Source organism: Sceloporus occidentalis, unplaced genomic scaffold, assembly GCF_023333645.1.
Source record: "Sceloporus occidentalis isolate IW3139 unplaced genomic scaffold, rSceOcc1.0.p SCAF_28, whole genome shotgun sequence".
NCBI classification, from domain to species: domain Eukaryota; kingdom Metazoa; phylum Chordata; class Lepidosauria; order Squamata; family Phrynosomatidae; genus Sceloporus; species Sceloporus occidentalis.
Window position 1 is genome coordinate 5195686 of NW_028317008.1, and position 106260 is coordinate 5301945.

A 106260-nucleotide genomic window follows, 5' to 3' on the forward strand; every position below is an offset into this window, starting at 1 on the left:
AAGCAGACATCAGAAGGGCGTTCTCTGCTCCCGTCGGCTCCAGGGTGACAGATTTGCTGCTGAGCTGTCATTGCAGATAGCAGTCCTTAAAATCCCTCAGGCTAGCAGCAGCTCTCTACTTCCGGGAGTGGAGGGTTCGGTCGGCCTTTCAGTTTGCTGGGAGCCTCCCCGGAAAAAGCTCATACACAGAACACCAAAACACAGCTGAGCAGGAAGAAGTCGGGGATCGGGGCAGCTGGGGAGGATGGCGCCCCCCGTGTGTGTGCAGGAGCCCCTCACAGCCCTGCAGCTGAAGCGCTTGGAGGAGCACAAGTACAGCGCTTCCGGGCGCTCCCTGACGGAACCTTTAATGCAGATCTACTGGAACTGGTTGGTAGAAAAGGTCCCCCTGTGGTTGGCCCCCAATACCATCACCAGCGTGGGGCTGTTTCTGAATGTAGCTACCACGCTGATTCTCGTCGCCTACTGCCCCACGGCCACGGAGGATGTAAGTTGTTGGCGTTAAAGGGGCCGCCACTAGTGTTTTGGGTAAACTTTGGGTGGCTGGTGGGGGTCTGATGTCATGGATTATATTCATTCTAACGGTGATGGCATGCACAGGGTTAAATTATTTGTACGTTCCCCACGTGCGTATCAAAAGTGCAAAGGTAAGAAGGAGAAACACGCGAGTTCTGGAGGAGAGGTCACGTCACGGTGTATAAATGGAATGCGAATGGGATCCCTGGTGCTAACGTGATATTGTCAGAACTGCCGGCCCCCTTGAAATTAAACGGTCGATGCACTTGCTGTAATGCAAATATTATGAGAAGTGATTTTCTTTGTGACATTGGCAGAATAGATATGGGGTTTAGAACCACAGGATATACAGATGTACTGAAAAGTGTCACTAAAAGATGCCTTTTTACAGAAAACAGTGACATTCACACAAAAGGACGGCGCTTCTCTCTATGTGTACGTCAATAGGTTCCTAGGTATGGGAAGGAGGCATTGTGTGTGATCAGTACTCCGTCATGCTACGTTTAATTACACAGCAATTAATATATGACAAATATCTCATGCATACCTAGTAATAAATAACAGATGCCATTAGTACCATCATGAAGGGATCCACTAGTGCACCATGAAGCCTTAAGGACCCCCTAAGAGCTAGACAACTTTGTATTGTGGCCTATGGTATGTACTTTGCAGCAATTTATAACGGATAGAGTATACATTATACAGTTATAGAGTATAATGCTGGCAATAACACTAGTAACTTTGTAGGGGGGTTTAATATACGTAAATCAGCAAGTGAGTTGTTATAAAGAAATGTTCATAGGGCTTATCCACAAAACAGTGACCTGGCTTGGCTGGAACGTTCAGCTTAGCATATGGACCATGTGCCATGCTTGGCCAGATCTGATGGATAAACACTCCAGGGTTGACCCTTCCTAAGTGAACTTCTTTGTGCAGTTCTCATATACTTCACTTTTGAGGTCTTGAGGTCAGGCTCCATGTGCTTCAGAAGGTGCTTTTTCACGTGGATTTGTGAGGATGTAGAATGTGCTTTATTATATGATCATCTTTAATTATTAATGGTCTTTTCTGTTTATTTACTGAAATGTTTTATTTTATTCATATGCCAGCATGCTGCCATTGACTCTCCACCCCAACGTGACAGCACAGTTAGGGTAACCACATCAGCCATGTTTTACAGGACACATATAATTTTTACATCTTGCTGACCAGCTCAGATAAGTCAGTTATACATCCCCCATACTGTAAGCAGCACTTTACTGGGCTGGTCAGCAATATGTAAAAAATATACGTGTCCTGGACAACATGACCGATGTGGTCACCCCAAACGCAGTAGTTCCGCCTCACTTGTGTGTCTGGGTTGCTGGGTATGGATAATAGAATGCCTCGGTCTTAATCGGCCAGCTAGACACTCTGACTAATAGAAGTCTACGGAGGAACAGACTTCAATAGCATTGTCATAAAGAATCCGCTCTGGCATTGCCAAAATGTCACATGACTGATGACAGCCTCGTGATCTATAGATAAAGGAAGTTTATTGAAGAAAGATGAAACAAAACAGTTTTTGTCAATCCAAACCTTTATACTCGAGGAGAAAATGTCTTTTTCATGGGACTTTACCTTTAACACAGTTGACAAGTCTAGCTTGAGTACGGTGAATAGACATGCTTAACTTCTGGGATCTCTCATGCCCAAACTTGATGTGTTTACATTGACACACAGATGATAAATATTTCAGATTCTGAGTCTTGTCTAGCAGGGGACGGCAGGCACTTTCTGGCTTCTAAAGCAACGAAGTGCCTCTGTAACCTTCTACACATTTAACTTAAAACACATGCTTACCTTGCCAGGAGCCTGACTTCTTAGCTCCTTGCGCAATTTGCTGCTGCGGCACATAATTTTGCGTTACGCAACCCCACTGTGCTGCTTCTGCGCGCAGGCTAGAAGTGATCCAGTCCGGGGAGTGGGATTGCCCCATCCCTTCTTCACCAGTGCCCTGACACCTAGCCTGTGGCAGTTCTTAGCTTTTAATACTTTAGGGGGTTCCACTAATCCACAGTACTTTGCTTTGAGTGACAATGAGTTCTTGCCTTTTGTGCCAGCAAATTTTGGTACCTAAAAAGTGTACTTGTGTTTTTTCACCTTTACCCATATCCATTCTGCTAGAAAACAAGAATTTTCTTTTGGAGTATAATTTCCTTTTAAGTGAGTTCACACAATGCATTGCGAAATTACTACACAGGACAAGAACACATCTTCCTGTGTTATACCAGGTCACAGCTGCTGCACCGGAAAGTTGTGCCCTTAGTACATTAGGTTTGTGCCATAATTTGCAGTGGAGTAAAGTCTACTTATCTGTTACTTTATCCGAACATGATGTGTAGAAAAAAAAAATATATATAGCATGGTTTTTAGATCTTGTATTGTTAGTTTAGGTTGTTCATTTACTAAATTGTGAGTTGCAGCTGAAACATTTCAGCTCACCAACTTCACTGCGGCAGAATGGCAGGCCTGGGACTGCATAGCGCATTGGTTAAAGCAGCGAGTTTATATTCAAGAGATCTTTCCACGTTAAAGTGGCTGTAAACATTTTTCTCTTTAGAAAATATTTTAACTATTAGAAAGTTTTAAAATGAAGGATTGCACAGTTAAAAGCTGTTCCCTCAAGAGCTGGTCTCTTAACGTACAGGAGCCGGTTTGATCTATAAAGCTCTCTATGACCTTCAGTTGAGAATTCAACTGCATGATATGGACACAGCAGGCTCCTGTACTTTTGAAGACACTTCGTTTTTTAACAGAGTGAGTTATTAATCTCATGTTAAATACAGTGAGAAGAAAAAGTATCTGAACCCTTTGGAATTACCTGCTTTTTTGCATTAATTGTTCATAAAACGTGATCTGATTTATATCCGAGTATTTACATCTGAGTCTCAAGTATAGACAGCAGGGGTAGGCACCAACATGGCTCATGGTGGACATTTACAGGAATCGGTGGTGGACAAATTAATATTATATGGACCTTCCCACAGACACTGATGTCCTAGTACGGAAAATTTGCCTATCCATGATACAGACACAATGCGCTTAAGCTAATGTCACACAAACAAGGATAAACTTTTATGTCTTTATTGAACACACCCATTAAACGTTCACAGTGCTGTTGGAAAAAGTAAATGAACCCTTGGATTTAATAACTGGTTGAACCTCCTTTGGTAGCTATAACTTCAAACAAGCACTTGTGTTAGCTGCTGATCAGACTTGCACAACATTTGGGAGTCAACATATCCCTAGTATGTCTGGTGTGAACAGCTCTGTTGAGGTCATGCCACAGGAACCTGAATGATACATTGATAAGTTTGTGAATTCATTGTCCCCTCAATGATGGCATGCTGCCCAGGCCCTGAAGCAGCAAAGCAGCCCTAAATCATGATGCTCCCTCAACCATACTTCACCATTGGGATGATGTTTTTAGTGGGTTTGCAGTCCCCTTTTTTAATAAGATACGTAGTGCTGCATGTTCTTTCTGGACAATCCAACCTTAGTTTTTCATTTTTCCAGTAACATTATGGAGTGTCAAGGTGCCGTTTCACAAAGGTGAACAGGGTTGTTAAATTGGAGAGCAGCGGCTATTCAATATTCTGTATATTGTAGACTAATAAACAGAGGTGTTTACTAGTTCCAATGATTGCTTTTAGCTGTTACTCTACAGTTGTTGTTTTTTTTTTTGTTTTGTTTTTTTACCTCACTGAGCATTTTGCATTGTGCTCTTGGCGTCATCTTGGCTGGGTGCCCAGTTCTAGAGAGAGTAGCCACAGTACTAAATTGTCTCCATTTATAAAAATGTGTCTAACTGTGGACTGATGAATATGTAAAGTCTTTGAAATCACTTTTTAACCCTTTCCAGCTTTATGCAAATCAATTGATTGCACTCCAGGTTTGCTTTGAACCTCACTCCAATTAGCTTTTGTTGAAGTGATTAGCTTAGAGGTTCACATACTTGTGTTCAGTATTTTAACTTAGATGAAGGCCACATCACATTTTTGGTCAAATTTATACAAAATGGTGGTAGTTCCAAAGTATTCTTGGAACTATCACAGGGGCAACAAAAGCACTTTTTTTGTCCCTGTGTGTGTCGGTTTTGCACGGTCACTGCATTATACTGCATGCAAGGCAATACAGGCATCTTTTAGATGATGAAGTTAGAAAGTAAGACTTCTGTCTTGTTTACTTAGGTCCGGATTCTTACAAATGGCTATTTCCCTGCCATCCCAGGTGACACTGATGAGAGACTCCTCCTCCGTACCTGAGATAGGGCAGGACTCAAAAGGTTAAAAGGCCCCTCCCCTCCTAGCACCCTCAGTGTTTTTTCCTGCCCTACATCAGGTAGGGAGGACTCGTCTCCCGTTTGTTGTTTTTATTCGGCTCTAGGTTGAGCCGGTTCTCCCTAGGGCTAAGCCCCCTCGGGTGGGGGTATTTTCTGCACCGTAGCCGGATGGCTGGTGCCGCGCTGCCCGGCGCATACTCACCTCGGCTGTGTGGTGGTCCGTCTGGCTTCCTTCCCTCAGCTCCCGCTGCTTTCTCTTCTGCCGGTGCCTTCTGCATTCCTAGACGCCGCGGTCCGGCGTCTCGGCGTTTTTCAAGATGGCGTCTCTGCTTCTTCCGGCTAGGATTGCTAGGCATGTCTGGTATGCGTTCTTAGCCTCGTTTTCATTCAGATTCAAAATTTTGGCGCCTGGTTTGGAGCTATTTAAGCGGTATGGTGAGTTGAGAATGGATTGTTATATATTTTTTCTAACAGTGCTGTTGCATTCTGTCTGATTATGTCTGCTCCAGATAATTCTGAGCCTCCCTCTGTTGAGGTGCGGCCTAAAAAAAAAAATAAAAAAAAAAAAAAAAAAAAGGCTTTAGCTAAAACTAAGCATGCGCAGTGTTCTGGTTGTCACAGGCCTCTTCAGGATGCTAAGAAAAAGCTCTGTTCCGCCTGTTTAAAGTCCGTGGCGGATTCTGAAGCCTCTGGTGGGAGAGAGTTTTTAGCCTGGCTTAAGGAAGAGATGCAGTCCACCTTTTCTGCCTTTCGTCAATCAGTTCCTGCTCCTTCCCATCTTCTGGCAGTACGGGAACCATCTGACTCCGAGTTGGAGCTGGAGGAGTATTCTTCAGAGGAAGGTGAAATCCGGGAGGAAAGCTCCTTTTTGTTCCAGGTGGAAGAAATCGATACTCTCGTTTCTGCTGTTAAGTCTGCCATGAACTTGGAGGATACAGCGACACCTAAAAGGGATCACTTCTTTTCCGGCTTCTCCAAGCAGTCACCTGCTTTTCCTGTGCACCCTGCCTTATCCGACATCATTAAGCAGGAATGGAACCATCCAGAGAGGATGGCTCTCATTTCTCGGATCTAATGGAAAAGAAGGCTGAAGCAGCCGTTAAGAAATCTTTTGAAGCTTCCACTGCTGCTTTTAAACCTGGCATAGCATCTGCCTCAGTGTCTCGAGCTGTAAAAATCTGTCTGTCACAGATCGAGGAAGACATTGCAGCAAAGACGCCTAGAGAGACTATCCTCAAGAACATTGCTGCTATCAAGTTGGCTGTGGATTTTCTCTGCGATGCCTCAATTGAAAATGTCAGGATGTCAGCCAGGGCCTCTGCACTTTCGGTGGTGGCCAGACGGGCCTTATGGCTTAAAGCCTGGGGGGCTGACAATGCCTCAAAGAACAGACTGCTTAATATCCCTTTTAAAGGAGGGTCTCTGTTTGGCGAGGAGCTGGAGTCCCTGCTTGAGAAGACGACTGGTGATAAACATTGGATGCCACAACGCAGAACTGCTGCCAGGAGGCGGCAGTCCTTTCGTCCATACTTTCCAGGCCAGTCCAGGGGCTATGGTTCCGGTTTCTCTCGTCCTGCAAGGGAACATGCCTTCCGGGGCAGATTTCATCGTGAAAGGGGTAGACATGACAGGTTCGCCTTCCCCAAAGCGGCCCAGGACCCCAAACGTTTTGCATGACTCGGCAGGCATCCCGGTGGGAGGAAGACTTCGGCATTTCATAGACTATTGGTTCTTCATCACCCAAGATTCCTGGGTGAGATCCATCATATCCCAGGGTTATCGACTACAGTTCGAGAGCAAGCCTGCAGACCAGTTTTTGATTTCCCACCTTCCTCAGAACCTGGAACAGCGGGGATTCCTGTTGTCTGCCGTCCAACGGTTTGTAGATACAGAAGTCCTTATTCCTGTGCCCCTGCAGGAACAGGGTCAAGGGATTTATTCTCGTGTCTTTTTGGTTCCAAAAACACCAAAGGGGTTTCGTCTCATTATAGACCTGCATTTCCTGAACCGTCACCTTCGTTTCATAAGGTTCAAGATGGAGACCGTACGATCGGCCCTGGACTCTCTAAACCTTCAAGACTTCATGGTCTCCATAGACCTAAAGGATGCGTATCTTCATGTCCCTATGCACCCCTCCCATCAACGGTTTGTGCGGATAGCTATTCCTTGGGGTTCAAGCCCTTCCATTTGGATTGTCTCCAGCCCCCAGAGTATTTACAAAACTCCTTGCAGTGGTGGTGGCCCATTTCAGACGCCAGGGCATTTCGGTCATCCCTTACCTGGACGATTGGCTGATTCACACTCATTCAGCAGCTCTCCTTCAGTCTCACCTTTCCCGGGTGGTCCATACGCTTTAGGATCTCGGCTGGATTCTAAATTGGGAGAAGTCCAACTTAGTTCCTGCTCAACAATTGGTGTTCCTCGGCCTTCGCCTGGATTCCTGCGAGGGAAAGGCTTTTCTTCCTTCAAGCAAGATCAGCAGTATTTATTCCCTAACCTGCAAGGTACTTTCTGCGTGCAAGAGTCCACTAAGGCTATGTATGTCTCTTCTCGGCAAGATGACTTCAGCAAGGTATGCAGTTCCCTGGGCCCTGGCTCACATGAGGGTTCTTCAGAACCATATTCTTCATCTGCTGGAGGAGAACCCATTCGCCCTGGACAGACTGGTTCGTCTTCCTCCGCATGTCAAGGCATCCCTCTCCTGGTGGCTCCTGCGAGACACTCTGGCCTCGGGAAGACGATGGGCCTGGTCATCCAAGGAGCTCCTTACCACAGACGCGAGCAGAACAGGCTGGGGAGCCACTTATCGGGACAGCTTTGTTCAAGGTCTCTGGTCGCCTGCCACTCAGCTCCTTCCCTCAAACTGCCTGGAGCTGCTGGCGGTGGAGAATGCCCTACATCACTGGGAAAAGCGGCTCTTCGGCAAGAACATCCTGCTTCGTTCCGACAATCGGGCGGTAGTCGCCTACATCAACAAGCAGGGTGGTACGAGAAGTCCTCGCCTGCTGCGCCTAGCTCTCAGGATTTCCTTTTGGGCAGAATCACGTCTAATGACTCTGTCCGCGGTTCACCTACAGGGGTCTTTGAATTCCCAAGCCGACTTTCTGAGCAGGACTTCCGTTCAAAACAACGAATGGGCTTTGCATCCTGCAGCCTTCCACATGATTGTCCAACGGTGGGGAATGCCCGAAATAGATCTTATGGCCTCCAGGGACAATGCTCAAGTTCCAGCATTCTTTTCTCTCAATCCTCAGGACCAGCCACTGGCGGTGGATGCCTTCGCCCAAACTTGGAGTTTCAGCCTCGCCTATGTTTTCCCTCCATTTCCTCTAATATCCAAGGTTCTGCAGAAGATCAAGGCCGACCGGGCGTCTGTTATACTAGTAGCCCCAGACTGGCCCAAACGTGTCTGGTACGCGGGCTTAGTCGCACTCAGCCACGCACCGCCCCTACGGCTCCCGGCTTGGAAAGACCTGCTTCACCAGGGTCAGTTCCTTCATCCAAATCCTGCGGTTTTTCAGCTGATGGCTTGGAGGTTGAACGGAGAATTCTGAGGTCTCGAGGCTTCTCTGAGTCAGTTACGGAAACTCTTCTTCGCAGTCGTAAGAAGGTCACATCCCTCAGATACATTAAAGTGTGTAAGAAGTTTTGTAGCTGGTGTGGATCCAGGAAAATTCATCCTTCAGACAGTTCTCCGGCTGCCATTCTGGAATTTTTACAAATGGGGTTTGACCATGGACTTCAGCCTTCTACCATCAAGGTCCAGATTGCCGCCATCAGTGCTTTACTTGGCTTCAACTTGATTTCTGTTCCAGTCATCAGGCGTTTTTCCAAGGCTATGGTGCGTATTCGTCCTCACCCTGTCTCCAAGATGGTGCCCTGGGACCTGAACCTGGTCCTTCGCAGGCTCATGTTACCACCTTTTGAGCCTCTTCAATCAGTTTCCCTACACCTTTTGTCTCTGAAGACGGCCTTCCTGGTGGCCATTACCTCTGCGAGGCGTATTAGTGAACTCCAGGCCCTTTCGATAAAGGAACCGTTCCTGCGGGTTTTTCCGGATAAGGTCATCCTCGCTTTGCCCCCAGAATTCTCACCCAAAGTTCAGACGGCTTTTCACAGGGACCAAGAAATTGTGTTGCCTACGTTCTTCTCGTCCCCTCAATCGGCGGAGGAAGAAGCGCTGCATACTTTGGACTTAAAAAGATGTCTTTCAATTTATCTGGAACGTACGCAGTCTCTGCGCAAATCTTCTAGTTTGTTTATAGCCTCTTCTGGTCCCAGTAGAGGTCTTAGCATTTCTAAGCGTACACTGGCAAAATGGATTGGGTCAACTATCAGCTTGGCTTATACCGCAGCTGGCAGGGTTCCCCCTCCCGGGATTCGTGCCCACTCTACCCGCGCAGTTTCCACTTCATGGGCTGAACGATGTCTCGTCTCGCCTGAACACATCTGCAAGACAGCTACGTGGGGAACTCTAAGTACTTTTATACGACATTATAGACTCGATCAGATGGCGCAGGAGGATGCGCTGTTCGGTCGTACGGTTCTTGGGGCTGTTCTTTCCCCCTGAGGTTCTTTGTTTCCCACCCTTCTTCTTTGGTATATCTCTCATCAGTGTCACCTGGGATGGCAGGGAAACATTAAGTTCTACTTACCGAGAGCTTCTTTTCCCTGCCAATCCCTGGTGACACGTTTGGTTCCCTCCCTTCCTTTCAATAAATGTTTTTTGCAGCAGTTCTGTGTTCCTGTGTGGTCTTTGATATTCACTGAGGGTGCTAGGAGGGGAGGGGCCTTTTAACCTTTTGAGTCCTGCCCTATCTCAGGTACGGAGGAGGAGTCTCTCATCAGTGTCACCAGGGATTGGCAGGGAAAAGAAGCTCTCGGTAAGTAGAACTTAATGTTTCTGGGTTGCACGTATGTTAGTTGAACATGCTTCCTGGTTTCAGCCAAGTCTATTGAAATACGGCACCAATTTGCATGCATTCAGCAACAGTGAGAACAATAGCTTGGACGATCCCTCCTTGGTATAGTATAGGGTGACCTGATTTAAAAGAGCTTTGGAAGGGATCCACGAAAAAGATTTGTTTTTTTTGTTACAGGAAATTAGATGATATGAGCAAAATAATGGTATCTAAAGAAAGGCCATCGTGTTCTGGAAGACAATTAAAAAATAGGGGACTAGATTGTTCCTTTTATGCCTCTTCTTAAGAACAGACAAGTTTATTGCCCCCCCCCCCCTTATCAGTGTGCCCAAGCTGTGTAACTAAGGGTACCCATAAGAACCTATGACTGTACACAGAATTTGGATAGTACCACATATGGACAAAATATTAGCTTTTTAGTACAGTACAAACGTTATGCATTCAACTAAAAGTGATTTGATTGTTTTGAAGCAGCCTCTTTGTTTTTTTTATACTATATGTTTATCCCTGCCAAGTATTCAGCTGTATTTGCATAGTGTCCCTGACACGGTTGTATACGATTTCCAAAAATCTACTATTTCTGGTGGTTCTAAGTAATCCCTGCCTTTTATTGATTTTTGTTCAGTAAATAAGATAAGGAATAGATACAGTCTGATAAAATAGAATGCTTAGAGAGAACGGACAGGTACAAAGTTTCGTTTGTTAATGGCCTGGTGTGCTCTGGCATGCTCTGTTTAACGCTCTTTGGAATGCCTTGATACTTGCATCCCTGGGACGTAGTGAAGTGTGTTCAGTGACTAGCTTTTGCCTTGGAACACCTGGTTCTCTGGGAACAAATTAAGCCTCCTATAAGTTATTGAACATTTTGTTTTTGAGCATTGGCCCTGAAATAGGCCTCCCTCAAAGCAACACTGGGCAGGTAGACCTATTCTCAGGTTACACGTCGTTCTCATTCTGTATAACCCTGCCAAGCCACGTCATTGTGTGCAGTACAAAGAGGACTTGTGTGGGAATGTAGAACTTTCTTGCTGTTGAATTATGAGGGAAAAAATGTAACCTTTCACCAGGAATGGGTTTTTAAGCAGGACCTGAAACCGGCAAAACACTTGCTAGTATACGTATGTTTCAGTGTGGCTGAGAGTGGTCCGTAGTAGTTTTTACAGTTGTCAGTGTGTTTAGATTCACATCAGTTTAGTTGTGTGGGTCCTTCCAGTGGCAAATTCTTGCCTCGGCCTAGGGTGGCAGTTCCAGAGCGGTGGTAGAAATCCCCCCTGTAACCAACTCATATACACGATGGTCATATGAGTGGTCATATGTCCGAGATACAAGATTTTTAGTGGTAGAGGGGAAAGAGAGCCCCTCATTTTTAAACCCAAGGGACGAATGCTTCCCCATAAAGGGAATTGCAGGTCTCGTTATGTACTACAGCAGTATTCTTGGTGCTGTATAAATAGAACATGCAGGAGTAAGCTGTTTAATTATTTAAGCTTAAAAACACCAGCAAATTCAATTAATTTATACAATTCTGCTCACATAACTGTTCTTCTCCTCAGGTCCTGGGAAATGCCATCGCTGCATGCCATAGATGGGAAAACTGGCTGTAATGTTTTTTCCCCACTTAGCATGAGCATCATTAACTATATCTTTGTAATCTGCAAGTCAATAGTTTGTGCCTCTACATGTTATAAATCAAAGTTTGGACAATTCACTATCTGTGCCTATGGGACTTTGCTCTTAAAGGCAAATGTAGTGCTCAATAAACCTGAAATGTGAAAGCATAAGGTTCCTTTAAGGACCAAGACGTGTTTTAATCATGCCTTTCTAAAACAGCTCAATTGAACTTAAAATAAAGTAAATGTAAAAACATTTTAGAAAATTTCAAGTTTACTCATTAGGAGTTTAATACAATTAAGGCAAACAAAACAAAAACATCCAAAGTGTCTGAGATTTTAGGTTCCAGGTTCCAGCCTGTATATTTGAGTTTGTGTGTGTGATATATATATATATTGTAGGGAACAGCTCACGCATGGGGCGGCAATGACAGTATTCACACAGGTTTCAAACGTAAAGCATGTTTATTTGGATGCTGTAGGCACAGAGCACCTTGTAAACAAAACAAACTCTAAGCCTGTCCGGCTCTAGCTAAACATCCGGATACCGCTCTACAAGCCTAAGGTCTGGCACAAAGCAAAGTAACAGGTTTTCCATAGGTAAAGCTTCATACCTGGTGGGCTGCAGCGCTGGCTGTAGCTGCTCCTTCACTCAGTTTCTCCTCCCCCCTTCAAACCTAACAGCCCTCTCTTTTTAGTGCTTCCTCCCCAGTAATGAGCTTAGGAAGCCTCACCTGAGGGCTCCTGGGTTTGCTACCGTGCCTGGCTGAGGAAACCGGGTGAGATATATATCCCATCAACCACTCTCCCATACACTTTACCACATAATATATATATATATATATATATATAATATATATATATGCCCAGCATTCAGAATCACAGTATGTGTTGTCATTGATACGACTCCCAGTGAAAAAGCTAGCATCATATTAACAGTCCTGTTAATATGCAATTGTATTGTTTATACCCCTTTTGCTTTATTTTGTCCAGGGTATTGATATGTTTTTATTTATTCATTTAGTTACAAATGGACCCCGTTTAGAGAATATTATTGTGACTGCAATATTACATTGACTTTCCTGTCCCTGCTGCTGTGAGTGAGCTCTAAATTTTGCCGCAAATGTGCTGTTATTCTTGGGAGACATTTCCAATATCGTGCCTAGAGTTTGAAGCCTTTTAATATAAAATTCCTATAAAAAAAAATATAACACTGTTATTTGGAGCCTAGGTTTCAGTAAATGGTAAACCATATATGCACAGGAAAGAATTCACTCGCTCGGGTTGAGGGAAAGGTAGAACTAGTACCATGGTTAAATGTGGTTTGGAGAAACCGGGTGGTCATTCTTGAGCTTAGGTGATATATGAGGTGCCCATAGGGTATACTGGGCCACCATAACCAATAAGCATGTTTTTTTTTTGTTGTAAAGCTAAAATAATGTAGTATTTCTGCTTATATAACTGTTCTTCTCCCCAGGCCCCATTTTGGACCTTCATACTGTGTGCAGTCGGACTTTTCATTTATCAGTCATTGGACGCCATAGATGGGAAACAGGCTCGAAGAACAAATAGTAGCTCCCCACTTGGGGAATTATTTGACCATGGATGTGATTCAATTTCAATAGGTAATCATTCACACCTTTCATTCTGTGCTGCGACAGACATGTAATTCATAATGGTCTGCACCTGATCTATTTACCTTGTGATGTTTTTACTAACCTTTTATTGTAAATAGTGTGAAGGAAAAAAAATAAGTATTTCAGAGGGTGAGGGGTGTTGGATAGAAAAGTACTGCCAATTGTTGCTATTTATTCACTTTGTTTTTTGTAGTGTTTGTGTCGGTGGGGACGATTGCTGCAGTGCGTCTCGGAACACTTCCCGGCTGGCTTTTCTTTTGCTGTTTCATAGGCATGTTTATGTTCTATTGTGCTCAATGGCAGACATACGTGTCGGGAACACTGAGGTTTGGAAGGTACGTAAAGTCTGTTATACTGAAAAGTCTGCTAAATTTTCTTACAGGGCTACTGTGTCAACAACCCTACTGGCTGGCCGGCTACCTTGTTGTCAACCGTAATTATTTGATTTTCCTTTTATTTTAGAATAGATGTCACTGAGCTCCAGCTGTCGGTAACAATAATGTTTTTGGCAACTGCGTTTGGTGGAACACATTTATGGGACTATGAGGTAATACATCATTCCGTGGCACTCGAAACAAATATGTATATGTATGCCTTGTATACATACATTAGTATGGCTACATGGTAGTAGTTATAAAGCAAATGTCTCATCATCCCTAGTCATATCGTCTAAGGAGGAAGCAGTGGGCCAGGTTTAAATGGCGCCACTGTTTAGCTACCATTTCTTGGTTTAACTGTGCAGAGAATAGGATAACATGAATTGCTTAACCGAGACTCTGAGAAATGTCTTTGTCGCATGCCTTAGACATTACTTTGCTTACATAAATACGGTTATTCCACAATTTACTTGATTAAGGTTAAACACAGACACACTCGCTTTCCTTGTCTTGAGTGACACTTTAGGTAAAGGGTGGAGTACGTTTTTGAGTAAGGAATATATATTCTCCTCCACTGACTTTACTGGGCAAACTCATCTTTACCTTGGGAACGCAAACATTGACTGGTTTGCAATGATTGCCAATGCAACCCCCACCCATAAAAACAACTGCAGTCCCTTACAAAGGCATTGAACCGTTTGCCCAGTGCATAATATCTCATTCAGATCTCAGGATATACATTATCTGGATGTATTTAGCAGGGATTTAACTGTGTGAGCCGAATGGGATGAATATTACATAACATTTATTACTTAACCCCTTCAGGACCGGCACTGGCAAACTGCGTCTTCCCTTGAAGACCGCAGGTTTTTTTTTTTTAATATTTAAATTCTGTGCTCGTGATTCGCTGCAAAGCGATCACGTGCATGGAATTGAGTGGGAGTGGCTGCTACGGATCGCTGGGGACACCAACGTACCTGGTACGTCCCGGTACGTCCCGGTCTGCCGGTGACCTTTGACCCGGAAGTACCAGGTAGGTGACAGTAGTGCACTTTTAAGGGAGAGTATAGTGTACTAACACCTGCTTAAAAGCACAACATAAACCAGGACAAACATCTATAGTTGCCATGTCCGTGAACACAAACCATCAGATTAGTAATTCTTGTTTTTTTCATTTTCTGCTGCCTTTGGAAGAAAATAAGTGTTTAAGGTAACTAAACCAAAATGAGTATGAATGGACTCTACTTGTATGTGTATTGTGTACTTGTCTGTATCTAAATATAATTCCATAACTACCACTGTATGTGTTAAAATTCAGCATTTTCAGTATAATTATCACTATCTGAATTGAAACACGTTAGACCAGGAGTAGTAAATTGTCACTACAGCACTTTGTGTTTTGATGGTGCAGAAGCTCATTGGCCTAAGAAAAGGTAGCTTTAGCATATTTAAATGATTGAACTATACATTATGCAGGACCAGCTCAACTTTGCCACATACTCTCCGACCAGTTCACACTCAATTAAAAATAAAACCAAAGTAGGACTCCCAGCTATGATACAAACATTAATACATTGGTATTTCTTTCAAAGATTCCCATGACTGGACTACCTCTGAAAACTATCCCCCTTCTTGGGATAGTGGGAGGAACAATTTATTCCTGCAGCAACTATTTCAGAGTCATCCTGAGTGGTGGAGTTGGCAAAAATGGATCAACCGTTGCCGTAAGTATCCGAACAAGATTGTAAGATTGTGTTGAAGACAATTCCTTTGCAACTATTGTATGCAGTTTCTCTTCAATTGTTGTTTTATCATGTGCTGGTGTGTATCTGTATAGATCAAAGCTGTTCCGAGATACTGTACATGATGTTCAAAACTGTGTGTATGTACGATAACATTTGTGTCCTCGTTACCAGGGGACCAGTGTGCTGTCTCCTGGACTGCATATTGGATTAGTTCTCTTACTGGCGTTAATGATATACAAGAAATCAACAAGTGACCTGTTTTACCAGCATCCAAGTCTTTATACGTTAACATTTGGATTTGTGAGTGCCAAGATTACTATTAAACTAGTGGTAAGTCTGCCAATTTTTCTAGCAGCAAATCCCATGTGCTGGATTTGCATGATTAGTGCATAAAGAAGAGAATGCAAAACAGTACATTTTATTTCACCTGATTCCTCTGGCTTTTCATTGTTTGCAGTGAACATTTTATTATTATTTTTTTTGCAAGCTACCCTTGCAGTGTATGTTTGCTTTACAGTATATTTATCCTTCCACTCTCATATAATGGATGTTATGATTCTCCATATGGCATTAAACACTCACTTCATCTTTAAAGGATAGGAACCAAACTTTGTTTTACTTTCTACTAAAGACACTGTTCCACCTATTCTGTTGAAATGTAATACTTTTCCTAGGACTGTTCAAAGCAAAATTCATATACAATTTTGCCTCCTTCATATTTTTTACCAGAAACACTATATTGTTTTTGCCGCAAAAGCAGGCCCTGACAGATTTTTGCAATTAATATTTTCTCTAAATGAAACCGCACATTTAATTCAGGAAGAATTAAATGATCTTTCACACAAGACATTGTAGAATGAGGCGGTAGTGTAAAAGCAGAGGTTTAGATGTAATGTAAGGAAATGAAACATCCCATTGGGAGTGGCAGAGGCTAATACAGTGAGGGAATGTAAAAATGCATGGGACTGGCATAATACTTTCCTGAATCTAAAACAAGACCGAGTCTTAAATCAAGGAAAAATGAGCAGACTAGATGGACGGAATGGTTCTTATCTGTTCTCTAACATGTTTCTATGAAAATGGGGATATTTGTTTTCCTGGTGTACTATGCAGGAGATGAGGGCCAAAGTGCTGGCCAATTAAACATTATACATTAAATTAGGGCTGAAACAACTAATCGATAAAATTGATAATGAAAATCGTTGTCAACGATTTTCATTATCGATTAATCGAATAGATTTTTATCGATTAAAAAAAGTTTTTTTCCAGAGCAAATGCTCTGAAAAACTCCTCTCCTTATATAATCCGACCTCAAACAGAGATCGGATTATAACACTAGAATCCAGATCCCCCGCAACGCTGCAGGGGACCTGGATTCTCCTCACTGTCGGCCGGTCTCTCACTTACGTCTCTCTCCCCCCTCCCATCTGCCTCCTCCCCCCTCCCATACGTCACTCTGCCTCTCTACCCGGCTCCATTACTGACAGGCACTTTCCCTGCAGCTTCATAGAAGCCTCAGTGTAAGTGAAGGGCAGTAACGGAGTCTGTGCGATGCAGACCCCCACCAGCTGACAGAGGATCATCCTCTCTGTCAGCCGGTGGGGGTCTGCATCGCACAGACTCCGTTACTCACCTTCACTTACACTGAGGCTTCTATGAAGCTGCAGTGAAAGTGCCTTCAGTAACGGAGCCGGGTAGAGAGGCAGAGCGGTGTATGGGAGGGGGGAGGAGTCAGAGGGGTGTATGGGAGCCACCCTCCCATACACCACTCTGGCTCCTCCCCCTCCCATACGGCACTCTGCCTCTCTACCCGGCTCCCTGGTGTCTTGTCAGCAACGGAGGTTAACAGGAGGCAGAGTGGAGTATGGGAGGGGGGGAGGAGGCAGAGTGGAGTATGGGAGGGGGGAGGAGGCAGAGTGGAGTATGGGAGGGGGAGGAGGCAGAGTGGAGTATGGGAGGGGGAGGAGGCAGAGTGGTATATGGGAGGGGGAGGAGGCAAAGTGGTATATGGGAGGGGGAGGAGGCAAAGTCATGTATGGGAGGGGAGAGGAGGCAGAGTGGAGTATGGGAGGGGGAGGAGCCAGAGTGGTGTATGGGAGGGGGAGGAGGCAGAGTGGTGTATGGGTGAGTTATAGTGGTGTATGGGGGGTATTATGAATTTCAGGGCATATAGGCATATCAGGGGGCATAAGGCATACCATATAGGGGGTATAAAGCATACTCCTTATATGCCAGTGATATGCAACTGAGCCCTCTGATATACCTTTTACCCCCAGATTTGTTTTATGCCCCCTTGATATGCCTAATATCGATATGCCTTATACCCCCTATATGCCACTGAGCCCCCTGATACCTTTTACCCCCAGATATGTTTATGCCCCCTGATATGCCTATATGCCCTGAAAGGCATATCAGGGGCACAGCGGAATCTGGCATATAAGAGGTATAAGGCATATATGGGGGCAGAGTGGCAAGCTGGGGGTCAGATGTGCATAACTGGGGGCAGTTTGGTAAATAAAAAAAATGTAAACAAGGCTTTTTTCTCAGTTTTTATTAAATATGAAAAATAGTTAACATATGAATTAATATTTACTAATAACTTTGTATTAAAACCTAGTTTGAGAAACACACTGTGTTTGGGTTCTTGTAGCTTTTATTATTATGTCAGTAAAATAAGAAGGTGAATAGAGAGAGCCCATTGCAATAAAGAGATGAAAGTGTAAATTGTACGTTTTTTATTGCAATTTTTCTTCAATTTAAAATGTATTTTTTTTATCCGATTAATCGGCCAACTAATCGATTATTAAAATAATCGTTAGTTGCAGCCCTACATTAAATAAACAATAATAATGACATTACCTTTTCATGCTAATGCTAACATATCATGTTCCTATTTTATACACATTTAAATGTAGACTTTTTTTTTAATCTTATCTATGTTGTCCTTAGGTGGCTCATATGAGCAAAAGTGAAATCTATCTTCAAGACACCGCATTCATTGGACCAGGTCTCTTATTTCTCAACCAGTATTTTAACAGCTTCATTGATGAATACCTTGTTCTCTGGTGTGCAATGGTCAGTAGTAACTAATACAGTTCTACACAAATAGTCTAAGATAGTTTTAATACGATCATTAAAAATGGATGGAACTATTGACCTATACAGTTATACAATGCTGTGATGCATCATGTTTTGTAAAATGGATGTCTAGGATAGGGAAGGATTTATTGTATTGTTTTCCATCTCCAAAAATGTGATAAATTACACTAACAACTGTGATTTTACCGTTGCTTGGAGATATAAAATGTGCCCATGTGTCATGGCTGTTAAAAATATCTTGGCAGAATTCTACTACCTAGTTTCTTTTGTATGAATGGTAATTTTAATAGGGAACTGTTTTGCAGTCACGCTGGATTTTTTTTTTTTTTTTTTTAAACAGTCTCCTTATATGTAACTGAGAATCGGATAAAAGTTTTTCCTATCTAAGTAGTTTTCTGATGCAAACCAGCACATCAAAAATGCTTAAAGGTTGATGGCGTGAAGTTGATATTTGGCATTCAATGCTGTTAGGGATCAATGAAAAAGTTGGAAACTTAACTATGCAGAAAATAACCAGCACAATCATATATAAATGCTCATTATGCTTTAACTTAATGAAATTCAATCGTTAACGGAAACGGTCATAACAGCATATGCTAAAAGATTACTTCTATGTGTAATGTTACTTGTATGTCTGCAAGTGTCAGTATGGTATTCAACCCAGGATGTTTTATTTTCCCTCTTGTTAAATATCTGGATATTAAATGGCCTATAGTTAAATAAGCTTGTCAGCATGTAGGAGCAAATGTCAAATAGCTGTTAACACGATGTTACAGGTGCCTGGCCTCCCAAATAGACACAAATAATAAAACTTAGCGCATATATTTATATAGATTTAAACAAAAAATCAAAAACTGGCATATGAGTTTTTGTGGACTACAGCTAATTTGACCCTCAACCAGAATGGTGGTGATGGTCATCAGAGCTGTAGACCACACAAGGTGTCATACTTGTGGGTTTTTTTTCCCTCTAGATTATGTGGTATATTTATGGTATGCTCCCCATCTGCCCACAGTATATTGTGTATGGCACCTACATAAGCTTTACGTGTAATCTATACGTATGTACAACCGCAAATATATAGGATACATTTACATAGGAGGCTGGGGATTTTTAGCAATATTCAACTGTTCCTTTTTGGTTACGGATACAGAGGAAAATGATATGAAAGGAAGACAATTATACAATATGTATGTATTTATGTAACCTATAAGGTTGTCACCTCAATTTAACTCTTGCAAAACTAATACTTGCCAGGTTTCGTTGAGGTAAAACTGTGTCCTAACCACGGTACTCAAAGGGTTGAGAAGAGCACTATGTACTTCCATTTATTGTTTTTCATTTAACTGGTATATGTTCTCTTGTTTTGCAGGCTATTTCTCTATTTGAGTTGGTCAGATATTGCATAGCTGTTTGTCTACAGATTTCAGCCCATCTCCGAATACCTATCTTCAGAATCCCTTCTAACCAAGCAGCGGAACAGGTTCAAAAACAAAAACACACTGACTGACTGGTTGCCCAAAAGGAGGAAAAGAACCAAGGGGCAAGCTTATCTTGCTACAAAAAATAAAGGAGTAAGGGGGAATAAGCGGCAAATAATTGGCACGCAGTTTTCTTTAATTCTAAAAGAAGTAATTTAAAATGTTAGTCAATCATATGCAATATATAGGTAATTTTAGTTAGCATAAGGGTGAATTCTTTCTGCTCCCTTATAACTGTGGTACGCTCTGCATTTTAGAGGAGAACTTTAACTGAATCAAGTGTGCACTGCGTGTAAATAATTTACACTAGCCCTCTGAGAATGCTGTAATTATAACTAATATATAACAATTGCTTATTTTAATTTACTTTATGTAATTATTTCTTGCCAATCCGTACGCTTTTATGTTTTTACCAAACTAATTTAATTTTAATTGTTCATGCAAATTATTTCATATTAATTAATCCGTATCTTCTCCTCCTTATGGGCATTACCAAATTCTGTCATTTTTAAAAGTGAGTGGAATTTCTTTTCCAAATATATTTTAATGTGGTTATTTATTTCTAATGACTAAATCCAGTATACAGAAGATAAACATCTCTTGAAAGTATTATTTAGAAACATAACAACGTTAATTTTGTTAGACAATCATTTATTTAATATATCCAATACTTTGAAACACTGAACCCTGTTAATGAACTAATTGTACAGTAATAAACTGTAAATTGCTTATTTTTTATTAAATTGAGGCCATGTGTGTTTTGGGAGTTTTTTCTTGCCAGCTATGCTAGATGCAATGTCCATTCAGAATGCTTAACAGAGATGTAGAATTTTGGAAACGTTTTATTTACTAGTTCACTATATATAATATAAATTATAGTGTAGAGCATGTGTTGGTAAGATGTATATTTAATTTAAAAAAAATACATAAACCTCTTTGCTGAATTAACACAAAATGTTTGACCACTCACAACAATAATTCATTCAACTTTTTTTATGAAGTTGTGTTATAAAATAAAGCATTTGTGTCAAACGTGGTGTCCTGGTTTAGAGAAGAAAAAAACAAACATTAAACTCTGGAAAATACCTCAACATTACCCTGAAATAGGGATTAGGGTACAAATTGTTCAATGGTAATAATAACTGTAATTATATCATGTTGCATAGGTACAAGTAATACCACCTTCACTGAACCATCAGAATAACATTGACTGAAGAGACTTGCGAACACTTGCCATCTCTTGCTGTTGCTGACAGAAGAAAGAGAAAGAAATAAGTTAACCTATTTTTATATTTATGAATTATATTATTGTAATAAAGTTTCCAGGAATATTGTATCACATGCAACGCTCTAGCTTATGACAAGCCTCATACATACCGTGTCCATCAAAATCTTCTTTTGCAACATAGCCATTTCCTTCCTCAGTTCATTCTGTGCCCCAGTGAGGAGGTCTTCGTGGTTTTTCTCCAGGTCATTCATGCTCTTAACATAAAAATATATGAATACTATATGTAATTATTCCTAGTGGTGAGTTGTGTAGTTGTAGTAGATGTCTTAAAAGGGAATATCTCACATAATCATTTTGTATCAACCTTACCCTATTCCACAAAAGGCGGTAATTAAAGTAACTGCTGTTTCAACTGCAAATGTATATAGATATATAAATATATATTATATATATTCAACCAAAGCATGTAGATACCTGACTAATCTACCACACTAGCGGCTTTTCATGATTATTATGTTACAGAGCTTAATAGTACAAATAACCAACAGCCTGAGCTTTTATATAATTTTGAGTGGGCTAGCTACAGTCATTCTAGCACTTTGATAGAGGCAGATTTCATCCATATACTAAAGAATTCCAGATCTCTAAAGCTGGAACTAATTATTGCTTACACTGGACTACGTGACGCCACATTGCATGCATATGTGATGAATTCCTTATAAATCATTGAGCTGTGAAATAAAAGATGTGTGCAGTTTATTTCATTATGTTACTAACGTGAAGGTCAAAATTTAGTATCTGAATGCACTTGACATCCTGCAACAACACTATATACCATGTGAACTACATAGAAAGGTTTATATGATATACATACATAATCATTGTATTGTATTTTATACTGTGCAGGTCAAAGTGGCTACCCAGATGCTGAGGTCAAATCACTACTTGAAAGCCACACTTTCTGAGCTAGCTGGCTCAAACCCATGTATATATATGTAATATAGCAAATAAAGAATCAATAACAAACTTCATGGGATGTTTTTTAATTTTTCATAAAAAATATAATGATGAACTTGGTCCAACAACAACTTGAGTAGTATACCTAATAATGTTTGACTTCAATAAACATGTCACATGGACTACCTTTAGAAACTGCTCATATAGTTGCTTGATTGTTTTAAGCCTCTGGCTCTGAATGATTCTTGCCTGCTGAAAAAGCTTCTGCTGCTGGCGGAACATGTTCTGCAGTTCAAGAAAAGGAGATGTGCTGCTTTTAGGAATACATGGCTTTAATTACTTACAAATGCTAATCATAATACATGATTATACATTACATTGTTCAACAATGCCCATTGGTGCATGCTACCCTAAGATATAACTCTATGACATTATAACTACACTGAGCAGAAGTTGAAGGGTTTCTATGAAAAATATAAGTGGATAAGTGTTAGATCCAACTATGGCATTTTAGTTCACCCATCATTTAAAAATGACAAGTTTTAACTTTGTAGCGGGTGAAATAGTATAGTTAACAAGACTAAGTACCAGCATAGAAATAGAAACTACAAATGTGGCTCCTAGGTGGGCTGCACCTGCAACCGCAATAATCTCAGATTCTCACAATGCTGGGATTGAACAGAAGGCAGTCTGGGGGAAAACCAGGTCAGCCGTTTTGGAATACCCCAACATATGGCATCATTCAGGTAAAAAATAATCGCTTCTCAATTGCTATTACAATGTATATATAGTGGTTTACTTACCTGCAGTGAACCCTGCCATTTACACTTTAAGATTCACAAAAATGTATTTTTTCTTAGAAGCTGCAGCTTCTTACTTGCATATACATGACTTCTCACCCAACAGAGGAAAACATATCTACCTTTTCCAGACCAGAAACATTTTTCCTGCTTTTCACACGTCATTACAAAAGATACCCACAGTTAATTTGTCTTCTTGTTCTTCTGCTTTTTGTACATCAGATTCCCATTGTTGAAACAAGGCCAGGAACTGTTGAGAATATTCATTGCTCAGCTTCTGCCTGTTTGTAACATATTTTACAAACAAAAAATAAGTGGACTGAGATTATGTGTGAATCCATATAGGTATGTATGTATGTACACTTGGCAGCCTCCAAATGTTTTTGAAGCCCCAGTCTGTATGAAAAAATATATTATGAATTATTTCATTATTAATATGCTCAGACCCCTCATCTGGAATTGTGGAGCACAGTACATATGTATGTGCCTGCCCCAGTGTTGCAACCCTCCCCATGTTCTCTGAGGCTACTTCTCTTTTTCAGTCTATATTTCCATTTTTCCATGCTTCTCCCATATACCGCTGCTGCCCTCATCCCCAGTGTCCACACTCCTCTGCCTTCCTCAATCGTATAGATAGTTCTCCCTAGTGTCCATCCCCCTCTACCAATATCTGCCCCCTCACCCATCTGCATAAATATCTGTACCTACCTTTAATGCTTGCTGCAGGCCTGGTGTGTAGAGCAGGATCCAGCAGCAGGAAGGTCACACTTCCTGCTGCTGGCACTGCACATGCGACAAGCAACAAAAGTAGGTATAGAGGGGTAGGGAGAGTGACGCTCCAAGAGAGGCCAGGCGCTTTACTGTTGTATTGGCTGAACCCCCTTGATGATGGGCCTAAATATGCTGCCACATTAGTAGTATATATAGTCTCTCTTTATATATATATATATATATATATATATATATATATATATATTAGTCAGTGTCACTGTATCTCTCACCTCTGATCTTGTTGTGTTTTCCAAACATTCTCAATCTTTTGGTTACTAGTTTTCAGTGAAGCCTTTGTGTAGATTTCCAGTCTTTTCCTTTTCGCTAAAAGAGCCTTGCTAATATCAGCTGTGTTCAAAAATAATCCGTGTGAACATTTTATCAATCACTGAAACAAGTATCTTACAAAACTAATATACTACACTAGTATCAGACAGATACCGCTTGTACTCAGAACTATAGTAATACATTTCATATGTTATAAGCTGTTTTGGGCCCAATCTACTTATGATAATGGGGACTTTAACTAGATCTCCTTTACTGCTCACTTGGGTTGGCCTTTTATGATGTAAAGCAAAATTGATGAAATTGCAACTCTCTTGCAAAACCCAAAGATTTTCAGATTTTAGTCAAATGGCAGTATAATTGTTTTCATTAGAATTTAAATATATGTCCTTTAACAAAGCATGATCCTGTAGTATCTAACAAATGTTTGGCTTTAAGTGTATGGTGAAAGTGTGCATGAGTCTTGGTTGTCCTGATATGCAAGTCTTGCCCTCGTTTATGATATACAAATTATGATGTATAGAATTTTTCACTAAATTGCAAGCAGAGGTTGGATAAAACTTTGCATCTCACTAATTTGACTATGCATGTTAATCAACTCAACTACAGCTTTCTGTTCAGGCAACAAACCAGTTCAAGAGTGTTCAAGAAGTAAAGGAAAAAAAACAAACAGGTGAAACACAGCCAAGCAAACAAAACAGGAGCCTGGCAATTTCATTGTTTCTTATAGCAAAATAAAATAATAGCAAAAGTGAAAGGAGATATTGCATGGTAAAATGCTCTTTCCCGATTGGTATTCCATTTTAGTTAATAATAATAATCATTTTTTTTAATATGTACTTTGTTGGGAAATCGCACCTCTGAACCTCTGGTTTTCCCAGGATTCAAAGATGAAAATTTACTAGCAATTTTCTACGTAATACTAATGCTATTTTACTCTTCTGTAAAGACGAAGACTATAGCTGACAACTTGGTTTACTAACAGAGAAGAAGAAAAAAATGCTTGCCTCCAAATCGCTCCAGCATAGTCTGGACTTCACCACTAACAAGGATAAATGTTATGTAAAGGGTTAAGAAAGTATTTGGACACTACAATTTTCATTCAAAACATTCATGGATGCATTAAATTACCTGAGATTAACGTGCTTCTAGTATTTTAATTACAATTTTACCATAAATAGCAAAATACAGCAAAATAGCTTTGAAAAAAACTGATTTTCCAAACTTCTCTAGTGTGTTTTGCTTGGTTAATTTCCCCCTTATCACTAAAAACAAAATCATTACAGATTCCTATTGAAAGCAACTAATGTAACTATATTGCTATTAGTACATTTATTCTGAAAACCATGCTGCACAATAACAAAAATGAAGTAATATTACCCCATATGATCTTCGTCTACTTCTTGATTGGTCATTGGTGCAGACCGCTTCTTTCCATGTTTATCTATCACAGGAGTTTCTGCTGCATGAAAACAATGTTACAAATGAGGCCCTTAAGCCAGGGCTCGACAAATCCCGGGCGCCAGGTCGCCATGGCGACAGAGAATTTTGTCCTGGCGCCTAGGTGTTTGTCAGCCTGTTACATTCACAAAAAATTGTCTGGGCAGACAGCACAGCCAATTCGAGCCCGCCCCCGAGCCTGAGATCACTCCCACGGAGTGATTCTGTAGGCTGAAAAGCGGTTGCAGGAAAACCAGCAATCGTGTTTTCAGCTGCCGCAGGCAGCTTCAGGGAAGGGGGTGATGTGTTGATTGACAACATCCCCCTGCTGCCTGATCGCTCCATGAGAGCGACAGTGCAGCGTTAACCTCTTCAATGCCAACCATTTAGGGGTTAATTCCCGTTTTGTACGGGGCTCTGCTGCTGGTGGCAACAGCAAAAACGAGCCCCCACAAGCCCTTTGATGACTCCTGTAGGCATGGAAGCCTACAGCAGTCATCAAAGAGACTCCCCCCTGCAATGGCCAGAGGCAGCTTCAGGGACAGGGGGAGAGGGTTCTTCGGTCTCCACATGAGTGTGGAGACCAGCCCCAACACCCCCCTGCTGCCTGATCGCTCCCTGAGAGCGACAGTGCAGCGTTAACCCCTTCAATGCCACATTCGTGGCATTGCAGGGGTTAACGTTTGCCCCCACATGCTTGTGGGGACTAAATATCAGGCAATGCTATGCTCCAATGGAACATCAGCATTGAAAGAGTAAAAAATTAATAATAATAATAATTTTTTTTTTTTAAAACAGCACTGACCTGAAAGTCCAGGGTGCTTCCAGGTCAAATGCTGTGAGTTTAGTAAGTGGGCTGATGATGATCAGATCACTCCTGACCAACTGTTGGTTTAAAAAAAAATCCTGGCTCCTAACTTTTTTAGCTGGGGCCTAGATTCACAACAAATTTGTCAAGCCCTGCCTTAAGCTATATCATGAGAAAATTAAGATGTTAATTTTATAATGTTAAATTCAGGTATAACCTGGTAGTATTTTATTCCATATATCAGAGAAATCAACTGGGAAGTTTTTTAGAACACGGTTCATAAGTATACTTAACTGCTTTTAATGCAATATAAAAATGGAACACACACTGTTTTTAATTGTCAATGTGTTAAAATCAACACAAAGAAGAATGCCCCAAAGCCAGTATTTAATTTCACACCAATAAAAAAAATCATTTAGCAAAGAGCCACCACCAAAGATTAATTAAAGATAACCACACAATGCTCTTCTTTTAAGAGTTCAATCATATATAAAAAATAAACATGGTGGCTAATAACATCCAGTATGTTTTTTTTTTTTTTTTTAAATGTGGTCTTTCTTCCAGAGAGGATATTAAACATATTGTCAGTGTTCCCTACGATGTGTGTTATTCTTTCAAGTATATATAGTGTTTGTCTCAGGACCAAAAAACAGGAAATAACATGAATAGTGCATATGCAAGTCCATATGCAATGTTGTCGAAGTATTACCTTACTGTCAGTCACAAAAGGGGTTCTTCCTCATAGTAATGTGAACTTTGCTCAGACAGGATTAGAAATCAGTATTTTTAGGAGTCTTATCAAAAACCACCCATACTAATTGCAAAGGATTATTCATTCATGTCTTCCACTTTCAACAACGTATACAATCTCTATATTACATTAATTCCAATAATGCTCCAAATGCGAGTTAGGATATAAAGGGATAAAATACATGGCAATGTAAAAAAGTAAATGTCTGGACTTGTTATGCATCATTAGCTAATTTATTTTTTAAATGACTTTTATTGTACTGTACCATCTCTAATGTCGTCTTCTGACCCACTAAGAGTTTTATGTTCTATTTCCTGAAACTCATAGGAGAGGATTACTTTTTCTTCTTGTGGTATCTTTGTACTTTTCCCTGCTTGTTTTCTCCCAGGAGCCATGATATTCAGCTTCTGTGTAGGTAAAAAAAGGAGATGCAACAACAGAAGCAAGGTGTTTCAAGTAGGTGTTAAAACCTGAAATGGTATACTTTATTTATTAATTTAATGTAATTGATGTGCTTTGAGGAAAGGATACTAGAGGTTTTTTTATTTATTTAGTACTCTTCGTAACTTAGGTTTTTTTTTAACGCTTCTGCAGGGTATGTATTTAGCTCCAATTTTCTTATTTCTCATTTGCTCACACAAATGTTATATTGTTCTTTTTCAGGACAAGAACTCCTTTCTTTAGATATCATTATTTTGGTCATATCATCTTACTTATTCTAAGTATTTTACTCATCTACAAAAGCTAATGGAAAACACTGCTAAATAAAATCTAATATTTGTCCTGATTTTAGAAAAACCCATTGTTTTTAGTTTTTTTTTTAAAACAAATTAAACATATATTTAAAAAAAAACAAAAACTAGACAACCCATTAAGCCATAACTATTAAAATTACTATCCTGTAGGGTACTATGTAAGGGATGGGTGTGGGGTATGTCTGTAATCAGGGGATCTTGGCAAACATCAATTTGGTCATTATTCACCAGTGGCACCTAAAGAGTAAAAAAATAGCACTCACAATTATTATTTTTGGATGTTTCTATGGTTTAAGATGACAGACCCATTTGTGTTGAAGGATGTGTAATTAATGTGGCTACATTAAACATGGAAAAGGGGAATCTTCATTAAACCCTCAAATGGAAGGGAAAAAAAGGAAAAAACCTCTGGGAGGTAAGGTACCAAAAATCACTAGGACTGAAGGGGTTAAAATGTATATGTCATAAAACTATGTATTGAATAGACGAATTATTTTCCAGAAGCTGTATGTATTTGCAACAACATCAATTCTATTACATAATGGTAGTAGTCTATACTATAACGTATCACCAATTACCGTTACATCGATAAAAGACAATCGGTTACACCATATTACAAAATGCATTCAGAGTTGGACAAGCCAGCAAATCCGAAGTCTCTGCCATGCCAGGGCCCAATTCAGATACAGTGGATGTGCAGCCAGCACCGAGGTCACTGAGCTCATCACCCGGGACACTGCAAAGACTTCCTATGGGCGGAAGGTTGGCAAGGGGGCAGCTGGTGCATACAGGTGAAAATCCTGCCACCTCCCCAAATCCCATACTTACTATGGGGGTCCCTAGTAATAGTTTAATGCAAGGGTAGGACTACGCAGTGACTGGACTGGCAGCACAACGACAGGCCCAACACCATCAAGCTGAACGCTGCCAGCCCTCTCACGACGGCCAGATCCAGGCCACACGTTCCCCACTGGTCCTGGCTTAAGTTATGCCCAAAAGCCTATATTCACTTATATTACTTAGCATTTCACCCTAAACCAATACGTCTCCCTATATACGAGAGCAGCCAATACACAGAGTGACAGGGTAAGCGTCATGAACTCAATCAATATTGTGGTGAGAGATCGAGCTCCCATCACTCTCATGATTTCGACGAAAATTCTAGTGCTACAGCAACAGCTGGGGTCTTGCAGTTTTCTAGTCCAACTTTAGCCGGGTGACGACTTTAGTGTAATTTGTTTCCCGTTGCAATTACATATCGAACGGAGATCCAGTTATTAGTGAACATCCACCGAATTATGGCAGAACACCCACTTTTTACAGCTACTTTCCACTTACTGTCTGGTAAAATAAGCGGGCGAACCGAGCACAACAGCTCGTAATGCCAACTACTTCCTGCAGGCGGGAAACCCACGTATATGGATGCAACCACTTCGAGCGATCAGAGGGGAGGGCTGGGTCAGTGGTACTGACTGCGGAGCTTAGTTGACCAGAGGACGTTCGATTTTGACAGAAGCTCAACGGTTCTTTTTAAATGCTGATATCCTAATAGAGAATTACAATATCTAATATAAAAGTTCTGAATGACAGAAAATAGTTATTTGGCGTGTTTACTGAAGCTTTACCCAGTAATATTGCCCCCCCCCCGCTTACAAATATTGACAAGAAAGGGGTGCCTTTCCCTAAATTCATAACCAAGATTCTCTTTTTTGTAGAAGATTTTTGTATAAAATTGGCTTATTGTCTTTTATTAAAAAGAAGTACTTTTTCCTACAAAAATAGGCCACGCCAGCCTGTCAAAGCTGGCAAAAAAAAAATCATTTTTTGGAAACTTGGTTTCCTCAGAAAGGCATCACGATTTTTCTTATAGGACATTATAAGGTATAAATTTATAGCTCCTGGTATATCCCATTGTCACACAACAGTATTTTAACTCTTTCCATGCTAGAAAATAAAGCGCTAATTTTAGGACTTGCTCATAAAAATATTTATATATATATGATTTTTTATTTTATTTTCTGGAACTAGAAGGTTCCCCTGGTGGTGACATCAGTGGGTAATTATCTTACCATTTTTTACCCTTTTTTTTTTTTAAACATGTATTTTACTAATCACATTATGATTAGAAAGATGGGCTCTATTGACTTGCATGGTTGAATGCAGTACCTGCCAGAGTTCTCTTTTCAACACCTTAATTTTTGGAAGAGGACACGCTGCCATCTTGCGAGTAGCAGTGGCGGTTGTGACTGTTCCGGAGTGTCCTGGAGTGGGTGTTCGGTGTCGCTGAATGCCTCGCTATCGAGGCATTTCAGTGACACCACTGAAGTTTATGAGGCGATCGCCCAGTGAGGGGCCAGACATGGCCCCTGATGCCGATCTCGGTGTTGCTGAACGCCTTGACATCAATGTCATTACAGCAACACTGTCTGGGTGCAGAAAGCAAATGTAGATCGCTTTCTATGCCCGTTTAATGCCGATGGTCCTGGCATGTCAATTGTCACTAACTGTATGTTAGGACGGGCAATCGTCATCAAAAATCATTATTTATTGTTTTATATAGCGCCAAAATATTCTGCAGTGCTATACAAAGGGTAGACAGGACATAACAGCGGGGGGCAAAGTAAGACCATCCAGGGCCCCAGGCAACAAAAAGGCACAAGCCCTCTGGGGTGATGCCCCTCTCTTAACCACACCTTATAATGCCCATCTATAATTGGTTAAGCCCCTCCCTTGTAGTTCCTCCCATATCTATTTTTCAGCGTTTATCATAATTAAAAATCAGTGTAAAAAAAAATATTTGACTGTAACTTGGATAAAAAAAAAAACCAACAAATTGATTTTTTCTTTCCATATAATGCCAACATTTTGGACACTCAATACTTATTTTTCCCCCCAAAAAAAATACATACACACACATGCGCTCAAACATATGTGCATTCAAACATACATACCCCCTTGAGTTCGCTTTCGAGGGTTGTCAACAAAGCCTGTGCAAAAGGACACTGCCAGAACAGAGGTAGTGAAGTACCTCGCTTTGTCTGAAGCCATAGCATGTATAAGAGGGGGCCTCTTTAATTGCCATCCATACCTTGTCTTTTTGTCTATTTGGTTAGCCTGCCACATTAATCCAAACATCTCTCCTGTGGTATCAGGGAGCCCTGGAATCTGCTCCATCGTTTCTTTGGCTCTGATTTACTTATAGATCACCCTAGCGGACTGCAAGTCCAGTTTAACTCCCTTCAGTTGGTGTTCCTTCCCAAATGTGGAAAATACCAGGTAAATGCGCAACACCAAGAACATGTAGCTTAAGGTCCCCAGCAGAAGCCAGAAAAAAAATATCGCAAACTCCTGGATATCTCAGACCTCACCTCCAAAGGGAGAGCAACCCTGGGCCAAGGGCCACTATGCATATTGCGCCACTGCAACGACAATGCAGATGCAGAACTCCTCAACACAGTGAAACGCTCAAACGTAAATAAAACGTAGCAAGCGTATGGAAATCCCATGTAACAGTGGATAAGAAATTATAGTGCATAGGAAACTTTAATGGATTCCGCAGTAAATTGTTTCTAGGCTTGCTCAGTGTGTTTCTAGTTGAATAACCAACGTACATGTGTCAAATATTTATGGTGAGAAATCAGTGAGATTGGAACCCAATGAATTACTAAAAGGTGATGTCACAAATCGAATTCCTTTTAGTGAGGGAACATATTCAAGGAGGTCTATACTTAGCTCTTTTTTTACTTTGCAGTTTGTCCAGTTTAATGCATTCTCATACATAATAAAGTCTTGGAGAACATGTTGCCAAATATACACGTGTACATTATTGTAAATAGTCCTTTGTCTGACAAACCAGGCAATTAGTGGACAACTCACAGAAGTGATGTACTTTTTCCAATACATGAAATTTTAACACTGTAGCTTGTCATATGTCTGCACATATCTAATATCGCACTCAGATTGCTGGGCAGATGCCATGTATATTTGCTAAAAATAAAGCATTACAGTTGGAATCAAGCAGGTTGTGACATGCTAGTCTCTTTCATGGTATATTATGTTGTAAATAGCTTTCTTAAAGTCTATCGCCTGCTAGGACACCAACAGTAAATAACTACATGGCAAGCATGCAAAAAGGTTAAAGTTTTGTTCTGTATAACATAATTAGTTGGCTTTAGTTCAACATAAGAAACCCAACCCTTAAAGCATCCATATGATCAAAGTATGCCTATCAGGAAGACTATTTGCATCATTTGATGCACTATTCCAAAACAAAAAGGTCTAAAAAACAACTACAGTTACAATAAGATCTGAGGCTCAGGATGTGTATTAGAAATTTGGCAAACATTTTCCGGGGAAAAGTATTTTTGTTGTGTCTAACTACTTGTTGCAAAATAGAGTTTGTGTAACACATGAGTTTGATCAACTGTTAGTTGAGGAAATAAATAACATGACAATGAAAAGTATTGCTATTGTTATGGGGGAAGGGTTAATTTCCCTAAAATGGACTGTTAAAAAACAAGTAGCTGGTTTAGCTAAAAGTAGAGATTTCCTACTTTATTTAGGATGCCACTGTTGGGACTGTTTCACCTCCAGTGAACAGCAATGTGGTATAATGCATCACACTAAAACTTTAGAAAGGCAGATTTTTGTAAAGTGGAATCCTCCAAATCCAGTCCAGGGGAATTACCGTATTTGCTCGATTATAAGACGAGGTTTTTTTCAGAGAAAATGCTCTGAAAAATACCCCTCGTCTTCTAATCGGGGTCGTCTTCTAATCAGACCTCAAATAGAGTCTGATTAGGAGACTAAGATCCAGATCCCCTGCACCGCTGCAGGGGACCTGGATCCTCCTGCCCCCCCCATCATACACACTTACCGGTGCTTCCTGCTGTATTGCCGGGGCAGCGGGTTGACGTCTACGCGATCCGCGTAGACAACGTCCGCTGCAGCCGGAAGGAGGTGTGGCTAGCAGCGGGGGTTGTCTGCGTCCGTCGCGTAGACCTTCCCCGACTGTCAGAGATCTCTGATCTCTGACAGCCGGGGAAAGTATACGCGACGGACGCATACAAACCCCCGCTGCCAACTCCACCTCCTTCCGGCTGCAGCAGAAGGCGACGTCAACCCGCTGCCCCGGCTGGAAGCACCGGTAAGAGAGGGCTGAGAGGGGAGGGGAGGGGGGGGAGAGAGTGTGTGTGTGTGTGTGTGTTAGTTAAATGGGGGCATAGGGCATTTCTGGAGTGGCGTTAAGGGGGCATTTAATAGAGCACTCTGCCTCCTGAAATGCCTTATACCTCCCTATATGCCACTCTGCCCCATAATATGCCTTTTAACCCCCTAAATGCCAGAGTGGCATATAGGGGTATAAGGCATTTCTGGAGGCAGAGTGCTCTATACAATGCCTTTTAACTCCCTTAATACCACTCTGCCTCCTGAAATGCCTTATACCTCCCTATATGCCACTCTGCCCCATAATATGCATTTTAACCCCCTAAATGCCAGAATGGGATATAGGGGTATAAGGCATTTCTGGAGGCAGAGTGGCATATAGGGGGTCAAAAGGCATACCATGGGGCACAGTGGCATATAGAGGGTTAAAAGGCATATCATGGGCCACAGTGCCATATTGGTGTGGCAAGCCTGGGGGCAGATGTGCGTAACTGGGGGACAGGCTGGAAAATACAAGAAATAAAAACAAAAAAAATATTTTTCTCAATCATAGCTTTTATTAAAAAAAATAGTTTACATGAATTAACATTTACTGGTAAAACTTTTTTCCTTTAGGGTCGTCTTATATTCAGGCTTTTTCTTTTTTCCTAAGTTAATATTCAGATTTTGGGGGGTCGTCTTATAATCAGGGTCGTCTTATAATCGAGCAAATACGGTACTATTATTTGGAAGGTGTTTTACTAAAGGCAAGAAAATATTACAATTAGATTCTTAGCAAAGTAAAAAGAAACCGTAAACCAAATGTGCACATATTAAAATAGTGGAGAGCAGCTTTGGGAGCAATAAGTAGACAGAATGGGGAAATTAACAGTAAATACTAAGATAGGTTTAAATGGGCACAATACATTAAAAACTGTATGGGTCGCTTACCTGGAGAACACATGGCACCGGGATACATACATGGAGGCCCCACCTCCTCGCAAATTACAGGATTTAAAGCAGGGGTTCTCAAACTGCGGCCCTCCAGCTGCTGCAGGACTACATCTCCCATATTCCTCAGCCAGCCCCTTAGCTGAAGGAGCATTATGGGAGATGTAGTCCTGCAGCAGCTGGAGGGCCGCAGTTTGAGAACCCCTGATTTAAGGGATCTGCTGCTAACATCTTGGTGCCAGATACCACAGCACACCTTCAGAGCTCTAGTGGAGTACTTGCCTCGATAGCTCAGGGCTGTTTTGGCGGCAAAAGGGGGGCCTACGCAATATTAGGCAGGTGGTCATAATGTTATGGCTGATTGGTGTGACTTTGCAGACATTATACTCTTATATCAGGTGGAGGATTTTTTAAGTCAAGGTAATGCCATAGAGAGATTAGAAGCCCATACTTTGTCTTAGAAAAAATATACACTACTAGACAATTGTGTGTTCATGATCTACTGAAACCAGGGTCTACACCTCATTGCATACCTCATGGGATATCCTGACACCCTGATGCTCTGCTCAGAAACAGAACAGGATAACAAACACTACGGAGACCATGGAATTTATGCATAGACTCCTGTAATGTAAATGGGAGGTTACAAGGGAAGTCTGAGATATCTCAAACCTGACCACCAGCGCATAGAGGACACTGATTGCCTAACATGGTGAGCTGCCCCAGGAATGAAGAACCTGCTACTATAGTCCAGAATACACCATGACTTCTATCTACATGCTAAAGTCACGCTGAAACGGTTTAATCTCATTTAAACCCCATCAACTAAAGACAAAACCATAAAAATATGCATTTTACAATTTAACATTGCAGTGATATATGCACTTTAAGAAAATTTTAATTCAGTGACATTTGGTAAAGACAATTCTAGGAGGAAAAAATCTCTGTGAGACATTTAAGCATAAACTTCTGATCAAGTGAATATGTTAAACAAATACAACATAACATGGTTCATTAAGCACTTGAAAATGTTTCAATGTTACTTCAAGTATTTGTACACCAAGTACTAATGCAATATCAGTTGATCTAGGAGGAAACGGTGGTGTGGATAAAAATACCAAAACACAATATTGTATGACTAAGTACCATTACCCATGTTACTGGATGCAGCAGCACTATCGCAGTAATACAGTACAAAAGCTACAGGGTCAGTTGGGATCAACAAACAACTTTTGATAATGTACAGAATAAAATGAAAAATATCTTCAAGATGATGTTTAAAGCTAAAAGAGATACCTTGATGTGCATAATCAAACACCCTTATTACAAATAAAATAACCTTTCTCCAGTCACTGATCAACAGAGATGGGAAAATGATTTAAATTAGAATAAAGAAAACAAAAGTTATGTTTGATTATCCTCAAAGATTAGGGTTCACACAAATACAGCTTGTCTATAACTCTCTAAGTGTCAGAATGGTTAATGTGATGGAGTGTTGGCACGTTGCCACTATGTAACCTTTATAAGCATAGCAAAATTTACAATTGAACATATTATAAAATAACAGGTGCTACCTGCAGTCTGTTCCTAGGCAAACACTCAGCATGAAAATCAATCAAAAAAACAACCAAAGACTGACAATACTCTATTAAATCTCTGTACACAGGCACTTGACTTGTAGTGACATGAGCGACAATACTTGAACAAGTCCAAAGTTACGAGAAGCAAGGCGCCTGCCAAAACCTTGTTTAAAAAAAAAAATAAAACCTATACAAAAGGCAGTAAACAGAGCGGTTCATCCACCAGATGGGTGAGGAGATAATCTGTTTCAATACGGGAGCGCATACAGGCTGCCAATGTCAGGGGCACCCCCAAAGAAGGACAGAAGCTTTGTATCTGAAATGTCACATGCTCAATGGCGACTCTGGTCCAGTGTAGATTGGTATTGCAATATGTGAGAACCAGAGACATATTGCATTCAGACACAGCTCTTTAATCCTGGAGAATGTGGTTTGATGGATGTTATCTCTATGAAATATCACTCAGAAAGCATGGGTCATGCGCTTGCAGTTTCCATCGGGTTGTTTTGACTTTGGATGTGTGGCCCTTTCCCAAAGGCCTTGTGTGACTGTCTTCTGGTTCTGTTTCCTCCAGAACTGAGGTAGTCTAATATCAAATCGCTTCTCCATTACACTTTACTTCTTTCTGTGCTAATTTCCATCTGTATTCTACGGCGAGGAAATATCTTTCTTTTTAGTGCAATCAGCTACAATACAATAAGGAAAAACAAAATGAGCCTGGCTAATTAGTTTTGAATACCCTCTCTGCTTTGTTGATGCGTTCCTTGCTGTTACACTGTATCTTGTCAGCATGCTGCCCGAGGTGTACATTCTAATAGACTATAAGCTCAAAGGAGCAAGGCTCTCTCATCGTTCTACATCAGTATGTCTTTACATTTGTTCGTGTTATTGTCATTTTTAATGTTATTGTTAACTTGACATTCTTGTCTATCATAATAAAGCTATGGAATCTGCTGGAGCTCTAAAAATGAAATGTAATTCTATATCAATCGCTTTAGCACTGCAGAGCTGGTCCCTTTTTAGGGGAACTTGGAGGTTCTTGCACTGGTGGCATCTGCCTAAGGTTGGCTATGTCTTTTGGTAAGAGTTAAGTCTTCCAATGTTTCAGTATTTATGTCCAAAGCCTACAACAGAACTCTCTCACACACACACAGAAAGATTACCTGCTCAGCAAAAAATGAAATGACTGTAAATACAATCAAAGTTCCCAAAACACAGTGTGTCCAAAATTTCAGCTTGTCTCTGTAGCTTCTCCTAAACAAAACATATCATTACAAATATTATAAATAATATTTAAAAAAAAATAAAGGCATGTACACTACATGTTTAGCCTACACAAGGTTAATGCATCGTATTCTAGTGATTCAAGTTAAATGAACAGTCTCTATTCGTTATTCATGTTGGACTCTAAAATGGTAGCTATACTGAGCATGTGCAAGGTCCATAAAGATAAGTGTCCCCTGTCTAAAATGACAGTTAACTATAATGACAAATTTAAAGTAGGCCCTTTTATCAAAAATGTACAATGACAAGACCCACTGCAGGGAAGTTAAAGGGACACTCCAGTCATGATATGCATATGACAGCGGAGGGGTCCCTTTAAAGCTTTTAAGCTACGGGCAGGGAGAGCCTTTCTGCCGATAATCGGAGAGAATTGCCGGACCATGTCGGAAGGTTCAGAAGTCCTTTAATATGCATTCTTCTTTAGTGGGGCTGTAGGGGCAGTAAACTGTCCCTTTAAATGAGACGAGTGTCATTTTGTAATTTCAATCAAAAAATAATTGATAAACAAAAATTAGCCTGAACCAATTTGCTTACATTAACATGCACATCCCAATTGAAATCCAACATGCATTAAATGTGAAGATACTGGCTACAGGCTACAAAAAATGTAAAAAATAATGTATTACAATGGTAATGTTAGCCAATCAAGACCCGAATATATATATTTTGCCTATGCATTAACGCTGCCAAGAGTGACTATACCATTCATGCAGCTCGTGCATATGGAGGAAGCGGTTCCGATATTCTCTTGGTAACTCAAACTGAGAGGGAATGGGAAACATGGATTCGTAGAAGTCTCTCAGAACTGCTTTCACAGTTTGTGCATCCTTGTGATTATGGTTGATATTATCATTCAGGCAAATAAATTTCCTGTAAAGTTAGAACATGGTTACATAGGTCTTGAATCAAACAGATTTTTAAGTGAAAAAAGTGCAGGTGACGTGCAAGCACCAGTGGTACCTGTGCTCAAGTTACAAGATCTTTAAAACCAAAGTTCTTTGAAACTAAAGACATGAAAAAACATGGGCTCTCAAAGAGGTTGCTAATGTTCACTTAACAAAAACAAAACAGTGCATACAATTATTAGTCACACTGACCATTCACAATAATACTGTAAGTTTTATGAAAGTTAAAATATAAAAACGTACCTGGGATTTTTCCTGATATCATCTAACTGGCCAACTACATGGGAGACATTGGTACGAATCATTTTAAACGCTATGTCTTCTTCGCCCATAATTTCAAACCTTAAATGGACAAAAATGTATATTAGACCAAGATTAAGTATTGTGGTTTCTCTAGAAAAAAGTAATTTGTAATAAAAGTGTTTAAATTTTCAAACTGGAAGATAAAGGGGATCCCTAAATTATTCTGTAAGTAGCATAAGTAGCACCCATTACACAAGTGACAGGGTACTAAACGCAAATTTTAATAAAGGTGCAGTTTGACTGTATACATAATATGCTGCATAACTTGGAGGGGAAGAATGGGAAGGATGTTCCAAAAACCTTCAGATGCAGTAAATAATATGATTAACAAAATATTCAAGATGAAAGCAGCTTTTCAGGACAAGAAGCTGATGTAGCTGTGGAGAGATGCGAGCTATTTATCAAATCATTTGTAGGTATAAAAAATAGCTTTTTAATTGGAGTGGTGGGGCAGTCACACAAGATGGGCCCTTTTTTCCCATGCAAAATGACAACTGTAATAGCTCTCTAAAATCAGTTCAACCAATCCTGGTATACGAATAAGGTATAAACGCAAAGTTCCATGCTACGCCCACCTGTATTTATTTTTGTCCTTGTAAGTTTTACGTATAAGCTCGGAAATGGGTTTACAATTGATTACAAGTTGTTTGGTAACTGGAGGCTGTGAACACAGACAAAGGAATTGGTATAAACAAAGTCATCCCACTGGGTAAAAAAATAATCCCCAAAAACATATATTAAAAAAATTACAGGTATAATAGGTATTAACCCATGAATAATACACATGCTTAATTTAGCATTACATTCTAAATGACTTTTAAACACAGTTAATACAATTAATACCAGGTTTGGATCATAATAGGACTCTTGAGTCGATGGAGCAATTCCCTCCTGTGTACTATTAAGCTGTATTGTTCTTGAGCAATTGATAAGGATATGTTCCAAGCCAGTGAGATCCTGTAGGGTAAAAATAAATAGGATACAAAAAAAAGACATTAAATCGAATATGTACACTTTACAATTAATCATAATAATCATAAACTATAACACTATTATATGGATGTATTGGTGTTCAACCACCAAAATTGTCTCTGGTGCTACTAAGTATTTATCTTAGTAGTGGAATCTACCTTATGTGAGACGCTTTACATTTAAACATACCAAAACCTATGTCATGCTGTTTTTGATTGGGGTTTATAAATAAGCAATATATATTAGGAATGCTCTCATGAGATCCCCAAAGTTTGCCTTTGTAAAGGGGCAAGGAGAAGGGAAGAAACGTTAGGACAGGAAATAGATCAGGTCGTCCTGGATCTGCCACAGGCTGTCACAGATTTCAACTTTCATAAGGTAGACTTTTAAAATATAAACACAAGAGATTTTGGTGTAGTCAGAAAAGCTGTTTTCGGGGTGAGCAGTGGTTTAGTGGTTCCTGGGTCCATACACTAACACACCCTGACTCACTAACATTACACACAGCTCTCCCTTCCGGTCCTTACCTCCCCCTTACCTTACATGGAGACCTCTTTTCTTAAGGGCAGCTCACACTCTTTATGTGAGCAAGCTGCTGTGCATCCCCCATTGGGCACCTTGATTACTGGGGCACCTGTGTGCCTTAGCATGACCCTGGTTGTCTTATGTCTCCGAGTATGCCAAGAAGACCCCTTTTCCAATAGCAGGTCAATTATCTTTCCTCACCTGAATGGAACAATGAATTTAAAACATACCTGCAGACTTAAAGGTAACTGGTGAACTCTTGTAGCCAATGTGCGAATTTCTCTGTCAGACAACACTCCTGAGCCGTCAGTGTCGATGTCATCAAAAACTTGGGAAACATTTAGTGGCTGTATAGCACTCATCAGATAATAGAAGAAAGAAAAGGCAAACTGCATGTCTTGCGAGTGACGGACTTTATGGGCAGATGTCATGTCAAACTCAGCTGGATACCTGCACACAAGCAAATGAAAAAATTACAGGACAGACTCTAAACATTGAGGACGTGAATCTAGGACACCCAATGTAGCTGAGGAATTAATGCTTCTGGTGACTTAACGGTTTTGATTTTGTTGTCCAAAAAACCTCTAATGCAAGCGTAACATGGGTAAAAGCAAACATGACACTACTATGGAGTACCTTAATAAACAGAAATACAACAAGAGAAATTGTATTTTCATGTAGTGACGCTGTAAGGGGGTCTCCAACTACAATTTTATGTTTTTTTACTTACTGTCCTATGGTTATAAGAAACATACAAGTAATTGAAAGTCCAGTAAAAGGTATATGTAAGTGCACATATATATATATATATATATATATATATATATATATATATATATATATATATATATATATATATATATATATATATATATATATCGGTTGTAACCGCTTCTTATGGTGTGTTTTTGTCCACTCCAAAGTTATATTTATGGTTCTGCAAAACGAAACAACACTTCTCCCTACTTGTCCAGAACTGAATAATTATATAGGTAGGCAAAACAGTCACCCTGGTCTTGTGAATACATTCCGTTTGATGATTCACTTGGTGCAATGCTAGAATCTTCAATACATATGATATCCTCACAATATATATATATATATATAAATATATATATATATATTTTTTTTTAAATAATAAAGAGAAGAGAGACATAGTGCTCCAGGGGTGTTGCAAGTGAATCCACATGTTTAATAAGTGTGAGGACAGACAAGGTGGAAGCACAAACTTTTTGGGGTACACACATCCCTTTATCAACGTGCACCTACAGCAAACTGAGATACACTACGGAGGAGTAGAGAGATACACACTGTGACTGTTTTGCCAACATATAAGTAATATTTGTCTTGTAACTATGACGCTTATCATGAGTATTCAACTACCCATGATCCTCTGTTATTTGTAAAGCTAGTTCTTCAACTTTAAAGCCTCTTGGAGATTGGCACATAGCATGACACAGAGCACATCAAAATGCGTAAATACCTATGCCGCAAATGGTGTGAAATGTCCTTACACAAGCCAAGTAACGAGTATTGTTGCAAAAATAGCAAAATGCATCTGCAATAATACTCTGGCTACACACAAGTGACTTCTGACATCAGCTTGGGCTACTACTGCCCCTTAGTGTAGATTTACTGCAGGTCATCTATACAACAGAACATGATGTAAATTTTCCTGCTCTTCTGCCTCGGGTAACAAAAATCTTATTAAGTAGGGTATCAATGCAAATATGACACCTACAGAAAAATGGTGTTTCCGTTAAGCACAGCTAACATGGTATGTGTTTGTGATTCCTGAATAGGTGAGATGACTATTACCCTTATATAATTAAGAGAGACTAGAAGATTCAGTACTGAATATGCTGTACCCTCTATACAATACACAAAAAGTATAAAAACCTTCATGTAAAACAACACAGGGGTTATATAGGGGCCACCAGCCTTAATTTTGGCATATGATTCCCGACAGTCTTGGGCTGAGCATATATCCACCTGTCCTGACTGATATTCTTTTGTGATCACAGAGGTCAAGTTATCCAATGTCATTTTGCCGCCTCTGAACTGTGCTGTGCTTACTTTAATGTGGAACATGAACATCTTAGGGATTAACACTTGAAGGCAATAACTCCATCACCACCTGGAGTCAAAAAATATACTCACAAATCCTGCAGATCCTGCATGACCAGGCGGTCAATCATGTGTGGCATGTGAGCAGGCACTTTCCGAGATGTAAAGCCAAATTTACTATTTAGGAGCTTATTTACATAACGGAGGGAGTCCGCAAATGTGTCTTGAAGTTTCCTGCCAATTTTCCTGCCATTGGTGATGTAAGAGAGGTCACTTAGCAAGAGAGCTTGTTCCTATAAAATATATTAAATATGGCCCCTGGAATTAAACCAGTACAGCAAAATGCTACACATACATTTATTAAAACACCTGATTGTACTCTGGATGTAGGTTTAATTGTTTTGTTAAAAGGGACACTCAAATGTTCCAGGCAGAACACTAAATGCATACGGAAGTACTTTAATATACATTCATCTAAGCAGAAAAGAAAAAACAAAAAGAAATAACACACATTGCAACAGAACAACCCCTCCATTGTATGGCATTTCAGACATCAACAGGAACACGCTCTGTGCATGTGCACAACCGTACATATGCAGCACGTCAGAAAATACCTCCTGTACTGAAAGTAGCCGAGGGCATGGAAAGGGGCAAATTCATATGTATGGATTCTGCAGAATCCCCCATACATTGACAAGCACGACACCACATAAATATAAAGGGAATAGTCAGCTATCATATGCACATAAATATGTGTTCTCCATTTACAGAACTAGGAGATATCCAGTTTTAAAAATGACAAAGCCTGTACCAGGCCCGGACTGGCCATCGGGCACACCGGGCATTTGCCCAGGGCCGGATTTACGTAGGGGCTGATGGAGCTGCAGCTCCAGGCCCCTACCTTAAAATAGGCCCAGTCAGGACCGGACTGAGTGGGCCTGTGCGGCCTCTACGGCTGCATTAATGCAGGGCATAAGGGGCACCTGCCCCTTAAGCCCGCAGCAACTGCGACCGGGTCCGCCACTCTAGGAGGCCGGGCAGCCCCAACCAGGGCCGGCCTTAGGGGTGTGCGGCCGCACAGGGCTTAAATTAAAACATTGGGGTTTTTCTTTTTTTACTTTATTTAACATCCTCCATGTTAAATAAAGGTTTTTTTTAACTTTATTTAACATGGAGGACGTTAAATAAAGTAAAAAAAAAAAAACAACAAAAAACCCCCAATGTTTTAATTTAAACCCTGTGCGGCCGTGCACCCCTAAGGCCGGCCCTGGTTGGGGCTGCCCGGCCTCCTAGAGTGGCGGACCCAGTCGCAGTTGCTGCCTACTCCGGCAACAAGGTAAGTAGGGTGAGGGAAGGGGGTGCAGTGAGAAGGGGATAGATATTAAGAAGTGGGGAAGGGGGTACATAGTGAGAAGGGGCAGATAAGAAGGGGAGGGGAAGATGGGGAGAGGGGGTAGTGTGAATGCGTACGAGAATGAATGAATAAATGTGTGGATGAATTGTGTGAATGCGTATGAGAATTAATGAATTCATGTGTGGATGAATTGCTTGAATGATTTGTGAGACTGCATTAATGAATATGTTTTAATGATTTGTGTGAATGAGTGAGTAAGTGTTTGTGTCTATCATGAATGTTTAAGTGATTTGGGGAAAGGCAAAGATGGTACATGAAGGGTGGGCTTTAACAATAAATAAATTAATAAATAAATAAAAATGGGCTGCTTAGTCTTAAATGTGTCCCAGTCCTGGCCTGGCTTGTACATGCATTGTTTTCAATGGGTTTAGGGACCACCCATTGTCCTTAAGGGGTTGAAATAAAAACTAGAATGACTAAACATTGGACAACAAAGACCGAAAGCTGTCCAACGTCACTCTGTAAGGTACCTTCACCTGCACCCAGGACCTACCTCGGGCAGAGGTACATCTTCTCCATATTGTGTTCCCTCACACATTGATACTGACATGTAACTTATTCATATAGCTCTAAAATCCTCCAGGTTCACAACATTCATACTCACATCAAGGAGGTCTTTAAAATACTTCTTTTTTTCCCAAGGTAAAAACCCTTCATAGTGTGGCTGATATTGCTGCAGTTTCCTCCCTGGGACAATGCCATTCTCCCCAACATTGTCTTTTGGGTGCTTGGATGTCTCTTGACCTAAGCCACCTAATTTATTGAAAGCAGATGCATTTTTATTGGTAACTTTTTGATTTTCTTGGACAAACACATCTTCGTTTGGTTTAGGTTCTGAGTTATGTGTAGGTCCCTTTTTTTCAAATTGGAATTTATTCTTTTGTAAGTCTACTGCCTGCAAAAGACCGGCTTCTTTAGACTCCTGTATTCCCCCCGCTTGGACTTGTGCCAAATCCTTGAGTAGCTGCCACCAGTTTTGTGCCTGTTTGCCATCCTGTTTTAGGCCAGTATCTCCATGGGCAAGCAGGGCCACCTTGGACAAATTATATCCTTTTAATGTGATGTCTCCATTTTTCAGCTTCTGGTCAAGCTCATGAAGTACAAGCTGCACATTGTTAGGAAGATGTGAAACATTGACACTGGGGATTGCAGCACTTAGGTGATTGCTTTTGGCAGACGAATGTTTCTTCAGCTGTGGAAAGCGCTTTTCTTCAGGAAAATCTTCAAACAGGACCTCTGCTTCTGGTGGGGGTGTTGAATGGACAACATCCTTTTCCCTAGGTACAGATGTTATGTTCCTTTTTGGTTGCTCTGTGGTGTCCACAGCAACAAAAATCTGCATCTTAAACTCTTTGTCATTTTGATCTTGGAAAGTGAGGTTGAAACGAACAATGGTTGCATTCATTCCAGAATACATGATCAAGTGAATTGTTTTCCACTTGTTGGCTATAGAAGCATGACGGACAATGGGATTATCCTCATAAACACCGTCAACCACTTTCTTTGCTACACTCGAAAAACTGAAGAATGGAAAACATTCTCCTTTTGGAACAAGATAGTGAGTTTGATTAAGCAATAAGTTTATCCTGTACATCTCACCAAAATGATCTGAAAAGAAAAATGTAAAGCATTTTAACCATTGCACATGGATCCTGCAGATAATTGTACTGTATGTGTTATGTCTATTACACATGTCACATTAAAAGGTCTAGATGTAGCTATGGTTGCAACAAAGTCTAATTTACTTTCAATTACAGCTACAATTGTTATGAGCAATAACCCTCAAACATCACCAGGAAATGAAAAGAAGTAAGGTTCCAATGTTGTAAATAACTTTGGACTGCGCTTTGCACACATAATGTCACAGTGCATAAATGCTACAGAGATAACATGTTATGTTTTTCCCAGAAGCACACAAGATGCATTAGTGTGCCCTGTGACGTACATATTTTATTTACTAAAGGATGATTAAATGTATTGCTGGATCGGGATAATGGGTCTGAATATACAGAGCTTGTTACTGCCCCTTGGATAGGTTCTACCTGTGCATACTGCTATTTGGTCAATAGAATCTGCTCTGTACCTTCTGTTGTAATTCGTGGTTCCCACCTCAGCACAAACACAATGATGCTTATAGCTACTTGGATGTTACAGTACAGACACTTTGTGGCGGTGATTACATTACATCAGAACTGTTAACAGCTGCAGTACCTAGTATTGGGGATTTTATTGCTTTTAATTTATTTTGGTGGAGGTCAATTACGTAAGGATTCTTTTTAGCAGGCTTTAATAAAACAATCTACAATGCTCTTTAAAAATTAATTACCTTCTTAAGTAAGAGTATATCTACAGCTTAGCTGTTCCCATAAACAGTGAATTAATTAGATGGTGGGAGTAATATACAGGTGAGTTACCTCAACACAGATTCCCACAGGAACCTTGCTACCTGAGATTACACAGAGATGCTTTAGAAACTGATATTGCTCTCCGATTGCTCTGAACGACTACTTTCAACTATTTTGTATGCGCTAGGAAGGCTCCAACAATTCATTGCTTTTGGTCATCTCTAATTTTAATTTGTTTAATATGGCACAGTGATGCAATGTTGCTTTATTTATTGATGTTTTTAGTGTCTGCAGAATTGTAATCCTCTGTTTATGCTAATGGTACATAAGTACACGTTCTTGTGTATAAGTGCTTGGTATTTTACACAAAATACAATAAATCTCCCGAATATTTAGATTGGATTATTAATGGCTTAATAATGAAAGCCACTCAAACACATTAGAAAGGTCATAGAAAGGTTAATATCAGACCATTAACACTATCATTGTCCATCTTAATACAAGGGTTTCCATTTTGAAAAAATTGCCACATCAGTCACCATTCTTTGACTACAAGCTTGGTGAATGGCTCTTGATAGAATTACATATCCCCCTCTTGTTGCGCCGCCTCTGAGTAATCTATTTATTGCATTAAAAATTTTACAACTTATTACCCAATAAATAAAAAAAAAAAACTCCACCATACTGTACCTTGTCCACAGTCTCCAGCATCAAACCCACAGCTCAGAACATTGCAAGCCTGGTCACAGAATTTGTCCGCAAGCCAGGAGTTGGCACATCCCTGGTTACAGTAGGAAACACCAGTTATTCCCACTCCAGGTTGCCAAGGATGTCCGTTCAGTGAGCCACCTCCACCTATGGCAGGGCCAAAGCGTCCGGCTGCTGAGTTTCCTACAGGAAAACACACAAATGAGCAAAAAGCAAACTAGTTGCAAATCTATACAATATAACTATATGCACATTCCAGATAATAAGATGTATTAAGAAAATAAGCATAATTTACTTTTCCTATTGTTTAATCTTCACATTCAACAAAGCAAAAAAAACTACACAAAAAACATGTAAAAAAGAAAATCTGCAATTTAATTATACGTTGTAACAGTTTCAGAAAGAACTTACTTTACATAAGTGGGCTTAAAACATTGACATGTTTTTAGAGATGTAGATAAAACAACTAGGAAATGCTGTGAGAGGGTCTTCAGCTATGGTCACATTTTAGCCCATATCCAGGGGTGTAACTAGAAGCCACAAGGCCCTGGTGTGAAAATTTCCCCGGGGGCCCCAACTTCACCAAGCAACATGTCCCACAGTGCCAACTTTGCCCCAAACAGCTTGTGAGGGTCTTTGCCTCAAAGCAGCTTATAAGTGCCATCATAAGCCCCAATCAGTCTGCTTGTCCCATCTTTGCCCCCAGCTTGTCAATGCCCCCAAATAGCTGGTGTGTACCATCATTCCCCTCAAACAGCTAAGCCACTGCCCATATCAATATATGCCCTTCTCCCATTAAGTTAATAACTTAAAAACTTATATTCCCCCAACACTGTCACAATTACACCACTGCATTTCCCACAAAACTAAACCAGGAGACTTTGCATTGTGGCAAGAGGCATTAACACATAAGTGATATCCCAGAATCTTTAATTTATAGACTAAAAGAAGATCTAGATAGATGTCTTCTCTAAACACATGGGATGAAACTATTTACAACAGTGACACCCTTCACAGTTAAAGTAAGAAAATGCACCTGTTGGTCTCAGAGATAATATATTTACAGCCAGTGTATTTTAGAGTGATTAATGTTTATTTAAATCCCGGGGCTTCTCATCACCTTGATGAGTGCAACAGTATGAACTGGAATGACAGAGCAGAAGCTAATCACTTGGAAGTACCTCAAGGAAAGTGCCTGACCCTTAATGGGTGTATTGGCACATTCTAAGACTGTGGTAAAAACTTGCACTCATTGGAAAAAATCCTAAAGCAAAGGCCAAATGAGGCTAATACATTTTCATCCAATAAGTGAACACATTGCTGTTGTTTAAAGCAATTATGTGTGTAAATGATCTGCCATTTAAAATGAAACCCAAGAAGCTTTAAAAGGTTTAAAATATTCTCACCAAGGCAATCACCACCGTCCCAGTCACATGCTGAATTATTACACGATTTGTCACAGTAGCCATCCTTAATCCAAGATCCTGGACAACCCTCCGCACAGTTAGGAACTGGCCAAGTCAAGTAAACCTTAGTGGAAATGCAAGAAGGAGTTTCCATTAACTCATTTATATGGGTTTTGAATAATGGAAATGCAAATGTTAATGCTGTTTGTAGATCGTATATAAATATTATAGTGAAAATGTCTGAATAAAAGATATGTGTGCACATACTCAAGTTATATATATATATATATATATGTGTGTGTGTGTGTGTGTACATATACAGTACTGTTCAAACATTTAACGCTGCGAAGTAAAAATTAAACATGGTATAAATTTGTTTTTATCGTTTAACAAAACGTAAAGCGAACAGATGAAAAATTCAACTCAAATCAATATTTGGTGTGGCCAACTTTTGCCTTCAAAACAGTATCAATTCTGGGTACACTTGCACACAGTTTTGAAAGAACTCGTCAGGCAGATTGTTCCAAACATCTTGCAGAACAGTTCTGTGAATTTAGGCAGCCTCAGTTGCATCTCTGTCTTCATGTAATCCCAGACTGTCGGTTGAGATTGGGCATATGTGGGGGCCCTACCATCCCTTTTTTACGACTCGTTGTATGTTTGGGGTCAAAGTCATGCTGCAGAATAAATTTGGGACCAATCAGGTTCCTCCCTTAAGGTATTGTATGGTGGATAAGTATCAGCCCCAAACTTGCAAGGAACCTGCTGCCAATTTTCTGCACCCCAGTTCCTGTGTTTTTGTGAATAGTTGAGTCAATTGGCCTCGTCGCAAGTCTTCCATGAAGGCCACTTCTGACCTGACTTCTCCAGACAGTAGACGGGTGTACCAGGGTCCCACTGTTTTCTTTGAATGTTGAGCTGATGGCACTGCTGGACACCTTTTGATTGAGAAATGAAAGCAGCATGATGTGTCTTTCATCTGCTGGACTAAGTTTCCTTGGCTGACCACTGCATATACAGTCCTCCACATTGCCTGTTTTTTGTGCTTCTTCAAAAGAACATCTGGAAACCATGTACCTTGAAATTTCTGTCCGGGAAAGATCTTACTGATAGAGTAAAGCTACCTTGTTGATACTTAACTTACCTTTTGTCCCTTTGAATGACTATAAAAGTCATCGGGCCAGACACGTGTTCCAAACATCACATCATCATTCATGTATATGAATTTCTGAGAAAGCCCAGCTATTCGGTGGATGTGGCATTCAATAGCAGGAGAGCTGAATGTGGGTAAGTGGCTTGTGTTTAGGAAAATATCCTGGAAAGAAACAAAAACCATCAAGCACTACATACTTACACAGTATATATGTATAACAGTCAATTCTGTTACCGACTGCTTGCCATTAGTAGAAATTCCACAAACAATTGGTCATATGAGAGGCATACTGGGTCTTTATGGTCTCGGTAAAATACTGCTGCCATCATCAGAAATCATGACACTAATCAGCTCTAACCATCACACAAGTTCTAGCCTCTCATTATTTACTGCTTTAACATATCTCCTGCATACGAAATAGCTATAGGGTGGGGAAGGGACAAATGCATATGGGAAGATCCTGCAATTTTAAAATCTTATATAAACAAGGATATCTGTGCAATATTATTTAAGCACCAACTCCTAAACAATGATGGTATTTGTAATGAAATTCTGTAGAATTTTTTTTAAATATTCATTAAAAGGTTCAGTCCCACTGTGCAGAAAGTGCTCCCATTGATGTCAATGGGATTGCTCTCCTTCTGCTTATTAGCTAAAGGTTACATTATTTTTCCTTACAAAGTATTTTCATGTGCATCCCTTGTTGATAGGGCTGCATGATCCTAAGGCGGCGATGGCCATAGCCCTCCCAGATTACCCAGTGCCAGAGAAAAACGATAAACATTACGTAAAATGGGTAAACAACTTTTCCCCTAACCAGCCCCATTTCTAGAGAGTAACTATCTCTAGTACCTATCTAGGATCACATTGCAATGTGCAAGATCATATGATCACTTGGGATTAATGCAAAAAACAACAAATTAGGCAATGCTTACGTGATGAGTTATAACAGTGACGCGTGGATTATCCAGATTCAGCCAAGACGGAATCTGTCCGTTCGTTACAATGAAAATATTCCGCACCCAGGGTGCATACTTCTCAATAGACCTCAGAGAGTACCGGAGTTCTTCATTATCTTCAAAACGACTTGCTGAAATGTCTTCATCTTGCCTTAGCTTTAAATTCCCAATTATAACAAAAATGTATATTACATTTATACATACACACCGTCAATGGGTCGAACACAAGAACAAATGCATAATGTAGCCCACTAAAAGCCATTATTGCGCATTTTTTTTATATCTGCTAAACATTTTTATATGATTGACATGTTAGTTTAAGTATAGATGTTATGTTTTTTTCTATAAGTGCCAAGGATGAAAGGAGCGTTACTGACTGAGGAGTGATGCGGATAAATGCCATAGAAACAAGAGGCAACATAACCCTGTGGAATCAGGGTGTAGGGTATGCAGGGTTTGGAGCGTAGCGCAGTGAGACACCAGATATGTGATAGAGTCAGAACAGGCAATATCAGGAATATCAGCAAGTTTATTCCACAGAATAGAAAAAGGCATAAACTGTACCGTGTAGCAATCCTGAGGTCAAGGGTAGGTGAAGTGTAGCAAAGTCCATTAAGCAAGCCGAGATCAAGGGTAGGAGAGGTATATCAAAGTCCAATAACAAGCCGAGGTCAAAAGTCCAGTAAATCCAGTAAAGAGGTAACAGCATACAGGTTTCAACACAGGTATCAGCAAAACGGGTAGGTAGAGACTTGAACAATCAAGTAATGAGGCCTAGAAGCTGTGGGTTTAAATAGCCCTCTAGAAATCAGCTCCTCCCCTCCTCAGTATGTACAATGGAGTAGTGACTGTCCATCACTACTCGTCCCGCCCCTGACCAGGAGTAATTCATTATTGGAGACGCCGGCCACGCCTCCCCGCCATCACTCCACGTGTGGCGTTTCTCCCGTGCGGCATTCGCTGCACTGGAGTCCTACCGTAGGCCGCGACCGCGACGGGGCCGCGTGGTGCCTGGACGAAGTCCCGGGCGTCCCGCGACTCCACCATCGGGTGGAGACCTGTGCTGCCGACGGGGGAGTGAGGTAGGACCCTGACACAGGGCCGGCCTTAGGGGTGTGCGACCGCACAGGGCGCCATGGCAACAGGGGCGCCGTCCGGGACTTAAATTAAAACATCGGTTTTTTTGTAACTTTATTTAACATCCTCCAAAAACAAAAAAAACCCGGTGTTTTCATATAAGTCCCGGGCAGGGGCGCCGAGCGGTTGCTCGTGAAGTTTTCAGCAACCGCTCGGCGCCCCTCACTCTCCGTGACTCCGTCGCGGTGCCGGCATTTTGTGCTGAGCGCCGGAATTATTCTGGCGCTCAGCTGTGAAGCGCGCACCACGACAGAGCGGGAAGACGGGCGCCTTTCTCTCCCACCGCAGGACTCCGGCAACAAGGTAAGTAAGGATAGGGAGTGGGGGTAGATAGTGAGAAGGGGCAGGGGAAGGAAGGCAGTGAGAAGGGGCAGAGGGGGGAGATTTTTTTCCTTTCTTTTTTTGGGACGGGGGGGCGCCAGAGGAGTAGTCCACACAGGGCGCCAGAACACTTAAGGCCGGCTCTGTGTGGAATGATGGGTCAAGTGGGACCGTTACCAAGGCATTAAGTATAATATGAGCACACCTACTAACTTAACTTAATATGGAGATACATTTATCTCCAAGAGATTTTCTATCTAGATTATGTGTTGTGTCAGTAAATGCTTATTAAATATAAACAAGACTTAAACATGTGTCTTGTGGCAATGTTGTTTGATTTCATCCTGGCGCTACTAGTTAGGACTTAAATTCTACATATCCTTCTTCTAATGGAGATGAATTAAAGCTGCGTTTCCATGCAACACAATGTTGCAGTCTGACCTATTATGGGAGCACCGACACATCATATGTGGGGCATTATTTTACTTAAAGGGCACTTATTCAAGGGCTAATTAAACCTGAATTCATTTTTAATATAGATAAAATCATTTTAACTACACTAGGACATATATTGCCCCAGATGTTTTGCTAGCTATTTGAATATAATATTTTATTTGGTTTAAATGCCCCTCCCCAAAAAATCACGGACAGGCGGTGATTAATGTGTGCTGTAATCACTCCTCAAAGCACGTACTGAATATGAAAGAGTGACGCATCAAGTACGTCTCTGACATAATACATTTTTAAATGTATAAATGATGCTTATTTCTTAGCTTTCATGCTCGCAAACTCTTACCACTTGTACATTCCATGAATGTAAAATGTGAAAGCATATCAGCCTGTTGGTGTCAATCAATGTTATCTGCCCTGAGATTATCGCTCAGTACCGCTTTACAACATGCCTGCAGGATTTCATAGGTTTCAATGTTTATTGACTGCTTAAGCAACAAGCTATTTAAATACTACAGGTATACTCCTTATAAACAATGAAAACAAGATCCTCTCTTTTAATCAAAAAAAGTTCCTGTTCCCACACAGAAGAAATTTATCTCATCATTAATTATACGGTTATGCATTCTGGTTCTTGGCTGACTGCTGTCCATGTAATAAGAAAAATCAGGAACCACATAGTGAATATGGGGGGGGGAGGCATTTTAAACTTCGCCCCAGGCGGCATTTTGTCTTGAGCCGGCTCTGTGCTCAGCAACAATTTAGGCAAATGTGCTGTTGCAGCAGCACGTGGGTGGGCAACACCATTATGGACAGTTCAGTAAGTAATCAAAATACTGGAATTGAAACAAATAACTTATTTTACAAATGCAGCATTTAAATCAATATTGCTCAGGCTGATAATGCGACAAATTCTTAACACAGAACCCAGACAGAAGTGTGAATACACACAGCCAACAACATGAAGTTCCATGCACAAAAACTACACATCTGGTTTGTACAAAAGCGAACAATAGAGATTTACTACAATCTATTTTATGTACACAAATATTAGCTAACTGCATCATACAATTTTATGTACTGTATACTTAGTCCATGCCCAACATTTATTTGTTACTTATGCTGCCATTATTCCAGATTGGAGTGAGAGGCAAATCCAGATACTGCCTGCTGTTTGGGGCCATATGCGACTACATTTACATGAACAGACCACAACTTGCTTTGCTGTCACTTCCTAAACTTGTTGAGTGCTCTGATCGGCTTATTTCTATTTTGGCTTCACCGGAGTACAAGATATAACCCTATTTATCGCACCACACCAGCTCAATTACTTTTCTGTTAAGCAGTGTAGATCTGCCAGACATGAAAAAAGATCTGTGACCTTTGAGCCCCAATTAGAGTGGAGGGAGATGTCAATTAACGGACTGTTTCTTAGAAGCCTGTTACACTGACCATTTAACGTTTGGGCAAGTAACCAAAGAAGGAAAACAGTGACGTCTCTGGCATACCTGGCTGACAGCACTCAGATCCCAAAGAAAGTATGCTGGGCTAAAACTTAGCTCTTTTCCCTCTATAGTCATATTCTTTTTTGATTGTATATGTAGTTCTTGGAAATCCTTGGGGTTATTGAGCTGCAGAAGCGCCACACTTGCCTCGGAATACAGCTGTAACTAAAAGGAAGCAAAAATAAAAAGTGATTAAACAAAATCAGGTTAAACAAAATTAGGTTACTAATAACAGTCAAATGGGATATGAATTCATTAGCATTGATCTTGATGAAAAGTACTAAAATGGATACATTCATTTTAGTAGTTTTCATCTAGATCAATCGTACTGAATATATTTTATGTATAATATAAAAATGTACTAGATATCTGTGGAACTCTATAAAATCGAGTGTGAACATTGGATGAGCAGGGCCCAATATTCCTCCACACAGTCCCTTGTGTTTGTTTGACCCCATGCCTATGTGTACAGAGGGAGAGCAGAGGAGGAATTGATGCTGTCATAACAATTCTATAAAACCTTCAGCATTAGAAGGTTAGATAGATAGTTGCCCCACTGCTTTTCTTGGTGTAACTCAATCTCTGGTGTCCTGCCTTTGACATTTGAGAGCTGCCTATGACACATGAGTTTAGTTATTAGAAACATGTAACAAACCTCCTATCTCCTAATACACCACACAGTGATGAAAGGACAGTTATAGTCTGGCTGCATAGGGTAGCTATGCTTTACAAAATGCACCCTGTCCATAGACACCAGACGCAAGGGAGAAATATCTCAAAACCTCTGTCACTCAGAACGATACTTATTTAGGAACAAGCTTAAACACCGTAAGAGAAAGCAAATGTGATTGCAGCATTTTTTGATGCATTGTCTTATTTTAAACCACACATCAAGTGCAGGGGCACAACTACAACCTTTGATCAATAAAAACGGGGGGGAAAGGACAGCTGGGAGAAGCCCATCATCTTATTAAAACGTGATCCATTATTTCTAATTTAGATGTTCTAAATGGATGTTTCTAAAAGGATGTTTTGTAGTGATAGTGGGGATTGCTTTTTTAACAATACTTATGCTAATAGTTAAAAGTTGAGTGATTACCCTGGCAACCAATAAAATATTGGGGCTAAATGCTCCACGTTTACCCCTATTTGAAGTTTACACGTAAAATGCATATGTAACTAATTTTTACATTGGAGGGCGTCAATCACTTGATTTGTAAATTATTTAATAACTCGGTTATAGAAAAAAGCTGTTGTGAGATCTTTCAACTGGCCCTATTTTTAAAGAATTGTCAACAGAAGAAAAAAAGAAGAAAAAAAGAAACGCACAGGGAGTAGACATCTTAGTGTCTTTTTAAGAGTCTTTTTTTTTTTCTTCCAAACATTCAAACCAAAAGTATATATTATTTGCTTTACTATGTAAAGTCATGTAGAAAAGTAACCAAATAACATTCCAGAGAGAATAAATGCACCAAAAGCGCTCAGGGTCTTAAAAAATGCAACAACGTTTAACAATATATGTTGCATCTAAATCAGCCTCTGAAATATAGTAATAAAACATATAAAATGAATGCCAATATGAGACAGATTAAAGTTGTATTCTTAAAAATACAGACTGTACCTTGCTGTTTAATTGCTGATAAAGTATGTGTAAAAATGCAGTTGACTGCATATCCAAGTCCACCTTTCAGTTGGTATAATTTGATTTCTAATTTTGGTTTTCCTCACAAAATCATGCGTTTTTAGGCCATATAACTATGTCCGACATTTCATTTTAATGTCAAGATCCTTAACGGTGTACCTCAACCAGAGAACCGTGGCAGAGAGGAGAAATGATGGTGAAGAGAAAATATATCCATTTTTACCTCCTTTCCGTGTTAATCTGGTTAAAGTTTTACTGCATGTTCTTTTGTTATTCTCTCTTAACTAGAATTGTTTATATTTTATTTCTAACATGAAACCTATACTATAAGTATAGTGGAAGAAATGACATACCCAAAACCATTACCAACGGTCATCAATTACAATACCCATAGCGAAGCCTTCACACGAAATAGAGATTTCAAGTTAAAATATTACTTTATGACAAATATAATCAACAGCTGCAGCACGCAAAAACAATCAAGTTTTATCTACTAAAACAGGCCGTTGTCTCTTTGCATTTTGGTCGTAAAATTTAATTGATTGCACTAAAGGCCGAAATAAACTGTGATCACTGTTGGATGGCAGTTAGAAGAGGCATCCGACGTACATCTAAAAACAGAACACCATTTGCATTCAGACTTATGGACAATAAATGGAGAGGCAGCTGACTGTGGTGTAATATTCCCCATTTGGCATGAATAGTTCTGCTATACAGGAAGAGCAACTGGACAAGCCTTCGCTTACATAACGCGTATTGAATTTCATGGTCATTGCAGAGATAGACAAAAGAATGCATTACTTTTATTTTCAGGTTAAAAATGAATGTCACGGTGCTATATCACGCTTTCTAAGAACGTAGGAGCGTTCTGTAATGGACAAAATACGATTAAATGCGTGCTGTGCCACCACAGCATACAATTCTACTAAACAGAGAACATCTACTTAGCCAATTTTATATGCAAAAACAACTCAGGCCGGGATTATTGAAAAAAGTTCTGTACGTTTATGTCGGCTCATGTGGTACATGAAAGCACATTTGAAAGCTATTCTTTTTCCTCGGTGCCTCAATGTCTGCTTAGATAAGAAAAGGCAATAATAGTTATTAATCTTTATCTGTAATATATTCGACACAGAATTTTCTCAACACTCTAAACCTCTGTCCTTTTCTTTAATAATAATAATTATAAAAACACGTATAGAACAAGAGTAAAATTTATGAATGTTTATATAGCACAAGTTCTACAGAGCTACAAAATTAGGTTATTTATAAAGATGACAGAGACAAAATAGACGCAGACGCAAAGGTAGTAGAATGTCCTGCTGTGCTTACTGTAAATGTGATTGTAAGTAAGTGGAGTATTGCAAAAAAAAGTGCATAGGCATATGCGGAAGGGGGCAATGCCCTATTAACCATCTCCCCAGGGGCATACCTAGAGTATTTGGCACCTGGGGCAGATCCTGTATGTGGCACCCCCCACACACACACACTTTAAAACTGCATAGCTTCTATCGTTAGGCAAACATTGACAAGGGTACAACATAACTGTTATCATTATATACTGAGGCAGACATTGACGGGGGTACAGCATAACACCTATCACTATATCCTGAGGCAGACATTGACGGTGGTACAGCATAACTGATATCATTATATACTGATCCAAACATTGACAGGGGTACAACATAACTTATCATTATATACCAAGGCAAACATTGACGGTGGTATAGGATAACTATTATATACTGAGGCAAACATTGACGGTGCTACAGCATAACGGTTATTATATACTGAGGCACACACTGAAGATGGTACAGCATAATGAGCCAGACATTGACAATAATGCAGCATGACCTCTAACACTATATACTAAGCCAAACATTGATGTGGTGTAGGCCTACCACAGCGTCTTTCTCAAAACTTGAGAAAGGACCGGAGGTGGTCCGAAACGTTGGCCGTGCTGATTTAAATAAATTGATTTTAAACACACTTTACTATAAAGCAATCACAATCATATCATGCCCAGGCAGCCAGTACATGCTGGAACCTGGGCATGATAGGAATGTGATTACAGCCTCCCTATGCCATGCTACCCCCCCACACACACATACTTACACATCCATGCTATCACACACACAAGTTCACAAACATTCAGCATAAACTACAGCAAAACACCCATCACTCTCAAACACTTACTAATCCACTCTCACTGAATGTTTTCCTACATTTTCTCTTTCACTGTCACTTTTTCTCCTCCTCCTCTTCGTTCTTCCTCTTGGCTCTTCTTCTTCTTCTGTGCCCTGTCCTTCCGGTGCAGTGAGCGCTGAAGGCGGTGGGTGCGGCTTCAGTGTTGTGCATCAGGATATGACATCAAATCCCAATGCACGGCATCAGTTGCAGCGCGCATCGCAAGGGAGCAGGATCGGAGGGGTCTGCATTAACAGACCTCACGCTCCCTTGATTAACTTTAAGCTGGTTAAAGGGAGATCCTTGATCTCCCCAACCAAGCTTGCTCCTCTAGCGGCAGACATTAGTGTCCGTCTCTGGCATGGGGGCACCCCCATGATGAGCGGCACCCGGGGCGTAGCCGTAAAATGTAAAATGTCATGATTCTTATTCCCTAAGGATTTGGATGGGTTTTTTTTGTTTTTTAAACATCAAAATGCAACAAGGTATTGTTTTTTTTATCCCTATATTTACAAGATATCTAAAAAATGTGATGAAAACTCACATGGATAATGATTTTTCATCTTTTGAGTGGACTTTAATTTTTTAATCATTTTCTACATCCACATGACTTATTGCCAGTTTCATACAGTTTTTAACTATTCATAAATTGTTAAGCAGTTGCTACAAAAAGAATGTGTTCTCCTATAAGAAATGGAGCACACATAAAACCACATTTTGAAAATAGAAAAAAAGGAATTATTAAAACAAAAAGATATTGGGTTTACCTTTCCCCAACACATCTTAAACATGATCCTTATACATAATTGTCATTGTTTGTAAAGAATTCTAAAGCAACATATCATATATATTTTGAATTGTAAAATTACTTAAAATCAGTTATAATGTTTGTTCATTTTGGCTAAACATTACCTTCCATAAATTACAGACAGTAACATGTATTCTGTAAATCACAATGGATCAAGCAGTGACAACTTTTGCATGAACTTCATCATTGTTAAAGCTAGGGTAAAAAAGTGTGTTCATTTTAAGCTATCACGAATACCAATTACACTCCTTTACAAATCATAATGAAGCTATGGGGAGTTCTAACAAATGAATGCATTTAGTTATGCAAAAAGCTCTGAATGAATGAATTTAATAAATTAACAGAACAACAGCTCCATCTAGTGGTTATAATATGTTGGTCCGTGACTTAGTCTTGCAGGTTTGTCTATGTACAACACATAGGGAAAAAGTGTGTGTGCGCACCTAATATATACATAAACACACATATTATAAATAAGAAATATATGCTTCGTGAAGCACAAGGTCTCATTGCTCCAGTCGTACCATGTTGTTATGGCCTGCCACAGTGGGCATAGGTCCCCATGGTCAAAAACCATTAAAAAAAAACAAAAAAACAGATGTACAAAAAATGAATTAATTAAATAATAATAAAAAAGCTACTAAAAGTGCAATGTGAAAAGTATGAAGTTCCTTAGCAGGCCCCAGCACACAGCCCAGAATACACTCCAGGATTCTAGCCTTAAGGCCGGAGATCAAACCTTTCCACACTCTCAAAAGGTACTCGCTTAGCTTAAAGGTACAGACAGTATTTTAGCTTTTGCAGTCATTAAGATTATTCAGTCAGTATAACGACATACACAAAGTTTAGTCACATGCAGAGGCGTATCTAGTGAAAATAGCACCTATGGCAAGCACTGAAATTGCGCCCCTGTCCAAACTTCCACACATTAATTCACACTCTTTACTACCCCCTCTCCCTCCCTTGTCACTTTCTAACCACTTTCCCTCCCCTTTCCCTACTACCCTCTTCCTCTCCCCCTTTGTAGTTCTCTCACCATGAGGTCCAGCGACGGGAGTCTTCTGTCTTCCTGCACTGCTGCGGTGCTCGCTGCTTCACTGCGGAGCGCAGTAATATGACGTCATATTTCGGCGCTCAGCAGTGAAGCAGTGAAGCAGCGGGCACCAGCGAGCGGCTTTTAAATGCTGTCTTTTTTTTTTTGATGCGGGGGAGAACGAGGGGCACCGAGCCGTTGCTAGGTGTCCCTCTCTCTCCTCCGCATCAAAAAAAAAAAAAAGACAGTGTTTAAAAGCTGCTCGCTGGTGCCCGCTGCTTCACTGCTGAGTGCCGAAATATAACGTCATATTACGGCGCTCAGCATGAAATGCCGGCACCGGGACGGAGGTAGAGGCCTCTTGGAGGAGAATGAGGGGCGCCGAGCCGTTGCTAGGCGCCCCTCTCTCTCCTCCGCATCAAAAAAAAAAAAAGACGCCGTTTAAAAGCCGCTCACTGGCGCCCCCTTTCAAATGGCGCCTATGGCACGAGCCATACCCTAGATACGCCTCTGGTCACATGTAATGCCCTTCATATTCCCTGAAGGGATATTCAACCCTTTCTTCTCTCCTCAAAAGAAGGGCAAGATTTTCTTGGTCCAAAGGGCACGGACCACTGAAATCACCAATAGAGGGAAGGTGCCATCCATTATAGCTACCTTACTTCTCCTTCCCCAGAAAAAAAACAGGACCTTTGTGGGTCCCAGTTCCGCCATGGCCTTTTCAGTGATTCAAAAATTCCATGACTCAAAACTGTTTACTGTGGAAATAAATAATTTCAGTGCTTAAAAAAACCCAAGTAATAAATAGTGCTTCATACGAAGCCTTAATGACCCCCAGTGATGTGATAATGAGTGTGCAGTACACACCAGCCTAAATGCCTTTTTCTTACCAGTTTAATTTTGGATGACAAATTTTCAGGAAGTTTAGCTCTTAATTGCTCCGTCTCTTTCAGCGATGCTGGGAATCCACTGAGGAATGCCAGGTCTTGCATTAACACTAAGCCAGGAGCTTCTTTATCTGTGGTCTGTGTAAAAAGAGAAGCAGACAGCAACAAAGCCACTTAATTCAAACTCAAGCAAGATGGCATCTCCAAAACAATCTTATTTTGTCCATGCATATCATTTTGAACAAGCATTTTCACACTTTGCACATACTGTCCCATAAACATCTTGAATGGACACAGTTGTATTGACCTCTTCAAAAGTGGATTAGCTTTCTCCTAAACTGAAGTGCCTTATTTTATTTACATGGTACACATTTTCATTGTGTATTCAGGTATAATTGTATTTTTCCAGTTATTGCTTACCACCTAAGTAAAGTGGATTATGGGTCCTGCTTCTTACATAAAATTGTGATAAGACCAAATAATGTCTAACATATTTTGCTTGTTTTCCTTTAATAACAATAGAAGGATGATACAGAATAACCAAATTGCTACAATCTAATGTGAGATTGTAAGTTTCGGCATTGAGTTACAGGAGCTGTGTCCTTCCCTAAAATAGTTGTAATCTGATATTGTATGTGTGAGGTACAGTGCATACAGCACTTTGATGCTACATAACACTAACAAAGGATGCAAATGAAACATTCTACACATCATTCATTTACATTATAATAAGATAAAACCCTAACATACCATGTATCCTCTCCAAATGGTTTCCTTGCTACTTTCCAATATAGCATTAAACTGCGCAGTTTCGGCTGTAAAATAAAAAACTGTGAATCTATACAGAAGTAACAATACAGCACATTGTTACGTCACCCTTAAATCTTTCTACATTTACGCTTGCTGGAATACTTTGTTATTGGTTTGTCTCTGCATGACAGCACCTGAAAGGATTCTAAACTCATACAATTGCCTCAAATCAATCCGCATCACATATTCAAATATGTTCATCAGTGTTATGTTGACACCAGTACTAATACCATAACCGAGTTTTCCATTATGGATAACTATTACAAAACACATTTGGAGCAATGCATTTCCCCTCCCAGCTTCAAAATTCAAGCATGTAGGAACATGTCCTCGACCATACTCACGGTAAATAAAACTATGTTACATAAACAAAAATCTTTAGAAACAGTGGGATTTTGTACAAAAAATGATTCTGACCAAACCAATATGGCAACGAATGGAAAGGTCTAATGAGCATCACCATTCCATGGTGATTGCGACCACCTGTTTAAACTTTTCAGATTATCAAATTATAGACCAATCTTGTTAATCAACCTAGATGCTAAGATTTATTCTAAAATTTTGGCAGACAGATTGAACGAGGTGATCACAGATTTGATCCACCCAGATCAATCTGGGTTTATCAGATCCGGAGAAGACAATACTCGCAAGCTGATAGATCTGATTTCACAAGCTCATTTTCTATCTATACCTTCTGTTTTCCTGACGCTAGACGCCGAGAAAGCATTTGATAGCGTTAGCTGGAATTTCCTGAGCGTCACTCTGGATGCTGTTGGGATTACTGGTTTCTTTTAAAAAAGTACAATGGCCCTTTATAGCAATCCCAACGCTAAAGTGATAGGACCCTCTCTGAATTCTTCGTTTTTCGACATCTCTAATGGCACTCAACAGGGGTGCCCGTTGGCTCCTCTATTGTAAACTTTTTAGGAGGACCATTTTGTATACATAACCCTCAAAGTTCAAGATTTCTTACTCCCTTACCTTCCTCATGTGTCTCAAACACAATCACTGTAACGTTTGTAGATGGGTTCTTTGGCTTTGCGACATGAAATACTTTAGTGGCAGATTGAAAGTATGGTTTGGATGTTTGCAGGTTCTTTAGAGTGATGTTTGCAGGAAGAGATGGATCCACGACCAGCATTGGGACTCTGATGCAATGAGTCAACAGGCACTCCAATTCCTTATCACTAGAACTTAAATATAAAAGAGTTAAGACGACAGTAAATCGTATAAAAGCAATTTATTGTAGTCAATCAGAATAAGTAACCATCAAAATAAAATATCATCAGAAAAACATACAATGATTATAATAAAATGTAAAAAAAAATACATTACGCGATACACAACCAAAAAGATGCAAAAGTCTTACTGAGAAATGCAGCAGCACAGAAGGGCAAGCAAACCAGGGAAAAATGAGATACATCTGACATTTCAGCTGATACGCCATTATCAAGGCTAATATCTACCCATACCAGGCAATGGTTTGCCTGCACTTCCTTTTGGTTTATTTTCTAATACTTTAAGGGGGTTATTGGTAACTGATTTAAATGGTAGTTGTTGGCCCAGATTCATTTTGAGATTCAATTCGACCAAATATTTGCAGAGTTCTACTTTGACTTATCAAATACCTGGAGAAAGGTTGCATTTCATGCTTCATGAAAAGCCTGACAATCGCACTTTTCAGATAGTAAACGTTAAAATATTTAATGCTGCCTGTTTTCTTGGAATGTAATAACATCCTTAAGACATACGTGTTTACCTTTTCTTTGTTGGCTCTGTTTTGTTTCTTCCAAGAATTTCCCTAAAAAAGAAAAAAATACATTTTTAAATCCTTGATAAAAATGTGAGTGAAAATATTAAATCCGTGTGCTACCTCCAGCAAGAGAAGCTGTGCGTGCAGGCTGCCATCCATAATACAACATAATCCAGGGAAACAAAGCAAGTAGATAAAAGAGATCCCCAGAAACAGATACATTGTAATGTGCACTCATTTTTGGATGTGCAGTCCTCCAATAAAAGTATTTCCTCAACCGGATCTCCCAGTAACCAAGTTATTCTTTTTTTTTTTTTTAAATATGTTTATTGGTGTCGACATCAATACAGCAAATGGCGTAAAAGAGACATAAACAAACATCCAGTCATGAAATAGCCCGCAGGGCCTATAAGAAAATGCAAAGGACTTCAAAAAGATTAAAGGCACCCATGGTACAGCATTAAGAGATGGTACATAGAAACATGGCCGGTACGGCAGGTACGTGTACAGGGCATAAAAATAAAGAAAGAAACCTGAAGAAACAGTAGTCGACAGTATTTTCTGTTTTTTTCTGGTACACCGAAAACGCTCGTGCAGTGTGGCAGAGCCGTCAGGCGGCGCCACAGGCGCCGGAAGACAACGGATGCAATGGCATAAACACAACATGGTCAGCAGAAGGTAGCTACCAAATCAGGGGAGGGGGGACAGAGGACCCAGAGAGAGCGGGGAAGAAGAGAAAAAGAAAAGAGAGAGAAAAAAAAAACAAAAAAACAAAACAAAAAAAAATACGTTCCCAACAGAAGAGACCTCCACCCCAACGGTGAGTCAGAGGGACACCAACGGCAAGACAGTGCCCCCGTGTAACCAATTTATTCTAACAAAATCAAAAAAGTCAAAAATTTACTTAAAAAAAAAATTAAAACAGTATGTTTCAAACATATTTTCTTTCAGAAGATCTCTTTCAAATGGTTTTATGGCTCTCTTTAAGATTACAAATCTCATTGTGTGTACCTTAAAACCCTCTGGTCTTCCTCCATCTGTTCCCGATACCCTCTTAGTTGCTTTACCAGTTCTGGATCTGAGCCATTCACCCAGGTGTATACCACATCAATAGGCATAGGAAGACAGAGCCTAGATAGAAATAATTACATTTAAAAAAAAAAAGGAAAAAACATTACTGATACAAGACGACAGTACAAGGATCAATGAAAAAATAAAACAAAGGAACTTTGAATTAATCAGATATCAACATAGGGACACATGCAGCCATTACGTTTTGGGGAGATGCTGAACTGACTCACCAAAATTTGTGGTAGTTAGACAAATTGGAAAGTTAAGCATTTTATAGCCATTAAGCACAAGTCTATAATATTTTCACCTGAGTTGCGTTTTTTCAGAAAGTATTTATAAGATTTGTAGTACAGATTGCAGAATACAATGCACGTTCATTGCTTGTTTAATGTTTTAATAACGTCAGATTTCATAATATTATGACCTGTCTTATTTGCTATCCTCTTTTCTAGCCCAATGTGCACTTATCCTCTCATTTGTGCTGCAAGTGATATCATGGGGTAAAAAAAAAAAAACACAGCCTATATCAGAAATATATATGAAGCATAACTCATACTACCAAGTAGTGTATTAATAGGGTTTTATGGAAAATAAATTCAAGATAGCAAGATACATTTTTCAAATAAACTGAAAATGAGGAGTAGAAACTTTTTTTTCTACCTATTTTGAAAGGACTTTCCAGCAATGTTGTCCCTGTAGGTATCAAACAAGACATGATACTGGTCTCGACTCCACTCTAAAACTACCTGAAAATAAGCATAAAATACAGCGTAGGTTCAATTTGGTAAGCAGTGAAACACAACCATTGCATTACTTCCATCTCACCGACTGCTGAATGTAGCTAGCAGGAAGCTACACACTTATTTTTCCAAGCATCCTCAAGACCGCAATTGCCAGTTTACAGATAGTTTATCAGTATATGTGATCTTTGCATACCCTTCATATGAAACTAGAAGCTTTGTGAATGTAACCCAACTGAAAACCAACTTAACCGAAGAGGAAGGAAGTCAAAAGATAAACCTTAAAACATAGATTGTGCGTTGTGGTTTCAGTATGTTGGCAACAATTTGAGAAGGTCTTTTAGTGTACACACACATTCATATATATCCATCCTTTTTAAACATGAGAGTTCTGATACCGGAATCAGAGCGATTGAGACTGCATTGAGACCAGCCCGACAAACACTAAGTCTCAAGGACCAACAACAGACTAGTAATATTGTATATGCCTACTTCAAATAATTTCATCGTTTCAACAATATTTATTTACTGAATTATCCATGATCGTGAAAAGTTTTGCATGTCTGTGGCTGACAAGGCCTACTCTTGCACACTGGCACAGAGCAAGTTTACAAGCTCCCAATGCTTCCTTTACTACTGGGAGGAAACCGTTCTTTTTTACCCAATGCATATTACTTTTCATTTAAGTCTGTCAGTGGGAAATAGGGACATATAACCATTACATATCATGCGAGTTTAACCCAGGTGTCTGGAAAATGCTAACATTCAGATCATACTCAGAAAGCATAAAAGAGTTGAACTTGGAATATACATTAGTAGACCCACAAGACAATAACATTTACAGTAATCTTCAATAGTAACCTTTAATTGAATTAGTTACATTATTGGCATTTTACGATTTGTGCAAACAAATGTTTTGCTTTAGCCGTTGTTAGTCATTAAAATGCAACCAACTTGATGTGTTGCTTGGTTATATCACTATCATATGATACAATAAAAAAAAGTAAAGGATTTACTAAATAAAATAAATATTTATTCAGCAGTAAGTTAAATAAAAAATGAATATGTGAAATGAAATCTTCAGGAGCCATGCCATGGGTGGAGGATCGTTGCTGCCTATGATTACAATGCCTGTATTTCAGGGCAATACAACATACTCTACATTCACACTAATACTAAGCCCTGACCAGTCAGTTGCCACTTGCATTAATTATTACTTATTATTACCTTTTATTTATTAAAACGCCAGCAAGTTACACATACAGACACATCAGGAGTTGCGTAAGCTTGGTGCTTGGAGTAACAGGTAATAAAACGCTTAGATTATTATGTGATAAACAGAGGCTCCATATAAGAAATTAACTAACTTGAAACTTGGTACATCAAATCCAAGTGGCTATAGAGGCAGATCTCCTAAAAATATAACTACTGCTGATGCCTGTTGATAGAATTTTTTTTTGGCATATTCACTACGATACGCGTTAAGAATCTGAAATGTAACGTACATGCATCCCTAGAGTTATACATAAATATATTCCATTTGAGAATGTACCACTTGTACTACCTTTCACTAGAATTTTGCCTTAGAAATACATAAAAGTTATTTGGGGTGCTACCATATGGCGCAGCATTAAAGCAACGGCTATGTCTTCTTTTGTACAATTTCTTGATGTTTTGGGTTTCTATTGCTCATCATCATTATTATACTTTATTTATGAAGCGCCGACAGATTCTGCAGGCCTGTACAAAGACGAAAATGTAACAGACAATCACAAGTACAAAACAGCAATTGACATACAGATACAAGAGGAATGAAGGGCCCTGTTCCCGCAGGAACTCACAATCTAGGTAAGTTCAGGCTACACTGGTATCTTTGGCCATACACCTAACCATCTTAGCTTCTACTATCAGAGCAGCTAGACCTCAGATCATTATTATTATTATGGTTTTATATATAGCATCCTCATATTCCATAGCGCTGTTGAACGGGTCATAAACCTGTCCAGGTAATATGGGCTTCTATTACTATGATCATGTACCTATCCTGGTAAACCACGATGATACGGTAAGACACACATACACTGGTTCTGATGGCTTAGTTTGATGAAGCTGTGTATGTAGGCCTGTAGCACACTACAGTCACAGTGGCAGAAGGACTTGAATTAGCTAAATGAACTCTTACGGAGACACCATTGCTTGGTAGAGAATAAGCTACAATATAACACAAGTTATCCTAAAGATACATTTTATTTATAAACGAGAGTTTGTCGGAGTCGGAAGCAACAGGAAGTTACAAAACCCATAAAAACATCTTGTGATATTTTAAAATAACATTTCTTAAATTGCAACAAGAGCTCTGCTAGTCAGGATCAATTATAAATAAAATGTAATCTACCTTAACAAGCAGATGTTGCACTAAAACCATCACATTCTTAAAGAATGATCTTTATAAAGAACAGACTGCACCCCTTTTATTATCAATCAGGTTCCTAATTTGTCTCTAAAAGGCATTCAAATCTATCACAGAGAAAATCAAGCCTAAACTCCTGCCATAGTTTAAAGACAAAATCTATACGCGCAGGTAAATATGTGCAGCTTGTGGCCCTCCAGATGGTTACATACTTCCAACTTCTTTTGTGCTCGATGGCAGAGAGTGATACGAGTTTCAGTGAATGAATAGTTGGAAGGCTGCACATTAACTGGCAATCCCATCATCAGGATGTCGATATTGTGACAAGACAAGCAACTCCTCCAAAATGTACAGACACACGAGTCTACTGTATATACAGGTAGACAGTGGAGAACAGGTAAAGGGTTACTGACCTCTCCAAACTGCAGGGCGGAGACGATCATCAGGACCATACCTCCAAAGCAGAGGTAGAGTCCATACCTGTGGGATAGACAGGTATAGGTCTGTCTCTGGACGAGCTTCAACAAGGAGTTGAACAGCATGGCACGCCGGGCAGCATCCCTCACCCACCTCTACCTACTGCTCCACCAACCACCGAGTCACGTGGAGGCAGCGACAGCAAGAAGGCGGCCTGTCACTGCATCCCGGAACCAGACCAGAGCAGCAGAACGCCGAGCAATCGCCCAGTCCAAGCCTGCAAACTTAGTCATGATTTCCATCCTAGGCAAACGGAGTTGAGTACCGATACTACACGACTGATTATGTGTGAAATCCTGTTCGGGGCAATAATGGTGATGCTGATGTAAAGCTCTGTGCCATGGAGTGGCCGACTGCATTTTAACCCGTTAAAATTCTTAGTTACTTTTTTCCCTTCAGCAAATTCAAGCCAAGTATATCATCTGTTTTAATTTATATCGTAGTTATTTTGTAAAAGGTAACACTGACTGTTGTATTATCAGTTCTGAGCAAAATAAATTGCTTTGGCGTTGAGTTATATTAGAAAACATTGTCTTAAATAAGATAGCATTTAATAAGACACTGGCCAAATAAGACGCCAACTTCAGGAATGGAGCTCGTCGTCGGTTTTAAATGTGTAGTTCTATATATGTAGTAAGTCATCGTCTTGTCCTCTAGAGGCCGCTCATTTGCTTCTTGTAAAGGGACACCAACGTGAAAATGATGCTCATCTAACAGCATTACACACTGTATTATTTTCCAATGAATGAAAAGTTATTTTATTTATTTGTTCCACTTCGTCCCTGAAGCAGCATGGGACTCATTGATAGAATCATATAGTGCTCATTGGTGAGCAGTATATACAGCAAGTTTCATGGTGATTCCCTAGAAATGGGATCATATTTTTTGTCCCTTGGGGCCCTAACAGCAATTAGCAGATTAATGACCCACTACAACAGGACATTTGGGCTAAAAATGGCTTCATTTTGGGAAAAATCTAAAGGTTTCCCATTGTCCTGATCACCCCTTAAATGATAGTCTTCAAGCATGCGCTAATCAAACCCATTCTACAAAATTCTTCCTCAGATCCCATCTGTCTGACTAACTACGGCTCTATCTCTCTGCTTTCTTTTACCTCTAAGTTGCTTGAACGGATTGTGTACAATCGCCTTACTAACTTCCTCTCCTCTAATTCCCTCCTTGACCCTCTACAGTCTGGTTTCAAACCCTTCACTCTACTGAAACAGCTCTAACAAAAGTCTCCAATGACTTGCTCTCTCCCAAAGCAAAAGGTCACTTCTCCATTCTAATACTATTGGATCTCTCCGCTTTTGATACTGTTGATCACCGCCTTTTTCTTGGCTCACTTGCTTCAACAGGCATTCGAGATACAGCTCTCTCCTGGATCTCCTTATATCTCTAACCGTTCCTTCTCTGTCAGCTTCTCTGGCAAGACATCATCACCCTTTCCACTTCCGGTTGGCGTCCCACAAGGCTCTGTCCTTGGCCTTCTGCTGTTCTCTCTTTATACTTCATATCTTGGAAAACTAATCAACTCATTTGGCCTCCAGTATCATCTATATGCAGATGATACCCAAATCTACCTGTCTTCTCCTGATCGATCTCCGTCTCTGTATTACCAATTGCTTGTCTGCAATTTCTTCATGGATGTCACAACGCTACCTGAAACTTAATCTTTCTAAAACTGAACTTATTATCTTCCCCTCTTCCATCTCCACTCCACTACCCGAATTCTCTATCACCATTAACAACACGACTATCTCTCCTACTAACCAGGCCCGATGCCTTGGGGTTATCCTTGACTCTAACCTCTCCTTCATCCCTCACGTTGAGACCCTCACCATATCCTGCCACTTGCACCTAAAAAAAACATCTTGACTACTGCAACACTCTTCTGGTTGGCATTCCACGTCTCGACTCTCTCCTCCACAGTCTGTCCTACGTGCTGCTGCTAGGCTTATCTTCCTTGCACGCCACTTCTCTTCTGCTTCCCCTCTCTGTGAAACCCTCCACTGGCGCCTTATTAACCTTATGATTAAATTTAAAATCCTGGTACTAACATATAGGACTCTCCACAACTCTGCTCCTTCATGCATTTCTTCCCTCATAAGCAAATACTCTCCTACTTGATCCTTCCGTTCTTCGCATGGGCTATGGCTCTCCTCCTCGCTTATCACCTCTTCCCTTTCCTGTCTACAAGATTTCACTCCCATATCTCTGTAATCTACTTCCACAGAAGCTTCAGCATTCACCCTCCTTCCCAACATTTAAGAAGCATAACATCTTAGCTGCTAGAACCTCCTTGTCATTGATACAACCACCACACTAAATCTCACCTTTTCTCTGTACCTTATGTTTGTCACCCCATTCCCTCAAGATTGTAAGCTTGCGAGCAGGGCTCTCTCCACCTCATGTATCAGTTTGTCTTAATCTGTCAATTCTGGTCTTGTCATACCCCTTGAATATATGTATTGTATTAAGTGCTGCGTAAATTGTTGGGGCTATATAAATAAAAGATAATAATGTTGATAATAGTAGTAAACCATAGTGAATCCTGTACCACGCTGCCTTATACTCTTGCAGCTATTGGTACCAGTAAAATCAAATTATACAGAGCACCGAAAGACAAGTTGTTATTCCAAGTTATAAAGAGATGTATTGTGATTCAAAATGTACTTGTTTTTCCTTGACATGTACAGGCTAATATTTACAAACTTATCAGGTCTCATGCAATAGCAATGGAATTTTTTATCAGGACACTTAAATTATCTTGAGTATGTCTTGATGGGATGCCTCTTTTAGGACAAAATAATACCACGAGAGCATGTTTAATTGTTGAAGCTAAATGCTTTTGGTCTATTAATACCCCTTTTAAGTTTTAATTTTCAATGCAGTTGCTAAGTGCAGGCACAGATGTTGTCACAGCAGCATTTTTATTGCAACCACGGGAAGTTATAGTCGTAGAACATTTTCTGGAACAGATTCATCTGTGCAATTGTAACAGTAGGTTTAATATACTGTTAAGACAGCTATTAAGACATGGCTAAACAGTTTAAATGCCACCAATTGGCTGCTTTGACTATTCTTACTAGACTAAAGCACCCAAGACTGGTGTAAAAAAAAAGGGCCCTGGACTGCACAGAAATTAGTTCTTTCTGGCGAATGGTCTGCAGCCAGGAAGCACCATGATCGTGACTGCAAGTTTTTGAGTTTCTCCAGCTGTTGAACAAAACAGCTGGAGGTCAGGTCTTCTTAAAGGATCAGTCCACTCATATATTTAGTGAAATTCATATTGGAGTACATCTTCCCTTGTTTTATTGAAAAAAAACTAATATTGTGTATGTCAGGGCCTTTGGGATGTGCGAGCTGTAAGGCCGCATATGGCGCCATGGCAGCAGGAGTGCCAGGCAGCCGTCCCATCGCCAAGGCCACACCGAGGCGGGTGCACAGGACCCAGGCAGCAGGAAGCAGAGGAGAGAGAGAGGGGCAGAGCGGTCACTCATGAAGTGGTGAAGCCGAGGAGCCAGACAGAGGCCTTGCGCTCCCATCTCAGGACTTCGGCAGGGTAAGTGAATTACAAAGGGGGGTAGATAGTGAGAAGGGGGAGGGGACTAGCAAGAAAGGTGGGTAGTAAGAATATTGAAATAAAAAAGAGTGAGAATGAGCGAGCAAATGAATGAACGTGTGAATGAATTGTGTAAATTAGAGAATGAATTAATGAGTGCATGAATTGTGTAAATGAAGGAGAAAATGAATGAATGAATTAATGTGTGGATGAATTGTGTGAATGACTGAGAAAATCACTGTGTTTATTAATTGTGTGAATAAGTGAGGTTATGAATTAATGTGTGGATGAATTGTTTGAATGATTGAGAATGCATTAATAAATGATTTGTGTGAATAAGTGAGAGAATTAATGATTGTGTGAATGAAAGAGTGAATGAGTGAGTGACTGTATGAGTGTTTGTGTGTATTATAGATGCATAATCGATTTGGGAAAGGCAAAGATGGCACAAGCAAGTGTGTTTGAGCCTTGGGCACCAAGTTGGTGCAGGAAGGGTGTTTATGGGACAAAGATGGCACAAGGTGGGCTGTTTGGGGACAAAGATGGCTCACGCTGGGCTGTTTGGGGACAAAGATGGCTCACGCTGGGCTGTTTGGGGACAAAGGTGGCTCATGCTGGGCTGTTTGGGGACAAAAATGCCAAGTCTTATGTATGTAATCTGGGTACTGGTCAGGTTCTATGTGGGCAGTGTGGATGCCAGGGCTGGCGTTTGGGGTGTGCAACCTGTGATCTATGCCTGTAATTTAGGTTTTTTTTATCTATTCCTTTAATGCTGGGTTCATATGCTATTTCCAGTTGATCTAAACCTGCAAAGCTGGGTTTGTGTTTAATTATGTTGATCTGTATCATTATTTATACCTACAAGTACAGGGTCTGTATGTCTAATTCAGTTGATCTATACCTGCAGTGCTGTTCCATGTGTTGTTTACTTGATCTATTCCTTTCAGTGCTGAGACACTGGGATTTACATGGGGTTTCCAGTTGATATATTCCTGCAAAGCTGAGTTTGTGTGTTATTCTCTTGATCTATACCTGCTATGCTATGTTTCCATACATAATTATTGTATTCCTGCATATATATAGGATTTGTTTGTCTGATTCTGTTTATTAGATCTATACCTTCAACGCAGAGTTCACATGTGATTTTTAATTGATCTTTACATGCAAAGCTGGGTTTGTGTTATTCTGTTGATCTATACCTGCTATGCTATGTTTCCATACTTTATTTATGTATAGTTGCAAATATAGAGTTTGTGTGTCATATTCTATTGATCTATACATGCAAGTGCTGTTTACATGTATTGTTTATTTGATATGTACCCAAACTACAGGGAGGCCATCCACGTTATGTTAAAAATAACGTGATTCATCTGACCAGGCCACCTCCTTCCATTGCTGTGTGGTCTGGTTCTTATACTTACTGACCACTGCAGACTGGGAACACAAGAGCTGCAGTTTTGGAGATTCTCTGATCCAGTCGTCTAGTCATCACAATTTGGCCCTTGTCAAATTCACTCCGATCCTTACGCTTGAACATTTTTCCTGCTTCTAGCACATCAACTTTGAGGAGGAAATGTTCACTTGCTGCCTAATATATCCCACCCACTGGCAGCTGCAAATAAAACAAATTTATCAGTGTTAATCACCTAACCTGTCAGTGGTCACAAAGTAATGACAGAGCCATTAATATCCAAAACAGGATACCTTCATGGAGGTGGCGTGACAAGCATTTTGTGTTATCCTGCTCACATATTGTACTTGGATATTGTTTTATTTTCACTTTTTACTAGACACTCCATAAAAAAAACCAACACATTTAATGATTGATGTATTGTTCTACTAATTAATTCAGTTAGTTATATTTACTTATTCAATTAGAATAATATGTCAACCAGACTAATAACCATGAATGGGAAATGAAAGCTGATTTTTGTTCCACATCAGCTTTGTAGATCTAAGCTTTCCTGTTTGGTAAAATCTGGTTTCATTTCCTTGTCAATTTGATCTATGCTTGAGAACAAGAAATGAAAACAGCTGCAAACAGCTATAGATGCTGAGCGAAATCCTATGCTTTAACTCAGCGGTGCCATAATATGTAATACTGTATGTATGACTGCGTCTTTACAGGTCATTTTCTGGGTCCCCTTCAGTATAGAGTAAGGACTACATTACTTAAATATGATTCCTCTGTCAAAATAGTACGGAGCAATTAATATGATGACTAAAACATATCCAGGAATAGAAAAGAAGGCCCATAGCCATTCTCAATCATGGTAGTGGTTGTTGTTTTTTTCCACAAAAACACAGGGAAAGCTGATTAGTGCTAACCCTTCCTGGTTCAGCTATTTCCATACATAGTTGTGGGTATTTTTTTTTATGTATTTAGGGATTCTCCCTAAAAAAATATGGTAGTCTAGACGGTTGAATTTCTTTCCCTGCAAATGGGTATTGAGCAACTCAAATATGTATTCACCTGTGCAACTGCAGAGGAAATAAATCTCTGTCGGCTGATGAAGGCCACCCATATGAGCATACCTGCTCTTCTGGTTCTCCTGGTCAAGACCCGAATCCTCCGGGTCACGGGAGCAGGGTCTTGACATGCCCTACTCCCCGCCCATTTTTGCCTTTAAATGGGGGTGTTTCCCTGACATCAGGGTGACCGCCCACCAACATCAGTGAGACTGCCCACCGACGTCAGCGGGACCGCCCGCCGACATCAGTGTGCATTCCTGGCCGCATCCTGCAAGGGAAGGCTCCGGGCAGCCGGAGCCCAGAAGTTCCCAGGTATGCATATGAGTAGTCCAGGCCAAAAATGCAAGACGGGCTTCACTTGCGTGATAACGCAGAGATAAATTTCAACCTAAGTATGCTGCCCAATTGGTATTCTGTCTGATCCTCCCATACATTTGCAAAAGGGACATCAAGTAAATGAAAAGTGGCCTTTCAGCTATCTTATAATTTATAATTGCCTCAGGGAGGCAAAGACTGCCCCATTCTGTACTACCCTCGCACCCATATCCCATCTGTGGTGTGATTGGGAAATTAAAAATAAAATCATTTTTCCCTGCACCCTGTCCATTGTTAACATTTAAAAAAAGAGCTTTGTAGTAACACTATAGGGTTCTTCTATGCAAATGGTACATGTCAACTGGCCATGGGTCTTTTTAACTCTAGTTTAACTCACTTTTGTAGGATTAATTTGCAGACATCGTGTTAAAAATCCATACTTTCTTTTTTCTAAATATATAACAATTTTTGTTAGCAAAATTCTACTTTTGCCATATATTTTCCATGATTTTTTCTTCTTATGTATTTTCTAAGCTTTCTTCTAAAAGACCTTGTTAAAACCCTGCAGCACACCAACCACTCAATTATACTATTTTCACTCCAGTTTTGGCTGCTTGACAGAACCAATCACTAGAAAAAAAGGGGTAATTTTTCTTAATGTGTTTATGATAGCTGGAGCCTTTTGACAACAATTGATGTGCCAGGCACTTCACGAAAACACAGTCCGTAACAGTGAAGGAAAATTTTTTTTATCCCCCTGCTGATTTTGTACATTTGCTCACTAACAAAGACATGATCAGTCTATAATTGTAATGGTAGGTTTATTTGAACAGTGAGAGACAGAATAACAATACGTTATAAATTGATTTGCATTTTACTCAGTGAAATAAGTTTTTGACCCCTTTGCAAAACATGGCTTAGTACTTTGTGGCAAAACCCTTGTTGGCAATCACAGAGGTCAGACATTTCTTGTAGCTGGACATCAGGTTTGGACACATCTCAGGAGGGATTTTGTCCCACTCCTCTTTGCAGACCCTCTCCGAGTCATTAAGGTTTAGAAGCTGACGTTTGGCAACTCGAACCTTCAGCTCCCTCCAGAGAGTTTCTATGAGATTAACGTCTGGAGACTGGCTAGGCCACTCCAGGACATTAATGTTCTTCTTCTTGAGTGACTCCTTTGTTGCGTTTGTCATGTTTTCGGTCATTGTCATGCCGGAATACCCATCCACGACCCATTTTCAATGCCCTGGCTGAGGAAAGGAGGTTCTCACCCAAGATTTGACAGTACATGGCCCCATCCATCGTCAATTTGATGAGGTGAAGTTGTCCTGTCCCCTTAGCAGAAAAACACCCCCAAAGCATGTTTGAAGGTATTCCTCCACTGAAGAGAGAGGGGCCCTCAACAGCGATAATCCAGGACTTAGATGATCCCAACAGTGAGGAGGCCTCCATGAAAGCAGAATGTAGGTATGCACTGAGTACTTTGCAAGGTGAAACAGCAATATGAGGTATACCAGCGGATCAGGACAAAAGGGGTTAATTCCAGAAGGATGGTCAGGGCAGCCAGGTCGGTAACAAAGCAGGTAGTCAGACAAGCCGAGGTTCATAACGCGAGGAGGTAGGCAGACAATCCGGGTCGGTACACAGGAATCACGGGCAGAGGTGCAGAATCGTAAGACAAAGAGTAGTCAGGAAATGCAAGGGTCAATATACCGGTAGATAGCAGCAAAACTCACAGGAACACTAAATAAGACCACAACAGGGTGCCTGCTGGACGTCATGGTCCACACAGCAGTGCCCCTAGAGGAGCGACGGACGACAGGAGGAGAGGTGAGTACACTACTCTGGGAACTCCTATGCCGGGGAGCAATCGTAAGATTGCTCGTTGAGGAGTTCCCTAAACTGCTCCTCCTTCTCCCGTACCGGCGGTCGATGGATCGACAATAGATTTTCTTTCCTGCTTCTAACATCTGTCTTCTAACACTAATTCACCTGTCAGTGGTCATAATTTTATGGCTGATTGGTATATGTGTATATTGTTAGAGTGTCTGTGTGTGTATGTAAGTGTAATTGTATGTGCATGTTGTAAGACTGTGTGAATGCATGTATGTGTAAACTGTTAAAGGGTATGTATATATGCAGGGCCGGCCTTTGGGGCGTGCAAGCTGTGCACAGGGCGCCATGGCAGCAGGGGCACCACTAGGTGACCGCATGTAATAGATTGCCCGGGTCCCGTGCAGCCTCATTGAAATCCCGTCTTTTTTTAATTGACGCAGAGGAGAGAGAGGGGTGCCGATGTTTATATATATATATTGGGGTTAATATTTTTATATTGGCAGCAGGGGCTAATATTTATATATATATATATATATATATATATCGGCAGCAGGAGCTAATATTAATATATATCGGCAGCAGGGGCTAATATTAAAGAAACTGCCAGTTCAGCTGTTATTTTGAAATCACATTTCAATCACGGTCTTTACTTAAAAGAGATAAGTACATATTATGTAGTTAAAAATGCATGTCTAACGTGTGTGTGTGTATATATATATATATATATATATATATATATATATATATACACACCTGTGTGTGATCTCATGCGCTTTACAGTGTGTCCCTGAATGGCAGAAATAAAATGTGGTCACCATAGGCGCCAGGCGCCGTCCTATCACCAAGGCCAGGGCTGTGCTGAGGCGGATGCACCCAGGTAGCAGGGAGCAGTGGCGAGAGGGGGGTGCCGAGCGTTCGATCATGAAAACATTTTCAGCAACAACTCGGCGCCCCTCTATCTCCTCCGTCTGTGGACACCAGGGCTGGCATTTGAAGTGTGCAACCTGTGATCTATGCCTGTAATTTAGTTTTTTTTTAATCTATACCTTTAATGCCGAGTTTATATGTGATTTCAATACCTGCAAAGCTGGGTTTGTGTATTATTCTGTTGATCTGTATCTGCTATGTTCCATACATTATTATTGTATATTATTGTATACCTGCACGTTCAGGATTTGTATGTCTGATTGTTTTTATTTGATCTATACCTTCAATGCTGAGTTAACATGTGATTTTCAATTGATCTATACCAGCAAAACTTGGTACAAAGGGGAAAAAGGGGGTGAGCAGTGATTTTCACATGGCACACCAGGGTTAATTGGATGAACCTCAGCCCCCCTTCCTGACCGACTAGGAGGTGTGGATAGATAGGGCTATTTTATTACATGTTTATTTTAGGAAGAAGCAGAATAGACCCAAGGAGAAAAATACCTAGATACACACAGCTCATATAATCTTTACTTTGTGTAATTAAACTGATAAGCTGTGATGCATCAAAATAACACATCCTTCAGTTATTCACACAGCTTTCAATTCCTGTCCTGAAGCAAGGAAACTTTACTTCCCTGTGTTTCTTTCACTACAAGAGAAGGCGTGACTTCTGAGCTGTTCTCTGAGCCACAGTGAAAGCCAGCACAGAGACACAGAGCTGATGGGGAAAAACAAAGGGGAAGTCATAAAAGAGTTTTAGATGAATACGAAAGTGCAGATCACATGAAAAGTGACACTTTATGATTGTTCATTGAGGGTGAGCTGCACAGAGACACAGCCACTTCATCCAGGCAGCTGGCTAAAGCAAACCCTGGCACATGGTTTTCTGGTGCACACAGGGCATGGCTTTCATGCCATCTCTTCTAGTCATCTGGTCCTCGACTGCCTTCATTGTACCTTACCTCATCTCTGTGCTCACAGGACATGTAGCTGCTTTTGTTCCCTATATAAGGTGAGTCACGTCAAATTACCAGTAAAGTGTCATTATTACAAAAAAAAGTTCCACTTTATATTTTCTTTTGATGAGGAGTGTTCTTAAATTTCTAAAATATTGAGGATTTTGAACCTTTAATTAAAATCACAAGTTACAAATATATGAATTTGTGTTGCTATGATTTGGTGTATATTTTAGATTCATGGTACTCTTTTTGATGGCCTTTGTAACACTTTGTTTATACTATTACCGTATTATTTGCAGTTTAGTTAGCCATGTAAACTCAACACTATGTCTTGTCAACACAAGAACTCTGAGTCCTGGAGGGCCATCCCAAGATGATTGAACTGATTAGATTATTAGAGAGATGAGGGAACTTTCCTAGCTAGCTCAGATCTACTTGTATTTACTCTCCGTAATGTATAGTGTAATCTGTAAGTGGAAAGTTTTGGCTCTGGTACTACAGAGGGGTCAGTAACACCAGCCTGCTTCTGCATTTTTGTGATGATCTGTTTGTCTAACAGTAAATTTCCAAACATAATGCAAGGTTGAAACGTATTATACTGTATTGATTAGTTTTATGACATGTAATGGAGGTTCTAGTCTATTCTATGACTCATGTTGGAGGCATTAAATCACAGTTCTTCTTTTTAGCAATGTAAGTTGCTAAATCATATTGCATAAAACAGGGAGGGAAAGGGATGCTCTTCCAGAAAAGTTGCACACAGTCTACATCAACTACTTATGGCAACAAAGCTATTGGCAAAACACAATGGCAAAAATTAAGACAAGGACCCAAAATTATTAGTCGATTATTAGTGCTTTTAGACTTTTTTTCCCATTAGACATTTACTAATGGATTGATGCTTGGAATCATTTTTCAAATATATCCATAAATCATGGCCTCTGAAAGTCAGACTAAGGATGGGAGGTTGATAGCTGAAGGTTCAAAAATATATTTTATGCTGCATTATAAATCCAATGGAGTTAAATGTGTGGTTTTTGTGACACATAAATATTAAGCATTTATAAATTTGTATGAATTTGATAAAAGTAACTGTAGCGATATGTGCAGATATAGTGGTAACTACACTTTTTCACTTCAGCGTGATAATTGCATGATGTGTCATAGTCAGTTATATGGAGCATCTAAAAAAAACAGAGTAAATACAAAAAACTAATATATTAAACCAAACACATCATGCTATAACTCAGTAGTCATCTAGATATTAAACTTTGGAACTGATTTCTAATCTGGGTGTCTACATTGTAGTATAGGGTATAGTTGCTTAGGAAGTATTTTTGTGGTGAAGTTGATAAGAATGTGGTTTTATGTAGCACAGATACATAATACATGATTTTACTAATGTTTCAGTTTGCAATCTATTGAGTGATTGTCAAATCTAAATCCTCTTGCTTTCTTCATATGAATATTTCCAGCATGCTAAGTAACCTCATTCACAGTGCATGCAGAGATATATAGAAACACATTATTCTATTAGAAAACAAGAAAATTGTTATAATTAGACTTGTGCATTCATATTCCGGCAAACTTGAAAACGAACACGAAGGGTGTGTTTTCGTTTTTCAGCCCGAATACAGAAGAAACGAACATGGCAGCGGCAAAACGTACACGAAGACACACAACACGAAGAATTTTTGTCTTCGTTAATCTACTAATCTCCCTGGTCCCTTCCCCATCTAGCCTACCTTATCTACGAAGCATTGCAGGGGTTTACGGGAATGGAAATCTGTAGGTTTGCGCGAGGAGTTAAAGGTCCGTGCAAGCGATTCTATTGGTGGCCTGCAGGGGCCTCCTCTGGCATCAACCAATTAGTATTTGAGGAGTTCCCTATGTTACCAGCTGAAGCAACATACCTGCCAAAGCCACACTACTTCGCCTGATTCACAATTAGAAAACGTGGTCACTCATAACTAGCCATTTGCACTCTGGTAACTCAAGTCTGCTTAAAACACCCATGATGTAATTCTATATCTATTCATGTATAGGAGTTTAAGAGACGCTAATATAAATTGGGGGGTTACATCTGCGGATTCTAGAATTTAAGAAATAATTGTCATTAAAACACAAATTGTTTATGTACAAAAGTACCAATAAAATTATCTAATACTGTGCTGTTACCTGTTTTAACATACATTACTTCCAGCCGGTGGACAGATGTAAAAAGATTTGTGCTAATACCTAGAATAAATTGTTAAAATCATTTAATTTAGGGGCAGTTATGGTTAACGGGGTCGTTAGGGTTAGTTTAGAGGCAGTTATGGTTAATGGGGTCTTTAGGGTTAATTCAGGGGCAGTTATGGTTGATGGGGTCTTTAGGGTTAATTTAGGGAAATGTATTTTAACCTGTATGTTACGTCGTAAATGTACATTTAATTTTCAAAATGTACCGTATTTGCTTGATTATAAGACGACCCTGATTATAAGACGACCCCCCAAAATCTGAATATTAATTTATGAAAAAAAGAAAAGCCTGAATATTAGACGACCCTATAGGAAAAGTTTTACCAGTAAATGTTAATTCATGTAAACTATGTGAACAATTGTTTGTTAATAAAAGCTACGATTGAGAAAAATATTTTGTTTTTATTTCCTTTTTTTTCAACCTGCCCCCCCAGTTATGCACATCTGCCCCCAGGCTTGCCACTCTGCCCCAGAAATGCCTTATACCCCATATATGCCACTGTGCCCCATGATATGCCTTTTAACCCTCTAAATGCCGCTGTACCCCATGATACACCTTTTAACCCTCTATATGCCACTGTGCCCCATGATATGCCTTTTGACCCCCTATGTGCCATTCTGCCTCCAGAAATGCCTTATACCCCTATATGCCACGGTGGCATTTAGGGGGTTAAAAGGCATATTATGGGGTAGAGTGGCATATAGGGAGGTATAGGGCATTTCTGGCGGCAGTGTGGCATTAATGGGCGTTAAAAGGCAAATTTCACTGAGCACTCAATTTAACACCCATTTAACACTCCCTCCCCCAAACTTCTGCTCTACACGAATCACGCTATACACGCTGCCCGGACTAAGCACCGGGGACTCAGAAGCACCGGTAAATTGAGGGCGGGGGACATAGCACAGGAGGATCCAGGTCCCCTGCATCTGAGTCCCCGGTGCTTAGTCCGGGCAGTGTGTAGAGCTCTACACGAATCGAGTAGAGTTCTACATGCTGCCCGGACTAAGCACCGGGGACTCAGATGCACCGGTAAGTTGGAGGAGGGGCATAACACAGGAGGATCCAGGTCCCCTGCATCACTGGGGGATCTGGATCTTAGTCTCATAGTCAGACCTATTTGAGGTCTGATTATAAGACGGCCCGATTATAGGACGGGGGGTATTTTTCAGAGCATTTGCTCTGGAAAAAAACTCGTCTTATAATCGAGCAAATACGGTATATATTGTGAACCCCCATTGGAATTACCCACCAACCGCCACTGTAATCCAAAGAAGCAGGGGGGGTAATACGGGTGCTGGTTAAACAAATCCACTGGCCACCAGGCACAAGTCTCCCCACTTGCCCATAAACATGGATGCAAACCAGTAAACACGGATATACCCTCTTTAAAAGAGTTCAGATTACACTGAAACAGTCTGAACGTTAAATACATTACAGTGGCAGTCCCTATGAAATAGGGTTGCAGTTTTAGGTTTTGTGCAAGTTGGCGAGGTGGATAGGGGCAGTTGCACTCTAGGCTTTCTTCCATTACAATATTGTGAGTTACTATCTGAAGCTTTCTACATATAGCCACCAGGATATATAGAGTACGGAGGACTATAAATGTGTTTTGGACAGGACTAGATCCTGCCAAAAAAGCATGTTCTCTCCAAATGTGTTTGGACTGGTTTAGTACTGGGAAACCTAGTTGGACTCTGTGCTGGATGTTACCAGCTCTATCCCTGTTGTCAGGAGACTTTTTCTGTATTGGCGTTATGTTGTACAGATGTGTGTCTCTGTTCAATGGCTTCCTTTACAGGGAGATACAGAGGAAGTGACTTGGATGGCAGCTGCAGTCAGGAACTGACATTGTGCAATCTGTGATTTTTTCCCAGACGATGTTGGGCTATCATGTACTTTAAATTGTTGTAAGCAACTGTATGTAATATTGTGCATTTAATTTGCATTTCAAGTGCGGAATAAAAACATTAACATTTTCCTTTGCATCTTTTTGTAGCGACACAGGGACAAATCCCCCTGAAAGTGGTGTCTTTGGATTCATGATAAGTGTAACTGCAATGTTAGGTAAGTATCACTTCGTAGTAATAATAATAAATGAAAGACTTGAGGGAGAGAAAGGTTCTCAGATTTCCCTCATGTTGCCTATTCCTTTTTACACCACATTTTTGCCCACTTTGTAGGACTGCCTTAAGTTTGTATGAAGGTTATTGATACTTATGGCAGCGAACTGAAGCGAGTATTCCATTATCAACAATCTTGTGCTCCTACAGTTGAGGCCATAAGTATCAAAAACCTTCATACAGGCTTAAGTGAGCCGGCCCTACACAGTGGCCAGGCATGTTGTGTAAACAGTCATTTTTTAAATTAATTTATGTAAAAAATAAATGACCCCCTCAGCTTCATTGCTGAGCCCCTTCCGTTTCCGTAACACTTGGGAAGAAAAGCTTGGAGTCTTGGATCTTAAACATGTGTAAGACACATAGGTCTCTAAATGCAGGTGTAAAACAATTACTGCTTTTAATAACTAAGTAGCCAAGTATAATAGTATAAAAATGTAACCCTTTTAATAACTAAGTAGCCAAGTATAATAGTAAAAAAATGTAACCCTTAGCAAGTCACTTTTTTAGGTACTTAAAAAACAAAAAACAAACCTATAAACGGCTTCATAAAAAGAGGGATTTACAATGTTCTTTATTCAAAACTGCCGATGTAATTTGATTCAACTTCCAGATTGTCAGGAGTTACTATGGGAGCTTTAACTCCTAGTAGTAATATGTGTATTTGTCCAGTAGTAATATGTAATTACTTCATCACTCCTGTCTGTTGTTTACACGGTTTTCCAAGCATGTTAAATAATTTTATTTATCTCACTTTAGGTGCTGCTACAATGTACACAAGATATAAGATACTAGACAAATTAAATTCTTCATACGGTTTGATAAATGCTTGGTTTAACACTATGTCATTGCTGATTGGATTACTTGGCTGCATCGGGATGGGAATCGTTGCTACTTTTCAAGTGAGTTTAAAAGCACCACTGTCCTTTGATGGAAATAATTAATAAGAATGGATTAATTAAAACCCTATTATGTTAAAAACAACTTCATTGGGTAGTCATCCTTTACTTAACTTGGCTGGTTCTATAGTCTATAGGTTTTTTTTTGTTTTGTTTAAAATAAAAATAAAAAACCATTTAGGAGGCAGGGTCCCCTAGCGGTGACCCTCCCTCCACCCTATCCTGTTCTTAGTAGAATAAGGGGGTTAAAATGTAAGTAATGTTGCTCTGTGGGGTCACCTTTTGGAGAGGCATGAACCCCGTCCTGTACCCCTGTCCTGTGGGATAGAGGAGTTAAGTAAAATAAAAACAAAAAAAACAGCCTACCCTTTACTACACCTTAGCCCCCTGGCCCTAAATCCTTAATATCCAGCCCATGGAAAAGGGTCATCAAATGGGAGTTCTCATCAGACAACAGATGATGAATCACATGTTCTGGGTAATTCCTAGAAATACATTTTTGATTTTCATTGTGAAAGTGTTTGTTCTGCTTTGTCGACGTGTTAAGAAGCGAATATACATCACAAGTCTATATCAATCTTCAGCATTAGTTGTTCCTTTCATTTTGCTAAGCACATTTATTCCTGGATTTGTACTTTTTTTAGCTGGGTTTAGGACCAGATTAAGTTTTTGATCTAGATCTAGCAGGTAGAGAATCAAAAACAAAGTGCAAACATAAGAAATCAGTTTTCTTGAACATGTTTTTCAAACAGTCTGCAACACAAGTTATCCCTGTCTATTTAGTTTTACAAAGCCTTTATATGTGTTCTGTTGATTTGATGCATAATTTTGCAGACTTTTTATCCAAGATCAACTGTAACGCAGAACATTAGGACATATGTTCATCTATTAAAAAACCTACAAATCTGAATAAAGTGTGTCTGAGCAATTGAATGAAAAAATATTTAGATTTTAGATATGACTAAAGGCAACCAGCAGATATTCCATGGCTAATAGCAGACATCATTGAGTCTATGTACTAACCCACTGTGTCTTTCTAGGAGAAGGCAGTGCCAATAGTCCATGATGTAGGAGCCCTCATAACATTCATCTGCGGAGTTGTGTATATTTTATTGCAGTCCATCATCTCTTACAAGTCATGTCCACAGTGGAACAGATCTTATGTTTGCCATGTAAGAATGGCAATTTCCATTGTGTCAGTGATTGCTGTGTTTCCAAGTATCCTTTTCATATCTCATACAATTATTTCATTTTGGTTTTAGAACATTGAGGTTAATGCAAGTTAAGCTATAATATGTTTTTTTTTTCTCAGCTGAACAAGTATGTGGTTCATGTTATTGTATGTACTGTGTAACATTTAAATTTAAAAGTCCTGCTCATGAACACATACACCGTATATCTTTTCATGTGACAACAATGAAGAAATTACACTCTGCTACAATGTAAAGTAGTGAGTGTGCAGCCGAATGTGATTTTGGGTTTCCCATCAAAATAACTCAACACACAGGCATTAATGTCTAAACCTTGGCAACAAAAGTGAGTACACCCCTAAGTGGAAATGTCCAAATTGGGCTCAAAGTGCCAATATTTTGTGTGGCCACCATTATTTTCCAGCAATGGGCATGGAGTTCACCAGAGCTTCACAGGTTGCCACTGGAGTCCTCTTCCACTCCTCCATGACAACATCACGGAGCTGGTGGATGTTAGAGACCTTGCGCTCCCCCATCTTCCGTTTGAGGATGCCCCACAGATGCTCAATAGGGTTTAGGTCTGGAGATATGCTTGGTCAGTCCATCACCTTTACCCTCAGCTTCTTTAGCAAGGCAGTGGTTGTCTTGGAGGTGTTTTTGGGGTCGTTATCATGTTGGAATACTGCCCTGCCTATACGCTGCACACTTCCTCAAAAGGAAGCCATTTCTAAAGATGATGCACAAGAAAGCCCGCGGTTTGCTGAAAACAAGAACATGGATTACTGGAACCATGTCCTGTGGTCCGATGAGACCAAGATTAACTTATTTGGTTCAAATTGTGTCAAGTGAGTGTTGCGGCAACCAGGTGAGGAGTACAAAGACAAGAGTGTCTTGCCTACAGTCAAGCATGGTGGTGGGAGTGTAATGATCTGGGTCTGCATTAGTGCTGCAGGCACTGGGGAGTAGAGCCCTGCGCGGGACTGCTTTTTGAATCCCGCTCCCGCTGTTTTGAATCCCGCTCCCGCAATGTGGGTGTTCTGCTCCCGCCAAATTTGTGGCCAATCCCGCCCGCTCCCGCCACATTTGTGGCCAATCACGCCCGCCTCCTTACCTGATTTCCCGCGCAGTCCCGCAAGGCTGGCCTCGAGTTGTTCCCTCACAGCGTCTCTTCTCTTGCTCCGCCCAGGAACAAGGCGGAGTCACCGGAAGTGACGTCACATCACATGACTCCGCCTTGTTCATGGGCGGAGCAAGATAGGAGACACTGTAATGGAGCAGCGAAAAGGCATCCTTGCGGGACTGCGCAGGATTACCGGGACCCGCAGGTACAGTGCCTGACCGCCCGCTCCCGCCCGCAGCCCCAGAAAGACTGCCCGCAAGTTTTTTGGCGGGTCCCATGGGACCCGCCTCCCAGTGCAGTCCTTTACTGGGGAGCTACTTGAGGGAACTATGAATGCCAACATGTGCTGTGACTTACTGAAGCAGAGCATGATCTGTGTGGTGATCTGAAGAGAGCTATGCAAGGGGATGTCCTCGCATTCTGACAGATTTCAAGCGCTTTTGCAAAGAGTAGTGGGCAAATATTGCCACGTCAAGATGTGCCATGTTAATAGACTCTTACCTAAAAAGACTGATTGCTGTAGTAAAATCAAAAGGTGCTTCAACAAAGTATTAGTTTAAGGGTGTGCACACTTATGCAACCAGGTTATTAAGTTGTTTTTTCCACCTCAAAAATTTCAGGGTCTTTTGCAATTGAATTGTTCACGTTTTAGGTCACATTAAAGGTTCTGAGATGATTTATCTTTGTCTCATTCTTTAACATCACAAGAACCTGTCATTTTAAGAGCAGTGTGTAGACTTTTTATATCCACTGTATTTATAATTGCATTGTTGGGAGGGGTTTAAAACAGCATTTGAATGCAAAATATTTGAAACTGACTTCATACTGACATGTTCTTTAGTAGTAGAAACATGTTAAGTAGTAGTTATATATGGGATCAAAGGTAAAACACAAATGATAAAACAGCTTCTATTAGAGGTCCAACTTGCTCCTCTTTCCAATTGCTCAGCTGCTGTCCTTGACAGATGGCCTATAAATGAGGAAGCCTCTGATGAATATTATCTACTTTACTGGCTTCCTTAACGTATGATCTCCAGTGATTGTATGTGCATCATTAATTAGAAAGCCTAAGTACGATTGGAATCCAAGTGATGAGGTATGTTCTATTTGTTACAAATAAATAATGCAAATGCTACCTCTCTCCTTTTGCTAGCCTTCTCTGGCACTGGTCTTCCCTACTGCTTTCCATTGGTGTACACTTCATCTCTTAGTATACTAATCACTCCTTGTTTGCTCGCCTAACCTCTCAACCATTCTTCTAACTTGCCTCTCAACCGGTCTCTCTGAAATTGCATCCTGAATCACATCTCACTACTCAAACCTCAGTATCATGAAGACTGAGCTACTGTCACTCCCAAGACCTTAAAAATGTTTGCACCCACATTATTACAAGTTATTTCTATTACTCCGCCACTTATAATTATCCAGTCATATGGGGTAAGACTGGCAGAGATGGGGTTATCTGGTCTGTAACCTTCTTGGCTTATATGTAAGTGTATTCATTGTATGCACTTATAGTGAAGACTACTGACTTGGTTGTATTGTCTCTTATAGGATTACGCATATCACCTAACAAGTGCCATCTGTGAATGGATAGTGGCATTTGGATTTGTTACATTCTTTCTAACCTATATAAAAGATTTTCAGGTTTGTACACTGTAAGGACTAAACGGCTGTATTGGTTGACTATATCACAATATTTCAATTTCTAAGCCTTGTTGCTTTACAACAATGTTGATTCAGTGTCTCATCTTAACTTGAATTAGTTTTAATGGACGTGAATAACAAATTGCAATTCAAAGACCAGTCTAAATTCTGAAGCACAGAAACTAGGCAATTTCTTAAAAATTCTACAATAAAAGTTAATGAAAACATCTAAACTCACATTTTCTGAGAAATAGTGCATGTTAAAGGCAATTTCATCAGATTTCCATTGGGAGCAGCATTATCTATTAGGTACAGTAGGCACTGATAACTGACTAATCATTTTATTCCAGTAAAATTGGCACAATCAGCAAACACCCAGTGGGCAGCTCACCGAGAGTGGCTGGATATGCCAGGCCACACAATACGTGTGTGCGGCCTCTCATATCCGGTTGTCTGATGTCATCAGGTGGCTGTAGCCTTAAAGTGCCAGGGCCTCCTCCAGTCCAGCCCTGGGTATAATACCTCAGCCTTGTCAAACTTCAACCAGCTGTAGTGGCCTGACTGGCATAGCTTGTGCTTAGTTTATGACAGATTACATGATACAAATTCATACCATACAATTTTATATCTGCACACGTGGCACTTATGGAGGGGAGTGTACACTCTAAAAACGTCTAAAGCCTATCTTGCCATCCTGTCTACATTTTTTTCAATTTAACAAATCTTTTAAAAACATTAACACAAAACTAACGTGTACATTGCATGATTATATTATATATTATATACACAGTATATTATTTATTGTAATCTAATGAATAAAAATATGTTCCTATATTTTTTTGGGTAATTTCAGTTTTGCTTTATTTTCCAGGGAGCCAGTTTAATAATTTCAACAGAAATATATGATGACTATGTATTACAGTCATAAACACAGGATTTTAGGAAGTTTATTTTTTATTTTTAAATAGAAGATCTTGGTACAGTTTGCACAGAATTTGCACTTTTTGAATGAACTATACTTTTCAAGCTGTCCTTTCATCGGTTTGTTTCTTTGTTCATTCTTGTCGTTTGTAAACATATTTTGAATTTACTAATAAAAAAACCTTAAAACATATTCATTATATGGTCAAATACTGATTTTGTGTATAATAAATCTTTTGTTTTGGGTCGCTGCCAGCATTTGCAAGAGGATGATGCAACAGTAGTAGTCCACAGGAGCTCTTTTCTTTAAATAATTTTTTTATGTTTATATAAATGTATATGCATGATTTAAAAAATAAAAATTAAAAAATATTTTAAACTGTGAAATCCGGCCAGCACCACCTATACATTAGAGGTGTGATTGTGCATGGGAATGTGCCACAATGTGTTGGATACGTTTTTGACTATGTTGTCTCAGCCCACTTTGCCAACTACTTAGCAATGCATGTTTGGTATTCTTACTGGTTAAAAGACCATAATGCATACCAGGAGACGTGCATTTGTTGGTTATATAATAAGCAAACTACAATACTAAACCATTAAATATTTCATATTGGAGTACATGCAATGATACATTCTGTGTACAACAGCATGAAGCACTGTAACATACAGGAGGTAGAATTAAATAAAAACAGTGTGTCTTCCCATGATCATGAGGTTTTCTGCCCTGTCTGGTGATTGTACCAGTAGTTCATGTAGTATGTTTGTGGACATTTGTTCCATTGACCCCTGCGGCATAATGGCAATAACATGTATTCACCAAAGCAGGTGTCCGCAATTTCAACCCACCAACTTCATTAAGCATTATCAATGGCCAAGTTCAGTGAACTTAAGCAAAAGCCAGGTTGGTACTGCCTGTTAAACAGTTAAATGAGAGTTCATACGACAGAACTGCATTCTGGAACATGCAAGCATTTCTTGCAAACAACTGAACATTTTTTTTTTGCATACAAAGAATAGAAGAATATTAAAAGAGACTCCAAAGTCCCATGGAACCCCACCAAGGAAGAATGCATTTTAAGCTTTGTTTTTTAATTTACATCTTTCAAGATGTAAAAAGAAAAATAAATTACTTACCTCCCCAATGGTCTAGTTTTTTGCGCTACCGTTGGCTACTTGAATCAGATAATCAGTTGCATTAAACCAAACACACCCCTTGCAAGCTTAGGAGGTGGAGGCAATTCTAAGGGTATTCTGCAAAATCCCTCCATAAACGTACAAGGGGGACCAAATTAAAATTCTAGCTATCATATGCATACGATCATATGCTTTCGGTACCAGCAAATCTGAACCAAGTAGGTCCCGCTACTCCAATGACATCTGAACCCCACCTTTGCACCAGTCCTGCTCCCAGGTGCCACCATAACCAAGGCGCACAGAGGGGTCAAGTAACACGAACGTGCAATAGAAGAAAAATTAGCCGAAAAAAATGCATTTTATAGTACCCCGAGTACAGATCAGACTGGCTGCATTGTTATTAAGTGGCATGACCTTACTTTTGTTTAGACTTGTGCATTCGTCTTCGGGGGAACAGGAAAACGAACACGAAGAGTGCGTTTTCAGATTCGTTCTGAAGACATGAAGAAGAGAAGATAGCGGCGGTACAACTGTCTACTAATCTCCCTGGTCCCTTCCCCATCTAGCCTACCTTATCTTTGCGGGAGTTAACGGAAGCACAAATCCGTAGGTTGATGCCAGAGAAAGACCCTGCTGGTGTCCAATAGGCTCACTCGCATGGCCTTTTTAACTCCTGACAGCGAACCTACGGATTTCCCCTGCGATGCTGCGTTAGATAACCGGAGCGGAAATCCGTAGGTTAAAAGGCTCAATAGGCTCACTCGCACGGCCCCTTAACTCCTTAAGGTGCAACCTGACCACTGGTCTCCCTGCTGCAACAGTTAAAAGTCCATACGAACGACCAATAAAGTCGCTTGTACGGACATTTAACTGTTGCAGCAGGGAGACCAGTGGTCTCTCCCGGCCAAGTTATGGCACCAGGATTTTAAAAGTCTGTACGAGCGGCTCTATTGGTCGCCAGCAGGGGGCTCCCAATAGAGTTGCTCATACAGACATTTAAACTCCTGGCGCCAGAGCTGCTGCGGTACGCGTTAACCCTGTATACAAAACCGGAAAAAACAAAGAAAAACCCAAACACGAAGAATGTCCACTAATATTTGCCCGAAGAGAAGACAGGAACGTGCGAATATTCGCGGAATACGAAGATTTTTTTTTTTTGTCGAAGACAAGCATGAAGACCTCCCTGGTGCCCATGTGTACTTTTGTTTGAGTTTATAAACATCTTCATTAGCACAGCCAAAATTACCAGAGCCTTAGCTGGATGCGTTACATGCAGCATGTATCTTTGGAATCCCAAAGCATCTTTTCATCCAATTTCTGATTCGTGGATTTCGAAGTGATAGTATTGTGCAGGCGGTAGTAAATCAAAAGTCAGCCACAATATCTGGAGAATGTTTTACTTCAATTTGGTCCTGGTTCAAGTGCTTTAATAACTACTGTATAGCGGTAAAACACTATATGTTAAAGTTTATTTTTATAAAAATATGAATACAATGCAAAGTATTTGGCAAAAACCAACAGGTAAGTGCATTCATTATTTTACTATCCTTTTAATTTACTATTGTGTTAGTGGAAAGTCTCCAAATCTGAAATATTTTATAATAGGCATAACGCAGCCAATGTTCTTAAATAACATAATACCCCCTCAAGCCTATTCACCAATGTATTGGGGCAGGAATTTTGGGTATTGTGATTGATTGATTGATTGATTTAGTGCCATAACTAATGCACAGTGACCAAAAACATAATATACAAAGTATTTTAGTCACTGAATGAGGATTCACTGTCAGAGCTTTCTTCTTGTACAGGTTTCCCATCAGGAACTGGAGCATCTGGTGTCCTGTGTATAGAAATAAATAATGACTTGTTATGACTTTTTTTTTTTTTTTCTTCCTAAGATGGATCAAAAGTACACTTTAGCTCACCTTCCATTACATCTAGGGTATCCTTAAATCCTGTTCAGCATGTAGTAGGTTAAATGTTCAAACCCGATGTTAGAACGGACACAGCTGACGATTCCATTAGTAAAATGGATTTGTGACTAGGGCACAAGGTGATATGCTTGTGGATATAACACCAGCCCTCAATCCCCACTCTGCACACTATACTCACATAACTCATTAAATCAACAGCTCTATATTCTCACATGTGTCGCACAGAATAGGATACATACAAATACCGTGCTTTCTCTCATTCACTCATGTGCAAGAGAGAGCTGGAGATTGGTCAACTGTCTTGCTGAGATACACACACAAAACTCTAAGAAAGAGACTAAGATGCTTCAGTGTCTTGTGCTATACAACAAATTTGTTCTGGTAAGTACGACAAATTGTTCCATAATTATTTCTCTCTGAAGGCTTATAGAATTCACAAATACCAGGGGGTGTCTAATTCTGCATTAAAGGGACACTTCAGCCATTATATAAACTTTATTGCATTTTTTAGCTGCAGATCCCTTTAAATATTTGCGTGGTCAATTTTTCAAATGCATGGGAGGGGCTGCAGAATCCCCCCCTAAAGTCATTTGCCCCTTTCCCCATCTCCAGCTAATTACCCTCCAGATAATGTGTTCGGGTTTAGGCTGTCTATAGGGGTCTGTTCAGACTCTAGTGTGCTTGTGTGGAAATTGCTGCCTGTGACCAGAAAACTTTAGATATGAATATATAATCTATACATGTTCTAGTCATTTGTCTAGTAGAATGTATTAATCTCACACTGTGCTGTTTGTTAAAGTTAAAAGATGTGAGTCGATATAACTGAAAAAAATGGTAAGTTGAAGCAGACTTAAAACTATTAAGTTTCAATGATTTACATAGCTTCATCGTATCCCACAACATAATTATTCCTCCCTATAAAACTTATAACTAACAGCCTTTGTAAGGATGAGCACAAGGGAAAAAAACTGGACAAAAGAACAAAGTTACACTGTTTTTGCCACCTTCTGCCACAGACCCCAGCTCGCCTGATGTTTAATAGCAATTTGCTGCTAAGCCAAAAACCCCAAAACAAAGATTTAAAAGCAATATGCACGAGTTGTAGGCAGGTTTATATAATGAGGTTAACACAGTTTCTCCTTTAAGAAACATCATTTTCCTATGCTTTATATGTGACCAAACACAAAAGCCAAATTTATATATCAGACACGATAAGCAAGCACATTCCTCTAACTATAATACTTACTCTAATAAATCAGGATTAAGCCCTTCAGAAATCATTTTATTTCTGATAGCCACTACTGGAACGCCCTGAAGAAACAAAAAGTATTTGTTTAGTTACAATAATTTACTCACGCAATTTACACCCACCCCTAAGTGTTCTAAAAAAATAGAAAAATGTTAAGTATTACATGAGAGGTGTTTTTTTTTAATGAAAGGAGCCTTCCTTCTGCAATAGCAAACATTTTCCAGTAACTGAAATACTTGCCACTTGAACCATCTTGAGATATCTGGCATATCTAGGATCTTTTGCCACAGTGATACCATTTTCCGTTTGTGCTTCTTCCTTCTGCGTGGGTATATCCTTCACTGAATTCTGTGTAACCTGGAAACATCAGCAAAAGGCAGCTGAGGATAGATTCTGAGGAACAATCACAAGTGTGATGATACGAGTCCGTTAAGAACAAAAAAGAGGAATTAAAGGGGGGAGTCAACGAGTCCGGCTTTGGGCCCTAACGATAAACAAATTACATCGAATACACTGCAGTTTCACAAAACTTACAGAGTAATACTTTGGAGATTTAATTCATTTCTACTCTGAGTGTATGAAATGAATTTGTACTTTTTGCTCTCTCAACCAATGCATACAAAGACCAAAACAATTCAGGTGAACACAACAGAAAAGCTTATAGGGATACTCCAGGAATCTCTATGAAAGCTGTGTGCTCCCTTTACATTTTTGAGGCATCTCCCTTGCAATTGCATTGGGGTGCAGAATCTTCTCATATGCATTGGCCCTCCAGTCAGCTCCAGCACTGGCTCAATGAACTGTGCCTGAGTATATGTGCAAAATCTGCCTGCACCAACTTAAATGGGAGTGGATTTGTGGCAGCCAATCAGTGGAAAGAATCATTGGATCACAAAAGGAAGAAAGCTATTGAGAAATGGATTTAAATATCTAATGACCTGAGTTTTTTCTAATTTTTAGCATGTTTGTTAAACATGAATCCCCTTTTCTATATTTGATGTACCCACGCAAATTATAATTTTATGGGGTCTTATTCACTAAAGGGGCGCTTACGGGGGGGGGGGGGGTAGTCATTTTTTCAGCTCCCTCCCTCTATCCATTAGGAAGTGAATGGATGTTTAATTTTCCAGTAATCCATTACATTTTCCAAAAAGTGTACTTTTGATCCACAGTCAAATACATGGTTAACGGAAACAATGTAAAGAAGCAATACTTACATCTGATTGCGGGGAATCAGTTTGTGATGGTGAAGGTCCATTGGTAATGTTATTCTGAGGTATGTGCTGGGTTTCGACTTTCACATCCTCTAGGCCAGGTATCGAGGAAAGCTGAAATGCAATTAAGGTGAAGAGGGATTAAAAAAAAAAAAAAAACTGTTCATAGAGAGAGATAGAGGGAAGAGATCCTGTGTGTGCAATGTGGGTGGCTGGGGCTGATCCGCAACCTGTAATCTATGTCTGCTATGCGAGTCGCTGAATACTAATGTGCATTTTTCACTTGATCACACTTTCCTGTTTTTTTTCTTCTCATTCTAACTTACCATAAAAATTGATTTTGTTTATCTGTGACAAATCAATGTCCATATTCTTAATTGCGCATTCTGGTGTGCCAACCTTTTATAGTTTCTTCTACGTTCATGGTGTAGCTGGTCCTTTAATGTAATTAAACTAGCTCTTCATAACGTATAATCATTGGATACGTTTAACCTAAAACTACTATTTTGGGAGCTATGATGTATCATATCATTGTCTGGCATAATATATAGCGAAGTTAGATATGGTCTATCACCGCATGTGTATGTCTTATTATATAATGAAAAGATACACATGGATAAATCATTGGTTTTAGGGAAATTTGATTTTCTATGCATAAAGCTTTGCCCCTCTTAGTGGCTTCTTTAAAGTAAGAGCGCCGGATGTCACATTCAGTGTTATCCTGTTTGGCACTGACAAGCTGGGGACAAAGATGGTACTGGAGGCAAAGATGGCAACTACAAGCCAGGGCTAGTACAGTGGGATGTTACATGGTAAAGTTGGGGGCTCAAATAGGTAGAGTGGTTGTCATGGGAAACGGGAGTGGTTAAACATAGCATAGAAAGTGATGGAAGATAAAAACCATTCGGCCCATCTAGTGGGGTTATGTTTGTAAAGGGGAGGCATTGTCTACAAAGTTCGCACAACATATTACTTTGAGGAGAAAAACAAATGTACATCCCATCTGCTTAAACTGCTCCGTTCTTCAAGACGTTATGGAGTTACAAAACAGCCATTTATATTATAATGTGAAACACAGAACTGGCGCTGCTACTTAGAAACATGTTGGCGTTATGTCGCTTCTCTGTAGGATACGATGTATAGAATCAATTGCATGCATTTCATATGTAAAATGTTTTACATAAAAAGCCATAAGATTGTAGCAAAAACTGAATAATCTACGAACCTAAAAAGATTGGGATGCTGTTACAGGTTTACTGAAAAATATCTGAAAGCTTGATTAGAGATATCAGTATTTCATCTTTCTGCACATGGTGTAGTACTTATAGGAAAATGGTAACCCTGTTTTTGTGTTTGTTTTTTAGTTGGCAATATTATGAGTGAGATTATAAAGAAGAAAACACATACCTTGGCATCCAAGATATTTAAAGTTGTTTCAATTTGTTGAATGCGGAGTGACAGGGCTGACAGTTTCTAAATAAAGAGAAAATGTGAGAAACAACTGGGCTGCAGAGGAATTAGTTTTTTTTTTTTTTTTATCACTGGAGTCAATTGAAAAAACACACACATATATATATATATATATATATATATATATATATATATATATATATATATATATCTCAATAGTCTGTTCCAAACAACCTGATGTTTTTAAAGCTGAATTGTATGTTTAGCCCGGTCTACTAGACAAGCACAGTGTGTGTTTATCACACCGTTTATGGCAATAGATAGCACTGTAACAATCAAATACTTCAATGCAGTTTGAGCAAAAAAAATAACATTGCTACATACGACAGGGGCCAGGTCGGCAGATACAGCAAGTTATGAAATAAAACTCATTCAGAGCCATGATATTTTACTCCATTTCAGAAAAAACATATTTTTCAGCTATTATTGACAAATTACCTAGTATCGCCACTACCTACAAAAATTGTGAAAGTACTTAGAAAAACAGGAAAAAGCCTCTGTGGAAATTGTCTGGACCCTACAGACGATACACGATGTTGGTTTGTACCTTCAAATCGACCTAATGCCCAAAGCATAAGGGAAAACCCATCCAGTATCCACTACATTGAACAGAAACTCAGACAACTCATTTAAGCATCACATGAATCAAGAATAACAATCAGTGGATTATGGCTGTTTTGTATAAGACATTTTAACACTTGTCTGCTGATAGACTTAAATATTAACCTAACATTTTGGAAAATATAGCGTAAAGACCTTTTGCAATCATTTAACCATCATCAGATCAAACTTTGGTACATTAGGCTACAGCATTGTATACAAAAATATTCAGTTTAGGACACACCTCCTCACAAATTGCTGCAAAACGGTTTAGAAACTGAGCTGTGTGAACAACAAACTGGTTCAGAAATGCCACTGTTCTTTTCTGTTGAATAGCAGGAACCTATAACAAGAAAGTGATACAGCTGTTATAATGACAAGTGCATAAAATTGGAATGTAATGCAGTCTGTAATACAAAAATAGTAATCCCTTTATGACTAGTAACTGCCAAATAAATACACTTACAGTCGTAGCCAAAAGTTGAGAATGACACAAATATTAATTTTCAAAGTCTGCTGGCTCAGTTTAGATTATGGCAATTGCATATACTCCAGAATGTTATGAAGAGTGATCAGATGAATTGCAATCAATTGCAAAGTCCTTCTTAGTCATGAAAATTAACTTAATCCCAAAAAAACCTTTCCACTGCATTTCAGCCCTGCCCCAAAAGGACCAGCTGACATCATGTCAGTGATTCTCTCGTTAACACAGGTGAGAGTGTTGACGTGGACAAGGCTGGAGATCGCTCTGTTATGCTGATTGAGTTATAATAAAAAGACTGGAAGCTTTAACCCCTTCAATCCCAGGGGGTTTTGGTACCTCAAAGCCCAGAGCAATTTTGCCATTTTTGGGCTATGTCGGTTTAGCGATGATTCTCTTTTCCTGTGAATAGTGTACCCATGTAAGCTATATATTGTTTTTTCAAGGAGAGATAGAGCTTTCGTTTGATACCATAGTTGGATGATTAGCTGAAAATTTAGAATGAGAAATTTAGTAAAAACTAGCGAAGATTAGAAAAATAAACTAATTTTTTTTTTACATTTTCCCTCTGAATCCTCACAAAATTAGGTAAAGTGATGGAAAATCCCCTCCAAGTTTATCAATTCAGGTGTCCTGATTTCAGAAATACCTAATTTATATAGATTTTCCAGACTTTCCCAGCACCAGGGAGCATACTATTAGGTGTACAATTTTGTATAATTTTTATGCCTATTGCTTAACGGGTTTGGGGGGTTGTGAACGGGGGCAGAAGGGTTATACTGGCTAGATGTTATGCTAGGGCATATATATTTTTTTTATTTTTTTTTTTATTTTTTTTTTACACAGTAATGGTTAGAGGTCCTCCTAGGGACCTCCTGAACATGCCAGTGATGTCACAATGACATCACAGCTCACATTATAATTTTTTTTAGTATTATTTATATCATTATTTTAATGATTTATTTAATATTTTTTAAATGAATGAACTTTTTTTTCCCCTGCTTTTCTGTTTCAAGACGGGAGGGGGAGTGAGAGACATGGTTTCTCACTCCCCTCCCCGCGATCCCCCTGCACCGATCACACTGTGATCTCTATGCAGGTCCTCACAGACCTGCATAGAGATCGCAGCGTCTCTGTGCCTCATCGGAGGGCAGGATATCCCCGCAGGGGATATCCTGTCCTCCGATGACCTTCCGGGTTACGTCTGCACTGACGCAACCCGGAAGGGCACTTTCAAATGTAACAGCTTACCGGCTTTCATGCCGGAAGCTGTTACGGGAGATCGGGCAGCAGAAAATCGGTGATGCTGGCTTCTGCTGCCAGGGGGGAGTCCAGGCTGTCTCCCAGGATGCGTCCCTGACGCTGCACGAAGGGCTGGACGTACCGGGCCGTCCATAGGGGTTTCTTAGTGGGCGTTTTTTGGACGTCCCGGTACGTCTATAGGGGATTGAAGGGGTTAAAAGGAGGGTGGTGCTTGAAATCATTGTTCTTCTGCTGTTAACCACAGTTACCTGCAAGGAAACGTGCTGTCAGCAAACTTTGCGAAGACCAATACTTGTCATTCTCAAAACGTTTGGCCACAACTGTATACTATATGACCAAAAGTATGGTCTATAAGCTTTGTTGGACATCCCATTCCAAAACCAGGGGCATTAGTATGTTAATATTGCAAATATAATAACCTATACTCTTCTGGGAAGGCTTTCCGTATGATTTTGGAGTGTGTCTGTAGGATTTTTTGCCCATTCATCCAAAAAAGCATTTGTGAAGAAAGGCTGTGATGTTGGAGGAGAAGGCCTGGCTCACAAGCGCTGTCCCAATTTATCCTAAAGGTGTTCAATTGGGTTACAGTCAGTTCCTCCACATCAAACTCATCCAACCATGTCTTTATGGAGCATAGGAGCATTTAGCAGCCATGCTCTGAGTGTGTGCAATCCACTTTGTGATTGATCTGTTGCTACTCCTAGAGGCTTCCACTTTACAATAATAGCACTTGCAACACCCCAGGGCAGAAATTTCATGAACCGACTTGTGACAAAGGTGACACTTCCAGGCTTACGGTCACCTCACTACAACTCGTTTGTGTATGGTGATGGCTACCTATATGGTACCACCTGCTAGCTATGGATGTGACTGAAACACCTCAATTCATTAATTCTGTAGCTATAAAAAGCCCAAAATAAAAAATAACAAATACACCTATGCCATAGGACTAAACAACACCCTGCAAACCCTTAAGCAAATGTAACACACTGAACTTTGTCCAAAAAGATATCCCCAAAAAGCAAAACAGGTGCCTATACACTTTTTAATCAGAGAGCACATTAGATAGCCATAAAAATGCATTTAGTTAAAACAAAGTGTTAAATACATAGTAGGGCTACGATTTGGAGTATATACCTCTTTACACGGTATGACTGCTTAACAAAGTAGGATAGCGCATAACCAGGTAGACCTCCCACCACTAAATAATGCGCAGCCTCCTACATGTAAACTACAAACCTTCGTAAGATCTATTCCAGAGCCCACAATCGGTAGCCCATCTTCATCCATAACAACAGTACAGATCACACACTTCCGATTACAGGCAGCTGTCAAATCATGTGATCACCCATACTACCATAGAGAGCGTAATAACGCTAGAACGTCAGTCCCCGGATGTTAATCTCCACCATCTTTGATTGGGGTAAATATTTTTCAGGGATGCCAAGGTGTTTTTTTATTTTATTTTACATAGTTAGCAATATATGCTTTCGTTTGCCGCGTTTTCTTTATCCACATTGTGGATGTCTTCAACGAGAAGATTCCAATATAATCAAAGTGTTTTCACATTTATGTCACCAAGTAAACATCACAACAACGATATAGCATATTTGTAAAGCGTCAATGTTGTGGAAGTATAGACCTCCTCCAAATCCCTCTTTCCTCCCATGTCAGTCTTTTGTAAGGCATCGTATTGTCCTTTTTACATCCCTAAAAGTAGACCTCTGCACCTGCGTAAAGATAATCTTTGTGCAGCTCCTACAGTGGCACAATTGACATTGACCATAATACTGTGCCATGTACGGGACTCGGCATTGAAATTGTTAATCCCCACGTATGCCCTGCTAGGAAGGGTAATGATGCTTCAGTGCACCTTTAAGTGAGTGATTGTCTTGGGGCTGACCCAAGACAGCTTCTCCAGGTATTTACCTTAACCCCTTCAATCCCAGGGGTTTTTGGTACCTCAAAGCCCAGAGCAATTTTGCCATTTTTGGGGTATGTCGGTTTAGCGATTATTCTCTGTTCCTGTGGATAGTGTACCCATGTAAACTATAAAAATCCCCTCCAAGTTTATTAATTCAGGTGTCCTGATTTCAGAAATACCTAATTTATATAGATTTTCCAGATTTTCCCAGCACCAGGGAGCATACTATTAGGTGTACAATTTTGTATAATTTTTATGCCTATGGCTTAACGGGTTTGGGGGTTGTGAACGGGGGCAGGAGGGTTATACTGGCTAGATGTTATGCTAGGGCTATGGGATGTAAGGTTTTTTAATGAATTTTTTTATTATCTGTTTTTATATATTTTATTTTTATTTTTTTACATTTTTCGTATTTTTTTTATATTTTTTTTTTACACAGTAATGGTAAGAGGTCCTCCTAGGGACCTCCTGCACATGCCAGTGATGTCACAGTGACATCACAGCTCACATTATAATTTTTTTTAGTATTATTTATATTATTATTTTAATGATTTATTTAATATTATTTTTAAATCACTAACCGTTTTTGTTTTTTTCAGCTTTTCCGTTTCAGTACGGGAGGGGGAGTGAGAGAGATGGTTTCTCACTCCCCTCCCCGCGATCCCCCTGCACCGATCACACTGTGATCTCTATGCAGGTCCTCACAGACCTGCATAGAGATCGTAGCGTCTCTGTGCCTCTCTGTGTCTGTGGGGATATCCTGTCCTCCGATGACCTTCCAGGTTACGTCAGCAGTGACGCAACCCGGAAGAGAATGCCCGATCGCGCGTTTGCAACTGCGCGATCGGGCAGTTTACAGTGTAACAGCTTACCGGCTTTCATGCCGGAAGCTGTTACAGGCGATCGGACAGCAGAAAGCCGGCTTCTGCTGTCAGTGGGGACACACTGACACACTGGTCTCCCGTGCAGCGGCGGGGATGTACCGGGACGTCCATAGGGGTTTCTTTGTGGGCGTTTTTTGGACGTCCCGGTACGTCTATAGGGGAACGAAGGAGTTAAAGATGGTCTCTTTCTTGAGTTGGTTGTTCTAAGTGTTCCCTCCTGGCTAGGGTGACCACATTTTATTTCAGCCATTCAAGGACACACTATGACGTGCATGAGATAAATATATAAATAATATATTAGACCCTGCTGCCAATACATTTTATATTGAAAAAATTGGACCTTACGCAAGCCTTTCCTTGGGCACCGCTCCACGCTGTCCCTAGCATGCGATCACTTTCTCCGCTCCCGCACCAAAAAAAAAAAATTGCCACACTGAATCAGAATCAGACATACAAATCCTCTATTTGGAGGTATACACAGGGGCGTACCTAGAGCATTTGGCACCCGGGGCGGATCCACCCCCACCAAATGTAAAGACATTTACAAAATTATGTTAAGAATATTTATTGCACCAATTTGTAAACTGTATGTCAACTGTAAACAACAAGAAATAAATTAATAACTTATAAGTAAAATAAATACGTTTAAATAACATTTACTGAACATATAATAGTGCTTTCTTTAATAACCCTCCAAAAAAAACAGCGTCCACATTGCCCACATAGAACCTGACCAGCACCCAAATTACACACACATAGGACGTGCCATCTTTGCCCCCGAAAAGCCCAGCATGAGTCAGCATTGTTCCCAAACAGCTGAGTGTACGCCATCTTTGTCCCATGAACACGCTACCTGTGCCATCTTTGTCCCATAAACACCCTGCTTATACCATCTTTGCCTTTTTGACAAATCAACTATACACCTATGATTAACACAACACTTTTACAGTCACTCACTAATTCACTTTAATTCACACAATTCATTCACACAATCATTTATTCTTTCACACAAATTATTTACACATGTTCATTGATGGATTCTCACAAATTCATTAATTCTCTCACTCATTCACACAATTCATCAGCACATTAATCCATTCATTTTCGCTCTCTCATTCTGACTCTTTATTTCAATATTCTTGCTACCCTCCTTTCTCCCTATCTACCCCTTCTCACTCCCTCTCCCTATCTACCCCCTATCCCCCCGTCTCACTCCCTTCTCCCTATCTACCCCCTCCTAACTATCTACCCTCTCCCCCTTTGAAGTTCACTTACCTTTCAGGAGTCCTGCGGTGGAGGTGCGAGGCCTCTGTCTCCCAGCTCTGCCACTGTATGGAACAGTATAGAGTGATGGGAGTTATGATGTACTTTAGAGCATAATTGTATAATGAAAAAGACATTGGAAATGGTACAGCATAACACCCATCACTCTCACACATTTACCAATCCACATTTACCAATCCACATTTACCAATCCACAGATTCCACACATACCAATCCACACATACCAATCCACAGATTCCACACATACCAATCCAGATTCCACACATACCAATCCACAGATTCCACATTTACCAATCCACACTTACCAATCCACAGATTCCACACATACCAATCCACAGATTCCACACATACCAATCCACAGATTCCACACATACCAATCCACTCTCACTGTCACTCTCACTGAATGATTTCCTACCTTTCCTCTTTTCTTCTTACAGCAGTCAGCTCCTTTTCTTCCTCTTCGCTCCTCTTATTCTGTCTTCTTCCAGTTCAGAGGGCACGGACCGCGGTGGGCGCGGCTTCAGTGCTGTGCGCCAGGATCTGACAACAAACCCCGGCGCACAGCAGCAGTTGCCGCGTGGATCTCCGGCTCCCTTGAGTGATTTTAAGCCGGTTCAAGGGAACCTCCGATACCGCTCCCTTGCGAGCCTTCTCCTCCAGCGGCGGACATTACTGTCTGTCTCTGGCACCCCCCTGATGAGCGGTACCCGGTGCGGACCGCCCCCCGCTAGGTACGCTACTGGGTATACATAAATAATGTATGAAAACATAGCATTGCAGGTATAGATCAACAGAACGCACAAACCCAGCATTGCAGGTATAGCTCAACTGGAAATCACATGTAAACTCAGCACTGAGGGTATAGATCAAATAAACCACACATGGAAACTGCACTGCAGGTATTGATCAGCTGAATAAGACATACAAACCCTGTATTTGCAGGTATACATAAATAATGTACGGAAACATAGCATTGCAGATATGGATCAACGGAATAACACACAAACCCTGCTTTGCAGATATATATCAATTGCAAATCACATAAAAACTCATCATTAAAATGGTATTGGTAAAACCCCCTAAATTACAGACATAGATCACAGGTTGCACACCCCAAAGCCAGCCCTGGCGTTCACATTCCCCACATAGAACCTGACCAGCACCCAGATAACACACATAGGGCTTGCCATCTTTTTCCCCAAACAGCCCAGCATGAGTCACCTTAAATCCCATAAATCAATTATACATCTATGATACACACAAACACTTTTACAGCCACTCACCAATTCACACTTTCATTTACATAATTCATTCACACAGTAATTCTCTCACTCATTTACAAATATTCGTTAATGTATTCTCACAAATTCATTAATTCTGTCACTCATTCACACAATTCCACACATTAATTCATACTCTCACTAATTTACAGAATTCATCCACACATTAATTTATTCATTCTCTCATTTACACAATTCATGCACACATTATTTTTCCATTCCCTCACTCATTCACACAATTCATCCACACATTAATTCTTTCATTTTATCACTCATTCTGAATATATGACATGTATAACTTTACTGAACACAAATGCTGTCTTTTGAATGTTGAATGACAAACTGGAAGCCCAAACTAATATCTCTCAAGCCTTCTGTTTTTGGACCAAAAATAAAATTCCTCTACTCAGTGCATCCCTTAGGGTTTCAAGCCCCTAAGTGAAGTATGTGAGAGAACCTTGCACATCCCCATCAGGTTGACTTCAAAGTAGCCACCTTGGTTGCCTATATGGTGGGGATAGTACTGCCTCTACTTTTGCTTGCTATGTGATGCTCTCTTTTATAATAAGCTAACAGTTCTTGGTATACATGAGTGTATAATGTATAATGCTACAGTCGTGTAAAAAAAAGAAAGTACACCCTCTTTAAATTCTATGGTTTTCCATATCAGGACAAAGCATGCCTAAAAATTTAAATACAGGTAAATACAACCTCAGATGAACAACAACACATGACATATTACAATGTGTCATGATTTATTCAACAAAAATTAAGCCAAAATGGAGAAGCCATATGTGAAAAACTAAGTACACCCTTGCTGCTTTTGTAGGAATTAAGTAGCAGACAGGTGCAGCTAACCCAACCCACCTCTATAAAAGCCGATGTTTCAGCAGTTTGCTGGTCTGGAGTATTGAGTTTTGTGTTAACACAATGCCAAGTCATCAGCAATAGTTTCTGCCCATCAATCTGGGAAGGGTTGTAAGGCCATTTATAAAGCATGTAATTCTTAAACAAATACATTTCTGACGTTACCTTATTTTATAGTGGTACAGCACTGCCACCTACTGTCTACAAAGGCTATGATCAATACAAATATTTATGAGCAAGATTAGTATGTTTTAGGGGAGTTTTCAACCTGCGCATTCAATAGTATTGAAGGCTTCTAAGAAATATTTATTTGTGAGGAACATTTCATTTTCATGTGAACCAAAAGACCAGACACCGGAGATTTAATCACATCAAAACAACCAGATGAAGAAAATGAAACAATAGATATACTTAAGTTTATTTGCTTAGCAGATTAGAAATTGCAAGTAATGTTTTGTCTAAGTAGAGCAACAGCTTTAATGAATATTATATCAAATACACTATATGGATAAACCTGACCATTACACCGGAAGGGACTTTTAAGAAATTCCATTTTAAATATACAGACCTAATATGTAGCTGCGCCCGTCAAGTTCTTTTGGATTCGTACAAATTGCATATTTACTGAATTTTCGTACAAAGCCCCCAAAAAGCTCGTAACTTTGTAGGTCTACATTCACTCACACTCACTATCGTTCACTCTCTCACGCTCTCTAAATTTTTCACTACCTTCTCTGCCAACCACTTCTGCATCATCTTCTAACTTCTCCTGTCTCTTTTCTCATCAATCCTTAATTTGCTATCTTCTTCGTCCATCTCAGCAGACATAACCCGGCAACTTTCGACAAAATGGTGGCGCTGCTGTGACATCCTCCCTGATCCTCCAAGTGGGGAAGATGACATCACCGAAAGCATCATCTGAGTGCAATATGGCGGCGCTTGAGATGACGTCCTCTCCCGATCCTCCAATCAAGAAAAGGACGTCACAGCAGGAATCGCAATTTGCCCTCAGTTCACGTGAGCGCAAAATGACGGCTCATGCAGTGACATCCTCTCCTCCGATTGGAGGATCAAGGATATGACGTCACCGCAAGTGCCGCCATATTGCCTTCAGTTCACCTGAGGGCAATATGGCGACGCCTGCAGTGAAGGCCAGTTTATGTTTGCAGAGATGCGGACAAAAAAAAAGGATACTAGATTTAAGATTAAAGATTGAAAAGAGAAGGGAAAAGATAGAAGATGCATTAGATGATGCGGGTCGGCAGAGAAGGTAGAGAAACATTTAGAGAGCGTGAGAGCGAGAGTGTACAAGAATGAAAGTGTGAGAGAATGAGTGAATGAGAGACAACGTGGGCACCAGGCAATGAGTTTTGTTCCCAAATTAAAAATGCCCCTGAATTTTCGGCCTAACTGAATGGGCAGGGAATTAAATTAATTTCCAGAAAAAGAATGGGCCAAAAATAGTTTTTGGCCCATTTGCACATATCTATTTCCAAAAAGTCTTGGTATGCTGAGGCATGAATATTTCCCTTCACTGAAGATAAGGGGGCCATGGTATATCAGCAGGGATGACATTTCACAAACTTGCAATAGTTCACTTCAGAACGACCCTTTTTTTCACAAATGTTTGTATATGCATACTGCATGGCTAGGTTCCTGATTTTATACACCTGTGGCAATGGGTCTGATTGAAACACCTAAATTCAATAATTGAGAGGTGTGTGCCAATACTTTTGTCCATATAGTGTATTTACTGATAAATGTCATGGAGTAGGCATCAGGAGAATATATGTTAATATATGTGAACAAATCAAATACACATTATCCTTTACGTATCATTTGAATGACATGAGTAGAATATTTCTGTTTACTGACTAACCATAGAGCTGCAAAGTGTCATATCACAGTATTCACTGTACATTATGAAAGGTCAACCCCAATGGGTTTTTTTCTGGCAAAAACAGCCAAGCTAACCCTGAGCATGCATAGCTAAATCATAGTTTTCTTGGGTTTCAGCTCAGAGATTTAACTATGCTTCATACAGGGCCAGTTCTCAAGCTTTTTACCAGGATACTTTGCCAAGAGAAATATAATTGACTTTAACAGTTTATTTTTCATGTTCTCCACAAGCTTCTTTTCAAAGGAGCAAATTAACCTACCCCACGGTCCATTGAAATTTCAGAATTGCAGAACAGCATATTGTGTTTCTGCACTGTGGAAAAAGGAATAGTGATGAATTTATGAAATATAACTTTAACTTGACAATGTAAGCCAAGTATATATTTTTTCCGAAATCCTGACACAGATTTGCTTGCGTAGGTAGAAATATATTAAGAAGCAAGCCAACATTTATTATAATTCTTGCTACAAGTGTATCAAATTATAATAACTTGATCCTGATGTAATATTCAGCAGACCATATTACTGTGTTTAATAAATTACATTTAAACATTAAGGAAACCAACTGGAAATATACAAATGTTACAGTAGGCGGAGATAAAACACAACTGTTCGGAACATTATTTTCCTTCCGAGTAGATGACCTCTTGTTCTTGAACAGTTCTCTTAACCTCTTCAGTTCCAGGGGTTTTTGGTACCTCAAGTCCCAGAGCAATTTTGCCATTTTTGCGGTATGTCTGTTCAGCGATTATTCCCCTTTCCTGCCAATAGTGTACCCATGCAAACTATATATTGTTTTTTCAAGGAGAGAGAGGGGTTTCTCTTTATACCATAGTTAGATAATTAGCTGAGAATTTAGGATGAGAAATTTAGTAAAAACTAGCGAAAATTAGAAAAAAAAGCCTAATTTTTTAATATATTTTGAATCCTCACAAAATAAGGTAAAGTGATGGAATATCCCCTTCAAGTTTATCAATTAAGGTGTCCTGATTTCAGAAATACCTCATTTATGTAGAATTTCCATACTTTCCCAGTACTTATAGGGTACATACTATAAGGTGTACACAGTGGCGACTCTAGAAACAATATCTAGGGGGGCACACAAGATACCAGTCAAACTGGGGGGGGCATTAATAATTTCCACCATTAAATCATACCACTTAAAAAACATATACCGTATTTTTCGCTCTATAAGACGCACCTGCTGATAAGACGCACCTAGATTTTAGAGGAGAAAAAAAAGGAAAAAATATTTTGAGCTAAAAAATGGGCTAAAATATTTATTACAATAACTGAATAAGCTATGAACACAGTAAGACACACACAGTAAGACACACACAGACACAGTAAGACACACACAGACACAGTGAGACACACACACACAGTAAGACACACACACAAACACAGTAAGACACACACAGTAAGACCTCCCTCCCTAACCCCCCTTCTCAGTATCTCCCCTCTAACTCCCTAACCCCCCCTTCTCAGGATCCCCCCCCCCCCCCGCCCCGGTCACTTACCTTAAACTCCTGTGTTGGAAGCGTGAGGCGTTTGTCTCGGGTGCCGGCGCTTCACTGCTGAGCGCCGGCGTCTGACGTCATATGCCGGCGCCCAGCGTAAAGCGCCGGCACCCGAGACAAACGCTTCCAACACAGGAGTTGAAGCGCTGAGGCAGGCGGCGGTGGCGGTGGCGGCCGCCGCCAGCAAAGGATTCCTGTATATCTGTCAGGCAGGGGGGCCCGAGAGTTGCCGAGCGGTTGTCTTCAGCAACCGCTCGGCACCCCTTGGGCCCCCCTGACTGGCAGAAATCCAGGACTCCTCTGCTGGCGGCCGCCGCCGCCTGCCTCAGTTGCGACCCCGGATTTATCGGCGTATAACACGCAGGTAGGGTTTAAGCTCCGGATTTTAGTTAAAAAAGTGCGTGTTATACGCCGATAAATACGGTATATCGTTGCCCCCCCCCTCCCTCCCTCCCTGCCTGCATCTTCGCTCCATAAGACGCGGCTGATTTTTCATCCTACTTTGGGAGGAAAAAAACTGCGTCTTATGGAGCGAAAAATACGGTATATATATATATATTTATATACTGTATTTGCTCGATTATAAG

At 40.1% G+C, this 106260-nt stretch overlaps 5 protein-coding genes across 5 annotated transcripts; 2 read left to right on the forward strand and 3 right to left on the reverse strand.

The window, feature by feature from the left end:
- The first annotated feature begins 244 nt into the window (after positions 1-244).
- On the forward strand, positions 245-19740 carry LOC149299720 (cholinephosphotransferase 1-like). The gene is made up of 8 exons (XM_089486139.1): positions 245-487; positions 12850-12997; positions 13203-13344; positions 13472-13556; positions 14979-15110; positions 15303-15461; positions 18081-18206; positions 19603-19740. Exons 1-8 carry the CDS (start codon positions 245-247, stop codon positions 19738-19740), a joined length of 1173 nt encoding a protein of 390 aa, XP_089342265.1.
- Positions 19741-20906: 1166 nt separating this feature from the next.
- LOC149299721 (synaptonemal complex protein 3-like) lies at positions 20907-27146 on the reverse strand. The gene is made up of 8 exons (XM_089486138.1): positions 27017-27146; positions 25133-25214; positions 24760-24794; positions 23698-23815; positions 22878-22977; positions 22083-22181; positions 21089-21193; positions 20907-20960 (listed from the first exon to the last, which is right to left on the reverse strand). The coding sequence occupies exons 1-8, from the start codon at positions 27144-27146 to the stop codon at positions 20907-20909; spliced, it is 723 nt and encodes a 240-aa protein (XP_089342264.1).
- An 8644-nt stretch (positions 27147-35790) lies between these two features.
- On the reverse strand, positions 35791-66519 carry LOC149299722 (N-acetylglucosamine-1-phosphotransferase subunits alpha/beta-like). The gene is made up of 21 exons (XM_089486021.1): positions 66391-66519; positions 63488-63573; positions 62768-62887; positions 61763-61804; positions 60985-61190; positions 59944-60008; positions 59197-59331; positions 52640-52801; positions 49200-49379; positions 48256-48426; positions 47112-47235; positions 45688-45888; positions 43257-44260; positions 41332-41531; positions 39402-39621; positions 38518-38631; positions 38250-38335; positions 37615-37713; positions 37169-37336; positions 36346-36436; positions 35791-35868 (listed from the first exon to the last, which is right to left on the reverse strand). The coding sequence occupies exons 1-21, from the start codon at positions 66517-66519 to the stop codon at positions 35791-35793; spliced, it is 3681 nt and encodes a 1226-aa protein (XP_089342147.1).
- Positions 66520-76450: 9931 nt separating this feature from the next.
- Positions 76451-86674, forward strand: LOC149299723 (DNA damage-regulated autophagy modulator protein 1-like). Its single transcript, XM_089486022.1, has 7 exons — positions 76451-76584; positions 80770-80837; positions 81650-81792; positions 82830-83007; positions 85137-85195; positions 85654-85746; positions 86618-86674. The coding sequence occupies exons 1-7, from the start codon at positions 76451-76453 to the stop codon at positions 86672-86674; spliced, it is 732 nt and encodes a 243-aa protein (XP_089342148.1).
- A 2891-nt stretch (positions 86675-89565) lies between these two features.
- On the reverse strand, positions 89566-97305 carry WASHC3 (WASH complex subunit 3). The gene is made up of 7 exons (XM_089486227.1): positions 97255-97305; positions 94516-94614; positions 93609-93674; positions 92205-92315; positions 91228-91335; positions 90985-91049; positions 89566-89644 (listed from the first exon to the last, which is right to left on the reverse strand). The coding sequence occupies exons 1-7, from the start codon at positions 97303-97305 to the stop codon at positions 89566-89568; spliced, it is 579 nt and encodes a 192-aa protein (XP_089342353.1).
- Positions 97306-106260: the final 8955 nt, after the last annotated feature.

What these genes read in the sequence shown, in the direction of transcription:
- LOC149299721 (XM_089486138.1), bottom strand. Translation starts at nt 27,146, where the DNA reads ATGGCTCCTGGGAGAAAACAAGCAGGGAAAAGTACAAAGATACCACAA. An exon ending in AGAAGACGACATTAGAGATG is followed by an intron (nt 25,215 to 27,016) that starts GTACAGTACAAT and finishes GTTTTCATGCAG; the next exon opens with CAGAAACTCCTGTGATAGAT. An exon ending in TATATGAGCAGTTTCTAAAG is followed by an intron (nt 21,194 to 22,082) that starts GTAGTCCATGTG and finishes TTTTATGTTAAG; the next exon opens with AGCATGAATGACCTGGAGAA.
- LOC149299722 (XM_089486021.1), bottom strand. Translation starts at nt 66,519, where the DNA reads ATGCTGTTCAACTCCTTGTTGAAGCTCGTCCAGAGACAGACCTATACC. An exon ending in GATATCAGGAAAAATCCCAG is followed by an intron (nt 37,337 to 37,614) that starts GTACGTTTTTAT and finishes CTAACTTTACAG; the next exon opens with GAAATTTATTTGCCTGAATG. An exon ending in TTTCATTTTTTGCTGAGCAG is followed by an intron (nt 35,869 to 36,345) that starts GTAATCTTTCTG and finishes ATTGTATTGTAG; the next exon opens with CTGATTGCACTAAAAAGAAA.
- LOC149299720 (XM_089486139.1), top strand. Translation starts at nt 245, where the DNA reads ATGGCGCCCCCCGTGTGTGTGCAGGAGCCCCTCACAGCCCTGCAGCTG. An exon ending in ATGTGATTCAATTTCAATAG is followed by an intron (nt 12,998 to 13,202) that starts GTAATCATTCAC and finishes TGTTTTTTGTAG; the next exon opens with TGTTTGTGTCGGTGGGGACG. An exon ending in AGATTACTATTAAACTAGTG is followed by an intron (nt 15,462 to 18,080) that starts GTAAGTCTGCCA and finishes TGTTGTCCTTAG; the next exon opens with GTGGCTCATATGAGCAAAAG.
- LOC149299723 (XM_089486022.1), top strand. Translation starts at nt 76,451, where the DNA reads ATGGTTTTCTGGTGCACACAGGGCATGGCTTTCATGCCATCTCTTCTA. An exon ending in ATTGGAATCCAAGTGATGAG is followed by an intron (nt 85,196 to 85,653) that starts GTATGTTCTATT and finishes TGTCTCTTATAG; the next exon opens with GATTACGCATATCACCTAAC. An exon ending in CCTATATAAAAGATTTTCAG is followed by an intron (nt 85,747 to 86,617) that starts GTTTGTACACTG and finishes TTTATTTTCCAG; the next exon opens with GGAGCCAGTTTAATAATTTC.
- WASHC3 (XM_089486227.1), bottom strand. Translation starts at nt 97,305, where the DNA reads ATGGATGAAGATGGGCTACCGATTGTGGGCTCTGGAATAGATCTTACG. An exon ending in CTGGAATAGATCTTACGAAG is followed by an intron (nt 94,615 to 97,254) that starts GTTTGTAGTTTA and finishes TTCTTGTTATAG; the next exon opens with GTTCCTGCTATTCAACAGAA. An exon ending in TAAATATCTTGGATGCCAAG is followed by an intron (nt 92,316 to 93,608) that starts GTATGTGTTTTC and finishes ATTGCATTTCAG; the next exon opens with CTTTCCTCGATACCTGGCCT.